Source organism: Cupressus sempervirens, chromosome 3 (genome assembly GCF_028749045.1).
Source record: "Cupressus sempervirens isolate cs-2001-9-10 chromosome 3, ASM2874904v1, whole genome shotgun sequence".
NCBI classification, from domain to species: Eukaryota; Viridiplantae; Streptophyta; class Pinopsida; order Cupressales; family Cupressaceae; genus Cupressus; species Cupressus sempervirens.
Genome location: NC_143120.1, coordinates 480,403,023 through 480,547,201, shown reverse-complemented (window position 1 = coordinate 480,547,201; position 144,179 = coordinate 480,403,023). Strand labels below are relative to the sequence as shown.

Genomic DNA, 144,179 nt, shown 5'->3' with positions numbered 1-144,179 from the left:
ATCAATGAACTAGAGGAGTACTTTGAGTATGAAGATATTGATGGTCCTGATAGGGTCAAGTTTGCAAAGGCGAAACTAAAGGGACATGCAAAGATCTGGTGGCAGGAGGTTTAGTTGGAGAAAAATAGAAAGGGAAAGGAAAAAATCACTAGATGGGATCGAATGATAGCTAAACTGGAGCAAAAATTCATTCTTGTGGATCATGAGCTTGATCTATTGAAGAAAATGCAAGGGTTGAAGCAAGCAAAAAAAAGTGTTCAAAAGTATATCGAAGAGTTCTACTGAGTTCTCATTAGAATAGGCCATGCAAAAGCTGATAAGGAGAAAGTTCCCTATTGTCTTAATGGGTTAAGGCCAAGCATTTAGGATGAGTTGAGTCTAGTTCGAATGAACACTATAGAGGAGGCATACAAGTTTTCCCTGAGAGTTGAGGAGAAATTGAGTAAGAAGTTTGAACACAAGAATAGTGGAAGAGGTCGTCGTGGAAGATCTAGTCAATGATCTTATCGTGCCTATACTGATGATCAAAAGAACAAAGATGAGACTAGAAGTAGCAGTCAAAACTAGAGGGAAAATAATTTCAATCATTTCCATGATCAGAACAATAGAGATAAGAGAGGAAGAGGTAGAGGACAAGGATCTGGAAGAGGAGGCTTCCATGGAAAATGTTTTTACTATGGAGAAGAAGGGCATAAAGTATTTGAATGTACCCAATGCTAGGCCAGTGTTGCACATGTTGATGAAGATGCCATATCCTTGCATTATGAATATGTTGAAAGAGGAGAATTCCTAGTTAATAGAAGAGTCTTGCTGAGTGGTGAGAATGAACCTGATCAAATGAGATTGTTTCGGACAAGGTGTAGATGTGAAGATAAGTGTTGTGATGTGATCATTGATGGTGGAAGTATTGGTAATCTAGTGTCAAAAATGATGGTCACCAAGATGAAGCTGAAGAGGTAGAAACACTCATGTCTATATCATATTGCTTGGGTCCAAGATGACCACAAGGTCATGGTTAATGAGAAGTACTCATTGAAGTTTAATATTGGAACCTACTAGTATGAGGTAATTTGTGATATTGTACTATTGTACCTATGGAACTATATCATATGTTGCTAGGTAGGCCATGGCAGTTTGACAAGCATGTTATACATGATGGGTGAGAAAATATCTACAAACTAGCCAAGGATGGAGTGAAACATAAGTTGAAGCCATTGAAGGAGAAAGAAGAAAAGGTATGTAGTGCTACTAGAATATGTTTTGTTGATGGCAAAGAGTTTCTCAAAGGTATGAAGCATGAGCATATGTGTTTTTTTATAATTCCAAAAGATAGTAAAGAAAAAGTAGAGGAGGTACTTGTAGAAGTTGTAGATATGTTGAGAGATTTTTTTGATATTGTATCAGATAATGAACATGATGGATTGGCCCCAATGAGGAAGATCAGTCACTAGATAGATTTCGTTTCAAGAGTCAATTTTTCAAACAAGGCAACACACAGAATGACACCAACAAAAAGTGAAGAGTTGAACAAGCAAGTTCATGAGTTGTTGCAGAAGGGGTTGATTTGAGAGAGTCTAAGTCCATGTGTTGTACTAAAAATATTAGCACCAAAGAAGAATGGAGAATGGAGGATGTGCATAGATTCTCATACTATCAACAAAATCACAATCAAGTATAGATTTTCATTGCCAAGGATGGATGATATTATGGACTGTTTGAGTGGAGCTAAGTATTTCACAAAGATAGATCTGAAGGGTGGATACCATCACATTAATATTAGAGAAGGTGATAAGTGAAAGACTACTTTCAAGAAAAAAGAGGGACTATACGAGTGGTTAGTCATGTCTTTTGGGCTAGAAAATGCACCAACCACTTTCATGAGGCTCATGAATGAGGTATTGAAGGAATTTTTGAGTAAGTTTGTCATTGTTTACCTAAATGATATACTGATCTTTAGTAAGACATTGGAGGAGCATTTGATTCATATTTGCGAGGTGTTTAATAAGTTGAGAGAAGAAAAGTTATTGATAAACTTGAAAAAGTACAATTTTGTAAAGGAGTTGGTGTACCTGGGATTTTTAGTTTCCACAAAAGGTTTAAAAATGGACCTAGTGAAAGTTAAGGCTATCCCTAAATGGCCTACTCCAAGGAGTGTGACAAAGGTAAGATCTTTTCATGGAATAGCTAGTTTTAACAAAAACTTTATAAGAGGTTTTAGCAGTATTTGTGGACCCTTGACTGAAATAATGAGAGGGGATGGGAAAGAATTTAAGTGGACTTTAGAAGCAAATAAGAGTTCTAATTTGTTGAAACAAAAAGTTACTGAGTAGCCTATTTTAGCACTTTCAAATTTTAACAAGGTGTTTCAAGTAGACTATGATGCTAGCGGTACTAAAATAGGAGTTGTTATGAGTCAAGAAGGTAGACCTATTGCTTATTTTAGTGAGAAATTGAATGATGTAAAATGAAAATATTTTGTTTATGATCAAAAAATTTATTCTATAGTTCAAGCATTGAAGAAGTAGAGACACTATCTTCTTCCTAAGGAGTTTGTTTTGTATACTGATCATCAAGATTTGAAATATTTGAATAGTCAAGGAAAATTGAACCAAAGGCATTTGAAGTGGATTGAGTTTTTTCAAAGTTATACATTTTTTTTGAAACATAGGAGTGGAAAGTCTAATAGAGTTGCAAATGCTCTTAGTAGAAGACAACTTTTGCTGACAAAAATGCAGATAGAGGTGGTTGGGTTCAACAAACTTAGTACTTTATATCCATATGATCTTGATTTTGGTGAAGTGCAGAAGGCTTTTATAGAACCTATTACACTTGACAAGACAAAGTGGTTGGATTTCATGATACAAGATAGTATGTTGTTCAAAGGAAGCCAGTTGCGCATTCTCAGAAGTTCAATGAGAGAAAATATCATCAAGAAGAAGCACAGTCGAGGATTGGGAAGACATTTTGGCAAAGATAAAACTATAGCTTTGGTTGCTGAGAATTATTACTGGCCATAGTTGTAGCAAGATGTGAAGAAGTTTGTACAAAGTTGCAGGGTATGTCAGATGGCGAAAAGAGTGAAGTAGAATACAAGGTTATATCAGCTATTACCTATACCAAAAAAGTTGTGGGAGGATGTCAGCATGAATTTTGTCCTTGGATTACCAAGGACATAGTGCAAACATAATTTTATTTTTGTGGTGGTTGACAAGTTTTCAAAGATTGTACATTTTATTCTTTGCAAGAAGACTAGTGATGTTGTTCATGTAGAATTATTTTTCAGAGAAGTGGCGAGACTATATGGTCTACGAAAGAGTATAGTTTTAGATTGAGATAGAAAATTTTTTGGGCATTTCTGGCATACATTGTGGAAGAAGTTGAAGATAGATTTGAAGTTTAGAGTTCATCACATCATCCACAGATGATGGACAAACAAAAGCAGTGAATCACAATTTGGGAAATTTGTTGAGACTCTTGGTTGGAGATAAACCAAAAGAATGGGATATGATTTTACCATAGGAAAAATTTACATATGATCATTTTGTCAATACTGGTAAATCACCATTCCAGATTGTATATGGGCGTAGTCCTAGAAATGCTTCTATATTGAGGCAGTTGAATAAAGGAGAGATAAGTAGTGTTGAAGCAAAAGATTTTGTTGAACATTTGAAGAAAATCCATAAGAGGTGAGGAAGCACATCATAAAGATGAATACATAGTATAAGGCTAAGGTAGATGTGAAAAGGAGGTATAAGGAATTTTAGATTAGAGATAAATTCGTGGTTTATTTGAAAAAAGAGTGGTTTCCAGTGGGTACATATAATAAGCTGAAGATCAAGTAGTTTGGACCATGCAAGATAATGAAAAGGTATGATTCTGGAAATGCTTATGAAGTGGAGTTGCCTACTGAATTGAATATTTCACCAGTATTTAATATTTCAGATTTGATAAAGTATTATGAAGGAGGTAATGGAGATGAAGTTGTAGAAGCGCAGTGGAGTATTCCAGCAGCTAGTTCGGCTACAAAGGAGATTGAGGAGATATTGGATAGCTGTATTGGGAAAAGTACAAGGAACAAAACTTATGAAGAATACCTAGTCAAATGGAAAGGGAGGCTAGTTGAGGATTCATCATGGCTAGCAAGGAAGGAAGTTAACTGTCTTAGTTTTCCTCTAAACACCTGAGATGGGATGGGGTCACTTCTGAAATTACCCTTGGTGTTTGATGCAGGAGCATCCTGGGTGTAAGAGCAATCTTGCATCACCCAAAAATATTTCATTTTCAATCTTTTCTATTTTAATAAGGACTAGTAGACAGGATGGATACTATTTATAAGAACTTGCTATTTTTAGTAATTTTTTCATACAAGCTTGTAATGTTCTTATTTTCTATAGAAATATTCATTTTAGAGTTGTAAGCATACCATAAAAATCTCATTGCTCAAGCATAAGTATCAAAGAAGTTCTTGCATATTTTTGGTAGAAAAAATTGAAAAAAAATCTTTAGGCTCACCATTGGAGGCCTTAGAATGCCCAGATGAGGTTCAAAAACTCGACAAAAGGGCACTAGCACATGTATGAGCCTGTAGATCACGACCTAGAATTTTTAAAAAGTGGTTATAATAGCCAATTGGAACAACAATTCGAGAGTTATGGCCTTCCAAATTTGGGCTACCCAAAATATCTAAAATAATTGTTAAAGATGTATTTGACCAACTCTATCTATATTATTAGGGTCTATCAGCACTAGGTATTAAGTTTTGATGTCTAGAACCTTTTCAAGCGGCATAAAATTGCCCATTTAAGAAAGGCCCAAACATTGTTTAGAACAATTTTGGGTGGTCGTTTGTAGCTTAGTCTTGCAAATTATTGTAATCAAAGCACCCATGTGGGTTAGTATATTATACTTATGAATTTTGTGATTCCGCATTTGCAGTGCAAATAAGAAGTCCATATTTTGTTCTAACATTTATTTTTGTTTCTTTGTTTATGTTATGAGTTTATGGTTTTAAGGGGAGCACCCTTCATCAGTTACTGCAGTAATGAAGATTTGTGAGTGTCATCCCCACCCCAATTTTACCTTCACCTTAGAGGGTTTCTAGGTTGCCAAATCTTTTGTATCATGTGTTTACATTTCATGGATGATATTGATAGTTAAATCTATTTATTTCTAGATTTGATTTTACAAGTTATGTTTTACATAAAATAGATATGAGAAGGTCAATATGGTGAATGCATTGAAGTTGTTTTGAAGGATGTAAGTTTTATAGATCCTAATTCACCCCTCCCCCCTCTCCCCCCTTAGTATCTTAGTTTCCAAATTAAACTTCCAAAAAATGTCATCTATGTTCCATACAAGATACATCAAGATATTCAAAATCATTTTCATAGTGAATGTGAAGATTACATCATTCAAAAATGTTTATTGTTTAAAGGTTGACAACTCTCTATTCCTAGAGATTCAATGAGAGAGAACCTAATTCAAGAGAATTATAATGGAAGCTTGAGTGGTCATTTTGGATTCAATAAGACACTAGACTAGTGCAAAGGTTTTACTCTTGGTCTAGGATGAATAAGGACATCAAAAGGTATGCAGAAACTTGTACAATTTTCCAAAGGGCTAAAGGAACTTCATCAAATGTGGGTCTCTATCAGCCCCTGCCCATTCCCAATAGGTCATGGGAGTGCATAAGCATGGATTTTATGGTAGGAGTCCCTGAGACGAAAAATGGATATGATAGCATCTATGGTTGTAGATAGGTTCAATAAAATGGATCATTTTATACCTTGTAAAGTTACACATGATGCATATCAAGTTTCTTTTTTTAGTGAAGTGACAAGGATTCATGGGTTTCCAACTTGTATTGTATCTAACAAGGACTCCAAGTTCATGGGTTACTTTTGGAAGACTTTGTGGAAGAGATTAGGTGAAAATATATCCTTTGGGTGAGCTTACCATCCCCAAACACATGGGTAGGAAAAGGTTGTTAATAGGATCTTGGGGATCCTCTTAAGGTGTCTCAACAAAGAATATGGCTAATCATGGGATCATATCATCCATCAGCATGAGTTTTCTTGCAATGACATAGTCAATAGAACTGCCAAGAAAAGTCCATTTGAGGTAGTATATGGTTTGCATTGAAGGGGAATATATTATCTCAAAGATATAGGAGATATTGACAAAAGGAGTGGATATGTAGAAGACTTTATAGAATCCATGAACGGGATTCATGAACAGGTCAAGAAATCATTGGTATAAAAAACCAATAAGGTCAACAAAAAGGTGGATGAAAAGAAAAAGGATCTTCAATACCAAGTATGAGATCTATTCATGGTAAATTTGAACAAAACTAGGTTACAGAAGGGGATACCTAACAAATTGTATATGAGAAATCTTGGGCCTTGCAAAATATTAGCCAAGTATGGGGAAAATGCATTTAAGATTGACTTGCCAATAGACTTAGCTCTTTCTCTACTATTTAATGTAGCAAACTTAGTGCATTATAAAGGTCCAATGCAAGATGAAAATAAAGAACTACATTTTGTTATAGAATTAGTAGGTAACTTGTCCTTATAAGCTCCTTCAAAGCCACAAGTGGAAAAGATCTTAAGATCAAGGGTAGCAAAGAATCCAAGACTTAGAATGTACATGGAGCATTTGGTCAAATGGAAGGGCATAACTAAATCAGAAGCCAAATGAGTACCTAAGAGAAACTCCTAAACACTGGGAATAGATTTGGAAATGATATCTCTAGAGGTGACTTAGCTTCCTTCTTCTTAGGGAAAATGGTGCAGGAGCACCTTAGGGTTAGTTATGAAACACTTACAAATTTTTTCTTATACATCCTCAGATAGGTCATGATGAAAATAAAGGCTAATTATGAAGCCTAATGTATGTTTGAGTTTGGTTTCGTGATTCAAGTTTGTTCTTGTGCCAAGTTTTGCAAGAAGTTGTTGGAATCATGAATGTTGATGATACTTCTATGGGGGAGTATTGTAGAAAAATGATTAGATCATTATCATGATGATATGTTACATTCATGATTGTGTTTTTCATTGATGTCAATATAGCAATTTTATGTGATATCTAATAGAAGAACAATAAAAAGATCAAGTTGGTACGAATAGATCATTGAGTACTTTCACTAAGAAAGGTTAAAAAGAGATATTGCTAAGTTTCTAGTATATGTAGCTAACCTCAAAAGCATAAGAGATTAAGTCTGGAAGAAGTTATGCAATTTTTGATGATAAATTTTCTGAGATAGAGTTTACAGAAGCATGTTCTGGTAAACTTTTTATATCTCTTAGCACAGTTTTTATTCTGAGAAGTGAGGTTAAAGACATGTAGAAGACATGCTCAAGATAACATGGCTAAGCTCACTCATCATGATAATACACATATGGAAAGTTATTTGAGTTACAAGGTGAAAGATTAATGTTATCACTAAGTGTAACGTGTTCTTAATGAGGTCCTATAATAATTAATTGAAGTGTAATAGCTGACTCAGGGAATTGTTTATGGATTCGATATAAAGGAAGAACGTTTTCCTTTGTTATGTATGGATGTATGAATGATTGCAAGAATCACGAAGAATGGAATGCAAAGATAAGAAAAGTAGAGAAAATTTGGAGAGAACTTTGTTGCCAAGGTTTTATTGTGAGATCTAAGGTTCGATATTTGGATCTGAGATTCATGACCTAGTCTACAAGGTCTAACAGTGATTGGTCTAGTTGACAAGACAGAGGAGAGAGGTTAAAGCATAATAAAAACAATTATTCTACAAGGATTAGTTGAGAGGTCAGTTGAATAGTGATTTCAGTGGTCTTGCCTCAGAAGCTATTTGGACAATGGGTCCTTATATCTTCTACAAATCCTAATAGGGTTGGCACAACTCCTAATAGGGTTGAAATCTCTTAATAGGGATTCAAAGTCTCCTAACAGGGACTCTTATGTTTTGAATATGTTTATAGACTCCTAACAGGTTCCATCCTCTAACAAGGAATATATATATCGGTATATCTTTTTAGGCATCATTCCCACTAGGGTTTTCCCTCTGATCAAGAGTTTCTCTAATTAACAAATCTATTGTAATTGTGTATGTGCATCTTGTTATGCTTATTGATTACTTTAATTGAATGGTTAAGATTAATTAGGGTTGATAATTTCTTTAATTGGATAATTGATTCACCACCCCCCCCCCCCCCTCCCCAAATTATCTTGGTGGACTATTACTTTTAACAATTGGTATCAGAGCATCAGGTCCTTAAAGATAAGGTTTAACAACTTTGGCAGATCCCTGGTGAACATGTTCAGAAAGATAGTCCAAAGTTTGATGGAACAAATTATGAAAGCTAGAAAGAAAAGATTAAGGCACATCTATTGTGTACGGTTCCAAGATATAGGATCTTGACAAAATTAGAAAAGACAATTATTGTTGAAACCGCAAATGTAAGAGTTGATGAAAAATTCAGGATAGTTAACTACAATTTTGATAATGAGAATGTTGTTGTTACTAAACCAAAGAATGATGAAGTATTCTTTGAGACTAACAATGATTTGCAGGATGAAGGAGAGCTAAGGTAGGAACAAAGTTTGGAACCTAAAATTGAGCTAAGAGTTGAGATAAAAACTCCTACTTTTGGTAAGAATACGACTAAAAATCATCATCCCGAGTAGATCATTGATAGCAGAGATAAAGGTGTAATGAAAAGAAGTAGAATCAATGAAAAATTATGTCTAATATCTCAAGTAGAACCAAAGAATGCAAATGAGGCATGTAAAGATGACTATTGGAAGCAAGCTATGAAAGAGGAATTGGATCAGATAGTGAAGAATGAGACATGGGAATTGGTGCCCAGAACAACAAACAAGAATGTGATAGGAATAAAATGGGTATTCAAAAACAAGGTGAAGCTATAAGGAGAAAAGAAAGATTGGTATGTAAAGATTACTCACAACAAAAAGGAATAGACTATGATGAAACATATCCTCTTGTAGGAAGAATAGAAGCAGTAAGGTTATTCTTAGCCTATGCAGTACATAAAAAATTCAAAGTGTATCAAATGAATGTCAAGTCAACATTTTTGAATGGAGAACTTGAAGAAGATGTATAAATAGAACAGCCTAAAGATTTTCCTTTAGCAGATGACAAGGACATCGTATGCAGATTGAAGAAAGCATTGTATGGCTTAAAACAAGCACCCAAAACTTGGTATGCAAAGTTGGACAAGCATTTGACAAAGCTTAGATTTAGCAAAGATATGGTAGACAGTAATCTATACTAGAAAGAGATAGATGATGAATTAATGATTTTGGTAATATTTGTTGATGATATCATATTTGGAGGAAATGATGATGAAAGTGACAAGTTTGCAGAAGAAATTAAAAAGGAATTTGAAATGAGTATGACATGAGAGATGAAATAGTTCTTAGGATTATCAATTGTGTAGGATAAAGAAGGAATCTTTATTTCTCAGACTAAGTATTGAAAGATCTATTGAAAAGTTTTGATTTAGAAATATGTAAACCAGTTGGAACACCTATGGTAACTAGATACAAGTTATCTATAAAGGATGAGACACCTTCTATTGAGAAGAAGAAGTACAGATTTATGACTAGAGGATTGCAATATTTGACTCACACAAGGCTAGATATAGCAAATGCAGTTGGAATTGTTGAAATATTTCAAGTTGATCCCAAAGAAGCACATTAGAATATTTAGATATCTAAAGGGAACACCAGAGTTTGGATTGTGGTATGATATATCTAATGATTTCACTTTATATGCTTATACTAATGTTGATTAGGTAGGTAGTATGGATGATAGAAAAAGAACCAATGGTGGAGCCTTCTTTCTTGGAGGAAGATTGGTCTTTTGGTTAAGCAAGAAGTAGGGTTGTACCTCACAAAGTATAGTAGAGGTAGAATATATTGTAGTAGCAAACAATTGTAATCAAGTTGTTTGGATGAAGCAAATGCTAAAGGATATAAAGATAGAATTAAGTGAACCTATTGTCGTACATTGTGATAACACAAGCACAGTGAATATGTCAAAGAATCTAGTTTGCATTCTAAGACCAAGCATATTTTTATCAAGTATCATGTTGAAAAAGAAAGTTACAAAAAAGGAAATCAAATTGGAGTATGTAAGCAGCAAAAAGAATATTGCAAATATTTTCACCAAGCCTCTTCCTAAAGAGACTTTTTAGTATTTGTGACGTATGCTAGGGGTTATGCCCCTACCTACATCAGAGTAGAAGATGCAAGAGTGCATTAGTCCAGTGTTACAAAACACTATTGTTTGTCTAGACTAAATGTTGATGCTTCCTATATGGGGGAGTATTTGTGATGGACAGAGTCATCTAGGACTCTTGATAGATGTTTTGAACAGTGTCTTTGGACACTTGAGAAAATCAAAGATAGTTGTTGTAGAGATAGATGGTTGCTAAAACCTTTGACATTGATGTCAATGGGGGAGAGATTATAGTATAAAAAATAGTTTGATATAAAGTATATTGAAGGGACTGATATAGAGTACATTGAAGTATAGCAATGAGGGAGAATAATTGATGAAGAGGATTTGAAAAGAAAGGATAGCAATCTTTTAATATTGGTATTCTTGGAACTAAATGTTTTTCATCATCAATGGGGGAGAATAATTGATGAAGAGGATTTGAAAAGAAAGGATAGCAATCTTTTAATGTTGGTATTCTTGGAACTAGATGTTTTTCATCTATGTTGTTGTCAATGCCAAAGGGGGATATTGTTGTAAGCATGAATTCTAATGATACTTCTATGGGGGAGTATTGTAGAAACATGATTAGATCATTATCATGATGATATGTTACATCCATGACTGTGTTTTTCATTGATGTCAACATAGCAATTTTTTGTGGTATCTGACAGAAGAATAGTGAAAAGATCAAGTTGGTACAAATAGATCATTGAGTACTTTCACTAAGCAAGGTTAAAGAGAGATACTACTAACTATTTAGTATATGTAGCTAACCTTGGAAGCATAAGAAATTAATTTTGGAAGAAGTTATGCAAGTTTTGGTGATGATTGTTCTTAGATAGAGTTTACAAAAGCATGTTTTGGTAAACTTGTTATATCTCTTAACAGAGTTGTTATTCTGAGAAGCAAGGTTAATGTTAGCATTAACCTCAAAAAGAAATAACAATTACATTTAAATATAATCAATATCATAAAAGAATAGATCGCACATAAGAGAACACAAGACACCAAGATTTAATGTGGTTCATCCAATCCCCGGGCTAAGTCCAACAACAACAACTCTAATATTATTATTATCCAGTAATTACAATATGCAACCCCTTACAACTCAGTACCACCACAAGAAGCTACAATATCACAGTTACATTATGAAATTCCTAACTCTAACCCTTTTTATACAAAAAAAATTTGCATACAAAATTAGGGCTAGAATAAGTCGTCCAATAAGAAAAATAGCAACCAATGCCCTAGGACAGTACAGGGGCACTACCCCCAAACCCCTGTGGAAATAATATGGGGAGAAAATTGCACCGAATAAACCTTCGAATCTAATTAGGCTCCACATCACAAAAATCTCCCACTTGGAGACTAATCAAGCTCCACAATAATAACCTTCCACTTAGAGATTGATAATAACCTTCCACATGTAGCTCTCACTGCAATATCAAACCACCCTAGAATCTATTGTTCTTTTATTCTGTTCAGTCCAAAACATGAACCAAATCTGAAGAGAAGTTTAGCTTCTTCATTTTTACTGCCTTGATAAACATATCTACTAAATTATCATCTATATGAATCTTCTCTAGCTTTAATTGTCCATCATCCAAAACTAATTGAATGAAATGGTACTGCAACTATATATGTTTTTTCTTTGAATGTAGAGCTGAATTCTTTGCAAGATAAATGGCACTCTAGCTATATGTGAGAAAATAATTATCTCTCTGTGGATGTCCCAACTCTTCCATGAAGAACTAAAGTCATATCATCTTCTTGGTTGCCTCTGTAGTAGCACCACACTCTGTCTCTATAGCGGATAAAGCATTAACCTTTTATAACCTAGAAACCTAGCTCATTGATACTCCACCAATAATAAATATATAACATGTAGTACTCTATCCAGTATCAATATCCCCTACCAAATTTCAGTCAACATATCCCTATAAATTAGTAGTAGAACCCCCAAAATATAAACACTTACTAGATGTTCCTCTCAAATATCTGAGAATCCATTTAACTACATTCCAATGCTCAATTCTTAGATGACTCATTTTTCATACTAACAACTCTCACTGCATGAACAATATCTAGCCTAGTACATACCATAGCATACATCAAGCTTCCTACAATTGAAGCATAAGGTACCATAGACATCTTATCCTCCTCTTCTTGTCTCTTGGGATACATCTCCCTAGTTCACTCCAAATAACCAAGTAAAAGTGTGCTGGCAACTTTAGCATTCTACATAGAATAATGTTGCAACACCTTCACAATATAATCAACCTGAGATAATGTCAATTTTCTATTCTTCCTATCTATGCAAATCTTCAGACCAAGGATTTGTTTTTCTACCCTCAAATACTTCATAGAAAAAGAATGTGCTAAATGTTCCTTTAACCCTTTAATGTGATCCATGTTAGACCTAGCTACAAGCATATCATCAATATATAAACATAAAATAATGTAGTTGTCATCATCCAATCTCTTAAAGTCCTTTTACCTGCAAGTAACTTGCATAAATCGCATGTCTTATTTTTCAAAAAAGAGTCTATTTCTTCTTTCATTGAAGACTCTTACTGAATCTTTGTATCCACCTATATAGCTTCATCATAACATTCAGATTCACCAACATTAGTAAGTAAAATAGAACACAAGGAAGGAGAAAATCTTTCTAGAGGTCTACTTAGCCTCGTTGACCATCTAACATTCACTGGGGTGCATGGTATTTGTTATTGTAGTTGTTGTAGATCATGAGTAATTGTTAGAACATCATCTTTTGGAGTATCATCCAATATTGTTACAACAAATCTTTGAAAAATACTGATTCATTGAATATGACATCCATGTTTCTCACAATTTTATGATTTTTAAAATTCCAAAGTCTAAAAACCAAATTCATCAATGTCATATCCAAAAAATACACATTTCTTTGACTTAGCTTCTAGTTTAGTTCTATTTTTAGAATCTATATGAGCAAATGCTTCACAACTGAAGGTTTTGAGAAAAGAATAGCTCACCTTCTTACCAGTTCATGCTTTCTCTAGAATACCATAGCTGAAAGGAGTAGAGGGACCTCTATTAATCAGATATACAATAGTATTGATAGCCTCTTCCCACATGTTTAAGGGAAACCTTGCATGCAACCTCACATTTCTTTCACACTCCATTATAATCTTGTTCGTGCATTTAAAGACTCCATTTTCCTAGAGTCTTTGGAACAATTTTATTTCTATGAATACAATTAGCAAAGAAATAATCTTAAAATTTATGACTACAACACTCACCATCATTATCGGATCTAAAATATTTTAATATCTTTCTAGTCTCATTTTCAACTAAGCATTTTCATTTTTTAAAAGTTTGAAATACATCATATTTTTGTCTAAGGAAATAAACTCATATTTTTCTAGTTGCATCATCAATAAATGCAACATAATAATGAGAGCCACCAAGGGAAGATACCTGAGCTGGTCCCCATACATCTGTATGCACAAGCTCTAATCTCTCACTTTTCTTTTCCTTCCCAATCTTCACAAAACTCACTCTCTTTTGTTTTCTATACACACAACTTTCACAAAAATCTATATTAACACATTTTAAACCTGGTAAAACTTACTTTGAATGAAGTACTTCATACCTTTCTCACTTATGTGCCCAATTCTGTTGTGCCATAGTGTTGTATCTGAATCTATAGCAACTATTTGTTCTCCTTGCTCAACTATAGCAATTGTTCTTGAATATTCATCTTTCTCTAAAACAATCAAAATAGAAGGAACTATATGACTTGTACAAAGATATAAGGTGCCTACTTTCATTCATTTTTCTACTACAAGGGAACCTTTTGAAATCTTTCAATTTTTATCATTAAAAGTAACTACACAACCCTTATCAACAAGTTTCTTTGCTAAAATTAAATTCCTACTCAGCCTTGGAACATGTCTTACCTCATGTAATAGCCAATGATTCTCATTCTACAACTTAATCTTAACATTTCCCTTTCCAACAATCTGACCAGGTTTATTATCCCCAAAATAAACAAGCTCAAAATTCCAAATAACCTCTATTAGGTATAGCATGAAATGAACCACCAAAATCTAAAACCCATGAATCATCAATACTTTCTAAAAAAATAACCAAAGGATCCTCTTTGAATTTTTTACTTACCACATTTTCCTCCTTGTTCCCTTCTAGTTTATCTCCTTCATTGTTCTTTTGAGTCAAGCAATCTTTCTTTTTATAACCTGGTTTACCATTGTACCAGCAATCTCTTAGTCCTCTGGATTAAGACTATTAGTTTGTGGTGACTGATCAAGAAAGTACTCTACATACTTCATAAATTCGTTGGAGATTGGGGCATCACCCTGAAAAAAAATTGTGGGCCCTATTTTATCAAGATTTTAGGTTGATGTGTAATTATTAATTATAAACCTAAAGCGGTAAAAATACTTGTACAAAAGAGCTTAGGGTTCAGAATTGTTTTATAGTAGTGATGCAAAAATTGGTTCTTGCGGCGGTATTGAGCTGTAAGGGATTAGGGATTGTAATCAACGTGTAATCACTAAATCATAATAATATCGGACTTTCTATTTGGTGGACATAGCCCAGAGTTTGGGTGAAACACGTTAAATCTTGGTATCTTGTATTCTTTTCTGTGTGATCTATTATTTTCTAATAGTGATTATATTTTAATGTAATTGTTATTTCTATCTGTAGTTTATTCCTAACAATTGGTATCAGATTCAAGTTTTTCTTTAGTTATCCTCTGCAAGAAAGTCACATGGTTGTGTGGGAGCGATGGCAAATGAGGGTAAGCTGAGGGTTGACAGGTTTAATGGATAGAACTTCCAGTTATGGAAGATTATCTTTATCAGAAGAATTTATGAAAGTCATTTACAAAAGCTAAGACAACAGAAGAGTTGATGCAAACCCTACTGAAACTATATGAAAATACCTCTGCTTCAAACAAGGTATTTCTCATGAAGCATTTATTTAATACGAAAATGGCAGAAGGTGGATCTACTGCGGATCATTTAAATGATTTTAATATTTTTACTAGTCAATTATTTTCTATGGGAATTAATTTTGATAAAGAATTTGGGCTCTCTTGATTTTGTGTTCTTTGCCTAAAAGTAGGAATGGCTTGGTAATGGCTGTGAGTAATTCTGTTCCTGGATCTAGTACTCTAAAATATGATGATGTAATTAGCATTGTTTTGAGTGAGAAAACTTGTAGGAAAACTTCAGGTGGATCTACATTATGAAGTGCTTTAAATGCACAAAGTAGGGGCAGAATGACTAAGAGAGGAAGTAATTCTGAAAATTGTAGCAAATCAAGAGAAAAGTCAAAGGGGAGGAGGTCTCAATCAAGAGGACCAAATGATTGCTGGTGTTGTGGGAAACTAGGTCATAAAAAGAAAGATTGTTGGAATCGAAACAAAAATGAAGGAGATAAACTAGATGAAGACAAAGAAGCAAATGTGGTAAGTAACAAATTTGAAGAGGATGCTTTGCTTCTATCTTTAGAAAGTGTTGATTATTCATGGGTTTTAGATTATGGTGCTTTATTTCATGCTACACCTCATACAGGTTATTTCATTGATTATGTCCAAGGGGATTTTGGACTTATTTATTTGGGGGACAATGAACCCTATCAAATTGTTGGAAAAGAAAAAGTTAAGATTAAGTTGCAGAATGGGAATCATTGGCTACTACATGAGCTAAGACATGTTCCAAGGCTGAGTAAGAATTTTATTTCAGCAGGACAACTCAATGATGAGGGTTGTGTAGTCACTTTTAATGATAAAAATTGAAAAGTTTCAAAAGGTTCCCTTGTAGTAGCAAAAGGTGTGAAAGTAGGCACCTTATATCTTTGTACAGGTCATATTGTTCCTTCTACTTTAATTTTTTTAAAGAAAAATGAATGTTCAAAAACAATTTTTGTAGTTGAGCAAGGAAAATAAATAGCTGATGTAGATTATGATACAACGTTGTGGCACAATAGACTTGGCCACATGAGTGAGAAAGCTATGAAAGTACTTCATTCAAAGAAACTTTTACCAAGTCTAAAATGTGTTAATATGAATTTTTGTAAAAGTTGTGTGTATGGAAAACAAAATAGAGTGAATTTTCTAAAGACTGGGAAGGAAAATAAAAAGGAGAAATTAGAGCTTGTGTATACAAATGTATGGGGACCAATTTAGGTATCTTCCCTTGGTGGCTCTCATTATTATGTTAAATTCATTGATGATGCAACTAGAAAAGTATGGGTTTATTTTCTTAGATAGAAATCTGATGTATTTCAAACTTTTAAGAAATGGAAATGCTTGGTTGAAAATGAGATTGGTAAAAAATTAAAATTTCTCACATCTGATAATGGTGGTGAGTATTTCAGTCATGAATTTGAAGATTATTGCTCCACTGATGGTATTTTTAGATAAAAAACTATTCCAAGGACTACAGAGGAAAATAGAGTGGTTGAACGCATGAACATGACTATAATGGAGCATGCAAGGAGATTGAGGTTACATGTTGGGTTGCCCTTACACATGTGGGCGGAAGCTATCAATACTATTGTATATATAATTAATAGAGGTCCCTCTACTCCTTTGGGTTGTGGTATTCCAAAGGAAGCATGGATTGGTAAGAAGGTGAGTTATTCTTTTCTCAAAACCTTCGGTTATGAAGTTTTTGCTCACATACATTCTAAAAATAGAACCAAGTTGGAAGCTAAGTCAAAGAAATGTGTGTTTTTTGGATATGGCATTAATGAATTTGGTTATGGGCTTTGAGATTTTGAAAATCATAAAATTGTAAGAAGCAAGGATGTCATATTCAATGAGAAAGTGTTGTACAAAGATCTATTGTTGCAACATGAGAAGAAAGAAGATGATTATGTAGTACTGGATGATACTCTAAAAGATGATGTTTTAGCCATTCCTCATGATGTGCAACAACTACAACAAAAAATACCACACACATTAGTGAATGTTATATAGTCAACAAGACAAATTAGACCTCCACAAAGATTTTCTCCCTCTTTGTATTCTATTTTACTTACTGATGTTGGTGAACCTGAATGTTATGATGAAGCTGTGCAGGTGGATACTAAGATTCAGTGGGAGTCTGCAATGAAAGAAGAAATGGACTCTTTGCTGAAAAATAAGACTTGTGATTTATGAAAATTTCCTGCAGGTAAAAGAGCTTTACAAAATAAGTGGGTTTATAGGTTAAAAGAAGAGGATGGAGGTAAGAAAAAAGTTAAAGTCATGTTAGTTGTAAAAGGGTTTGCATAGAAAAAGAGAATCAATTTTGATGAGATATTTTTTCTTGTTGTTAAGATGACTTATATTTATACTATTTTAAGTATTGTGGCTATTGAAGATTTTCATTTGGAGCAACTTGATGTTAAAACAACCTTCCTTCATGGTGATTTGGATGAAGAGATATATATGGCTTAGCCACAGGGATTTGTGGTCAAGGGTAAGGAGAACTTAGTGTGCAAATTGAAGAAAAGTTTATATGGCTTGAAACAAGCACCTCGGCAATGGTATCTGAAATTTGATAGTTTTGTGCATGATCATGGTCATAGTAGGTGTCATTCAGATCATTGTGTCTACTTTAAGAGGTTGGATGATGATAACTACATTATTTTATGTTTATATGTTGATGATATGCTTGTAGTTGGGTCTAACATGGATCATATTAAGGGGCTGAAATATCAGTTAGCACATGCATTTGCTATGAAGGATTTGGGGGCAGCAAAACAAATCCTTGGTATGAAGATTTGCAAAAATAGGAAGAACAAAAAATTGACACTATCTAAAGCTAATTATGTTGAGAAGGTGTTGCAATGTTTCTCTATGGAGAATGCTAAAGTTGTCAGCACACCTTTACCTAGTCATTTGAAGTTGACTAAGGAGATGTGTCTGAAGACACAAGAAGAGGAGGATAAGATGTCCAAGGTACCTTATGCTTCAATTGTAGGAAGCTTGATGTATGGTATGGTATGTACAAGGCCAGATATTGCACAAGCAGTGGGAGTTGTTAGCAGGTATATGAGTCATCCAAGAATTGAGCATTGGATATTTGAGAGGAACATTCAATAAGTGTTTACACTTTGGGGCTCTACTACTAATTTATAGGGCTATGTTGACTCAGATTTGGCTGGGGATATTCATACTAGATGGAGTACTACAGGTTATGTCTTTACTATTGGTGGGGCAGCCCTAAGTTGGGTTTCTAGGTTACAAAAGGTTAATGTGTTATCCAATATAGAGGCAGAGTATGTTGCTACTACAGAGGTAGCCAAGGAGATGATATGGCTTCAGTTCTTTTTGGAAGAATTCGGACACCCTTAGAGGGATAATTATTTGTTTACAGATAGTCAGAGTGTCATTCATCTTGCCAAGAATTTAGCTCTACATTCAAAGACCAAACACATACAGTTGTAGTACCATTTCATTTGGTCAATTTTGGAGGATGGATAGTTAAAGCTGGACAAGATACATATAGATGACAATCCAGTAGATATGTTTACAAAGGTAGTAACAAGGGAGAAGTTGAACTCCTCTTTAGCTTTGATTGGTCAACTAGACTAAACATGTATAAAAGAATAGCAAAGTCTAAGGTGGTTTGATCCAATGGGAGCATCATGGAGTAGTGGCATAGCTACAGGATCAGTCTCCAAGTGGGAGGTTTTTTTTTAGTGTCAAGCTTGATTAGTCCCCAAGTGGGAGATTGTTAGTTTGTGGTGACAGATTAGGAAAGTACTTTACATTATAAATTCTTTGGGGCTCAAGGCATCACTCTGAAAAAAAAAAAATGGACCCTATTTTATCAGAATTTTGGTTCGAAATGTAATTATTAATTATAACCCTAAATCGGTAAAAATACTTGTATAAAAGAGCTTAGAGTTAGGGATTGTTTTATAGTAGTGATGCAAAAATTAGTTTTTTCAGCATTATTGAGTTGTAAGTGATTATGGATTGTAATCAGGTTGTAATCACTAGATCATAATAATATCATACTTCTTATTTGGTGGACGTAGCCTAGGATTTGGGTGAACCACATTAAATGCTAATTTTTTGTGTTCTTTTTTGTGTGATCTATTATTTTTGGATATTGGTTATATTTGCATGTAATTGTTATTTATGTCCATGGTTTATTCCTAATAGAGACCTCTTCCCCTTTGACTTTCCTCTTGATTTCCCATGATTTTAGAAATTATTTCCTCTCTCAGTTGTTCTGCCTCTACTTTGTGCATTCAAAGTACTTCCTGTAGACACCTAAATTTGATTACACTGCTTTGGTAATCTAATCTAGCCATCTCTAAAGGAATCATTAATTAAATTCTTATTTAATTAATCCTTTGCCATCCCTAGTTGATTAATTTAATTAATCATCTATAGTCCTAATTGATAAATCAAATAATCTATTATTTATCAATTAAATCCTTTTCTCCTATCTAATTCCAAAAATCCTCATTTATTAAATAAATCTATTTGATAAATGAAATTCTTAAATTCAAAAACCCCTAACCTATCTCTAATCCTCCATTTAGCCTAATCCACCCCATCCACCCATACTAACCAAGCTTAGCCACTAACTCACCCACCCTCATTAATGCCATCCACTTGCACATCTCTAACATACCTAATCTAATCCTAAACCCAAGCCTAATCCACCCCCTAATGTTGTCACATTTCTTAAACAAGTTTAAGACTTTCCTAATCCAAACCAAAGTCTCCCCTCAAAAAACCCAACCACTAAGTCATGAGTGCTCTTACAAAACATAAAAGACTCTTACAAGCCCACTCATGACTCTTACACCCATCTTCCACACTCTTCCCTCTTCCACACTCATTCCTCTTACATCCCTCTTACATACTCAACCCCACTCATCATGCCTTTAACCAACCATTTACCCTACCCTCTCACACTCATCCTCCTTGTGACAAGTGTCACCTTCCCATTGGTGCTAAACAAGCACAATCCATGTGCTCCCCTTTGAGTGCATCTTAGCCCTCCTTAAGCCTTCATCCATCCTTGCATCTAAGCCCTCCATCCCTCTACCCCTTAGCCTATAAATTGAATCCCATCCCAAGCCATTTCATCAACAATCTTTGAACCAAAGCCATCAATCTTACCCTTATAATGCCAAATTGAGAGCTCACAAAGCTACCAATTTGCCATTACTCATCCCCATTGAAGCAGCTTTTGAGCATCTTGAGCATACATCCACAGCAAAAGGACACATCTACAGAATCCAGAAAGCATGGAGTGTTTTCTCTTGTGAGGTTTGCACTTCTTGTTTGCTTTCTTTGTCTAAGCATATATGTGAATTTAGTTTTTGGTTTGTGAATGTTTACTTTATTTGTTAATGTTCTTTGCATACTAAATCTTGTTCTACATTTTGGCACGTCCGATGGGACCCCACTATGGGTCATTTAATCATCTATTTTTAACTATATGTCATTTTTTCTAACCATCTAATGTTTGTTGTTGTTTGAGTGTGTTGTGAGGGTGTTTTGCTTGTTTTTGTAGGTTAAAGAACGCACTTAGGAAGAAGAAATACCATCTAAAAAAAAAAATTGCGTTTTTCAACTTTTTTGGCGCAGTTTTGGCGTCTGCAACCTGTTCTGTCTGCGAAAATCCGCGTCTGCGAAAATTGACGTCTGCGCAAATCGACGTCTGCGAAAATCCGCGTCTGCGAAAATTGACATCTGTAAAAATCCGCGTCTGCAAAAATCGTCCTCTGCGAAAATTTGCATCTGCACAAATTGGCGTCTCTCCTTGTCACCTATGTTCTGTGTCGAAAATCTATTTTGTCGTCTTCGAATACTAGCGTCTCTATATTTCAACGTCTCCGCTTGATAGACTGTCGTATCTGCCTGCTTTCTGCTAACTAACTAACTAACTAAGTCTCATTTTTGAAGATTTTGGCTAACTAACTAAATTACTTTTTTTTGTCTCATTGTAGGTTGGAGCACATATGGAACCACTAACCATGTTTCTTGCAGGTTTCCATGTTGCTAAAAAATAAACTTGAATGCTTAACCATTTGTCTTTGAATGCATGTTGCTAAAAAATGAACTTGAATGGTTAAACACATTTTCCATTGAATGAATGTTGCTCAAAACACACTCTTGAATGCCATGGATTAAAATCAACTTTCCTTGGAATGCATGCTTAAAACAACAAATCCAATCTTGAATGCCAAGGATCAATTAACCATTGTAATATCAAACACTTCATTTGAAGCTTCTAAAATTGAACAAAACAAATCTCTTTTCCACATGCAATCTAGGTAAAGTTTGATTTTTGGACATTTAAGAAACTTTGTTAAGTTAAAATACAAATTTACAAAAATCAATTTGAGTAGTTCCTTGGACTCACCTCTTTTCTAATCACCCATCAAATATTAACCATTGGTTGCAATCTCAGCACCATTTATGGGGATGGTTCTACTTGAAAAAGGTGTTAAATGTTCCACAATCTAACTCACTCACTTGGTCTTTGAACATTTGCTTTAACTTTATCAAAATTCTTAAATGGCCAAAACTCTAGATTAAATCGATCACACTTCAATTTTGGGCACTAAAATTGAACAACAACTGACATGGAGAGCCTTCGGTCGCGCGCTTGAAATCGAATCTCACACACTTTTGTTTTGGGCTTAAAACAAACTCACAATCAATCTTGAATGCCTTAAAGAAAATTAATCGATACTTGACGTGGAGGGCCTCCGGGCGCGCGAGTTTGCTTTTGTTGACCCTAACTCTTCTTATTGTTTGCATTTTTCGATCGATTTACTTTTGTTGGCGCTTCAAGTTGGAATTGAACATTGTCTCTTAAACATGAGTGCTTGCAAAGTCTAGATTAGCACACATAAGAGTCAGTTGGTAAAAGAACAAGCGTGTTTTTTAGCCCAAGGTCATCCAAGTCTTCTCTCCCCTTGTCGTCTTTCGAGGCCATCTTGGGTGCATAAGATTAGGATCCAAAACCTTGTTTTTTTTAGGAGGCCTGCTTGGAGATTTCATCACCCCTTGCACGACCTCAACTCCAGCGTTCCAGCGGAGTATAAGAATCGGGAGGTGAATCGAAAGACACCTCTCTTGGGATCAAGATTTTGTCATTCGGGCTAAGCCTCAAGGAACTTTATACCCTTGAGAAGTGAAAGAGGAGAAGTGGGTTACCGCTCCTCTCGGCTGTGTGACATCCTTTTGGTCTCATCTACGGATTTGGGCCTCACGTACCTTGCGTATATCGAGGACTCCCTAGCTAAACCAATTGTCTGCCTTGCAGAAAACCATCTAGGATGTTAATGTGTTTGGAGTGACTGATCGAAACATTTGTAGAACATACACACTCCTTGGCGCAAGTATCACATTCTGAGAACCACAAACTTCTATCTGGGTGTTCCTATCTATTGCTTGTTTTTATTTTACTTGTTGAATGAATGTTTGCCAAACTTGGTCAATCCTAGCTTAGGGCACACTTAGCGTAGTCACTGCCTATTTTGGAAGTTGAACAAGTTGAAGCAAAACAACTGAGATTTTTCCCAAAGCCAAGCAAATTCAGAAATTTATGTCGGAACAACCCAAACCCAAACAGAAGTTTCACAAGGTCAAACTCAAGCCATCTCTAGCATACCAAGAACTTTCAGCCAAGAGAAAAGAAATAACACCAAGCCCACGAATTGCCAAACTCCACAAAGCAGAGGACAAAGCTACCGATGAAGCACTTCAAGAGGCCTGGTTAGAGCGCACCATCAAATTTAGCCAACTTCCAGGAGTTAATCCTGCTTATGCCTTACCAACTAGGCATGATTTCTATGATTAGACACCCTTGTTTCTCCACATCTTCTTGGATAAGCTTCACTTTAGAGTCATCTTTGTAGAAAAGCCAGCCATCTTAGGTTATCCCCTTAAGCATTATTAGCTCATCCATCTCATTTAGAATCATACCATCTAGCCAGTAATCGAAAATCTGCACATCTAAGCTTTCAAAATTGTTGTCACCTTGCTAAAAGTTTGCCATTCCTAAAATCTTCCAAATCCACCAATCTCACCAAGGTTATCCCTTTGACAGAGCTTTGTCTAGGGTAATCTAGCTTTGTCACTTGTTATCCCTCATCACCTTGAGCTAAAGGTTGGGATTCGCAAGTGGTCAATCTCATGTTCTTCCTAAAGGATCATCAGTCTATCCTTAAGTTGACACAATCACCACCAAGCTTGCACATAGGAAAGCAGAGCTTTTGTGCTTTGACAACATATCTTTGAAGTTAGAATCCCCAACCCAATCCTCCTTAGGTTTTGTCATATAGCTTTGCCTCAACCTAGGAAATCATTTGCATAGAAAAGCCTTCCCCCTTTTGCATCCATCAGCATTATTGCATCTCATCCCTAGGAGCATTTTTCATGCCACCCGTCACTCGCTTAGCCAAGAAGAAAGAAACAATGGAGCCCTATCATTTGGATCGAACAACCTCACCCCCCTTGAGCACTCAGCCATCCTTCAGCCCAGAGCAAGCTATGCCATCACCTACTAACATTGAAGCTTTCATGAACCAACTAGGAAATGCAGTGTTGGTAAACGCCATTATAGACAAAAACAAAGAGACAATCATGGCTAATTTTCGAAGGGACAATGTAGGAACCTTTGACTTTGGAAGACCCCCTCCATTATCAAATCCATCTCACCCGCTATTTGGGCAGCTGCCACCACCCATAGGCTCTTATGATCCAAATTATCCTCAATATATTCCAAAAGAAGAGCCTTCAGCCAATCCATATGACCCAACAGACCCAAACATACCATCATCCACCCAAGTTCAAATCTCCATGCCACAAGCCAACCCAGCCACCACCACTCCATCCTTGGTTCATACCTCTCCGCTCCAAACCCCCTTTACTCAAAATACCTCACCGTTCACCCCCTTCACTATTATTGCTGCTCCCCAACCCAGCCTTCCAAATCCACCCATCTCCCAAATCAGTGCTAGCATCTTTGGCCAACCTCGGCAATATACAATAGGGATGCCACCCATGTGGCCAAGTAATCAAAATTTCATCGCCCCCAGCTTTTTCACCACAACCCAAATTACAATCCCATCATTTCCATTAAGTCTTGGGAGCTCAATACCACCAGCCACAAATCCACAAGCTACTACCTTCACTCCACAAAGCTATCAAAACCCACAAGCTACTACCAATCTTCTACCAAGCTCCCAAGTGACCCCAGCTCCCACCACCACTCTACCAAGCTTCCAAATCTAGCCACAAAGCTATCAAACCCCATCAGTTCCATTCCCAAGCTTTCAATTTCCACCACCAACTAATCCATTACCTCCAATTACCAACTACTTTTCAATGCCACTTCTAGGAGGTAATCCACCACCCCAGCCAACCACCAATTATTTGCAGATACCATCCCAAATGGGGGCACAACCCACATATATTGGTCAAACCCCACAAGCCCTCCAATCCTTTCCCCAAGCCTCACAACCATCTTATACCTTACCTCCACAAAGCAATCCATTTATCCCACAGCCAGCTTATGTTCCTCAATCCCAACCTCAAATCCCATATCAACAGCAAGCCTCCCAGCACATGCAGCAATATGCGCCACCTCCCCCTCAACAACCTGTCATCCACCATGCAGCTTCCCAAACAATGTACAATCCCTATCAGCAAATCCCTCACAGCCATCCATATTCAGTGGCCCCATCCAACACATACCTACCTCAAGGCACTCCTACATTGGGGGCACCCCAACCATCACCTATCAATTCAGAGTGGGAGCAAATGAAGACAGCTCTGAAAGCCATCCAAGAAGGGAATGATCCAAAGACATTCAAGTTTGAGAATGTGTGTCCTTACCCATTTGACAGAGCCATTACCACGACACCATTTCCCAAACACTTTGAGGTACCTAAATTTGACAAATTCAGAGGAAAAGGAGACCCTGTCACACATATCAAAGAATTTTACATGCATTGCCAGGACGTGCCATACAATGATGTCTTCCTCTTGCGCCTTTTTCCCAAAAGCTTGGCTGGACCAGCTCTTGAATGGTTTTATAGAATCCCCTATGGCACAATTAAAAACTTTGCTGAATTATCTGAGGCATTTGTAGCCCAATATGCCCATCTTGTTGAAACAGAGCTATCAATAGTTGATCTTGTCCACACCAAGCAAAAAGGTGGAGAAAGCCTTGCCGAATACCTGCAAAGATGGCAAACCCTTACCACCCGCATATCCTGCATCTTGCCAGAACGCCATGTGGTGAAAATGTTTATTGATAATGCACATCCCAGCTTGGCTCACCACATGGCCATGAACTGTTTGCAGACCTATAAGGATATCAAAGAGAAAGGAATGATCCTTGAGCAAGGACTCATCAAAGATGGTGTGGTAAATATTTACAAAGAGGCCAACCAAAATCAATCACATTCCAATGACAAGTCTAGGTATTGGAATAAAAACAAGCATGTTGCAACAGATGGGGTTACTAACACCAGACATGTGAATAACATTGGTCCTTCTCAAAACCAGTCTAACCCACCATATCAAACAAACAACCAACAAGCTATCAATTACCAACAACGAAATAACCAAAGCTATCAAAACCACAATACAAGACCCAACTTTCAAGGGTCTAACAATCAAGCTAATGCCATCAATGTAGCTGTAGGGCAAAAGCCCAGATTCCAACCTGCACCTAGAAACTATACACCCCTTGGTGAGCCATTGGATGTTATTTTTGAGAAATTGGCTAAGGAAAACCTCATCAAATTTCCTCCTACCCAGCAAATTGATCCAAGCCAATCCAAAGCTGCATGGTACAAGGACAATGAGTATTGCAAGTTCCATAGGGTAAACGGTCACACCACCCTCAGATGCATGAAACTGAAAGACTATGTGCAAGACCTCATTGATCAGAAGGAAATCACTATTGGTGCCCAAACCTCTCCCAATGCAAGCTTACAGATTTATCAAAATGCTTTTCCTCCACACAACAACCAAAATCCTGGAAAAGCACCTATCCAAAACAACACCAACAACCACCAGCCAAACCAACAGCATGGGAAGAACAATGACCACACTTCATCCTATATAGACTATGGTAGCCTTATAGGTTGTATATCTGAGAAAGAGCCTTTTGTCAATGTTATCAATATCCGAGGACCAGACAATGAGTGTGCGGTCACCACTCGAAGAGCGCAATTTAACATCGCAGGCCCACCAGTTTCATCAACACCATCAGCTCCATCAAAAAGCTGGTACAATATCTTGGAACACCTTGGGAACATGCCAGCCCAAATATCCATTTTAGACCTTCTCCGCACTAGTCCTGTGTACAAAGACATCCTTGACAGTGCTCTCATAGAATCCCGTGTCCCTTCTGATATCAATGCTACTGATTTTCGTAATCTTGTTGGACACCTTTCATCCTCATGTGCCATGTCTTTCAAACCCACCGACATACCCATGGTTGAGCCAGATCACACCCTTCCGCTTCGCATAGCCATCATGGTATCCAATTTTGCCGTGAAAAGAGTAATGATAGATAATGGATCAGCCTTGAACATTTGCACCCTAAAATTTATAAAACAAGCTGGGTATACTGAGGTAGATATGATCAGTGAGGTTATCACCATCAAAGCTTATGACAACTTGGAAAGGACCACAGAAGGGACTATTTTTCTACCAATCAAGGTTGGGTCGGTCATCCAAGAGACAGTTTGCCATGTTTTTGATCTAAACCTACCATTTAACATCCTCCTTGGTCGCCCATGGATTCATGCTATGAAGGCCGTTCCATCCACCTACCATCAGTGCATCAAATTTCTGCATCAGGGCACTGAGGTAACCATCCACGCCGATCCAGAACCCTTTGCTTACTGCAATGCGGTTGAAGCTTCATATACAAACCATTGCCCTGGAATAAACATTGGCACAGCCATCGCTAGCTCATCCCACACTTGTAATGATGCAAAAACCATCCTCGCCTCCACCCTATCTACTGTAAAGATCAACAACAAAGGTTGTGGAGAATATAGTCTATCAGATGCATTTGCTATCAGAGCAATCCCACTTGATCCACATACCCATGGACGGCCAACATATCACAAAGCTAAGGAGATTCCACCTCCTCGATACAAACAGTTTGGCCCAACCACCTTTGTGTCCTCAAAAACCCCTCTTCATGAGGAGCTCACTCCAGATATCAACAATTGGTTACATAAGGATGCACCTCCAAGAAATCAAGCACGCCTTGATCACTTCAGCCAAAAGTATCCCCAACAACATAAGCTCATCACTGAAAAATGGAACTATCAAGGAGGTGGACTAGGACCAAAAGAAAGGGGCATGCGATGTCCCATCGAAGCACATAATTGGGAAACGAAGTCAGGTCTTGGCTTTGGCATACCCACAACTGGCGGCACCAACGAGAACAGTCACACTTTTTCGAACATTCACCGCGACCTTGTCGAAATCGAAGACATTCTCGAGGAAGTTGAAAAGAGAGCCTACGATGATATCCCAGACCAAATCTTCCTAGGAGACTCTATTCTCCGAGAACTATCCATCCATCTCATTGACATACCACTCGCTCATCCACAACTCATAGATTGGGACCAACCAAGTGTCATACATATTGATGAGTTCGCATCAGAAGAAGCGCTTCTAAGATTCATGGGAGCCGAAACTCCTCATAAGAAGACAAAGCCAGATTCTGCCTACATCTACAAGCTAGATCCCAAGGGGTATTTTGGAGAAAATTCCCAACCTAGTTTCGATACACCCAAAAATGGAACTAAGGTAAATCTGGGACTAGCTAAGGCAGCAAAGAGAACCCCTCAGCAAGAAAATCCAGAGCCACAAGTAGAACATGAGGATTTAGTATTGCCTCCTCAAGATAATCGACCAGAGGTGTCTTCTATTCTAATAGAGGATACTAGAGAAGTCAACATTGGTTCTTCAGAGATCCCTAGAATTGTTCACATTGTTGCATCCCTATCACAAGACCAAGCTGACCTCCTCTTTGAGGTTTTACGAGAGAACATTGGTCGATTTGCATGGTCATATCAGGACATGCCAAGACTTGATCCAAAGCTTGTAGTTCATCATCTTGCAGTCGATCCAAAGATCAAGCCCGTCAAACAAAAGCTTAGAAAAATGCACCCCAAGGTGGCATTACTAGTCAAAGCTGAACTAGAAAGAATGTTAGCTGCTAAGGTTATCCGACCTATCAACTACTCAGAATGGATCTCCAACATGGTCCCTATCACTAAGCCTTCCGGTGACATCAGAATTTGCACTGATTTTAGAGATCTTAACAAAGCTTTTCCAAAGGATGATTTTCCCTTGCCCAACATAGATATGATTGTAGATCTTACAACTGGACATGAAATTTTGTCCCTTATGGATGAATTTTCCGATTATAATCAGATCAAGATTGCAGAAGAGGACCAGCATAAGACGGCATTCACTACCCCTTGGGGAACCTTTTGCTACACCATGATTCCTTTTGGCCTAAATAATGCTGGGGCTACCTATCAAAGAGCTATGACAGCCATTTTCCATGATCTTATCCATAGCATTTTGGAAGATTATGTGGACGATATCCTAGTCAAATCTCACACCTTCATGGATCATCTTGCTAACATAGAAAAAGTCTTTGATAGGTTGGCCCAATATCATCTCATGCTAAATCCCAAGAAGTGTGTCTTTGGGGTCACATCTGGAAAGCTTCTAGGCTTCATAGTTTCTAAACGGGGTATAGAGATCGACCCCAAAAAGGTCAAGGCTATCTTAAACATGCCTCCTCCCCAGACACTGCGACAGCTTCGCTCTCTTCAAGGAAAACTTCAATCTGTCCGGCGCTTCATCTCCCAACTTGCAGATAAGTGTACACCGTTTTCACACTTGCTAAAGAAGAATTAGAACTTCAAGTGGGATCTTTTATGTCAGCGTAGCTTCGATCAGCTCAAGCAGTATCTCACCAATCCCCCTATCTTGGTTCCACCAGTTCCTAGTCGTCCCTTGATCTTGTATATATCAGCAACACCTACTGCCCTAGGGGCACTTCTAGCACAACATGATGATTATAGCAGAGAGAGAGCCATCTACTATATCAGTAGAACCCTAGTTGGTTATGAACTCAATTACACTCCTATGGAAAAAGCTTTTTTGGCAGTTGTTTTCTCAACTCAAAAGCTTCGCCACTACATGCTAAGTCATACCATCCAACTAGTCTCCAAGATTGACCCTCTCAAGTATATGCTCTCCAGAACAGCACTTACAGGCCGTTTGGCCAATTTCGTTATGCTACTAAGTGAATTTGACATCTAGTATGTGGATAGAAAGGCAATCAAAGGGCAAGCTATAGCAGATCACCTAGCTGATGCACCTCTAGTAGATGCATATCCTTTGCTCACAGAATTTCCAGATGAGCATATCTACCTAATTGAAGAACAGCCCCCATGGAAGCTTTATTTTGATGGCTCATACACCTCTCATGGATCAGGGGCAGGAATATTATTAGTTACACCTCAAGGAGATTACATTCCAAAAGCCTTCAAGCTACAATTCCCTAGCACCAACAATATAGCAGAATATGAAGCTCTTGTAGCAGGATTAAAGATAGCTGCAGAATGGAATATCACTGAGTTACAAGTCTTTGGTGATTCCCAACTCATCATCAAACAAGTCTTAAATGAATATCAAACCAAAGATGAAAAGCTATTACCCTACAAAGAGCTAGTTGATCAGCTGACCCAGCATTTTACAAAGCTTCAGTTTACACAAGTGCCTCGAATGCAAAACAAGGCAGCAGATGCCATGGCCACTATCGGCTCGCTCTTGGAAATTCCCCAAGAAGCTACGCAGTATGAATTTTTAGTTGAGCAGCTCCTCACACCCGCTTATGCGAATGAGGATTCAAACCATGTTTGTATCTTGGTTGGTCCCCAATCCCCTTGGTACCATGAAATTCATGCTTACCTTAACGATGGTATCATATCCCCTCACCTCACACGCACCCAATGCCAGAACCTTATTCAAAAATCATCCCGCTATGTTATCATAGCCAATACCCTATATCATTGGGGTTATCATGATACCCTCTCTCGATGTTTAGATGAAAATGAGGCCGCGATGGCATTAAAAGAAGTACATTCCGAACTTTGCGGTGCCCACACGAGTGGTATTGTCCTAGCACGACAAATCCTTAGAGCAGGCTACTATTGGCCTACCATATAAGAAGACTCTTGTGACTTTGTCAGAAAGTGTCTCCCATGTCAGCAGCATGCAAATCTTGTGCACGCTCCAGCACAGGATCTACAGCCTGTTGCACCACCTTGGCCTTTTGCTTGTTGGGGCCTTGATCTAGTTGGAACTATCACACCTCTCTCATCTGATGGACATAAATGGATAATAACAACTACAGACTATTTCACTAAGTGGGTGGAAGCAGTCCCCCTAGTCTCAGCTACAGGAGTTCAAGTCTCCAAGTTCATCTTGTACCACATTGTTTGCCGCTTCGACATCCCATCCACCATCTTCACTGACCACGGAGGTAACTTTGAAAATCTCAACATGGAAGAATTATGCACTTCCCTCCGCATCCATCACCGCTTTTCTAGCCCATATTTCCCACAAGGTAACGGCCAGGCAGAGGAAACTAATAAAACCCTCCTCAAAATCCTAAAGAAAGTTGTCAATGATTCTGGTCGTGATTGGCACCTTCAAATAAATCCGGCTCTATGGGCCTATCGAACTTCCTTCCGTACATCCACAGGCACAACTCCATACTCCCTAGTCTATGGTGCCGAAGTGGTATTACCTATAGAAGTTGAACTTCCCTCACTACGCATATCTTTGCGAGGGCAAATCTCAGATGAAGAATACAGAGTAGCTCGACTCACCCAGCTAGATCTCTTAGACGAGAAGAGACAACAAGCCTATGACCATCTCACAGTCTATCAAACTCGTCTCAAAAGGAATTTCAACAAGAAGGTGCTCCCACGACACTTCCAGCCAAGTGACATGGTCCTCAAAGAAAATATGAAAGTCCAAGCAGATCGAGAAAAGAAAGGTAAGTTTGAACCTACATGGCTTGGTCCCTATGTGATTACTGCCTCCTTTGGCTCCGGAGCCTATCAATTATCTACACCAGAAGGAGAACTCTTGAATGATCCCACTAACATCATTCATCTCAAGAAGTTCTATGCTTGAAGATCCTTGGTATACCCAACTTTTGAAAAAAATACAAAAAAAAAAAATATAAAGAGAAATAAGTGTCCAATGGTGAAAACTTGGCAATTCAAGCACCTTGGATAGGTACCTTGGTGAAAACCTAGTAATTCAAGTGCCTTGTGTGCTAAAGACTAATCCATTATCTATCACTATCCTATCCCTCATCCATCCACCCACCATCCCATGAAACACCTGCTTGTTCCCTTGGTGTTCCAATCAAATATCCAAAATCTGATGGAGCTTGTCAATACCTCCTGTACAGCTTGTAAATCTTGTACCAAAGCTTGTATTATACCTTGTAAATCTTGTACCATACCTTGTATATATTTGAATCTTGTCCAAAGCTTGTACCATATTCTAGCTTGTAAATAATCTTGTATCCTAGCCTGTATCCTATCACATGCACACACAGAATCCCATTTTCCTTAAGCTTTTCACAAACCATCTACCTATCCACCTATCAACTATTATAGACATCCCATCCTTCAGAAACATTTCCATCTCACAAAAAAAAAAAAAAACATGAACAAACTTGTACATTTGTAACATATCTTAGTCTGTTAGCTTGTACATCCTCTTTAGCTTAGTATCATTGTATCTATCCGTCTTTCGTATTAGTTCATCCTTGGTCAACATCTTGCACACATCGCACACCTTGGTTAGATATTCCAATGCATCCTTTAGCTAGATCTCTTGTCACCAAAGTATTATCCTTCTTAGTTCAGCTTGCCAGATGCATCACTCATCCAGATCCATTAGCTTAGGTGCTCTCTGATAGATCCTTGCAGGATATAGCTTTCCTCATGTCTGATCTTGGTCCGTTAGTACCTCGTCCTACCCATCTCGTTGGCAAACAATTCTCTTTTGGATTTTCGCTTTCTTTTGATTTGGGATCTTCCCTTTTGGGTCTTGAAATATCTTTTCCAAGCAATCTCCTTGTTCCCTCCTCAAGGTTGCCACGATCTTCCATATCATGGTATGTTGCGAATGGGGCAATTAGAGTGTAAGGTCTTGATCAAGTCTTTTGCTTGTTTTTTTTTTCTGCTTGTGGGTTACCTAGTGTCGTTTCCACGCTGCTTCCTCTGGGATTCATGTGTGATACTGGGGCAATCCTTGCGTGTTTGTTTCGAGTCAGTTCGTCAGTCCTCTGGACGGTTGGTAAAAAGGCCTTGATGTTCTTGGTAACCCTGGCAATTAACCAACAGTCCTATAGCAAATCTAGTACTCAACTACATGGTGGTACTTCTCTTTGAAGTATCCCCCCACTCAAAAAGCTTCAATGGATTCCCTTCATCTCCATTATCCCCCATCCATATCCTACATCTGTCGCTCCTACCCCAGCCTATGCACCAGTATCTCTTTAAATCACTCCTCACGCTTAGCTTTAGGGATCCACAATCCTAGTCTTAGGGATCCACCAATCAAATCAATCCACCAAGCCTCATCTTTCGAGATCCACAATCCTAGTCCTAGGGATCTCTGAAACCCATCTTCCGCCAGTCTGACTCTTTGAAATCCTGTTGCATCAGCTTTATCATTCTATCATCCATCTCCCTACCATGGATTCCTTTTATAGCGCTCCGCTCCTCCATCCCCCCTCCCCCCAATCTTGGAAAGTCTTAAGCTTGCTTTACTATTGTGCCTCTGATTTCCCTTTATCATTCTCCCATAGTGAGAGTTTGAGCTAATTCAACCCCTTCTCTTCGCCAACCTGCGTCTCAGCTCATCTCAATTTCTTGTACTTTTCAAGAAGTCGTCGAGCCTCATTTCTCTCCCCGCCGCCTTCTTGAGGGGGCATCATCTAAGTCTAGTCTCTCCTCTTCTTATCCGAGACTGGGGCAACCTTGTTGCTAAAACATCTTCCTCGTGTCGTCTTCATTCAAACTTTTTTGAAATAGTGTTGTCTCAACACTATGTCAAAGAGGGGCAAAATGTAGACACCTAAATTTGATTACACTTCTTTGGTAATCTAATCTAGCCATCTCTAAACGCATCATTAATTAAATTCTTATTTAATTAATCCTTTGCCATCCCTAGTTGATTAATTTAATTAATCATCTATAGTCCTAATTGATAAATCAAATAATCTATTATTTATCAATTAAATCCTTTTTTCCTATCTAATTCCAAAAATCCCCATTTATTAAATAAATCTATTTGATAAATGAAATCCTCAAATTCAAAAACCCCTAACCTATCTCTAATACTCCATTTAGCCTAATCCACCCCATCCACCCATACTAACCAAGCTTAGCCACTAACTCACCCACCCTCATTAATTCCATCCACTTGCACATCTCTAACATCCCTAATCTAATCCTAAACCCAAGCCTAATCCACCCCCTAATGTTGTCACATTCCTTAAACAAGTTTAAGACTTTCCTAATCCAAACCAAAGTCTCTCATCAAAAAACCCAACCACTAAGTCATGAGTGCTCTTACAAAACATAAAAGACTCTTACAAGCCCACTCATGACTCTTACACCCATCTTCCACACTCTTCCCTCTTCCACACTCATTCCTCTTACATCCCTCTTACATACTCAACCCCACTCATCATGCCTTTAACCAACCCTTTACCCTACCCTCTCACACTCATCCTCCTTGTGACAAGTGTCACCTTCCCATTGGTGCTAAACAAGCACAATCCATGTGCTCCCCTTTGAGTGCATCTTAGCCCTCCTTAAGCCTTCATCCATCCTTGCATCTAAGCCCTCCATCCCTCTACCCCTTAGCCTATAAATTGAATCCCATCCCAAGCCATTTCATCAACAATCTTTGAGCTAAAGTTACCATGCTATTTTGAGAACCAAAGCCATCAATCTTACCCTTATAATGCCAAATTGAGAGCTCACAAAGCTACCAATTTTCCATTACCCATCCCCATTGAAGCAGCTTTTGAGCATCTTGAGCATACATTCATAGCAAAAGGACACATCTACAGAATCCAGAAAGCATGGAGTGTTTTCTCTTGTGAGGTTTGCACTTCTTGTTTGCTTTCTTTGTCTAAGCATATATGTGAATTTAGTTTTTGGTTTGTGAATGTTTACTTTATTTGTTAATGTTCTTTGCATACTAAATCTTGTTCTACACTTCCTAATGTAGATCCACTTGAGGTTTTCTCACTCAAAATAACACCAATCACATCATCAAATTTTAGGGTATTAGATCTAGAAACAAAATTACCCATAGCCATTACCAAGCCATTCCAATTTTTAGGCAAAGCACAAAATTAAAGGAGCCCAAATTTCTTCATCAAAAATACCTTGTTTGAAGTGAAGGGCTTTTCATACAATTTCGCTAGGTTTTACATCAACTCTTCCATCATCTTTTTTTTTGTAATGTTAAATGTCACTGATGGTGCCAAGCATAATTGAATCCTTCTAAGTAGCTTTCTATCTCAAATCTCCTAGTCCTTATCTGTCATAGTTCCTTGTTTCTTTGTTTTTCCTTCCAATGGCTTCCATAAATCCTTTGGATAAAGATAGTTCTCCATTTTCATCTTCCGTAACTGAAAATTCTACCCATTAAAATTCTTCACCTTTACCTTACCCTCATCTGCCATTACTTCCACTCAATCGTGAGACCTTCTTGTAGAGGATCGCTAAAAAAAATGCTATAATTGTCTAGCTCGGATACCACTTGTTAGGATTAACCTAAAATAAAAATAACAGTTACATGCAAATATAACAATATCAAAAAAAAATAGATTGCACATAAGAGAACACAAGACACCAATATTTAACGTAGTTCACCCAACCCCTAGGCTAAGTCCACCAACAACAATTCTAATAGTATTATTATCCAGTGATTACAATCCGCAATCCCTTACAGCTCAATATCATTGCAAGAAAATACAATATCACCATTACATTATGAAATCCCTAACCCTAAGCCTTTTTCTTCAATTTTTTTCGCTTACAAAATTAGGGCTAGAATAAGTCATCCAATAAGACAAATAGTAGCGAATGCCCCAAGACACCGCAAGGGCACTGCCCTTTAACCCCATCTTAGGGGCACTACCCCTAAACCCTCATAGAAATAATATGGGTAGAAAATCATGCCAAATAAACCTCTGAGCCTGATTAGGCTCCACATTAAAACAAATAAAGGCATGTAGAAGACATGTTAGAGATCATGTGGCTAAGCTCTCTCATCATGATAGTACACATATGAAAAGTTATTCATGTTACAAGGAAACAAATTAATGTTATCACTAAGTGTAACGTGTTCTTAATGAGGTCCTATAATAATTAATTGAGAAGGTGTAATAGCCAACTCAAAGAATTTTTTTATGGATTCAATATAAAGGAAGGACATTTTCCTTTTTTATGTAAGGATATATGAATGATTGCAAGAAGAACAAAGAGCAAAATGTAAAGATAAGAAGAGCATATCAAAGTTGGAGAGAACTTCGTTGCTAAGGTTTTATCGTGAGATCTAAGGTTTGATATTTGGATCTAAGGTTCATGACCTAGTCTACAAGGTCTGATGGTGATTGATCTGGTTGACAAGACAAAGAAAAGAGGTTAAAGCATAGTACAAACAATTATTCTGTAAGGAATAGTTGAGAGATGAGTTGAATAATGAGTTCAGAGGTCTTGTCCCAAAATTTATTTGTACAGTGGGTCCTTCTATCTTTTACACCTCCTAACAGGGTTGGAATCTCGTAATAGAGATTCAAAGTCTCCCAATAGGGGCTCTTCTGTACTGAATGTGTTATATATATATATATATATATATATATCTTTGTGGGCAGCATTCCCACCAAGGTGTTCCCTCTATTCAAGGGTTTCCCTAGTTAACAAATTTGGTGTAATTTTGTATATGCATCTTTTTATGGTTGTTATTTACTTTGATTGAATGGTTAAGATTAATTAAGGTTGATAATTATTTTAATTGGATGATTCACACCCTCCCCCCCTCCTCTCAGTTATCTTGGTGGACTATTGTTTCTAACAGAAGTTTCTCAATTTGCGTAAAAAGTTACCAATTATGCCAAATTGAGCTAACAGTGAAAAAAATGTAAGTGCTAGGAGAGCATGTTTAGGGGTCAAATAGTTTTAAAACACCTTTCTATACCTTTTTGGTTCCAAGGAAGCATGAGATTATTGAAGTTGTTCATAGTTGCAAAAAAATTCCTCTTAGGGTTCACTTTGATACCCTAACCTTTAGAGGGCCTCTATCCTATCCTCCAACTTCTCGGTACCTATTTACAACAAGGATTTTTGCTTCTTCATTCACCAAATGCCTCTACAAACTAACTTGCCAACTTCATTATTGATCCATCTTGTTCATTTCCACAACTACATGGAGTGAGAGGTTCATACATATGATGTTAGTTTTCATCAAGGCTTCTGGACCTAAAGGATTTTGTGGGTCTCGGGTCCACAAGTCATCGGTAAACCTGAAATAACTTTTGTGCCTATAATCAAGGATTTCAAATTAGGAATGACCACATCGCCTAGGGTCTATTCAAAGACTTAGAAAAACTTGTTTTAGAACTTTCTTCTCTTACATCTAGCAACATCACTCATCCCTCCTCTTTTTTTAACTCTTAGTTTGAACTAGCTAACACATTCAAACCCCAAAAAATCTCTTGAAAACACTATGATTGCCTAACCAAGTGATTGTGACTTGCCTAGGGCATCACATTAAAAATGATTATCCAACTCTCTAGGGCTCCAAAATATATATACATAATGTACAGAAGCTCCACTTCTATTCCCATTAAGTTCATGATGAATCCATAGAAGGAACTCATGGAGGAGCCATATTTGCAAAAACTATCAAGACTAGAAAAACACAGTCTGATTAGAAAGATTTTCAAAAGCTAATCAAATGAACTTCTAAAAACTAGTAAATTGAATCAAAAATTATTATACAAGCATGAAATTCAATAATCCAATGCAAAAATTCAACCTTCAATCCATTATTATGATCATTCAAACCAAAAACATAAGAATTATGGAAACCTATAATAGAATTTGTGGCTTTCAATAGCAAAAATTCCTTCTTACAATATCCAACTTTTGCAATATCATTTGGAGGTGCTTAAATAACTTTTTCATATGGGCCCTAACTATTTCTCAAACCAATGTGTAATTAGGATAACAAAATGTAAAAGTTGTCATAATGTTGTCATGACAATATTGCAAAATGAAATGTTGTCATGAGCAACATTTTGCATTTCTAAGCATCTTTGCATTTTAAAACTTGGAACATGCTACACACCCATAACTTGGTTCCTTAATGATGTCTAATCATGTTTGAACCTTCAAACCACCATTTTCAATGCAAGTTCATATTTTTGTCCTCCTAGGCCTAGTTGACAACATTGCAACATTTTTGACAACTTCGTAATCTAGTTAATCTCTCTAACCGTTCGCCATTGGATCAAATTGTCTACTTCATTAGTAGCTTCGGGTGGTCAAGTAAACCATAGTCCCAATCTTTTCTTTTCCCATTGATTTCTTGAACATTCTCAGGGACACTGAACAAAATTGACCCTGAGAGTCACTAAATGCCAGAGGGCAGCAATCTTTGATAGGGCATATCTCAAATCTCGTGCAAGGTATAGATGCAATGTCACATGATATAGAATCATGTTATCGACACCAAAAATAATCTCTCTTTTTGAAGATTTGATTCCATTTTGATTTTGTGGCCCCATTTTAGGTGATGTTGAAACTTGTAGTGCTAGCTAGTACAAAGCTGCCAACTAGTTAATCTCTCTAGTCGTTCATCATGGGATTAAACTGTCTACTCTAATAGCTCCAAATAGTTGGGTAAACCCTAGTCCCAATCTCGTCTCATCTTGTTGATCACTCGAATGCCTGTGGACACATTGAACGAAATTGACCCTAGGAGTCACTAAATGCCATAGGATAGCAATCTTTAATGGGGCATATCTCAAAGCTCTTACGAGGTATGGATACAATGTCGAGTGCTACAGGATCATGTTTTCGACACCTAAAATAACATCTCTTTTTGAAGATTTGAGTTTTTTTTTATTTTTCAGTCCCATCTTGGGTGATGTTGAAACTTGTAGTGTTGGCTAGTACAATGTCACCAACAAATGAATCTCTCTAACCATTCATTGTGAGATCAAACTGTCTACTCTATTAGCTCTAAGTGGTCGAGAAAACCCTAGTCCCAAGCTTGTCCTATCTTGTTGACCGCTCAAATGTTCTCAGGTACACTGAAAAAAATTGACCCTAAGAGTCACTAAATGATAAAGGGAAGTGATCTTCAATGGGGCATACCTCAGAGCTCGTGTAAGGTATGGATGCAATGTAGGGTGCTACAGGATCGTATTTTCAACACCTAAAATAACCTCTCTTTTTGGAAATTAGATTCCATTTTCCTTTTATGGCCCCATCTTGAGTGATGATGAAACTTGTAGTCTTGGCTAGTGCAAAGTTGCTTTTGAATTTTAAAGTCTCACCTAGGCGAGTTGGTTAGTATCTTGGCTAGGTGTAGACTTATATCAATCAATTGAATCTTGTAGGAGAAGAATGAATGACTTTGGTGAGCCAAGAATGATGTTTTAATTCCAAAACCTAGGTGTGGTAAGAGTTTGAGGATCATTTAAATCCATTTCATTAGTTTTGGAAGTCTTGAACAAGTGATAGTTTGAAAGAGCCTAGAAACCCTCGATTTTGGGTTAGGGCATATGCATGAAAAAATGAGACCATAAATCTTTTTATGTTCCCAAAATAGTATCTCGAATGAGTATTTGTTTGAAAATTCCTTTGGAAGATTTGTGAAATGGGTCTCAAAAACAAGAATCAAAGACCTAATTGAGGCCTAAATTGCTACTAGGCCTAATTGAAGAAACTAAGAGATATATATAGAAAAATAGGCTAGAGATGAACTATTTGAACCATGTCCAATTAACCAAGTGGAATTTCATGACCTCCACACTCCTATAAGACACCCTACAAGGAATGTAGGTTAGATTGAATGAATGGCATTGAAGAGTCTATTAGTGAATGTGAATGTGGTGTGAACTTGGTAGAGAATCCTAGGAGAGTAGACTACAAAGTTGATTTTGCTAACATTTGGGAAATGATTGGACTCACGGTGCCATCAAGACCTAGTTGAAGACCTAAGACTACCTGCGCAAGGTTAGTACTTGGGGTGCTTCTATTAGATGGAGAACATTATTTGCAAAAACTTTCTTTACCTTTCCAAACTAGAAACATCCAAGGTATCAAGCTTGCTTCCTCGCTCTCTCCCAAAGTTTTATAGCAGTTACTTTTTCTATTTTGTTTTTTTATCAATGGTTGAAGATCGAGAGAGAAAATTAACTTTGAGAAATTAAAATAATTTTCTTTAGCACTAATTAAAATTGTAGGTAAGAATCACTAAGATCCTTGTTCATCAAGTTGTTGATCTTCCTGACACTTACCTGGAATTTCACCTCACTATTAAGGAAGATACCTATGTCTCTTAGATTTCTATTCTCAAATGATTCCATACAAAATTGGGAAGATGGAAAGGTAAAATGCTCAATAATTCTAAAAATATATAGATTTTGTCAGCCTTGTTGCAGGGCATCCCTATCTATTATTTGTCACTTTAAAATTTCAAAGGGAATGATAAATAAATTGTAGAAAATCCAACATACTTCCTCTAGACTAGGACAGAAGAGAAGAAAATGCTAAAACTAGTTATTTGGGATGTTTTCTACAAACCAAAAGCTTTATGGGGTCTGAAAGTGTGGAAGCTAATAGGTCTAAATTAAGCTCTATTGACAAAATTGGAAGGCTCCTAGTAGTGGGTGATTTTGACTGGTGCAAATTTATGTGAGATAAATATCTTAATAATTCTCATTTTTCTAAACACTTAAGCTCCTAGGATGAATATTTGGAATAACTGAAGTGCCCTAAGAGATGGCTTATTATAGAAAATTGGCAATAAATGCAATGTGTATCTCTACAAGGATTTCTAGATAGGAGACAACATCTAGCCCTAGGCCCCTTCTATTATATCATGAGGCATTTGAAGATCGATTTTGACCAATATATTGTTGACTATATCTTACCACAAAGTAGATGGAAACTCATAAAGGAAGGCCTTGTGGATGTCCTAGATCTAATTTCATGGATAAAGGAGTTACACAAATTACTAGTTGCAATCTACATCCTAATATTCCCTAGAGTGGAAAATCTCATTTTGGCATAGGTTTTATTTGGTGTGTTCATTGTTAAGTGTACATACACATGATCAAAACCAAACACGTGATGGACATGGTTTGATGAAAAAAGTATAGAATTTACAGCTTCTACCAAAGATCATGGGTGGATGAAAATACATGGTAAGATCTTCACTCGAGATAACCTGCTGAAATTTGGTTTTGAATTAGTCAACTAATATGTTCTATGTAAACAAGAGGAAAGAATTATTATACAATATCCCTTTACCTTCACAATGTGGTATAGTCATTGGTAGATTCAACATTACTTGGAATTCCATGGAGGAGATCCAACAATTTATTCATAATTGGGATTTTTCATCAAAGCACTACCTAATTTGACTACTTTGGAATTTAATTCCTCCACATTGTTGAAGCCTATAGAAATAATGGAACAACCATATATTTCAGGATAATTAGAATACTCATAATGTTGTGTCGAAAGTCTTGGATAAGATCCTATTGGAGAATATATTGGTTATTAAGGGGTAAACCTTGTCATATCCTCTCATTGTTGAGGTTTGTCACTTGGTTGAAATCTGGAGACTCCCAAATTCTTTCTACAAGCTTGCTAATTCTAAATTGGTGGTCGAGAATAACACAATCAAGACTACCGCCTATGACCCTTGTATGAAGCTAATTTTTAATAGGGTAGCTAGATCAAGTATGGCAACTAGAGGAGGCTTAATTAGAGATTATATGGTTATGATCAGCCACTAGCAACCAAGCAAAAACTATGGCCCTATTATTGGGAATCAAATTTCCTCTTTCCATTGGCACTAAATGATTGGTAATTGATAGAGGCTCTAGCTTAATTATTGAAGCTACCAAGGGCAATATGGAGGTAGGATGGAAGGTGGAATGCATCCATTAGGACATTAGGTATATGCTAAGAGGTTTAAAAGACTTCAATATTCATCATGTTTTTAGAGAGGGGAATGTGGCAGTTGGATCTCTTGCTAGCCTTGGATTACAGATGTAAAGGGTTCAATGTTAGAGACATGAATTTCCCTTCTTGAGACTGTGAAATACAAAATTACAATATACCTAGTAGACCTTAGAAAAAAATTTGTTCAAAAGGTAGTGATTTAATGCATTTTTTGCCATCTCAGAGAAAGGAAGTCAAGATACCCACGAAGTAGCAAAATATCAAGACTTCAGAGAAGACAAAATGCATGGCTCACAATGTTGCAATAACTTCGCTATTTCAGAAGGTAATTAGTCGAAACCTTGCGAGATAGAGATTTATCGCTATTTTGCTAATGAATAAAAACTGCAGTTCAATAATCACAATTTTGGAGGACCATTTGGAGATGCCTTGCAAGATTCTGAAAATTCACAATTTCAAGATATTTTTGAATGTAATATGTGAAAAAGGAAAAAATCACTTTTTGCAATTTTAAAGGTTAAACCATTAATTTGATCACTTAAAGTACAAAATAAAGTACCCATTCAGCTTGAAAAATTATGAGGTGGATGTGTGTATGAAAAGTAATAGGTCATAAATGAAGAAGCTCATAAATTAAAGTCTTGGCGAAAATGATTTTTTTTATTGAGCATATGAACAGAGCTAAATAAGAAGTTGGTGGAAAAAGTTTGAAAGTGTTCTCAGTGAAGTACCAAAAAAGAAATAAGTTCAAATCTTTTCTTATCTTAGTCTAAATTTGTAGAGAAAAATGCAAGTAAAAAAAGACACTAGTGTTAAAGAGTTTAAGGAAGAACACTAAGCAGTTAATACATAAATAAAAAAAGACACTAGTGTTAAAGAGTTTAAGGAAGAACACTAAGCAGTTAATACATAAAATATTGTTGGAAATATTTCTTGGTTCTTCTTTTCTTTTCTTTTTTAAAAGAGGGGTAAACGCTTTGACCTGGAGCTATGAACCAGTGAGGCCAGAAACAGGGGACCTCATCCCCATTAGATTTGAACCTCGATGGAAAGGATAACAACTCAACAACTTAACCATCGCAACATGCCACTATTGGCATTTTCCTGGTTCTTCTATTGGCATTGAGTCAAGTTTGTTATTAGTGACAACACTTATTCATATTTTGTATGGTTACTGAGCTCTTTGATCAGTCTCCAATTTTTTCCATGCAATTCAATGGTTACCAAGTGAATTCAGGCAGTGTGAAGTCCAACAGTTAAGACCGAGCAGTTCAGTAATTACAAAGCTTTTTAGTGTCTACCGAGTCATTAGTTCTTGTGAAGAAAAATTAGTGTTAACTGAGTGATGAGATGTTTAGTTTTTACCAAGTGCAGGCATGGTAAACGTGGAATTCAGTTTCTGCCGAGTGACATTGTATCTACTGAGTCACCAGTGTATACCGAGTTCGAAACTACATTGAAGTGACCAGTATGGACTGAGCCTCTACTTCTACTAAGTGCATGACGATGTCGAGTAATGACAATAGATGTCGTGTATCAAAAATTCACCAAGTTAGTTTTCAAAACTTGAGTTTCTACATTTGGGTTGACTTTGTAATATTGGTGTTAACTTGTGTACTGGCCGACCTTGCAATTATGTGAATTGGGTTGGTAAATATGTAATGTATTGTATCATACCCAAGTGTAATAGTTTGATGTAAGAGAATGTGAATGAAATGAAAAGCATGTGGATGTGAATCAACAGTAGAGAAAAGTGTATTGCAAGGCCATATCAGGAGTAGCAGAGTTACATCTATCACATAAAGGTGATCAATATTTCAAATATCTCAATCAAAAATTTAGTTGTAAGTAAGAGATCTACTATTTCATCCTAACAAGTGAATCGGCTTCAAATCCTTTAACATGGTAGACTTAACAGTCTTTTCTTTAAATCTCTTTACCGAGTGCATACTTCATTGTATGTTTGTAAAAACTCTAACAAGGAAAATCATTAGAAGTGATCATTGCAAGCCTTAACAGGCCAACTTTATACTACAATGTTGAAGTTTTGTGGGTATCATCCTCACCCCAGTTTTACTTTCTATTTAGAAGGTTTCTAGGTCATCAAATATTGTGTTCAAAGTGTTATATGCTTTCAGTGTCTCATGCATGCAGTTGATTAGATCTATTAATGATAATTGGATTATGCTATTAAGTTCTGAATTTTCACCCCTCCCCTCTCAGTAACCTAGCTAGTCCTGAATATTTCCAACAAATGGTATTAGATCTTTGTGCTTCTCCAGATAAAGTTTGAAAACTTGAGCAAAGATCAAGGACAATGGAGATATTCAGACTTGACAAAGCTATTGACAATGAAAAGCTAGATCTGGAGATGGCCATAGCTCAACTCAAGGAAGCAAAGGAGCATCTTTCCCAATCCCTAAAAAGAAGAAAGGAACTTTCAAATCAGATGAATGACCACTAGTATGTTGAAGAGAAGATTGAATATTTTCTCCCCTAAAATGAAGCAAATGATGCAATCAAAGAACTCCTATAAAAGAATGGCTCACTGCAAGAAGAGGTAAGAAAATTGAAAAGAGAACAAGAAATTCAATTAACAAGATTGTGTGAAATCTCATAACAGAGAAATAAGGCAAAAGAAGACTTGGAGGTAAGGAACAATGAAATTCAAAATCAATCCCTTCAACAAGAAAATCTTATCAATCAGCTCTCCAATGCAAAAGAAGAAATCATGAGTTTGAGATCTGAAAATGAAAGGTTAAGGAATGACTTAAACACTAAAAAGCAAATCAATGAAAGGATGAAAGTTGATCTAAATTCTGATAAGAAACTCAATGAAAGAATAATGAAATCCCAATCAAACATGGATCAATTGAATCAGCAAAATGAACAGAATATGTATAGGCAAAAGGGTAAGGTAGGACTTGGATACAAAGAAGAAGGTGAATACTCCAAACAAAGTGCTCAAAGGAATCAAAGACCTACTTGCAATTACTGTGGTAAGATAGGTCATACATCAAATAAATGTTGGAGTAATGGAAAGGAAAAATTCAATGAAAAATGTTACAATTGCGGTCAGTAAGGTCATAAAGCTAATGAATGCAAGGAGAAACCAAAGTTTGAAGGCAAGTGTCTCAAATGCAAGAAATAATGTCACAAGGCATCTGAATATAGATCTAAACCATTCAATCCAACTAAACAATTTGTAAAGGCAATATTTGGTTGGGACTACAACACTTGATGTATATGTCATTACTATGGAGAATATGGACACATTGGCATAAATTGTGTTAGACATCACATGAGAAGAAAGGACACCACCATAATATGTTACACATGTACTAAACTTGGTCATATAGCTAAGAATTGCATGAATACAGGTAGAGTTGAAGATGAAAAGAAATAAAAAGCTAATAGCATATGGAAGCAGATGAGACAGAAGTGGATTCCAAAATCTATTGAGCAAGCTAGTTCAAGCGATGATAGTCATGTCACTCAAGAAGTGGGTGACTCCACCATTTCCAATTAAGTTCCTAAGGAAGAACTAGAACTGTGTTTCCAAGGTCACATCTTAAATAGTTCCAATTAAAAAGAAGGAAAGATTCATATTGGTATTCAAGATACAAAAGAATCATCAGTAAGATTAGAACCAGTTATCACCGAATTAACTTCTCTACCGAGCAAGATTAGGGTCATAGACTGTATCGAGCAAAGTCAAGAGTAACATGGTTATGTTTGGTTGTCGAGTTACAAGCTTTTACCGAGCAATCCTTGCAAATAGTGGATAACAGGCTGTCACACACTATGCCATTATGGCTCTCATCGTACTAAGCATTAATGGAAGTTTTTATGAAAAGGCAGGAAATCGACTTCATTTTCACCGTAAATTCAGTATATTGAGAACGGAGCGATTTGTAGAGCATCCCCACGATCTTGAGCAGAATTTGCAAAAAAAGCTTTTCAAAGAATTTTCTTAGCTTACCGAGTTATCATGGCATCCAACAACAATAGCAAGGAAAAGAAAGGATCTAAAATGTTGGTGCAACATGTTGAATGGAAAGGTCCTAACTTCAAACTAGTGCTAGTGATCGCAGAAACCCTCGACCTGAATGGAGCTCAGTTGTAAATACCACCTAAGGTACTTCTCATAAATAACATTCGAACTCATTTTAAATGTGCAATTCAGGAGATAGGAACCCTTGAAATGGATAATGCCCTAAGTGAAATCTATGTGGATGGAATTCTTAAACTTGAGCATAAACACTTGGAAGAAAAAGGTTTAACTCATATTCCCCACCTGCCTCAAAACTTTCAAATCAAATGGATTAGATATATCTTGAGTTGAGTTCATAATGGTCAATTGTGGTTAGAGAAACTAGTTTTAATTACAAAAAAAATGATTCATCACATTACTGGTCTCCCTATGCTTACTGTTGAGTGTTCATTTTGCACGAGGTCAATGGCAAGAATCCATTGTGTAATTCCTCTCTTGAAAAGAAAATCTTTTTAAGGATCCACTCCAAGGTTCAGTATTTGTCTTGCAATGTACCAAAATCCACTCAATAGAAGATAAATGTGACTATTCACAAAGAGGCCTTTGCTAGTTCAAAAAACTATTTTATCTCACAATCAAAGTAAATTTGTTCACTGTTTCAAAATATCACACCAAAAGAACAATATTTTTGTATTTTCTATTTTTTAATGAATCCAGCTCTAACAATGTAGCTACCATGAGGTCCTATTCTAACAGTGGTTAGTAAAGAAAATAAAGAAACTGAAAGCAAATAACATGAAATCATATTTGAAATTGAAATTCCTAAATGGACATAAGCTACACAACACAACATGCTACAAGTTAAACCTTTGAAGAAATCGGTAGGAAACCAATGAAAATAGGAGCAGTGCTTCCTAGAATCCATTGATGCAATCATTGGTGAGAATCTTTAACAAATCGAATGATATTTCATTCTTCATCAAATCATAAGGCCATGAAAAGTGCACTCATGAGAGACAAAAAGCTATGTAAACACAATCAGATGATCTCTTCTCAAGCTCGTTACATCAATAGAATTTGTATATCTGTAGCAAACACCAAAACTAAAAGATCGCACAACCAGGAACAACACAATAAACCTTTGGCTCAATCACAATCTCATGAATAAAATTCACAAAAATATGACATATTCAGGAAAGAATTACTACACTCCAAATGTGAGCACCAAAAGCATAATTTTATTGTATAATAATGGCGGCCTTTGTTACATCTTACAATGGGGTATTTATAAGAAATTGTCTCCTCAATTTGTGTTGAGAGTGAGAGATATCTTTCATGCAATAAAATGTTTTTAACAATAAAAATAAACTAAACATATACACACTAACAATCTAACTGGTGCTTAGATGGATTCCATCCATATTTTATTCATTAATTGGATGCATGAGCCCTTTACATGTCAAAAACAAAGAAAGCATGAGAAACAAAGTAGGAGGAAGCCATTAGTCCAAGTGGGAGTGCATGGAGACACCAAAATAGAAGTTGGCCCTTCACTAGGCGTGTGTCGGCATTAATTTGCCATCAAAATGCATTCCTGATGCATGGAAAGTGTTATTTTTAGAACTGGCAGTTAACTATCGGCACACCTCTGAATTGCGGACCTACAGACCTATGGAGCTACAGAGCTACAAACCTCGGCTAGGTCAAAATCTCAAAATTTTACTAATGTCAAAATTGAAATTCTAGCATTTGGGTTTTGTTCATCTTCATCCTAAAGCTATGTTTGGATGTTTGCCCTTAAATTTCTCTTTCATCTCAGTAATCTTAGCTGCATCTAGAAGATCCAAAGCCTCATACTTGTCCTTGACCTTCTGTCTGTAGTTATCCACCTCAATTCGAGTCTCTACAAAATCTCTGAGTTTGGTGTTCAACTTTAACAGTGCTTCCTCTATCTTGAAGGCTTGTTTGATGTCTTCATCACTAGATGCTTCCTCTAAAGTCTTCTTGAAATTATCCACTACTACCTCAACTGGCAATAGCTTCTCTCATTCTTCATCTTCAAAGATGTCCAAGCATGCATCACTGTACAACTTTTCTGCTTCCAAAATTCGCTCTTAGGCTTGGTCCTTGAGCCTATGTATCTCATCATGCAATGTTTCCATCACTTTATTCCCATCTGCTATTTTCTCTATCCAATCATCTATCATGTCAAGCTCTTCTCTGGTATATACATCAATCAGACTATGGTACCTTTGCCCTTTTATAGCTTGTAGAGTTTGCAAATCTTTGCTCCATGCCCACAATCTTATCTGAGTTCTCTTGCTTAGCATGCAACAACTTCAAACTTCCTGTGATTATAGTGATACCTTTATCCTCAAGGTTGTCCCACCAATCCTGACAAGCTTTCAAAAATGGATTGATCTATACACCTTCCCCTTCTGTAAGAATGGTATTTAGAGTCTCCTCGAGGCGTTCAGGATCAAGAGGACCAACAACTTTGGCTAGACATCCCTTTAGGATCTCAACTTGCCTCCGAAGTGTTCTAATTTCAATCTCATCATGTTCCATGTGCCTGAGAACATCTTTGACTCCCATAGTCATCATCTGTCGGGATGTATCCCGTGTAGCCTTTCCCAACATAATATATTTCACTTCATAGTCCTCGAGACTAACAATTTCTGCATCTGTACTTTCAGGAGGGTGAGCCACTTGTGCAAATAAGTCCTAGTTCTGTATGGAAGTGACGAATGCAAATGGCGTTGCATCATGTAATGGAGACTCAGGCTTGTTCAGGATTTTTGTAATATCACAAATGTCATCCTCTAAAGCACGGAACTGATGCTTGGCACTTCTCATTATTTCTTTCTAAAACCATCTTGGGATATGTCTCTCTACAACCTTGGCTCTAGATGATGAAGGGATGTGTTCAACTACCTCCTTCCCTTTATCGTTCTTGCTCGAAGTCTCCTACTATGAGGACTCTTCTTCTATAGTCTCAGTCTCTATAGGTCCTATAGTTTGATCCTCAACTTCCTAAGAAGGTTTTTGTACACATTCTACTATCTGTGCCTCTTTTGATGGTTCATCAGTAACTCTTGGTTCTAGTTGCTCTTGTAATGATGGTTCTTTTTTAACATGTTCCTCTTCTGAACTTGGAGGTGGAGGAGTTACTAAACCCTTATCTACCATTGTGACCTGTGGGGGAGATGGAGGAGTGAAATCAAGACCCTGTGTCTCTAATGGCATCTACATCCAGTCTTGTTGTTGGAGTTCACCTGTAGGGGTGTCTCTGATCTTATCCCCAACTAACTTTATACCCACAGGCATGAAATCAAAATCTAGGATGGAAAGAATATCTTCACCTTGCTCCCTTTGCTCATTCACCCATCGCTGCACTTCGTCTTCCGAAGAAGAGAGTTCTACAGGTTCTGCTTGGGTGGTAGTGGGGTACTCATGGCACTCTTCCTTCTCTCCAATTCTTTGGCTTTTACCAACTGAGTTCTCCTTTGTAAGGGTACTTGTTCTTCCTCCTCATCTAATTTTGTTTCTTCCTCCAAAATGGTTTCGGGAACTGATGGATTAGGCACTAATCTCTTACTAACTCTTTGCTTCTTGTTCATCCTAACCTTGATCCTCTTTTGTCTCTTCGGAGCTGTAGTAGAAGAAAATTCTTCTTGCACAAAAGGAATAGTGGTCTTTGGAATTTCTCCCTCTTCTGTTTGGCTCAACAAAGCAAGAGGCAACTGAAGTTCAACCTAGATTTGGGTAGCTCCATCATCCTGGGGCTCTTGTGGACTTGGCTCCCATTGCTAGGAAGAGACTTGTTCTACAACATGCTCTATCTGAATCCTTTCATCAGGGATGAAGTGTCGAGATAAGGTCATGACCAATTCAGTTGATTGTACCAACACAGGATGTGACGCTGCATTCACTAATCTAGGTCGGATCAATGCGGACACCAAGGCTAACCTTTGTGTCAAATTGTTGCAAACTCTCAATAATTCTCCCAAGTCTGTGTATGAGGTGAGTATCTTTGATCTCAGCATACTCATCATGTAATCTTGACTTTGGGGGTATGCCTTGGAACTTGAAAACAACCAGTTTCGCTGGTGCTCCAAATGTGGATGCCATCTGATCTCGTTACGGTTACCTATGCATTACGAGAAAAGAAAACATATCAATCCTTAGATAGCGAAAAATGACGTAAGTAAAAATAAATGTCCCCCTTGGAGACTTATTTATATTTTTTTTTGAGAAAAAAAAAATATTTTTTTTCAAATTTTTGAAACCCTTTCAAAAAAAAAAAAATTTAAACAATTTAAAAAACAACAACATACGCGCCGAGGTGCGTGCGTGGTAAATTAAACCTGCACGTGCCCGATGCCGTCGCAGCGCGAGAGGCGATCGACGTTGTTGCAGTGCAAGCAGTGGTCAGCAATGTTGCAACACGAGCCATGCACTTGCACGCATGACGACTGGCATCGCTGCAACATGTGGCATGAGCGACACCTAGTGCTAAGGCGTGGGCCAAAGCGCGTGCGCGCGCAGCTCTAGCACAGAGCGGGAGCATAAAAAGAAGGGGTGGGAGTTTACCTCTCCCTCCTCAAGCGCTTGGAGAAGAAAATGAGGAAGGAGGAGGGGAGGGAGGGTTTTATAACCCTCCTCCCCTCATGCATGTCGCACCTTGATGCACGTGCACAGGTCAAGGGAGGTTGAGGTTTTATTTTTTTGTGAAACTTGTGTCTCAACATTTTCCATTTTTCAAATTTTTTTACATTTTTTACTTTTCTATTTTTTTGTGATTTTCTCATTTTTTGATTTTTTTTTTTTTGACGCAAACTTAAAACAAATTTTCTTCTTTCGGCTTTCAAATTGTGAGTCCGCGAGTCAAAAAAAGTAAGGGGTCCCCGTTCCTGGTGAGGAATGGGGCGTGTATTGTGAATACCACAACACTTACCAAAGCTAAAGTCACTAAAACCCTAGGTCAGGATGAGTTACAAAAGAAAACCCTAGTCCAGTGGGATGATAATGGAATGAAAATTAGCAGTGTATCCGATACAAAACTTAAATTTGGCATCCATGTGATAGCACATAAGATTTACAAGTCAAGTCAGACTCAATAGTGTGTCATGTGAAGCAATTGACTTAGCTTATAAGGTTGTTAAGAAGAATTTGTCATATGACCTAGTAGATTTGTTGTTGAAGCAGCTGAACAAAAATATGGAAAGCATTAGAACCTCAAAGAATAACCCATGCAAATTTGGTTCATTGTTGACATGTTTTTTTTCTATGTTCAAAAGTTTTTCCCCTCTAAAGGCACAGTTGTATGGAGAAAAGAAACACCAGTCTTATATTAGATCAATGAGTTTATAGCTGAAATGGGTGAAAATTTTGACAGTATCATGGATAATTATGTTGAAACATTCAAAGAAAAGATGAATAATAGGTTCAGGATACCAAAGAAGTTGGTTGAAGATTATAAGCATGATGTTTGTTTTATGGTTGATAGTGACAAAGTATACATTCAGGCAGTAAGGCCCAAAATTGTGTGGGTAAAACCTCTTCCATATGAGGTTAACATTGATGAGGCAAAGGAAATTATTGAAGCCTTAGTAAATGAGCATGTAGATCCAAAGGCACCTCTCTTTGGAACGTATGATGAAGCTAAAGCTAGAATTGAACTTGAGATCAACCTTCCACAAGCGATGAACAAAGGAAAGAGGAGGATATCAAATTTGAAAAAAACAAGCACCCCTCTTATGATTACCAAGGGAAAAGGAGAAGATGTGGAGGAATCTGAAAATGAAGAGGAATTCGAAAGGAAGAAGAGCCTGCAAGGAAGAAAGGCAAGGTGATTATCACCAAGCCACCCAAGCCTTCCATTGCAATATTCACAAGAAGATCCAAGAAGGAAGCAGGAAAAGGTGGTAGTGAAGTTGTGTTTAGTAAGCCTCCTCTCACCTTCCAGGAAAGAGTGAAACAAATGGAAGGTGCTGGTATAACCAATTTCAAAGCATTAAAGTATGAGACCAGGTCAGAGGTTGAGAAGAAGTAGATTGAGGAGTTGGTACTAACCAAGATGGGAAAATGGAAGTATCAGATAGCACCTCTGATTTCTAATGATCTTTTAGAAAGATTGAAGCCAAGATGGGACTCAGCCATGCAGACAGCAAAAGACATATATGAAAAAACTTTGAGATAGTTGTTACTGAGCATTACCAATGCTGAGGTAAAAGAAGTTATGAAGAAAAATGAAGACAAGATGACTATTAGATTTCATACTTGTTTAATTTTGGTAAAAGACAGAGCATGTAGTCAAGGATGCGACAGCTACGTAGAAGAATATTCATCATCTACGTAAACCATGTGAAAATCCTGTTGAAATCAAAGATGATGATGATGACAGTGACAAGGATGAAGAAAATGAAGAAGACAATACTCCTTTTGTCACTATTGATGTTGAAGAATATCAAGAGTTAGTGAAGGATGATGAAGAAGAAAAAGAGGAAGAAGCTGAAGAGGAAGCCAGGCAAGAAGAAGAAGAGAGTGACCCAATCAAGATAGTTGTGGCTGTCATAGCCTCCCTTCCTCACTCTCCAGCAAAAACTACAACATTATCAAGTGTGGAGACAACTTCAACAGCTTTGATTGTGACAACCATTGATACATCAAATGTCCAATCACTCCCTACTACCTCTCAGCTCAACACATCACATATAGAAGTGTCTACCACTTTCACCGAGCTGCAAAATCCTTCAGTTATCGAGCTAGCTTCAGCAATGGATACAGAGTGTCCCACAATTTTCTATTCTTTAGCAGTAAGTACAGTTTTGGATTTTTCAATTTTGGCTACTTCAATTGTACATGCTTCAATAAGTGCTTCAATTGTAAATACTTCTATCAGTATTTCACTTGTGAATACCTCAATTTTGGGAAATTTGGCGAATACATCAGTTTTGGATTTTGTAAGTATTCCAGCAGTAGGAATTGTACAAGTTTTCACTGCTAGCCCCACTATTTCCAGTATTGTTTCTATTCCAAAATCTAAAGTGTTAATTTCAGAAGTTGAACCAAAGACTCAACCAAGACTTTTAATTAGTAGAAAGGAAATAGAGGAAGATATAGATCTGGATGAGGATATTGAAATTCCCAATTTGGATTTTGACAATGTCACTGTAGATCAAATGAGATTAGTCAGTCAGCTCCTCCAAAAGAAAGCCAAGCAGAAGCAATTAAGAGAAGAAAGAGACAGGGAATATAGGATTATTGAGGACGCAAAGAATATTTTGACTGAAGTTATAGGTGTTGAAGTTGATTCTTCTCAACACATTTTGTTGCAATTAGAAGAAGCAGTCAGCAAATTCAATGAAGATTCCAGTGGCCAAGATAAGCTGATGGAGAAAGCAAAAAAGAAGTTTGATAACAAAGTTCTTGAGCACATTGCTCAACAAATAGCTATCCAGCATATAGAGCTTTCTTCAATTTTAACAAATCTTGAAACCTCTTACACAAATGTGACATCTCTTTTTGCAAATTTGTGTGATGTTACCGAGCATACTAAGGAAATTAAGAGAAAATTGAATAAGATTGATGAAGATATGATGGCTAGTGCAAAGAAGTTGCAACTTGACCCCAGTTCAAGCTCTAAACACCATATGAAGATCAGATTCTCATCAAATATGCAGGTAGAATTATTGAGAGAGGAAGCAAGGATCCGGTCTATACTCATAGACATTCAAAACATGATCCTTCCCATCATGGATACAATGTAGAAGCACATTGCTTATTCCAAAACATTGATCCATGACAATAATTTTTCAATTGCAGATCATATGATTGAGCTCTCTGCAGAAGTACAAGTTGCTCTTCAAATCTGCAAAATTTTGCAAGAAAACTGGGACAAGACCTTAACTCTTATTCTTAAGGTACATTCTGAATTTCTCTCACATTTTGGTGTCTCTATATAAGTAGATTGTGTATAAATATTTGGCATTATTGTCAAAAAGGGGTAGAGAGACATGTATGTATTTAAGGAGGAGAGATATTTATATATATCAAAAAAAAGATTTCGTACCAAAAGATACACTCAGTATGACACAATATGTATATTGTATGGGGGAGATATATGCAAAAAAAATGTATATATAATAGAGTTTACAAAGAAAAATTTTGAAAAATCTCAAAAACTCAGCATGCCATATCAAGTCAATATCACACTATGTTGTATATAAGTTTTGGCTGATAAGTGTTTTTGTCACTAATGTCAAAAGGGGAGATTGTTGGCATTAAGTTTGTTATTAGTGACAACACTTATTCAGATTTTGTATAGTTACCGAGCTTTTTGATCAGTCTCCAGTGTTTGCCATGTAATTTAGTGGTTACCAAGTGAATTCAGGCAGTGTGAAGTCCAGCAGTTCAGACCAAGCAGTTCAGTTCTTACCGAGGAAATCAGTCGTTACCAAGCTTCGTAGTGTCTACCGAGTCATCAGTTCTTGTGAAGCGAAGTTAGTGTTAACCGAGTAATGAGATGTTTAGTGTTTACCGAGTCACCAATGTATACCGAGTTTGAAACTACATTGAAGTGATCAATATGGACTGAGCCTCTACTTCTACTGAGTGCATGACGATGCCGAGTAATGATAGTGGATGTTGTGTATCAGAAATTCACCAAGTCAATTTTCAGAACTCGAGTTTCTACATTTGGGCCGACTCTGTAATATTGGTGTTAACTTGTGTACTGGCCGACCTTGCAATTATGTGAATTGGGTTGGTAAATATGTAATGTATTGTATCATACCCAAGTGTAATAGTTTGATGTAAGAGAATGTGAATGAAATGAAAAGCATGTGGATGTGAATCAACAGCAGAGCAAAGTGTATTGCAAGGCCATATCAGGAGTAGCAGAGTTGCATCTATCACATAAAGGTGATCAATATTTCAAAGATCTCAATCAGAAATTCAGTTGTAAGTAAGAGATCTACTATTTCATCCTAACAGGTGAATCAGCTTCAAATCCTTTAACAGGGTAGACTTAACAGTCTTTTCTTTAAATCTCTTTACCGAGTGCATACTTCATTGTATGTTTGTAAAAACTCTAACAAGGTGGACCTAGCAGTCCTAATTGCTCCTAACAAGGCAGATCATCAGAAGTGATCATTGCAAGCCTTAACAGGCCAACTTTATACTACAATGTTGAAGTTTTGTGGGTATCATCCCTACCCCAGTTTTACTTTCTATTTGGAAGGTTTCTAGGTCACCAAATATTGTGTTCAAAGTGTTATATGCTTTCAATTTCTCATGCATGCAGTTGATTAGATCTATTAATGATAATTGCATTATGCTATTAAGTTTGAATTTGTTAAAAGTTTTAAGCTTACTGATTCACCCCTCCCCTCTTAGTAACCTAGCTAGTCCTGAATATTTCCAACATCTTCTTCTTCTCGTGGTCAAATAACATTATAGAGACGATAATCTTCCATTGCATTATAGATCTTTGTTTTGGTATATTTATGCAAACAAGGATAGAAAGGAACCTAGAAATAGCCCATGGAGGCTAGACCTATGTAAAATTGTAGTCCCTAATATGTTTATAGACACAGAGCTCATAGACATTGTAGCCAATCATCATGATCCTACTACCAGAACTATGAGAAAGATGGGTGGTATGTTTTTACTAGTTTTCACAAAATCATGTATTGAAGAATGTTTTGGATTCAAGCCCTGACGAAAATTGATAGGTAGCATTTTAAGAATGAATATCAAAAAACGATGAAATTTGGCAAGTACAGAGAAATTGCACTTTTCATGTATAGAGGCCATAATAAAAAATTGATGTATGTTGATCATATGGATCCTCATTATGTTGACTCTTTTATGGATTTCTTCAAGTATACTTTTTATGCTTGGTTGCAACTATTTGGAGAAGATAAAAAACAAAAAATCACATTAGATTACATGAAGATTAAAACCCCTCACACTTATCTAGAATTTGACTTTGCTAGCGAAATTGAGAAAACCCTTCACAATCAATTGGTCAGATGAAAGACTTCAAAGTCTTTTACGAATTACTCTTTGCTTTGTTACTTAATTCTCTATTAGAATGCCAATCAATTCAGTAGTTGTATGAAGTTGGCTACAATTGATGAGGAAGGTAATAAGCAAACTATCTAACTATGGTGTCCACTCTAGGATACACATGCAAAGGATGGTGATTTCATAGTGTTCAGAGATGTATTTGTACAGTGGATAATAAGGATGCTTGGAGGTACTATCACAAGGCTACCACAGCAAATCAAGGACATGTCGATACCCAAAGAACATTTAACTAATAAAGGTTATAACTTTAACATGGGTGATTGGATTTTCAAATCAAAGTACACATTAATAAGACTGTATGGGTGTAGGCAACTGCCTCATAGAGTTCCTCCATTTGTCCCTGAGAGATTAGGTTTCTTAGAATTCATATGGAAATTGTTGTGGGTTGAGAAAAAATTGCTCAACCAAGAAGGAAAGGCAATTCCTCATTTCATAAAATTTGATGGTTACTTAGTTGGGTACAATATGATCTAGGAAGTTCGAGATTACATCATGAATAGGTATTGGTTTGTAAGTGACAAAAGCAAAGATTATGATATTGAAGGACACATCAGGGCCATAAAAGCCATATATGTTCATCAGTTAAACGTGGAAGATGATATTTTTAGAAACTATGATGATCTGCAAGAAGAATACCCAAAGTTAAAGAAGTGGAATGTCTTGACATAAATAGAAGGTCAAAGATTAAGTAAGGGTTCGCCTCAATTTCATCTCGAGGAAGACATGGACACAATTAGGATTGATAAATTTATCAAAGACTTGATAAATTGCATCAGGAATATGTTGAGCAGGAGTAAGTTAAAAAGGTTGAACCACCTCTTCTACCTCCCCAAGCCAAAAAGAGAAAGTTAGCATAACAAGATCAAGTCATAGCCTTTCTACCCCTATACCTCAAACAAGAAGGGATCAGTACTCCTTTGGTGTCATGCGAAGATTCAAATAATGAAGAGTTAGCAGATATTGTAAGTATTCTGAAAAGCTTGAAGGAAGATAAAAGTATTAAACCATTAAAGCCACCTCCAAATTTTTCTAAGGAGAAACATGGCTATTATGCTCAAACAATGGATGTTCATGACCCAATCGATATAGAGGATAAGAGGGACCCTATGTCTCTTAGATTTATTGAACAAGAAAACTTTGCACAAACTCTGGAATTTAAGGATTTTTGGATAAGGTACAAGATGAGGGATTTTCAAGAAAGAAAGATCAAAAGACTTGAAGGTGTGGATGAATCCCAACATGCTACGATTGTTCAGAAAATGATGGATGAATTACATTTAGATGACATTTCATGCACTAAAGGGAAATGGTTGAAAAAGGTGACATATTTATTATGTCAGGCTTGACATTGAAATAATTTTTTTTATTAGATCAAGTTAGAAAGCAAGAAGATTCAACCTTTGTGTCAGAATTTGAATCACATGACAAAGTTGAAGGGACTAGATATGATCCAAAACTAGTGACTCTTGCTACTTGGGTTACATTTAAAGGAAATAAACCTAGAATGATTGATATATCCAGAGGAGAGGAAGGATTGGCTCTGGTACGAACTGTGGATAATATAGAGCCTTTGTTTGTTGCAACGCAGTTAACACATGACTCTATGTTCGATCAAGCTCAAAATAGATCAGACATATGCAAGAAATGATCAAGGAATTGTAGTAAAGGGAGATTGAAACGAATTCAATAATAAATAAAATGCATGTGAAAACAAGGAGGTTGGAGAGAGAAGTGAATGAATTCAAATCTACTAAAAGTACGAATGCCATTATAGTTCACAAGGCTCCAACTCTAGTCATTGAAGAAGACTGGGTTAAAGAAGTGATTCAAAAAGTTGATCATAAAGATTGTGTTTTCAAAACCTTGGAGGAAATTCTTGTTTATAGAATGAATCTTGTTTTGGCTAAATGTGATGAGGTATTTGAAGGGTACAATAACATTTGTAATATGTTGAATTTCTTTGCAAAGGGAAGGAATATACTCTTAGAAATAGAAAGCAAATGGTGTCTTCCTAGGTTTGAGTTGAATAAACTCTTTGAGGATACTAAAAGAGATCTAGATGCTCTTATGCAGATAAAAGCCAATATTGATTTCATTGATGTTGTAACGAAGAATTTGAGTTACATGAATCAAGAGCAACAAAAGTTGAAAGAGAAATTAAAAGTAGTTAGCTCTACTAATCATTCATGCATCCCTAGCATTAAAGATGGAGATGACAAAATCAAACAATTGGAAGGTTGGAGACAAGAATTTGCAATATTGTCACAAATAATGATAACCAAGTTCAAAGGACTCTTTTCACAAGTTATTGAATAAATTGATTGCAATAGAAACTAAGTTCACAAAACAAAACTCATAGCAAATGTTAAGATTGCCCAAGGGAAAAGGTGGCTAGATTTGCAAGCTTTTACTCCAAAAGATCCAAATTTGTATGGCCTACACATGCTCAAATTGCCAAGTGGATCAATATCTACATGAAAGTTCCTAAAGATGTACTAGAGGATGTAGTGGTCGTTGGGGGTGAAGAAATTGAAGAAATTTGAAATGATTTTTATGTTTTAAGTTAATTATTTTGTTATACATTTGGTTAATAGTTAGTTATGATTATAATGAGGTCTGAAGCTATGTTGCACCTTTTCATTTTCATGAGAAAAGGTACCAAGACCTCTATTTAAGAATCAAAAGTTTTAAGACATGATATATGACAAGATATGTTTTTCAATAAAATATAGTATGTTGATTTATAGCAAATACATTATGAAGTAATCATTATTTTTATGCAATTACTTGCTTGGATATGCAACTAAACTACTCTGTTGTATTTCCTTATAAATGAAGTTAATACAATGACGCTTTCTTTACATCTATTTTGGCATATGGTTTTATAATTGCTCGTGTTCTTTATCATCCCTTTCAATCTATGTTATTATTCTAATGGATTAGAGTAATGCATGATCTTGATTATCAAATATTCTCATATTGCGCTATGGTATATATCTAATTGGTCTCCTTTAGATGGGGTTAAATTCATGTATACTAGGGATTGCATTTATATATTCTTCGTCTAGTATTTGAAGGGGTGCACACTGTCTCTAAAGGTTTGATGATAAGATTATGCAAGGGTTGACTCTATTCTGCCGAATTGGAAAGGACTGAACTTTGCATACTTGATGCAAGAGCATCTTGCATGGGAAAATTAATGAAAAAAAAAAAAATTTGAAAAAAAAAAATTTCTGGAGGAGAGAGAAAGTGACGAAAATTAGAGGAGAAATAATAAAAAAATAAAAAAGGGGAAAAGGGAGAAAAGAAAGGAAAAGGTGATTTCTATTTTTGAGGTGCATAGGTGGCATAATAGAAAAAATTAAAAAAAATAAATGGTTGTCATTCCATTTATCGAGGTGTGTGGGTAGAATACTAGAAAGTTATGAATATTGTAGAAAGTTGTGGATATTGTAGAAGGTTATGGAAGTTGTAGAAGGTTGTGGAGGAATTCTAGAAGGTTGTGGATAAGTCATGCATGGGGTGGTAAGTGCCTATTTAAGCAAGGCATATGAGCATTTCTAATCAAGCTCAAGGAGAAGCTTGAGGAGTGGAAGCTCAAGGAGAAGCTTGAGAAGCGGAAGCTTTGGAAGGAAAAGCTTGAATGTGTGAAAGTTGGAAGGTGAGAAATTTGGAAGGTGTGAAAGAGAAGGAGAAAGTGAAGAGTGAGTTTTCCTGAGTCTGTAGACAGAGCGCCGAATGTGAGGCAGTTTACAGCAAGATTGTGATGGACTTGTGAGAGTGTAGACAGAGCGTTGAATGTGAGGCAGTTTATACTTGGATCTTGGAATAAGTTTGTGAAGAGAGCTAGTGGTTGTGGTTTAGAAACAAGGAGGTTGCTTGGTGGCTTGCGAGCACAAGTTGAGATCTTGGAGGTTTCTACCAGAGCGTGGATCTGGACTAGCTTGGATTTGGATTGGATCTTGAGAGATCTTGCAGAAAGGTTATTGTAATTGCTAAGGATTTTCAAGTTTAATAAAATTTCTTGGGAAGCATTTTATCTCTCTTTGTCTTCATATTGTTGCATTCTTGGTTATGAGTTGGTAGGGTGGTGAGGCCCTTCGTCAGCGTACCTACATCAGTGGTATCAGAGCGTACCTTCGTCAATACTTCTTATAAGTTGATAAATATACAATTGAAGATCGGTGAAGTTCTATCCACAAGAATTGCATAAGTTTATTTTCTATATTTTTTGCGCATGCAAAGCATTCACACATTTGATTTCTCCTTGAGAATTCACTTGACTAAAGAGTATCAGTCATAAAGTTTGCATTAACAATCCTTAAATCATCCCAAGAAATTGAAATAAAGGCACACATGCCTAGGTCCACAGAGCGTGATGTGTGGAGATTGAATTATTAAGTTTCAGTCTCTGAAGTTAGCCAAGATTGTGTTGAGATTCCCAGCATCGAGCAGGCAAGGCTCGTAGGAATTCAACCAACAATGTTGAGAACAAACAAGACCAACACAAGTTGATTCATGATGGCATATGATAGTTGAATTTGTTGGATTTTGTTATGGCTTCTATGGACAACAAGGAAGTTGGAATCAAATCAATTGTTTAGTTGCTCTAAGTGGACCCACCCTTTGATTAAGACACATTACATGGCAACACTACATCTTATACTTAAAAATGAGTATTGGTGAAATGCACTAATTTTAAAATGTTATGAAGGGGCAATCCTACTTAAGTTGAGATTATTATTGCATCTTAATTACTAGGGTCGATACCATTATTTTTTATCACATTCTAAATGTAATCCTAAAAATTGGAGGAATGATCTCCTACATGAATCTAAATGTTACATTGTACTTGCCTTGGGAACGAACATGCATTGTAATTATTGTACCCCTATAAGACATTTATGGGGTCTATTTTCCCCGTTAGTTTTTTGGGTCTCTGGGTCTGCAATTTTCCCATAATTGTAGCTCTTGTGTGCATTGCAACCTTCAAGTTGGAAGAAGATAATGTGGGTGTGAAAAAAGTCAATGTTGAACGGAACAAGATTGAGGATGACAATAAAAAACAATCTAAAGTTACGGCTTGTTATCTCAAAGGGTGGAATTGTGCATTTTATGGAAGCCATGATTGGTTTTAATGAAGCTTGTCACTCCAATTCATTTACGAGTGGTATGAATGGAAGGTCACCATGTGTGACATCACTTTCAAAGTGAATCAAGAGGTGATAGCTCAAGCCATGGCTGTTTCTACTAAGGGCCGCAAACGGAAGAAAGTCAACGTGGATTCTAATAAAGCCATTCTCAATTGTTTTTTACCATAGAGGCAAAGATTTAGTCAAGCTTTGTAGAATCTTCGACAAGTATGATTTGCCCAAACCTTGGGACAAGGTGTGCAATATGGTAATGAGTTATTTGATGTTGGAAGGGTGCTTTGGTGTTTACTACTTTTACTTCCTCGATCCTTTTCAACACCATCACTTAATTTCTATCCCTTCCTACTTACTCCATTCCCTAGAATTTATTATGCACAATGCTAGGAATTGTAGTAAACAAGTAAAAAGAATTACTATTTCACATTGAGGTCTGATTTTATGGTAATATCATTTCCATATGGCTTTATGTCCTCCAAGAGCAATCACTATGCAAGGGGCCCCTTTTTCTCCTTGTCCCCCTAACCATTTGGTTGTGTTTATAAGAAAAATGGTGTAAAAGACCCAAAACCCCTCACTATTCTCCCCAACAATCCCTTGTTTCTAGTTCCCCAACAGAAACCAATCAAAAGGTTAAAAAGGACCCTTCTTGCCCACCCACAACCATAATAGGTAAACAATCACAAATCCAACAAATGAACTTTGATGTTGAAGTGGAAGAAACACCCCCATAGATCCACTAGAATTGTTGCCAAACCCCATCAAAAGGAGAAGGTTGTGAGAGAGAGGACTGTGGAGGAAGATAATTCTTCTAATGTTGATCACAAGGAGAATGTTGGACCCAAAAAGTATAAAATCCATAAAACTAGCATCTCCATCTACGTATTTGAGAGCATTAAAACCAAATCTTTCGACCATACTATCAAACCAAAGATTGAAAGCAAAAATGTATCACCCATAGTGGCCACCACCTCTCTCCACACTGCTTTGAACATAGGTAATCGTGTAACAATTGATGTTAAGACTATGGATGAAGGGGGTTGGGGTTCATGTGTTACCAAATAGGAGGTAATTTAAGAAGGATCTAGAAATCCTGGATGAAAATTTATCAACCCTCACCCATTTTCCTTCGAAGGTGATGCATTCCTCTTCTACCACGTTGTGCTTCGTACAGTAGAAGTCAGTGTGACAAGTCTAGGGAATGACACTTCTAGCAAATCTAGGGAATGACACTTCTAGTAATTAACTAGCCCAACTACCTGCTAATCCTCCCATTACCCGACCCTATTGTGGCAAAGGGTGATTAGTTTACTTAGACTGTAGGTGTGGGATGGAACTTCCTACTCATAGGGAATCAATCCTGGAATTTTAGGGAACTCTTCAGGGTCCTCACATATGACTGCAACTGGATGATGTTTTCAAAGCCCAAGGAGAAGGAAAATGATTACTTTTTTTGGCTTCCAGTAATGATTAGTTTCTTTGGTTTTTTTTGGCAAGCATTGTTCCCTAATTGTCTCGTTCAACCCAGTGTGGCTCTTGAAACTTCAAGCTCATATATGGTTAATAATTTTATGGTGTTCTAAATCTTTTTATGATAAATATGGTTAATTTTAGGATAAATATCATGGCTTTGGGGAATACTTTGTGTTGGTATTTGTTGTGAAGATTCTTTGGGCTAATAGCCAATTCTTGATGTAAATTTTTAATATTTTGTAGATGGTTCTCGTCTTTTGCAACAATGTGATGTGTTGACAATGTCGATTAACAGCTTAATCCACCTATAGGAGTCATAATTAAGCGTCAGCTCCCTAGTTTTTTTTGGCTGCTTTAACATCAAAAACTTCCAAAGACATATATACCACAAAAGTTGGAACTGACAAAGTTACAATGTTATTTTGATTTGCAAAGAACGAATGATAAGGAAGAACCCACACAACCACCTACGTATACAAAAGAGTGATGTGCTTTACTACCAACAAGATGTCTCTAGATTACAAAGAGTCAAATGCAGAAAGTTCAAAGTGTTGTTCCAAAGAAATACCTCTACAAATACAAAGGCCAAACATCCCTACAAGAACCCAATCAATATTTCCAACCATAAATTATTTATAAACATAAATTTCTGATTTTACGTCCCACATTTACTACTTTTGTATGTCATTACAGTTATTATCTTCTATTCCGGCAATGAATTGTGATCTTTTTAGGAATTGGAATTGAATGAGCAAAAGGCAAAAGATAGAGGTGTAGACATACAGATGACCATGTTGATCACATATTTATCCATTTGACATATTTCACAATGTTACTACCAATATAATCAATATACTAAGTCAGAGTTTACCTTAACCAAATCCCTCCATAGTATTCAGATTATTGATGAAGGAGCACAACTCAACCTAGTTTTAACGATGACCTACTTGAACACCAGAAGTCAAACAGCTATCTTCTGTTCAGTGAGCCCAAATGGCATCTTCCATTAACATTTGAGGTTCTCCTTACTGCTGCTCAAACAAAGCATGGACAGCTATCTTGCTTAAGCACCAGCCCCTAAGATTTGCGTATTGTGAACAAGTAATTTGAACCGAGATTATTATAAAATAAGTTAATATGTAAAGACGCTGTTCATTTTAGTTCTCCACTTAAGATAATTGGTCATTTATACTACTTAAATCTATCACTCTTCTGGAAACCAAAGGGGCAATCATAATGCTTGAATGATGTAGCTAATACTGTCATATTTGAAAGACAATACTAACAAGGCCTACTTAAAGCTTTAGTGAATTTGACTGAAATCATGCCCAAGTAGTCTTAATAACTTGACAGTATTTCAGCTAAACATCTACCTCTACCCTATGATTGACCAAAGGCCTTAGAGAACCAGGCATAGATGCAAAAGTACACTCACATTATTTGGACAAGTTTCTGAAATCTTAAAAAGAAAATGTCTTAAATATGTAAAGCTTATATATTCAGTTATTAATTTTGTTTGAGTATCGTGCACATTCAATTTTACATGAATTCTAAGTCGGTGAAGATTGAAATAAAGCTTTGAGGACCACGCCTTGTTTGAATGTACATAGCACAGTCAAGCTTGTCGATATGTATGAGTGGAGGCCATTAGTTTTGTTTGGGTGTCATGCACATTCAAAGGCAGCATTTATTCCAAGGTCAATGAAGTTTGGAATAAGACTTTGAGAACCCAATTTCTAGGTCCATACATTGATAAGACACGTTTTAATGTACCTAGCCCAACTAACCTTTGTTTATTTGAATGAGTTTAGGTAAAGACAAAAAGGGACCTCCTACTAAGCATGTCTTTCAAGAGCTCTTACAGAAGACAAGTATAATACAGTTAAACTAAGTCTGTGAGCACCAATTTGCTTCCATGTCATAATTCACCAAGCAGAAAATGTCAGCGTGTTTCTAACTAAAAGAAGTCATGAGTAGCCTCTTGTGTAGCCCAGATGAGGAGCTTTAAGGGGTTTGGAGATCATCAACATTGGTATAATAATCTACACAAGGTCACAAAATATTAAATTGCGGCTGTCTCAGTTCTTTCATATCCATGAGTATCCTACAGTAAGGGAATCTTCTAGAAAGTAGACAAATCGTTCATAGATCTATTCAATATTTTCAATATCACTCTCATAAATGAGATAAACTATGTCAGACACAATCGAGGAAAGGATGCAATTTAAGTGTTCTACAAATTCAACATGAACAACACAAGATGGACTACAACACTTATTTAGAATATACAATAGAAAATGCTCGACCATCAGGAAAAAACCAATGAAAAAGATGAGTGGACTAGAGTGTGACATGGCATTTGATGCAAGGGGAGGTGCCACAGTGAAAAGGAAGATGGTCACCCCTCAGTTTAATCAGTCACCCCTCAGTTTAATCAGAAACAAATTGGAAGAGAGATCTCTTCGAATCAAGTGAATATAACCCAAGTCAGGTCTTTCATAAATACCAAAGAGGCTCCTCATCTAAACACAAACCAAAAGCATATCTTTCCTAGGAACCGACAGATCTTTCTATGATTTGTGGCTTAGCATAAATGTCTAAGCCCAAAAACTTTTAAGGGGTCTGTAGCATATAACCCGGAACTCTTGTAGCAGAAAATGTAACTTATAACAACATTACATCAAAAATGAAAAAAGTTCATTTAAAGTCGGTAAATGACATTTCGTCTGAATTTCTCTCAACGGTACCTTAAAAAGAGACCAACCGCTCATACCTGTGTCCACATTTCCCCTAAATAATATTTAAGCATAGTATATCAGCAGCTAGCCATACACTTATACAATTACCCTATGATTCAAAACTGGCATCACCCTATGCCTTGTCCAGTAGAGACTGGATTGAATAGAAACAGAATGCTTAAACCTTAACTTTCAAAGAGAGGATAAAACGGAATAGCCATTGCCCCGATTTATGGTTTATGGTATTGCTCGGGAGGTTGAGAAAGAAAGAACAACTAAAATATAAACCATTAATACAAGATAACTGAAAATAATTGGTTGAAAGTTATTGCCATAAATGATAATAACATAACACAACTAGGATAGTTTCCCTTATTGTTCAAGTAACAAGCACTGAATCATGTTGTGCACTGTATAATCAAATAATAAATACAAGAATGGTAGCAAGACCAATTGGCCAAACAATTAAATGTCGCTAGGAATGACCAAGACCTTAAATTGCAGTCTTCAATAATCAATGCCAATCATAATGCTTTGTATTTTGCAACTGCATATCATACCAACAAATAAAAGATGTTAAATCTTTCCAGGCAATAAGAAAGAGTCAAGGAACCAAGAGATATTTTCTACAAAATCAAGCATCCATCCTTCACACCATGCATTGAGTAAAAACAGGAAAGATAATAAAAAGATAATATGATCCAAAATCAGAGGCCCACAGATCTGCATCCACACCTTTATGTTTAAAACTGACCTGCTTAAACAGTGGAGCACTGTTTAATCAGAGCTAACAAGTTCTTGCTTCGCTGACCGCCGTTTGTTTCGTTGCTGAGTTCTTGCTTTGCTAGCAGCAGAATTTGGTGACATATATAGCCTCTGCAGTCACCAAAAGCAAATCAGTTTGTGACCTAACATTTATTAAAAATCAGAAGTCAAAACTAAGTAAAGAGCAGCTCAAAAAATTGGGAAAAATAGAAATCAAGATAATTAAAGAGGATTATCACCTCCTGAGAGAAGTAAGAACTAGCATTCTCTCAACTAAAAATAACTAACTCGATTAATTTTCTTACAACAATCAAAAAGTTATATTAAAAAACAATCCCAATAGGTCACATTTTTCCCACTACAAATGAACAGCATTCTGTATTACAACGGATCTCCAGAATAAAGAACAGATCTTTGGAGATCTAAAAACTTGTTCATTACAAAAATGCACACACCATTTTCTTGTGCTTTTCATTCATGTTCATTTGCTTTTGCATCTGGACTTGGACCAAACATTTACATATTCTATTATATTGAAGAAAATAACTCTGCCAGGACAATAATAAACCTCCATGCAATAAAATACTACTAAAAGTAAATAAAACATGTTATCCATACCAATCTCCTTAATTATCCAGTCCAAGAGACTAACCTATACACCAACAGAAACTATGGTTTCCATAACCTCTTACAGTAGTTACAACTTACAACAATCGAACCGGTCATCTCATGACAACAAAATCATGTCTTGAAAAAGATGTTTCATTTTTTCAAAATCAATCATTATGGTCAAAAATATTTCCTATAATGCTGACAGGAATAATCACAAGGACATTACATGATCGCGATTCACAATACTAGTAACAATGCTACTGAACACTGTACAACAAAAGAATGACAGAAATCAGAACAACAATGAAATGCTACTGATCAGTGCTCAGAAGAAAATTACTAATCACAAAGGGATAGTTATGTCAAAAGACGATAAGGACAACAACCATCTCAACTGATGTGACATTATTAACAGTTCACATACAACAATGAAAACTCCCAAACAATGACCTCAATAATACAAATACATTTACAAATTATGTAACAACAATATATATTGACAAGTAGAAATAAAAACAAGTCAACAATAGTACTAACTACTAACATCTGTAGTGAAATTATAATGACAAATTGAAGGATAGCATAATCATTTGAAGATTTTGTCTACTATGAAGACAGCATTATCATTTTAAGTTTTTTTGTAGTAACTATGTTCACATATTATTATTAATGACAACAATGTTTGTTGTTATCAGAGGCAACAGTCATAATCAATCATCACAATGACAGTCATGTTCCCTATTAACAAGGTTTTTCAACCTGATTATCCCAAGTCTTTGCAATTTAGTAACTACGTCATTTTTGTCATGTTACTAGGTATGGGGGTCAGGCTGGGTGTGGGTGGGGGTTCAGCCCATATCCTTTGTCCTGTCTGGATACAGCCCTGGTTTTGCACCGGGTTCCGCAGAACTCCAACAGCACTGGCCAGGTCTGTGTTTGAAATCATCTGTGTCTGTCCCTCCAAACTCAAGCAGCGTCTGTTCAGTATCGTCCTTACTCCTCTCATCAATTTTCATCCTTTGTTGCATTAATTTAATAGAACAGAGAACATTCTGCCTATAATCATTATGAATATTTATATTTAATATTGATGCATCAACCCACACTAATGCTAAATTATGTCAAATATTGAATACAAATTTCATAATGTTATATATATTTATTATTTATATAATATATAAACATATACATTCTCATATATTTATAATTAATATAATATATAAATATATGCATTCTCATACCCACACCCATACCCAAAGGTATAAAATTTTGTCCCACTCTGCCCAAGCCCATAAAAGCCCATAACCTGTACCCAAATCAGCAACTCGGCATTTCTGAAATAGTGACAGTAATAATGCTATTGTCCCTTGGCAACAGACAAAACTACCATTCAATAACGGCAGCTGCTAGTCTTGACAGGTACTTGCACCATTCAATGTGTATAGCCCATTTATAGAGGTTCCAGAAAAGAATAATTAGAAGAGAAAAACAAACTCATCTAACCATCAATATATCACAACATATCACCAATAATATCACAATATCCGTGAAAATTTTGGTCAAAGTCAAGATCAACAATAATTTAAAAACTAGCAATATGTTCAGATAATCATCGAGCCCATCTGAGCAGAGATATATCAAGCTTTATCAAGCTATATTACAATATTTGAAAGACATCTGCTTCAATGACTTGAACTGTTTCTCTGATGGGTTTGTGCAGTTTATATTCCTGATCTGAAATCCAAGTAATCTCCTGTTTCTAGGTATAGTTTCAATTTTGGTTTCTAGAGTTTATTCAAGCGCGCCTGAGATATGATGAACACATGCCATTCGGAAGGAAAACCCTCCAGCAGAGTACACTCTCATGTAAATGAAATCATTTGCTATAAAAGAATGTGTTGGACTTGACCAATGCTAGTTAAATATGATTTACTGTTATAAAATTTGTTTCAGATTTTCCTGCAATATCATTTGAAAAGATGATTTTGACGAATACCTTCTTGTCTGTGGTTGGGGAATCCTCTACCCTGTGATTTCTAAGATACATACAATTCTGATTTTTTATGTCACTTAATTATGGTAGAACTTGAGGATTTGATTTTTAAAAATTTAATATTGTAATGACAATTCACAATTTATCTGTGGATTAATATGTGATCCACTTCAACTCTTAATGAGGTACATAAACTGCTTCTATTCCATTCATCGCTTTGTAATCGCTCGGCATTACACTTTTTTTCTTGAAGGATCCCCAATTCAGTAAAATAAATGCATTTCTCACCTTCTCTTTGGCTGACAGTGCTTGTTGCTTTTCTTGATTAGGAGTAAAACTGAAGACTTCATGGAGAAGGGTATTCACCTGTAAAAATATCACCTTACAAAACTCAAAAAAGGAACATTACTGCCACAAACTCACTAGAATCCATTCTCTATCTATATAAAATGATACAGATGCTGAAATAAGCTCCTAATGACAAATAAAGTTACCTGCATGTGTTTCTGAAAACCACCTCCAAGAAACTGTCTAAAAAAATTTGTCTGTTCAATAAAAATTAGAAGTCATCAAATGGTAAATATATAAATACGAATGTCAGCAGAGCCGGATCACCAAACTTTCACAAAACCACTAGATTTATTTTCATCATATTACACTATTATAGTGCTTCTCTATGAAACTTATAGCAGTACTACCTGTATTATTTGAGTCCACGTTGATACATTTACAACACCACCATTTTGCAACTTTACCGTTGCCTCAGGTTTTGTGCCATCCTGCAAAATCCAATTTTTACATTTAGCACTACTCATATACAGAGTCTTGATTGGCCCAAAAACAACTCAAACCTCAATAGATGCTAAAAAGTCGCGAAAAGAACTCCGTTGGCTGTTGAGATCCTTTTTTGAAGACCCTTTGCCACTACCCTCTATAGAAAGTGCTTTCATCTGTTCGAGTATCTTCTTTTCCAATACATTATATTGATCTAAGCTACCGGGAACTAGATTATTGAAATCATCCTGACCCTCATCCTCAGAATTAACAGTCTCAAAAATAAGAGCTATTGCCTCGCCTGCAGCTATACGCACGGCTCTGTTATCATGTTCCAGAAATGTTGATAACATGGGAAGAAATCTGCAGCCAGTAATTATAACAACAGACTTTAAATTGTCTTCAAAGGTAATAAAAATAGATGGTTTAATGTACACTTAAATGGGGTTGTGTAATTGCAGATTTACTCACTTTTTACGGAACTGAGAATCAAGTTGATCGGTAGGGAGAGTTGTTAAAAGAAAGGCCCATGCTGAAAGAGCTGCTGCTTTCACTGCAGGCTGTGTTTTATTAGTCCCTGAGATCTGCAAACAAACCAACGACCTTCAAACCAAAACCTTGCCATTTCTATATTCAATAAAATCTCGCCAATTCATATTCGTCAGTTTAATAGATTCAATCCACTTACCTGTTGCCAAAGAAGATCCATTGACTTTTCTGTTTCTTCAAAATCAGTTCCACCAACAAAAGTGACAACAGCAAGCGATTGCAGGACCTATTAATGAATCAGTATATACAGATACAAACATGAGGCACATTTCAACAAGCACTCGTGATCCTCTATGATATAGCTACTACCCAAATGACATTCAGAAAACTATAGAACAGAATGACATGAAACATCAAAAAGAAGCAATGTTATACTATAAATTAAATACTTATGCAAATTCTGATTAATTTGGACTCACGGGTACTCTTACATAAAAATATTTGTTGGTTTCATAACTACTAAAATTTACACACAGAAAAGTTACAATGTTAAAAAGACTTCCTTTGAGAAGCTTGGATCATGAAGATGAATAATTTCAGCTTAAGTAATTTGTCGACAAAACTCCAATTTAACTGAAACATCCCAAAGAAGCAGTACTTAAGGAAACATAAGTGCACGTTTTCTTGCTCATAAACTTCTGACGGACATTTCTCAACTTCAGTAAATTTTCTCTCAAAGTTTAACTGAGCTGTAACTTCAATTTGCAAATACATAAAATCAATTTATGTGTATAATCAACACATTTTCATATCAAGTAAAAAGTTAATGTTATTCTCCACAAGGAACCATTTAAAATCAACTGCATTGACTGGCAGTATCATAAGAAACTAAGGAGGTTAACAGTATATAGCTAAGGAATTGCCATAGCTTCCTTAAGGTAGCCATTTCCCAAATAAACTGAAATGTTGCCAAAATCTATCTGAAAACAAAAAATCCATGGGCTGAATGGCAATTTGTCAGAAATTTTGCATGCCAGATTATATATTAGAATCTGTAATCGAGATGAAATCTGATTTATTCCTAAAAATCAGCAGTGGAAACAGTCAGTCACATATCAAAACGATTCATATGCCGTATTGAATAAAAATGTTGCAAATATTTTGAATGGAATTTAGTAATTTACTGACCAAGGCAAGATAGGAGTTCTTATCAAACAAATTGACCAAACACAACAAAAAGTGTGCACTCTCTAGATATGCATAATATATATACAAGGTCACAATCTTTCTCCTCTCATGGAAATGCAGGGGTATACAATTGAGAGTACATTTTTATGCAGACATGCCATCCTTGTGAGCAAAAAAATGGAAAAAGTTGATAAATAGTAACAACCAGCACAAGGCTCTGTCATCTATTCAGTGTTGATTTATCGATTAAATTCGTCCACTTCATTCACCAGGAGCTTTCTCCCATTAGCATTGGTCAAACCCTCCATCTTCTCCTGTCTTGTCTTATTGGGGGAGTTATCTCCTGTTATTAATGTTCAAGCAGCTCGCCTTGTCAGACGAGTCCTCTCATGTTACTGTTCGTCAAGCCCTTCAAAATCTTTAAAAACAGGACTACTCCCTCATTTGGATTTATGTATGCCCATCAAGATAGCTTATTCAAGTGTATATTAAATATCTTAAAAAGAAAAATCAGAAATCAAAGTAAGTTTTAAAGCACTTTCTTACATGACATCCTCATAAGCAAAAAAATGGTGAATTAAAATAGTTGATAAATAGTAACAATCAGCACAGGGTCCTGCCCTCTATTCAGTGTTGATTTATCAATCAGGTTCCTCCTCTTCATTCACCAGGAGAGTTCTCTCATTAGTATTGGTCAAACCCTCCATCTTGTCCTGTCTTGTCTTATTGGGGGGATTATCTCCTGCTGGTAATGTTCAAGCCATTCACCTTGTCAGAAGCGTCCTCTCTTGTTACCGTTGGTCAAGCCATTCGCCTTGTCAGAAATGTCCACTCTTGTTACCATTGGTCAAGCCCTTCAACACCTCTCACATAGGACTCCTCTCCCATTTGAATTTATGTATGCCCATCAAGATAGGTTATTCAAGTGTATATTAAATTTCTTAAAAGGAAAAAATCAGAAATCTAAGCAAATTATAAAGCACTGTCTTGCTTGGCTGTGATACAGAATTATTATTATATTTAATTATGAAATACAGATGTTGGGCAATCAGTCATAGATCAGAACTGCAGATGAATATTATGAGGTTCGATGTTATTACTGCTCCTTCATACCCATGTGTATGTGATATTCACAAACAACAAGTAACCAAAAGTTCAGCACGTGAGATTTGCAAACCCAATAAGAAACTAGAAATTCAGTACATGAGATTCACAAACCAAGGCAATTTTCTGAAACTTCAGTTTTTTGCCTTCTGAACAGAGCTTGCATGCTTCTCAGAAGCAATTGTAGCTGCTCTCCAAAGAGGAAAACCCTCATTGTCTAGTTCGACTACAAAAGTTGAGCTTGAACACACTGAACAAGGTAACACTGAATTCAGTGTCCCATTTCTTCCAAGTTTTTTAATCGATGTGGCTTAACTATAGTAAGCAGCAATCACATTGCCCATATTTGAATTAGAAATTTCATCAAGGATTTGTCTTTGTTTTTTTGAGCATCTGGACCACACATAACACTGCACTGAACAATTGTAAAAGGAAAAAATATTCATAACAACTCATATTACTCTGATAAGGTACAAAACTTCCAATCACCCTCGGCACTTTCTTCTCTTAACATTGACTTTTTAAAATAGAATTCACAACCAAACTAATGGTCTTGATCCTTGCCATGTTTACTATATTGAAATATTCCAAGATGATAAGGACAAAAATGGTGGGTGGGTGTGTGCGTGTGTTATAGTTTATTAAAATATTTGAAAAACAACAAGACTTGCAAACTGTATGTCTTTTATATCAAAGTTAATTTAATTTCGAAGGTATCTGTGAAATAAAATTGATATTGAAAACAGAAATAAAAACGAAAGATAACTCTTACATATTCTTCAATCATCAATTGAGATAAAAATATCATATATATAAAAATATGATGATAGAAATAACCAGCCAGTAATACCAAAATGCGAGGCACAGATCTGCAAGTTTACTCATTATCAGCCTAATCTTCTATATCATCTCACATCAACTCCAATAACCTGGCATTATGAATTTGAGCTTGCTACAATAAGTAGCCAAACAATCTTGGTTGTGCATACTAATCTTCATATACGTATTGGATCCTCAAGTTCAGCTCCTTCAGGACCCAGAAATCCTTTGTAAGCACCCAAACAACAATGGCTAGAGCATTATATTACAGTTGGGCATAATTTCCTCTTCCAATTATTTTCATCAAACTTTAATTTATATAAGCTTTACAAATTAGCCACTAGTAGGCTAGGTATTCTAACTGTTGACTGCTGCTCTCCTTGAGATAGAGATTTTATTTTTTATAGCTTACTAGTGTTATCTTTGCACTATTTTCCAATATTAAAGAGATTAATAATAATAAATGTTCCCCAATGATGCATCCCCTTTATTTTTCAGTTGTTTCCCTATAAAGGGACAACCCAAGGAAGCAAACATAATATCCCCAACTCACATTCCATTTTTTTTCCCCAAAAGGAAGCCCTCTCTAAGGGGGAAACCTTGAGCACATCCCACCTGTATACAAACATAACATCCTCCAACTCACATTCCAATTTTTTCCCAAAAGGATGTCCTCTCTACAAGGGGAACCTTGGGTATCACCCCAAGAACATTCACATATCCCCCGCACAATCACTTATTGAAACAGTTTAGTTATTAAATGCCAACAAATAAAGTGCCTGCATTTCATGGTCGTTGTCTCTCCCAAAAATCTAGTCAAATGATGAATATCTAATTAAAACAAGTTATTATAAGTCTGTTGCCCACAATCTATTGAACATAATCAATGACAAAGTGAGAAGCATAAGGTGAGTTAGCATTCTTCTATTTAATATTTTGGCATATATGCAAAATAACTATGTGCAATGGTGAAGAATTAGCCAGACAAAATCAAGTGCTAATTGTTTTCATTGCTTATGAAATCTTCATAAAATTGGTTCCCACCATGGACATTAATACAAATGAGGTTCTAATTATTAAGTTAAGAACCTTCTCATACAGAGAAAAACAAGGCGGCTTCAAAAGTGGGAGAAATATCAATGATATACTAGATTCTGCCACTCTCATAAAATATAAATAAGAATAAACAGGTAAACATTCCTACATATACAGCCATCTGCAAAGGCCCATCCCCACATCTCTGCCATCCTAGAAATGCAAAGAACCATTAGAACAAATTAAGGTTAACATGTTGTTTATATATATGAAAATCAGCCATCAAGTTACAATGCCTCCATCAATGTTAGATTTGCATGACACTGAGACTTAAACCCTTTATAAGTTCCATCATTTTTGTACTATACAGATTTCATCTTCCAAATCCATTTGAAATATTTCAATAATATGGTCCATAATAAATTATATGCATGAATTTAAAGAATATTTTTAAAATAATGTATAGATTGATGTTCAATAAATTTGCAAGAATTATTGCTAAGTTTATATCCAAGTAGTGTTAAGTCCCTAGTTTTTAAAAGTCTTTGAGTTTGTCATGTAATTTCCAAGTCTGCATCTTTGAACTATGGTCATCACCTGATGGAATGATGATAACAATAAGTGCTATGAATGCCACAATTCACATCCTCCCAGAACTTATCTTTAACCACCAAACAATTCACCCTCTTGTCATCATTTCTCTTGGGACCCTTTCCATTCCAATCGACTCACTACTCATTAACCTAGGTTGCAAAAACCTTACTTCTCAAGCATCTCCTCCAATAAAGATGGAGTTGCTGTTAAATCCATGTGTTTAAGGAATTCTAGACTTGAAAAAAAGAATTGAACAACGCATATGAGTATTCTTTTGATATTTACACATCTCCAACATATATTGAACAATGAAAATGAATGGCAATTGGACATACATATTTAGGCATCTCTATAGCATTTGACATGTTAAACAACAAAAATGAGGAACAATGATTGGATATAAACATGTACACATATATCCAACATTTAACACCATATTTTTCACCACATATCTTGTTATATCCTTCAATACATTCTTCCATCAATGCAGATGACATCGTATGTTCAACAATGCAAATGAGTAGTGATTGGGCTATAACCAATACACATCTACAACATTTGGTGCCCCATGTTTCACCCAATACCCAATATCCTCAAAGCAATGTTCAACATGTGCACTGAAAGGGATCAAAGTATGTGCTTGAAAGTCTAACACCAACATCACTCATTTTCAACATCCATTGGCTGTGCTTTTGACTAACCCACACAAGATTTGTGAACTAACATCACTTGTTTCAACATACATTGGTTGGGTTTGTGACTAACGTACACCAACATTCGAGAGCTCCACCTTTAAAGAAAACTTGCGAATTTCAAATTGTAATTCTCATTCCTTTTGTTTTCCACAACAATTAGTGACTTTAAAGGAAATAAAATATTGTCACATTCGGGACAATTGTATTAATGAATGGAAAATGCTCAATATTTGTACACCCATCTAAAATTATTGGGTATTTCGTTCTAAATTGTCTCTCCTTCAACAAATTAATCTTTGAATGGCCTTTTCATAAATTAATATTCTATAACTGTTTCTTGTGGAGGCAAGTAAAAATGAACTCATCTACATTCCTACTTGAGGGCATCCTTATATGAAGAGGACCAAGAAAAATCAAAAGGGCACACCTAGAAAAGAGAAAATTATCAATAGCATCCTCAACTTCCTCATGTGCTTGCACATTAAATACTTTTTAAATTAGCCCTTGTAGCCTTTCTTTAAGTTTACGAAGACTATTTTCATATGTTATACACGGACGCATACTTCACTAAATAGGGGCAATGCCCACTTCAAAAAGATTTGAGGAAGTAGGAATGGGTCAAAAACATCCCACATAGTCCCCAAAATTCCATTGACTATACTTGCCAATATCCGAGTTAGTGTTAAGTCCCAAGTTTTTAAAAGCTTTGGATCAGTCAAGCAATTGTTAGGTCGAAGTATTTGGCCTATGATCATCACCTTCTTGAATGATGCCAACAATGCTAGTAAAAATTGTTGTAAGTGTCACATTTCACATCCTCCCAAAACCCATCTTTAATCACACTACATTCCTCACCTACTGCCACCATTTTTTCTTGGACCTTTTCCAATTCAATTGACTTGTTACTCATTATCATAGGTTGCAAGGCCTTAATTCTCAAGAATCCTATCCAATACGATGGAGTAGCTAGTATATCAATGTTCATAAGAAATTCCAAAGTTGAGAAAAAAAACTGAAACAATATAAATGAGATCAGGTTGCATGCGAAAATTTATACATCTCCAACAATTAACACCACTTGTTGAACAATGCAAATGAATAGTAATTGGACATAAGCATTTAGGCATCTCTATAGCATTTGCCATGTTGAACAATGAAAATGAGAAATAAAGATTGGATACACACAAGTATACATCTATCAAACATTTATCTTGTTAATATCCTTCAATACATTATTCAGCTAATGCAAATGACACCACATGTTCAACAATACAAATGAATAGCAATAGACTATAAACATTTACACATCTACAATTGACATTTTTTATGAGTGTTCTCTAACATTATTCCAAGGTTCCAATAGCAAACTTGCAAATTCAATGCAGAAATGAGCTTGTTTCGCTTGATGTATGTTGGTTATGCAAGGAGACATGCTTGTTCACATAGACTTGTCAATGTAACTTGCGGATGACATGTGAATATGAGTAAGGCAACTGCTTCTAACTATGAAATAAAGTGCAAATGGATTGAGTATTTAGGAATTTAGATTAGTTCTACTTATACAAGATTATGTTGATGTTGTGATAAGAACGAACCAATCCTCACTTTTCCTAGTCAACTATGCTTAGAAGAGTACAATCTTAAGAGGATGTAAGTATGATGTTGAAATTGCCAAATGATCAGAACATATGAGATACAAATCAATAAACATTAAGTAATTTGTAACATCCGGTTTTCCCGGGTCTAAATTAGCATCTAACATACTCAAAGAATACAGTTATTACTTTGTTTCATAAGAAGACAGTTATATCATTCATGTTCATGTGAATAAGATTTACAGTTAAAATCAGTTAGACAAAATTTCTTAACTAAAAACTTGAAATACCATCAAATGAAATTACTATAGAAATTGGAAACCACATGCCTCGGAAAACTGAGATCGAAATCAATCTAGGGATGCTTCTACAACCACTCTGGTTAGTCCACAAATACACTATAACGATTTCACAAAACGACTTCTATTCAATATTGATAAATTAAAATCAAATGACAATTATCATTAAATACCACTATATAAAATTAGGGCATCACTTACCACTGAAATCATTAGGGCATCGATTACCATTGGAATCTTTTAGGGCTTTTGATATCGTTGTATCACTTAGAGCTTCCGATACCACTAATTCAAATAGGGCTTCTGATACCATGGATTCAATTAGGGCTTCCAATGCCATGGATTCAATTAGGGTTTCTGATACCATGGATTCAATTAGGGCTTATGATACCACCGTATCATTTAGGGTTCTAGCTATCACTCAATCAATTAGGGCTTCAGATTCCTTTCCTTCAGATTACTTAACTGTGACAATAACTCAAGATTAGAAATATACTTATATTCGATATTCATATAAATGAAAAGCAATCCATGAATCTATCTTTTGTATCTAGGTGTAAAATAACGGTAACAATGAATTAACTCAATTTAATCTTACCTCCTCATAAATAAAAATGATAATGCCTATTTCCGATAAACAATTGACTGCATAGCTTATCTCTGTCTAACACACCACTGACATCTTGGGAGAGGTGAAACATTGTCAGGGGCTTAACCACCCAACCTCAGACCAAATCTTATCCCCTCACGATCTCTAACGAGAAAGGCCCTCCCTACCCAGAACAGACAGGGGTCATCTTGCCATCCACTGGGCATCCTGGTATTTAACTCACCATACGACTTGGCAGCAAGAGATCACAATAACAGGAATATGCATGAGCTATTAATTAATTCATATTAAAAATGATAAACGTTGTTATGTCATATCTGATACTGTTTCATATTATTACAGATTCCTCTCTTTCACCTCACCACCCTTTTTCTTGGCTACACAACCAGGTAAGTCCCAGGTGTTAGGAATTCTCATAACAACCGGTTCTATCAATTATACATGCATCCAGCATTTCACAATCTGTGATTACATAATTATGCTCTGTAAAGATTTCAAAATTGAATGTTTAATTAATTAATTTAATCATAACTGATTTCTCTTTCGCGTTCTTGCAAATTAACTCCACCTCTTCACCATTTCATGGCTTCTCTGTCGTCAATTCCTCGGTGTTAATACTATTCTAGATTTGTTCGGAAGATTATGATAGCATGTGCATTGATGTTGATTCACTTAAACAATCAGGTTTTTAAACACTACTATTTGAATTCATAAATGATGCATTCTCAAGGATACTCGAAGATTGATCTCTTATGCACATCAGGAAACTAACAACTAGTATATATATATATATAGATCTCAACTATTATGCCTAGCCAGCTAAGGACAGATATCCAATCTGAGAAGAAAAGAGTTGGAACATATTTGATTCATTCTTTGACCTATCATTATGTACTGACTGAAAATAGATATTAAACTCAGTGAAAAACAAATCAAGAATTACAATACTTTACCTAGTGTTGGAAATCGTCTAGACAATCCTACACAGCATGACATTAACAAAAACTGATGCCCTCATATGTAAAAGACATGGGACAATAAAATTAGCATCGTACTATCATGAACTATCATTAAGGTAAACATATAAAGCAGAGCACTAACTTTTGGTACAACAATGAGAAAAGAGAGTAAAGAAAGATTAAACAAGCATCAGATTGGACTTGGCAAGAATTATGTGAATTGTTTGTACAGACTCTCTACACCTCCTCACCATTTCAAGCTACCATGCCAGTGATTCCCAGGTGCTCACGAGTTTATATTCACCATATTGCTTAACACCTCTTCACCTACATTGGCATCATTGCTTGGTGAATTCCTTGGTGTTTGGATTTCATGATATTGCTTCAATCTCTGAGTGTACTAAATTCTAAGCTGAGATAAATGTTCATGCATGACTGATATACTATCTTGATTAAGTAATGTCAATGATATTGATGGCATAATTCATATCCGATAATCTATTCAACATTCCCTTGAATTCCGTCAGCAATAATTAAATAGCAATACATGGGAATTAATGTTCAAAGGCATACCCGACTAGTGCATCAACATGAAAGAATTACATACATGGGTTGACGGCTTCAAAGCTTGGTCTTTATATTCTACTTGAACCATGACAAACTTGGCACAAAGAAAGATTACAAGAAATAAAGAAACAAGACTCGGCAGAATCTTACGTGACTCCTTTGATTTGATCGGATTCTTTGTGCTGGAAGAAAAGGGCTCCGTCCTTGCTTGGTACCCCGCAAATATGAATGTGAAAGTGTTATGGAAATGGTTTTAGTCGGATTTAAAGTTCAATCTCTCCACCCTATGTAAATGCAGAGAACCCGATAGTTGAGATGAAGAAAGGTAAAAGAAGTTTTGCATGAATCTGATTGTATAACAGGATGATGCTTGACAGTATGGAAGGTATACTCAGAGTATCCCTCATCATGGGATTCGAGAGGCACGATATATTCAGTCCCGGCCAAGGCTCTTAAAAGTTGAAACCGAGACTTCTTGGCTTCCACATGTTATCAAAAAAAAACTACACGTTATCAAGTAGAAGAAAATTCAATGTATTATCAATATATTAAGATTTCAAGTAAAAGCAAAGTTGAAACCGAGACTTCTTGGCTTCCTCTCATTGATAATACATTGAATTTGCTTCTACTTGAAATCTTAATGTTATCTCGATAACCTAACCTTGATCTTGGACTTGAAAGCACCTTGCTTGATGAACTCTTTGAGGTTTCCATTTTGTCCTTGACATTGAAATTGTGCTCACATTTGAAATGCTAAGCTATTTGTCTTCTCCACATGAAGTTCAAACTTGAACCTTGTCCATCACGCTTGGCTTCCCATTTCACCTTACAAAACAATGTCATTTTGTCAATCATTTGAATTTTGTATTTTCAAATCAAGTCAAAAGGTATTAACATGTCTTTATGAGCATATCCTTGAATTCAACATAAAAGATTATACCTTTTGCTTTAAGACCTAATTACATCTAAATAAAATGAATACTCCAAATTTAAATAATTCAATCATTAACTCAATCTTCATTTGAGTTCTACTTTTGGAAGCACATCCATAGTCCTTCAACATCATCTACCCTTCAAATTGCAATGAAATTCTGATTTAGTAAGTGCAGATATGAAGGTGTTTCAAACTCCTAGTGTGCAACCTCCTTTCCACTACCAGATTTTAGAGTTTTATACACATTTACAATTTGCAACCTCCTTAGGCCTCATCCCTTTGACGATTATGAATTTGCATTATCGACTCTCTCCAATCTCAATGCTTGCCCAGGTTTATATTCTAATATCTTTCTCAAGTTGGCATGTTAATCGGCCTTTGAAGATTCAACCTCAGGGGAATAAAAATTTGCAAGTTTGGAGACCTCCAGATACAAGGTGGATCAAGGTGAATTTTAACGAGGCCTCAAAGGGCAACACAAGCCTATTTGGTGTTGGCTATGTGGCAAGAGATGAGAGGGACAATATTCAAATGATTGAACAAAACATCTTTCAAGGGTAACGAACAAAGGAGTGGAACGCTTGGCTGCAACAAATGTGATTTTAATGGCAAAGAAATTAGGAGTGCAGAAATTGCATCTGAAATGGGATTCAAAGATAATAATCAATGACATAACAAAAGAAATTGGATATATTGTATTTGAATAAGCACATTCAAAGGATTAAGAATTCATTAGAGACTTTTGAGGAGTTTAAATCCCTCATGTCTTGCGGAAAGCGAATGAGGCAGCTAACAAGCTATCTAACCTAGAAGTGGAACTTTCTAATCAAGATGGGCATGAACTCTTAGAAGACCACAGGATTGTCCATATAGAAGCATTGAATTGATGTTGATGGCTTAGCATAATATGTTTATATCCTTCACATAATAAAATCTAATGTTCCAAGTGATGATCTAAGGGTGCATTGTGGTAATGTGAAAATATTTACAATTTTTGTAATTATAATCAGTGCCTTTTATAATATATAATTGATTGTGATTGTCAATGTGGAGTGTTGGTACGGGAGTCGAGTATGGAGGTCCAATTTTCTCTGAACTTACGAAATCAATTGCCTATGTTTAAAGGGGAAACCATGGTGAAAAGGATGCATGGGATTTTATTTGAGATTTTGGGATGTATCTAGAAGATTTGGGGGATGAATATATGAAAAATGAGTTGAGACGAAGGACAAATTGAGAAATATCTTCACTTCTTTCTAGCTTGGGCACTCCAACTTGACAGTCACAAGGAAGTGGTAAAAGTAATGCCAATGCGGTCAAACCTCAATGGGCAAGAGGGCAATTTCAATTGTGGGGCATGCAGAGGTAGCGATTGGGCAGAGAACAGGGGAAGGGCCATGGCAGGATGTTGCAAGGGCTTCCAAAGAGTTTTAACTAATCATCATTCAGAGCTCATCAATATCGAAAGAGCATCAAATTGAAGCTATTAGGATGGATTGGGAACCAAATCAACTGTCTATGTTTAGAGGGGAAACCATAGTGAAAAGGATGCATGGGATTTTCAAATTTAAAGATGCTAGGCTTTGGGACGTATCTGGAAGATTTGGGGGATGAATATATGAAAAATGAGTTGAAATGAAGGACAGATTGAGAAATATCTTTTTTTTTGGCCTGGGCACTCCAGCTTGACAGTCGCAAGGAAATTGTAAAAGTAATGCCAGTGTGATCAAACCTCAATGGGCAAGAGGGCAATTTCAACTGTGGGGCATGCAAAGGTAGTGGTCGGGCAAAGAACAAGGGAAGGGCCATGGTGGGATGTTGCAAGGGCTTCCAGAGAGTTTTAACTATTCATCATTTGGATCTCGTCAATATCGAAAGAGCGTCAAATTGAAGTTGTAGGGATGGGTTGGGGGGAGTAGTTGTTGTATGTTCAAGAGGCAAGAGCAAAGATGTAGCTTAGTAAGAGGGAAAGCTAGAGAATAATGAAGTTGACCCCACAGAAATCCACTGATAAGCTACATCCACACGGGAGTGAAAGCGTTGTGAAGGAAATGAAGGAAAGGAAGAAGAGCAAGGTGGACGCCCGTGGAAAAATCTCCATTTCCAATGTCTCAAGGGACGAAATGTTGCAGAAGTGCCAACGAGTGAGTCTGTATTTTTTGGTATGAAACTATCATATATGACAAGCACTATTTTGGATGTAATGGCATAGTTTATCTTTTGTCTTATGTAATGGTAGGAAGTTTGCATGGGCGGGTATAGGTGTAACTACAAGAGTATTTTGAATTCAGAAATATGAATTGTTATGCCCAAGAGGCATTGCAATGGGGTGATACAGAAAGAATATAGTTGATGGGTAGCCATATTTTCATCACCCAACTTAGTTGGCACCAGATGTAAAAATTCTTTTTGAAATTAAAAATATTATATTACCAATCAAAAAAATTAAAATATATCTTTCTCAAATTTGATCTACTCTTGTAATTAGCTATGATCCGCCCTTGTTTATGTATAATTAGATTTTGAGTTGGGTGTTGAAACTCAAGAAAGATGTCTCTTTTTCTAGGTCAACCTACCCACATTTGAATGAATTGAAATAAAATTATACCCCTCCATTGTTATAATCAGGCCAACTTCTATAACATTTTTTATCAAATTCAAATTGTATTTGAATATTAGCAGAAATCATGTATTATTGGAATCAATACCATATCTTTCCACAATCGAATTTTTCCCTCATGTTGGGCATACCATGTCTTTCCGAGTCGAGAATCTCATACTAGTTGGGTGTAATGTAATGTCATGTTTTTCACAACATTGTTAGGTCGAAAATTGCCATATATTTGGATGCAATAAAATGTATCTTAGGGCACAAAACACCCATTGATTAGGCACATTCACATGTCTTGATCAAGTTTTACCCCTTGATTGGGCAATTAACATGTACTTTCAGCATGAACTCAGTTGTGCATTGAGTGCATCAAGTTCGAACTTGTTCTTGCAACTTGAAACTAGACTTGTTATTGAGCAACTTTAGCTTTTAGATTTGAAACTTTGACTTGGTTTGGTTCACATTTCTTGAAGGCTTATAGGAGTTGTCACTTTAGTTGGGTTCAATGTCTTGACCTAGTTAAATTTGTCAATCTTTTGGGCTTGACTTGAACATTCTGAAAATGGCTAAGAGAAGATCCAAATTTAGTTCACTCAAACTTCACAAACATAATGCTCCTCTATTGATCATCCAACTTTTTATCTTCCCTTTGGTGTTCACACAAACTTGATTGGAAATTTGGTGTCTTTGATGGTGATTCGATCAAGTTGGAGAATCTTTGCTTTTTGTTCTTTCGACTTGATTGTAACAACTTCTCTAAGTGAAGCTTCAACTCATGCTTCAAACTACTTACCTTCCTCATAAACTACCATGATCAACACTTGGATTTCCACAGGGTTATAAGACTCCTCACCACTTTGAAATATTGCCAATCAAACTTACAACCAACACCTACAAGGAGCAAAGTCAAAAGGACACGATCTCCATTCCCAATGGGGCAATGGTATGACAACCTCACAACACGTGCCACATGTTTCACCCAATATCTTGTCAATATCATTCAATGCAATATTCAACATATACGCTCAAAGGGGTCAAAGTATGTACTCTAACGTCTAACACCAAGATCACTCCTATTCAACATCCATTGGTTGTGTTTGTGACTAACCACGTAAGGTTTGTGAACCAACATCACTTGTTTTCAATATTTGTTGGTCTAGTTTGTGACTAGCCTACACCAGCATTTGAGAGCTTCACCTTTAAAAAATTCTTCCAAATTCAAACTAAAATTCTTATTCATTTTGCTTCCCACAAAAATTAGTGTCTTTTATGGAAATGAGATATTATCACACGTAGGACAATCATATTGATCAATTGTGCATGCTCAAAATTTGTTTGCTCATCTATAATAAGGGGAGTATTTTGTTTTAAATATTCTCTCCTATAACATATTAATATTTGAATTTCCTTTTCAAGAATTAATATTCTAAGATTGTGTTCTTGTGGAGTCGAGTACAATTCATCTCAAATCCATTCCTTCTTTGACGCACCCTCATATGATGGAGACCAAGAAAAATTAAAAAGGTGCAGCAAGAAAATTATCAATAGCATCATCAACTTCTTTATGTACTTGCATATAAAGAACTTTTAAATTAGCCATGTAGCCTTTACTTTTGTTTATGAATGTTATGTTCATATGTTACTCGAGGATGCATCTTTCGCTAAGTGGGTGTCATCCCCACTCAAGAAAATCTCAAGGAAGCAAGAACGGGTCAAAAACATCTTCCACCATCCCCAAAATTCCACAGATAACATGGATGTCTTGAGGACATCTAACAAATGCAGGAAATGCTTGGGGATGGCTACTCATCTCGAGACACAAAAAAAAGACACATGGGGATCCCAACTATCCCAAGGACAATTAATCATCCCTTACGCCCCTACAACAAAATGTTTGATTTTAAGAAAACGTAATAACAAACAAAAAAATATACTTTTGCTTGTGTCCTAACAAGCACCCATGCCCTACTCCAAAGCTTCATGACCTTCAATTTTGTCACAAACTAGACCAATGTTGGAAAAGGTTGTAAGGATTGGTTTTATGCAAAACAATTGCATTTGCAAGAAAAATTTGAAAGCCTTTCTAGATATCTTGCAATCATTGAATTCTATGAGACTCCATTTCTTTGAGACGTTTTATTTGAAAAACATTGAAAACTGGCCAAGTCCAACATTTTGTTTGTACCCTAACCATTGCAAGTCCATGAGATAACATTGTTAAGCAATACTAGGCTAAATAGTTTGCTGCCTAGTCTATGCTTTTACATTTTCCATGTCTACCAAGGCACTTGCAATTAAAATATCTTAAAATTAATAACAATATATTTTCAATGTAAATCCATTTGCATGGTGTAGGTCTACTAACATACGAGATAGTCATGATTCAGTATTAACAAGATAAAACTACCGAATCGATGATGCTCTTTGTTTAAAAAATAAGTAAACATCAAATGAGACGCACTTTGCAACAATGCTTATCACTAGCTGACCAACAATGCTTAGAATAGGCACAAGATTGATCCTTACTAGACAAATAATTGCCATTTGGTTGGTGGTAATCATTTGTAGGCTTCAAATAAATACTATAAGATACTAAAATTGTGTCAATTATGATGGAAATGATGATTTCCTTATCAATATTGTTAGAATTAAATTAATCAAGTTCGTTATTAGGTTCAGATTAAATAAAATAGTGTAGTTAGATGTTGGGAAGTTACTACTGTAGGTAGTTAGTAACAAGAAATTGAAGGCTATATAATGCCTCTTGATGCCAATATATCATCAAAATAACATTGAATAAAATCAGATAGAATACAAATCTGCTTGAATATATTATATATCTCTATTTCAATGTACAGTATGATTTAGAATTTCAGTTATATCTTCTTCATATGGTATCAGAGCAACTTCTTTTCCTGGGTGCCTGATTCTGAAATATACAATGGATAAATAATTTATCATGGCATTAAAAGTATCAAAATGGGGGAGGCACAGTCTGAAGCGTGCATTTAGTTATGATCCATGAATTTATAACCAGTGAGCAATTTGAAGAATCAATTTGCAGCCACACAGAAATCTGGAGGGTTGCCATTAAAATAAGGTGCACGTTGATGAATTTTATTTTTTAATGAAATTATTCACTACTTTAATGTTTATGGTACCATAGTTGATGGACAGTGGTGAATTTTTTAATATCCTATTTTAGAGGAACACACTTCAGGAGTTATGCTGAAAGGATTTACATATTCTTGCAAACTGGCAGCGATTAAAATAAACACCGGAGAAATTGCTATTTTCTATTTGCTATGATAGCTCGTCACCTATTCTATTGCTTGCAGAGTATTTAGAAAGTGTGGTGATAGTGTGTCATCTGTTCTATTGCTTTCACAGTATTTGACCAGTATTTGTGGAAAAAGAAAGAGGGTTGTTCTGAATTCATGAGTAATATATATAAAACTCCACCCTTCTATGTATGTTTGATTTGCGATGAGCATTTTAAACCATCTAACTCTGCCGGTGCCCAAGTAAAAGATAGTTAACAAAAATGTTTACTATTACTACAGAGGAATGGGTGACTAATTAATGAATCATCAATCGGTAGAAGGGTATGAATTGATAGTTAGATAAATAACTAGTTATGAAAGATATTTTTTGTTAAATATGTAGCCCACCCAGTCCGCAATTTGTGGAATAAAGATTTGGTGCTGGTGTATAAAGGAGAAGGGAGCATACAAAGTGATTTTGTTGCTGCATGGCAGAGGGGCTCAAGGAAACCAAGGTATATTGATGAATGAGGTACATTTACTCACTGGTTATTCTTATGAAATTTACAAGGATGTAGCATTGTCATTTGAGCTTTGCATACAGTTATATGATGTTGAAGTCTGTTTTGTCATCTTTGTGCATTTACCAAGCACCTCTTATGTTTTTGAGGTCATCTTTTCCATATGGTCAAGATCTTCAAGAAATTATATGAATCAACAGATAGATAGAGCATAAGAAGACATAACTAGAGGCTGGAGGAAATGGAGGCAGGAGAACTTTTATCATCTCGAGCTAGCTTCTCACTCAGAGATGATTATTGCATGGGAAGCAACTATCTGTGTCCCTATAAAGTCAGGCCTTCACAGATTCATCCCTGAAGAGAAGAGGGGACTTAAGATACTTGTGTCCCTAAAGAGAAGAGGGGGCTTGGCAGCATGATTGTCCTTCCAGGGGGGGTGGGGGGCATGATTTGAATAAGATTTGTCAAGTGCTTGAGGAGGCATATGTGGAGGAAAGACATCCATGTGCACACATATCGGTGTGGTGATTGTTTCCACAGCACTAGAGGAGGCATTAGACACACTCAAAGGTTATGTGAACTTTTTGGGGAAAGGCATCTCATGTGCAGCACTAGAGGAGGCATTAGACACACTCAGAGGAGATGTGGAATTTTGGAGGAAATGTGTCTCATTGTGCACGGGCGGTGGGAACACTCATACAGGCAGCATCAGGATTTGCGCTCAAGAGATCCACTGATGCGATCAGTTCGGTTTTTCTTGAGTGTGCGAGGAGGATTGTTGAAGGCACTTCATCAGAGCCTCCCAAGGGTTGGGTTAAAACCCTTGCAACTTCCACTCTTGTTCAGATAAATGTAACAAGGGGGGGGAATGTTGGAATATTAAATTAATCAAGTTATTAGGTTTAGATTAAATAAAATAGTGTAGTTTGATGTTGGGAAGTCATCCCATAGGTAGTTTGTAACAGGAAATTGAAGGCTATATAAGGCCTCTGGGATGCCAATGTATATCATCAAAATAACATTGAATAAAATCAGATAGAATACAAGTCAGCTTGAATATATTAAATATCTATTTCTATATTTCAATCTGCAATATGATTTAGAATTTCAGTTGTATCTTCTTCAAATACTATCCATGGTAGCATGGAAACCTGTCTCCCACCCATTGAGACACATCTTAAAGATGGAGATGCATCTCCAGTACTGAAGACATCTCTGGAAACACCCTGACACATAGGATTATTTTAGCTGCCGTCTCCCACCATCGCAGAAGCCTCCCAAAGAGAAATTGACATCTCTCACCAAGAAACCTAGGTCAAAACACGTCAAAAGACAAGAAAGGAAAGCAATAAATAAAATAGCCTATGGAACGTACTCACATTTTGGATGATACGAAAATCCATGAGAAGTTATAGTGATCAGATCTACTGATCATTTAGACATCTTGAGAAAGGACAAAAACAATTGAAGACTTATAGTATGTTAGTGCAAAGGTCTAAAGAAAATTTGCTTTTTTAGTTTACTATTTACTGCTCTATTATAATGATTTACTATTCTTGGTTTCAAAAGTTTTATATCATGAAATTATCTGGAAATTAATAAATTCTATTTTTTTAAATGGCATCTCCAAGTACCACCACCACCTATTTTTTGAAAATTTGCCCTACTGATACTGATATCAGTCTCCAGCATCTCCAAGTACCCATCTCCTGGTGACAATCATGTTATTATATGAATATTTGTAATTTACTATATTATTTGAATTTTCCCTATCGTAGTCCCATACCATCCCATAAAAAGTAGCCTGCCTCCTGTGACCCTCCCTGAAGCATATCCCTCACTCCTTTGTTATCCCCATCCCACAAAATTGGAGCACATAGCTGTTTTCTGTTTACACTAATTGGAGCACTAGTAGCCACAAAACTAGAATCCTTATATTGAGGTTACTACAAGTGTCTACATTTCATGTATACACCCTTAAGTTATTTCATTCCTCTTTTCAAGGTTAATTTTTTACAACCCGTCACACCTTGTCCAAGAACTGGTTGCACTATCACTTACAGATAGAGGCATTTGCAGTAAAGTAGAGAAGCCTTTGGGCCCAACCCCTTCCTTTTTGCTTTTGTTGTTCCTAGGTGTTTAAACTAGAGAATGCTTGAACACCTACAAGATACTTTAGAACTCTAGAGCATTCCAAGAGAGGTCAAGAATGCTACTATTTTGGGGATGGCTGCACATTCCCAGCTCTGTTTACATATGGCTCAAATCACCCTAACAAAAACCAAGCCATCTTTAAGAATGATTGAATGCCATAATAAAGTCACCATCACTATTTGGGGACACATAGAAGTTCCTAAAATATAATGAGGGATGCTATACCATAACATATCTGAAGTGATATTTAATAAACTGGGGTGAACTCGGGTGCCTAAGAATCTTAGAATGGGAATGAAAAATTGAAGTGTGCCACAACAACGCCAAGAGGATCCAATATCATCTTGAGAATAGCTTGGATTTCTTTCTTAGATTTCAGAGACAATAGTGGGGCATTTTATACCCAATTCACTTGGAAAGTTAAATGATGCACTAAACGGTTACACAAGTTCAGCCCATCCTTAATCATTTCCATAACAATGCCTTACCTTGACTTGCCAGGTGTTTGGCCACTCTAGATGTACCCAAAAAAGGCTTAACTATTTGGCAGTTCAGGCCTCCCTTATTATCTTTAGCCGTATGTTATACAGAAAACTGAATATAACTTTGAATGGTACATCAATTGACAAATATTCTATGCTACTAAATCTGAAATTTGTTTGCAAGTCTCAGAGGCCTTTCATGTGCCTTCTCTTTTTGTTGGACTCTATTAGGGATAGCATACAAAAACTATCCAAAATTCTGCACAAATTAATATAGTCTTTCACCAACTAATCTATAATTTGTTCACCCTAGAGTGAAAGTCCAATAACGGAATCTTGATTTTTGTGTAACCTTAGGATTCTAGACTATGGGAATATTGGGATTCACACTTTTGCACCCCAACACCAAGGAAAAGATAGAGAATCTTAACATTCACATTCAAGGTTTGCATCATTTCCCACATTTTTGCACTCTTCTATGCATAAGTAACAATTACAATCTGGTATTTTGTGATGTAAACTAAGGGAAACACAATGAGCAGCCAGAAAATATTGCAGGTTAGTTGTGCATGTCAAAAGTGCTCTCCGCATTAGAGTTCCAGACTTTCAAAATATTTCCAAAAAATAAACCAAAAATCTAGCTTGTGGCCGCAAACTAGAATTACATACCATTGAGTAATTTTCTGCATCTGATGCAATTTTACATGCACGAGAAAAATTCGGAATAGAATCTTCCATCACTTTATGGGCCATTTCACCAGCACCAATTGTTATTGCTAGCAAACCTGCAAGAATTTATAAAATTCTTCTGTCTCCTGAATTGAAAAATCTCGTTGAATAGCAATAGAGCTACTACGTAAGACATTTTCTAACAATAAGCTCAGAAATAATTTACCTGCAGCATGTGCAGCAAGAGCCACCTCAGAAGAAGACCCTTTTTTCATCGATTTCATAAACATATCAAGCAAAGTTTCATTCCTGCAAGAAAGCTGATGGTTTAGGCAAGTATCCAATTTACATAACAATTGTCCATAATTTTAAATGTGTAGTGTTTTTTAAGTCCATTGTAAATGCTTACAATGTTTTTGAAAATCACTTATTATTTGTAATGCTGTAGTACTGAAATTTTGAGTATTTGCTCAATTTAACATTTTTGGTCTATTTTGTCCAATTCTGATTGTTTCAGACCCTTGTATGTCATGGCAAATAATAATTTTGGCAATGTTCATAAATATATCAATGGGCATAAAACATAGAAGTAGGAAGATTAGCCAAATAAAGACAAACATAAAAATCAAACGTGCAATATTTGACAAAGATGATATTCTTACTTGCTTTCTGCAAATTCATACTGCAAATCATTCATGAAAGCACTGATAAAACCTTTCAGACCATTTTCTCTAGTTGATGCCCTGAAAAACACCAATAAATCTTGTCAACAAGTTAATTATTCATTTCAGGCATGAAAGCTCTAAATGCCTAATTAGCCACAGTAAAACTATTTAAGTTAAAATCTGCTTTTGCAATGAACATTCAGGAATATCAAGTGTTGGCTGGAAAATAGACTATATTATTTTCAATCCCCTCAATTCAAGACGAGCAACTTAAAACCTTGATTGAACCCCACCCATTACAAAGGATAAGTACTGAAAATGGAATATATATTTTCAATGTCATGGCATTTGACATTAATATTCAGTTTACATTTAGCAGATGTGCACCATCATTGTACTCAGACGCTCGTTCGACATCAAACCGTTCTGATGCTAATGTTGCATATCATTAGAAAGTGCTCAATCACCTATAAGCATAACTATTAATAAAAAAGATGCACTCTGTTGCAACACCAAAGTGAATGTGAAAGCCTAATGGGTCACAAAGCCAGCACTGTCATAAAAGGGTTGATACATCCCCTCGTAAAAATACAACAAAGGCGAGAATACAGGTTACCAGCAAACGAATTGAGCAAATACCTATTAAAATAGTTGTTATACAGTCTTCGTTAGATAGCTACAAAAAATTGCTTGGATGGCATTCGTTATTGGTTGGATAAGTCCAAGCAAATGGAAAGTGGCCAAAAAAATGGTATGCAAGTCACCTTGGTTTAGCTTACACACAGACAGATCAAAGAGTACGTGCAAGTTCTTACAATAATTAGAGATTGCTATTAGGAATGAGTCTCATCATTCTTCCTACATTAAATGATGGAACTTCTTTGCAAAGACTGAATTGAACAACCACTGTACCCAGTCACCAAAGAGTTTTTGCAGCCAAACCAGAAACATTGAGCATATATCCAACAAATAGCTAGAACAGTAAAGTCGAGATAAGTAATCAAAGCTTTCCTCCCTCCAAACAAGATGGCTCAAAAAGCTTGAACTCACATTGAAAATCATGAATGCTGAGTTAAGCCGGAATATCTCAGTAACATTCCACCAACAGCTTAAGACTTGTGTAAGGCACATATTTTACTTCAGCTTGGGATGCTTCCTATGAAAACTTCACTTACCTAAGTGAATCGAAATGGAAGAATGAGGTGCTCAACAACACTCGTACTATACCTACAAGTTGACAAATTTAATGTAGAATGCATTGGTTTTTAACATAAGGGTAACAGATAAGTTTTGCACATAAAAATATAGTTTTCTTGTTGGCAAGACATCTCTACACCTGGAAGAATAAGTGGAATCTCATAAGGTACCAAATAATCGAAAGACAATAGATTTCAAAAAGTGAACATATCAGAAATCAAACCGTATCCATTTTGAATGATAATGATAGATAACACACAAATTTTAGATGATCTATGCCAAAAATAAGAATTCCCATAGACATGAGAAGACCAATGGTCAGAGGTGCCATACTTTATTTTTCTGATGATAAAGGCCAGAGCAAGGACCAAGGATTGATTAACAGCTCCCATTAAGTCATCAGTATGAATATGTAATTTGAAGTAGCAAAGCACAATCAACAAACAAGAAACCTCCACAATGACTGCCAGAAAAGGCAGCCCAAAATTGATCCAAACATGTTTGGAAAAAATCACATAGCTCATGGCCAATCAACTGTCTTGGTGCAAGGCAGATAAATAGCCATTTCAGGTTACCAGCGTCCATCCACAGAGACTTTAGTCATGTTGAGGGCAACAATGAAATTCAAGAAAATAAGATAATTTTAAGGCCACCACTATTTTTCAACTTTACACATTGTAGAGATTTCTAATTTGTACTTTTTTGGCTTTTGGTCCTTGTTACTTCATCCAAGCCAGAGGTCACAAAGGCAAAGATAATGGTTCATACAATCCCAAGCTTTCAATTAGAAGGCTCGGAATGACTATCTACAAATAAGTCCAATATAAGTTGCACTGACAATGAAGTAGCTGCTTCTGTTAGCCACTATGTCATACACAGGATAGTTTTGCAATAAGCTATAAGAGGAGAAGTGAACTTATTGACTGTAGTGGGCTATATTCAAGCATCTATAATCAACCAAAATTGGGATACATAATCTATAGTGCCTTTTAGTCCTCATATCCTTGGTCCATGAAGCAGTTTGCTTTCAGAAAGGGTTCGAATCGTGGCAACATAGGATAGACTTTTGATCTATCCCATCTAAGACCAGCATTTTTAAGTTGGCATATAGGAAAGAAAAGCATATTTAAATAACATGAATGAACCCTTGATCTCTTTAGGCATTGTCAAGCCTTCATCCCAGTAGCTCAGATCAGGGTACAATTGTCCCCCTCCTTCCAGGGATACCAAAACAAGCTATAAGGATGGGCTGGGAACAATTCTAACACAGAGATTAAGGACCAGAAACAAAATCAAGGCTGTGAAAATCAATCACTAAGAGACTGAGTTACTAAAAAGAATTTGAAGGACCTAGAGTTAGAATGAAGGAATAAATATGATAATAAGGACCTGCATAAGTTGTTATAATGTTGACTGGGTTTTGTGAACAGAACAACTTGGGAACCAACCAAGGTTAAATTGATTAGTTCGTTTGAAGAGGAATGAATTCCTCTAAGTCTCATATGCCAGAGAGGGTGATTGTCATTAAAGCTAAGTTCCGTGCAAACATATTTCCTTACGAGAGAGCACTGATATTATAACAATAAAGATGGTGAACTTTAGAAATAAGTTTCAGTGGCCTGTATTTTGGAACAGCTAACAATTTACTCAAAATAATATAGAATGTTGCTAAGACATGATAAGTCAAATTACTTCACTCTTCATCTACCAATCAATTATATATAAAATGCAGATGTCAAATGAACTATCAATACACTGTTGTACTAAGGTATTGACATCAGATTCAAAAAAGAGGAAGTCAAAAAACAATCTTACAGTCTCTTATAACAATGAACAGCAAGATAACTAAAAGGCATCTTTTAAGGAAACAAAAAAAATTGAGACTAAGAGAACTTCTAAAAATGCAAAAACTGATCCAACAAAACTCCAGCTGTGACAACATTTCAAGCACTCCCTATAGGTGGGAAATTCACTACAATTAATATTCTCTTAAAGTAATCCCAGCATTCTTATAGCAGTAAGGCTCTGCCTAGCAGTTAAACACAATCACAATAACAAATTCAGCTAAAAGTTTGATACAGTTAATCATGGAATGGAAATTTATCTTCCTACAATACATTGCTTATTATTTTATCCCAAAAAAAGGAAGATGATCAGTGCTAACCTATTCAATTAATCAATCTAAAATCTCAAATTAGCTTAATATCTTGAACTCTCTTCTGAATAACTGTGAAGTTCTATTACTAGAACTGAAAACTTTCTGAACCTTCATAATGAAGAAAGAAAAAAGGAAGCACTACACAGAACCTTAACAAACTACTGCTCAAATGATATTAATAGCCTTTAAGAGCTCAAACAGAAGAAATGAATCATTAAGAACAATTAAAACAAGACCCAAAGTTGAAACTCCATCTATTGACAAAGTATTAGTACAAGAATTAATTGTAAACCTATTCTTCAGTAGCCATTCAAGTATACACTCGATGAAAAGGTCTATCTAAAAGATAGTTGCTAAGAAAAAAAAGCATTGCAACATTCCATTGGTTGAAATGGACTTTTGGTACACCATGACAAAACATTATCTATCTAAAACATACGTGTACATGTATATCCAAACATATGTGAGTTCATGTTTGTTATGTGTGCCTGCACATATGTATATGTGTATATACAAGAACAGACTTGAAGACAAACTTAAGCATAAACATATAGCGAGCAGGAATATTACCTCTTTACATACAGTGCATCTAAGTGATTATCTAGCACCAAATCTTCACTTCCGTCCACCTCAACTTCTTGCACTAATGTCAGATCAGACAACCCTCCAGTGGAGGTGCTGCTAAGAGTGTCGTCATCACTGTCAAAGAAATTTGTACTTCTACGCTGAATCCTACCTGTTTGGTTTAAAGCAATCTGTCAATTTTTATGACACAGAATCTTTACAACATTCTAATAATAATGTTTTATCAGGATTTTTCAGCGTACTTGTTGAGTCAAAATGCATTGGCCCTTATTTCAGGTTTTATCAAAATTCATAATTGATATTTCAAAAAATTTGAAGAACCTATTCATTAAAGAAATAAGAAAATATATTAGGTAAACCATATTAAATAGTCAAACTATTGACAACAAGTCCATTCAAGGCAACAAAAGAAAAGTATGTAGAAAAATCAAATTCAAGAAAGCCCAACAAAACCAGCAAACTATAGCAAATCAGGAAGCAAAATTTTGCCCAAGAATACTCAGTACTGGCAAGAACAAGAACAATTATCAGTTTACAAAAACATTTGATGGATATTGCGCAGTTAGAACACTCACCAAAGCCAAAAACTCGGCAAGGCCTGAAAAATAAATTCGGGGAAAACTTGACTAGTTTTTGGCAAAAACTCGGGACTTAAAAGATTGCTTAAATTTAATTAGACATCCAATGAGTCAATAAATGAGAGCACAAAAGAAACAGGCTTAGTCTAGAAACATTTAAAACACAAAGTGGGTACAAAATCACATTCTCATAAGGAATTTGATGGCTGGAAGCAAAATAGTAAATAATTTATGTAAAACTAAAAGTAAATTCATCCTTCCAATTACATCTCCTCTTCTCAGCTCTAGTAAAAGCTAAGGGAGAGGCAAAACTAGAGGGTCTAGTCCTACAAGTCTGCACTGGGCATGCCTGTCCCTCCTCAAACAGTATGTCTGACTCAGTCTGTGGCTTGTCCTCCATCCTGTATATAGCTCTGCCTCTAGCTTCTCCTGGCACTAGCAATGACTACTCATTGAACTCAATGTCATCTATTGTAAAACCAAATCAACCCCCTCCTCCATAACCTGCCTTTCCAAATCATTGATGTCAAGATCTTCATAAAATCTGCTTCAAATCAATAGAAATCAATTTGCAAGTGTTTCGAAGACTGTTTTCACCCTCAGCAAAATACAAGTGAAGAAATAAGAAATGAAATTAATTTGGGCTGTTTTTTGACTTGAACTGCTGCTATCAAACTACGATCGAGTTTTTAGCAAAAAAACTTGCCGAGTTTTTGGCAAAAACTCAGCACATACTCTACATTTTTTTGCCAAAAATTTGGCTTGTTTTTGGCACCAGTAAAAGTTGTTAAAACTTGCCAGGCCAAAAAACTCCACCAGTTTTTGCAACTTGGAGAGTACTCTGCCAATAGTACATCTATGGGATATTGTGCAAAAAAGGTATAGCATTGTCACTCTTAGCTTATACTTCATTGTAATAACCCTCCCTTAGGCAGTTCAGACTATAGAAGAGGTTGCAAATATTCCCGTAAATCAGCGGAGTGGTTAGAACTTAGGGGACCCAACTAAGGGTTGTGGAGCCTAGCAGGTAGCTTTATAAGTCGTTTTGGACAATAAGAGACTCCTATTTTTTAGGGATTGTCCAGGAGGTGACCAGGACACATCAAGAGACTCCAAGGATCATTCTAGAGGCTTTGGTTGCAGTTCCTATTTTTTAGGGAGTATCCCTATTTATTAGGAGGGGACTGTCAATTCACCTCCTATATTTAGACATCACTGGGTTAACACATGCATCATCAGTTAGTAACTTTGTAGTCTGGGATGGCCAGTTGATGGGGTTTGAATATAAAATAAAGTATTCAATTGACTTTAAAATTTAATACAATATAATAAAAGTGATTAATGATGTCACTTTATAATAAATTATAAAGTGGTAACATGACCCCATGTCCTAGGGCGATAGTGTTGTTTAAGAAAGGGACATTGAGGTGTATTGACACACAATAAAAAATAAAATTAATTGAATAAAGCGGAAACCCTAAAAGGGCCAATTAGTGGTTGAAGTCAATAAACTAACATCAGGCATCATTTCATTATTATGAGAACAATTTGAGAATTCCTTCACAGAGCAGCTCTTGTTAACTATTTTCTAAGCATGAAAACCCTTCGAAAACTGTGAATTGGACAAAAACCCAATTCACCATCGAGGGGAATCTGTACTAGGTTAATTAATGTAGTTGCAAATAAAATCAATTGGAGCCACTTTTGCAAGTTAGATGTTCTTCTAAAGTAAAAATTCTCCTCTATTTGAGGGTTGGACTCCTGGTATGCAAACTCTTATTCTTGGTGATTCAATACAATAATTGCCTTGCTGTCCTGAAAAAATCAGATCCTCAAAATTTATAACAGTCCAATTATAAATTTTTATTTTGGTTCAAAGCATTATTTGTTGCTTTGGTTTCATGGCAAAACTTTACACTATCAGTGGCATAGAAAACGCCACCCGAACACTTTTTTTTTTTTTTTTTAGACTGCAGGAATCGGTGCAACACGGCCCCCCTATAAACTGCAGTGCGCCTGGTAAACTTTTTAACGTGACCGGTAGCGCTGGCGCGACACGCCCACTGGTACCATGAGGACGGGGGAGACTAGAACCCGTGACCAACCCCCTGCAACAGGGAAGATTTAGCCAACCGAGCTAGGGCCCCCGCCCCACCACCCGAACACTTGCAAACAAGCACCAAAATCTTTAATCAGCAAACGTCAAAAATCAGAAAAAATGGATCAGATTTGGTTGGGCCTGGTAATGAAAAATTGACTGAATTCTCCACTGTTCAAAAAGCATACTCAGTTTAATTAATTTGAAACCTCGACAAGATACCACAACAATTTCATATAAATTTTCTAATCCCTAATGTTCTTATTCATTTAGAAAATTGGCCCTGCAAATGGAAGTGAAATACATCTGTTGCACACTGAAGTGTCAGGCTGGGGATAACAACTTGTCATAGCATCCTACAAAACCATTAACTTGTGACAATCAAAACCACTTCCATTTGCATTAACCATTCCTTCAAACTCCAAATAGTCACACCAATAACTTCTTGACCAGATATATTTTGATCCGAGTTTTGTGCAATATACAAAAATTAACTGATAATAGACATTAAAAAAAGATAGAAGTTCCATGTTTAAATACAATAAGACTTTGAGAGTTGCCCATGAGAAGATACAGAAGATTGTTTTATGAATTGCTTTGTGCTCAAACAAAAGTCATTGCAAATATAAATAAAAAAGTGTCTCGATTTCATAGAAGAGGATACTTTGTAAATTTTTATGTTGTCAACAAGAAAATCAACACAAATATGAATTCCCCTTTCAGCACACACAAAAGGTAGACCATCATTGTCAAAAAAGAAATCATTCCAAACAACAATTTCCATGTCCATCTTCTGTCAAGGCCAAAGTTGTACAAAATGGCAAATAGATGGCACCTATGAGACAAAAGCATCTCTATGGAGTCTTCATAGAATACACAGAGGTAGGTGGTATTGCCCTTTTATAGTAAAAGAATCAAATCTATAAAGTCCACTCTTGTTTATACATCAACAGTGGAATGTGTGTAAGCAGATTATCCTGTTATATTTGGAAATACTGTGCCTTCAAGTTATGATGATGTTAACCAGTTTATACATTTCCTTCCAAAGCTACTATAAATATCAGATCTGAATTACTAAACATTTATTAAGAAGTTCAATATGTTGCACGAACAGATCAATGGGTAAATTGATTACCACTATCACAATGGTGGCTTAACACTTCCTTCCATAGCTCACAAAAATGTCTCCCTTTGTGGCACAAAAATGTCTCCCTTTGTGGCACTATATGAATAATCGGACGTGTGAAGAATTTGGCCATGGTACAAAATCAAATGAAGCAGCAAGCAGATCAACATCATAGTGGAAGAAGCTTTGAAGTGGGGGATTGAGTGTTCTTGAGATTGTGATCTTATAAGTAATCATGATTAAAGCAACAATAACAGAATAATTAGTTCTCAACAAAATATTATGGTCCATACTAGATCATGTAGAAGATAGGTAGCGTTGCCTACATGTTTGAGTTATCGCCAACAACCAAGATACATCCCTACACAGACGATCTAAGTTACCAGGGTTCACCCCTGGACCAGCCCAAGTTTGAACTGATATGTGGTTCGAGTCCGGTTTGCTGGCTGATCTGGGCAGGGTTCAATTTTTCCCCTGCTGGTTTGAATTGCTTGGAACCCAGTTCGAACCCAAGTGGACTACTTTGAAAACCAGCAAACCAAGTTCGAAACACTTGAATTTTGAGCCCTGCAGACAGCAAAAAGTGGTTTTTGCAAAATTTAATAACTTTTTGGCATCCAAAACCCTAAAAGTTTGTTATGAAATACTTTTGGTGGCCTCTCATTGTCATTTTTTGTTTCCAAAAAGGTTGTTTTGTCTTAAGCAAGAGCAAATACTTGGTTAAGCAAGGTTTGGTTGTGCAAGGAGTTCGATGATTGATTTGTGTGTGTTCTTTAATTGTTTACCGCGTGTTGTCTTCATAGGTTGCTAGTTGTTCTGCATGAGAAAGAAATTGGAGCACCTACTCCTACATCCACTCGATGAAGTGCAATAGGTTGCAATCAAAAAGAGAAAAGAACCTGGTATTTGTGTATCACAACTTGCACCTTCTTTTGCACAAGAGTAAAGAATACAAAGAAGGGGAGACAAAGAAGTGGGATGTAGGTAAAGAGGTTACAGACTTGGATGCTTCCACTGCTCAACTTATATAGATGATTTTGAAGAATTTGATGCCAATACCATTGTTGCTGCTGCTGACCCCATTGGCCTTGGCTCTACTACAAAGTCAACTAATGCCAGAGAAGAAGAAGAAGAAAATGAAGAAGAACTTAGAATATTAATAGATTTTTATTCCATTAGTTGAACAATGACCGTGAAACGATGATACTTGAACTTGATGCTATGATTTATTTATAATGTTTTGAATCTTTGATGTTGAACTTGTTACTTGAGCTATATGATGGTATGATCACTATGATTACAAGTTTATGGTGTTTTTGTTGTTTAAATGTGTTTCTACTACTCTGCTACATTCTAATTTTAGCTCATACTTCATAAATATGTGTCTGTGTGTGTGTCTGTGTGTTATAACAAACCCAGACCCCTTTCCAAATTTTTGATAAACTTGCAATCCGGTTCTCAAACTTCAAACTTGGAACCAAACTCGAACCGGTAACTTAGCAGACAATATTACCAGAGCTTGAAGAAGAATGAAGAATCATATTAGGACCACAGTTCATTTTCCAAACACGTATAAAGCTAAGGACCAGAACACTCAATGAATATCTCATTCAATGGAGGAATCTAACTGTTGAAGATGCCACATGGGAAGATGAAGATTTTGTTTAGAATAATCTAAACTTGGTTAGCATTAAGAACAATGCTTCTTTGAAGACAGTGGCATGTTATGGCCTTAATCATAGAGTATATGTATGGTTATCACTTCTAAGTAGCCAACTTGTGGCTAAACTAACTGGATCATATTATCATTATTACATTGATATTTAGATAATTATGTTGACCTTAAATCTATAGAGTAAAACATAGATCGACTTGGGTAATATCCTAGGTAGAACGAAGGTATACATAGGCGATCATGAGTCTTATTTTATCATCATGTCTCTTCTCATTGGAGATATTTCAAGGTTGTCCCCCTCAAAGCAATTCATTACTTTCCACTATAACAAATCATTCTCAGCATACTTCACATTATCTTCCTCATTTGCACAAGTTATTTTATAACACTAAGTGGTGAAATTTAGTTGGAAATAGTATGAACTTGGTGTTGCGGAAAACATAGTGATAAATTGTGAAAAATGGCAAGCCCAAACCTACATCCGACACCATCCCCATGATGTCCCCAAACCTAGGCCCTTCATATCGTTTTCTTTGTTCCAAGATTTTGTGGAACATAGAAACAAACTAATAAATATTCTTGGTAACCATGCTCAAAATAAATAAAAAATGTTTAGTTGATATTGTAGAAATGGAAAATTGAAATTCCTAAAGAAAAGTTGCATTTATAGAAATTATAGCAAATCTTCATTTTTAGAAGGATATGATATCCACAAAACTTTAAAAAGGTAGCCAAATTGTCTAGTATTAGCAAGTAAAAGTTCCTGTACTCATGCCAACGATACAACAAAAAAATGAGAGCTAAGATCATATGCATTAAGCTGCAAATTTGATATGGTCATGATACCTATGTAATCCATCAAAGTTTTTATTGACCAGCAATATTTACACCTTATATCAATCTTTAGTACTACATAAGACTCTAATGTTGCATTAACAAAAGACCTACCCTTGGCCTTGCTCTGACTCTTAAGGTTTTCTATTGGACTACTAGCACAATGACAGCAAGGAATTACATTGAAATCTAGGAATTAAAAGAATCTATGATTAATCTACAATGAATCTTATACCATGCGCTGATCATTACACCTTCTTCAGCTGGTAATTAATATTCACTTGACAAACTTCTCTTTGCAGCTAAAACAGAATTATTGAAGCAATTATAACCAAATATAAAACTTTATCCTTCGATGGAATAAGACCTGGAAAAGAGAGGATTCTCAAAGTGGAAGAAACCCTTGAGACTTCTTGCGGGCTGGCTTGTCAAACAGCTTCCTCTATAGGGGCAAGCTCCTCAACCACCCTTGAATAGAACTTCATTTTATTACCACCAGCAGTTTCCAACTGCAGAAGGTAAAGTACAATTTTCTGGAATCATATCAGCAACTTGGACACAAACACTCTTCAAGACTTCTAAACATTTTCCCCACAGGACAACTATCATTTGACACTTTGAAGATTTTTATAACATCCTCTCAATGCTGGCCCCGTTAGCCAAATGTGTGTGAATTTACTAAGCACAACTGAGTTTACATCTCACACAGATCATATATGACACTTGTAGGTCCAGTTTACTATAACTGAAGGAATCCAAATGTTAACTAGAAAACTGATTATTATTAATAATTTAATCCATAACAAATAACTGATATATTCCTAATGGTGACTGCATGATTACATAACTGTTGAGTGAATGGCAAATCCCTAAAAATGAATGCTGGATCAAAAAGTATCAGCATTATTCCAATCGTGCCTTACGAAATGACAGGACTCTGAAGACAACCACAAAGGTGACTTTTTTACTTGACGCATCATGAGAAACAACATGTCTCTAGGCATTTCTGTATGAAATTATTGTGAAGACATCCTGCATATTAAGTTACATGAAATGGCCTTTGTCTTCAGTGACTTGCAATGACATTTTCAAAAACATATAGTTTCAATCTAATTTATCTCCTAAGCATCAAAATGAATTTCTAGAGCATTTGTTTCCACTACTATCATTTATATGAAAAATCCTATATATATCCAACTTCAACATATAATTGTTCTGCTTAATAGCTCCCTCGATAATAGATTGGAACCTCCTCATTTCAATAGGCTGCAATCAAGTCCTGTGACTAGCAGCTTGTTTCTATATACAATAAAGGTTTATATTTATAAGTGAGATCAAAAGAAGATAATAATAAAATTTATTAACCTTGACAATATTTAAATTTTAGGAAACAAAGATATTAATTATTGAGTAAACAAATGTATTAATAAAACATACTAAAGGATATTGATAAACATCTTTAATAATAAATCAAATAAATGTCATTAGCATAGTTCAAAATCTTGTTCTCTACCACTTATCAACGAGGCAGACAATAAAGTTCTCGGCAAATATCAGAGATAAATTAGCAACTACTCGGGACAATATCAAGAAATTTTAAAATGACGTAAATTTAATTAGAAATGCATTTTTTTGCAAAATTCAATATAAGGATATGCATCTAATGAGTCAGCAAATGAGTAAACAAACCAAACAAGCTGCTCTAGATATATATAAATGCATTGTGTAACAAAATTGCATCCATGTGTAGAATTTTGATGGCTAGCAGCCATATTCGGAGACTCTGAACTCTAAACCAAACTAGAAATAGAAAATTGTCTTCGTAAAAAGATGAGCAAATACAAATGTCAAGTAAAATATGAAACTAATCTATACCTTCCTCTTCCCCTTCCCACTTAAAAGAAAAAAATTTAGAGAACTTACTTGTAAATCCGGAATCTACTTCGAATCCACTTGTGATCTATCTACAAGGCTGCCAAAAACTATCTCTTTGCTGAAGAAACCCCTCTCCTCCCCTCCAAACACTCAAAATTGCAAAACAATCAATGAATGGGCAAGTTGTTGGGTGTCCCAGTTTTACTGGTGTCACCTAAGAGAAGTAGTTAAGTTATAGCAAGAAGTTCACGATTTATCGCAGAGAAGTGGCAAACTTATCAGCAAGAATTTGAGATCTTCTCGGCTTAAATTTCTTGCTACTCGTTTTGGAATAGTTCTCACGAGAAGTAGAGATATCTGTAAGTTTTCTGCAAATTCTAAAGATACAATACTGATGGAGAATTTATACCTTGCTGCAAATCAATCTACTACAATTCTGGACTGAATTTTATCGTTCTAGAAGTCGGCAATAAATTCTGAAAATTATATTTTATTTCCGTACTAAATCGCCAAAGAGCAGATTGCTAGAAGAGCAGACTTAAGATTGTATTGTGTGTTCTCTATCCACAATCTTGCACCTACTTATATATTAGCCAAGGGTCTTGTCTTTTCATAAGACACGACCCCTTCTAGGTCAGCCCTCCATGAAACAACTTACTCCTCTACAAATCGGCACCCTTGTCCATTAATTAATAGTTAATTATTAATCACCTACAATAGTCAAATACAAGGCATATAAATATGCCTAGCAAATTGCCGATCTATTCTAAGGAGATGTATTTATCACTAGGCCACAGATAAAAGAAATTACATGCATTTTAGATCTGTCTAATCTAAAAAATCAGAACATTAATATGATCAAGTTATCAAGACTTAACACTACCTTTTAACTTGATAATATAAATGAGAGAGACATATCTAGCAACATTATTAAGCATAGATTTGTACTTTGTACCTATATGATTCTTCCAAGCATGTAGCATCATGGTACACATGATACTTTGTCATATTACTAAACCTGTAATATGAATTATCACTACTACTTGTGATAACAATATTAACAATATTACATGTGATGCAACACACAGGATAAAATCCAGAAAATGATTAAATTCTTCCGTTACTCATAGGCATAGAAATGTCTATAACACAATATGATCTTTAATTCATCCAGATCTGCTAGTAGTTCCCTACTGTTTTAGAACATTATCTCAGAGATCGGCATCTCGTATAATGTCTATTTATTATCACAGAGTTCGTCACCTCTTTAGATAATAAACACAAATGGTGAAGCCCATAACAATGAATAGCCTAACAATAATAATTTAACACTATTATTTTATTTATAATCAAAGATACAAATGAATTATAATTCAACCATACCAAGTACTTTTTGAAGTGATCTATCTACACTCGAGAGAGAGGTTTAGTAAGAATATCTATTGTCTGATCTGCAATACAAATGTATTTTAACTTGACAGTGTTCATGTCACTATATCTCTTACATAATGGTAAGGAATTTCAATATGCTTGGATCTGTCATGAAAAACTGGATTCACAAAAAGCTTGATACAACTCTGATTATCACAATGAATGATAGTGGGATTCATGGGTTGACCAAATAACCCACAAGTAACTTTTTGAGCCAAACTGCTTCCCGAGAAACCATTGCAACTACAATGTATTCAACTTCTGTGGAACTTTGTGCTATTGATGCCTACTTTCTACATATCCATGATATCATCACTAAGCCTAAATTAAAACAGCATCCTAAAGTGATTTTCCTGTCAATAATGCTTCCAACCCAATCTGAGTCTGTGTACCCATGAAGGTCCAATTCAACTTTCTCATACCTGAGCCCAAGGTTAAGAGTGCCTTGTAAGTATCTCATGATGTGTTTGACTGCAACTAGGTGAATCTCCTTTGGCTCACACATAAACTAACTTAAGGCATTAACATCATAGCAAATATCAGGTCTTCTATTTACCAAGTACATAAGGGACCCAATCATCGGTCTATAAAGAGTAGAATCGATGGAAGGTGATTCTGTTGTTGCTTCCTTAAGTTTATGTAGATTAGTCTCCATTGAAGAAGACATAGGCCTGCAGTTCCACATTCCAAATCTCTTCAAGATGTCTAATGTACACTTTCCTTGATTAAGTAGGATGCTATCAAAATTCTGCCATACTTCCAATCCTAAGAAGTAATGAAGGAGCCCTAAATCTTTCATCTCAAATTCTCTGATTAGATCTTTTTTACATTGATCTATGAGATGTTCATTACCTGTTATTAGTAAATCATCAACATACAGTATCAAAATTATCATATCATCTTTATCCCTTTTATAACATAGATTTGGATCAGCTTCATTCTTGGAGAATCCTAAGCCAATGAGATACTTATCAATTCTTTCATTCCAAGCCCTTATAGCCTGTTTAAGCCCAAAGAGAACTTTCTGAAGCCTACAAACAAAAACTTTAGGGTTATGAGTTTCAAATCTTTTAGGTTGCTCCAAATATACCTCTTTTGTTATCTTTCCATTCAAAAATGTTGTTTTTACATCCATCTGATGTACTTTCCATCCCTTCGATGCTGCAATAGCTAGGATTGCTCTTACAGAGGTGTATCTAGCTACAGGAGCAAATGTTTCTTCATAATCAATACCCTCTTTCTGAGAGAATCCCCTAACTACAAATCTGGCTTTATATTTTTCAATGCTACTATTAGCAGCATGCTTGATTTCAAATATCTCAAAAAACGGATTTTCCTTCAGGTCGTGGGACAATTTCCCAAACATCATTCTTCATAATGGATTGGTATTCTTTCGTCATGGCACCCTTCCAAGCTGTATGTTTAATAGCATCTGAAAAACATGGGTTGGTTCTAATTTAGACAAATCACTCATGTTTGCTGCAAAACTAGAAAATCTTTTGGGTCTTTTGCTTTCTCTGAAGGTTCCAAATAATACAGCGAAGTTTTGTGCTTCCTCTACTATCTTAATAGCCTAAAGTGGTCTTTTCTTTGAATTTTGAGTTTCCTCAAGATTGAGATTTTGAAATTCCTCTTCAATTTCTTCAATGTTCTCCCTCTAAAACTAAGATTCAGTATTTTCTTCAAAACCAGTTAAGGGAGAGGGATCTCCAAAACTTAGGGCTCTTTTGAATGATAAATCTTCTTCAAATATTACACCCCTACTAAGTTCAATATTTTTTCTAACCAAGTATAAAAATTCTATATGCTTTAGATGTTTCACTATACCCAACAAAAATACCTTTCCTCCCAGAGGGTTCTAACTTAGTTCTCTTTTCTTTTGGAACATGTATATATACTGGGCACCCAAAAATCCTAAGATATATTAAGTCTGATTGTTTAATTTGCAGAGCCTAGGTTCGACTACCAAAGCTCTGATACCATGTAAAGTTTCTGCAAATTGTGTGATCAAACTTAGATAACACCTTCTATTGTACTTGTTGAAGATGATCTTCCTTAGTTCTGACTTGTATAAAGAGATGTCAATAATATATTTATTATTCTGAAGTGTTATACTTTTGCAAGAATTCGTATAGGGCAGACTTGCTTAAAGGAGCAAACTGTATGTTCTTTTTGTGTCCTTTAACTACAACCACACCCTATGAAATATAGTAACCACGGGGCATGTCCTTACAAAGGACATGTCCCTTCCAAAGTCGGCCTTAAATGCTCTCTCAAAATCAGCAACTTCCCAAGGAGAATTTTAGTTTAATACCTAGACTAAAAGAGATTAGTTAGTCATAAACCATGTTGTCCAAGAGAGACGCCGATACCTATCAAGTAGAGCAGACAATTATATAATGACTTAAGAAGGGGTCTTATGCAAGAACAGATCAATATGATCTGTAATCAGACCAGTATGATTTAAAGTTACAGAATTAACAGTTTTGAATATAGACAGCAATGCATGCAGCCTCTGCCCAAAGATAGGATCCTAAATTTTGGTCAAGTAGCATAGCTCTTGCAGCCTCAACAATTGTCCTATTATTTCTTTCTGCTACCCCATTTTGCTGAGGATTGTAAGGAACAGTACACTCCCTCTTAATCCTTACTTCTTTACAAAAATCCTTAAACAAATCTGAAGTATATTCCCCTCCATTATTAGTCCTAAGAGTTTTAATTTTGTGTCCTGAAAGATTTTCAGTTAAGGATTTGAATTCTTTAAATCTTTTAAGGATTTCTTCTAATTCTTTACATTTCAAGAAGTAAATCCATTTCTTCCTAGAGAAGGCATCCATAAAGAGTACATAGTAAAAAAATCCTCTGCGAGAAGGAACAAGCATAGGTCCACATAAATGTGAGTGGACTAATTCTAAAACATTGTTAGTTTTTCTAGTGCTATTTTGAAATGGACTTTTGGTATTCTTACCTAGTGCACATCCTTTGCATATGCTTGAACGATCTTTGTTCAACTTAGGTAAACCAGTAACCATCTTCTCCATAGTTGATAAGGCTTTGAAGTTTAGGTGCCCTAACCTTCTATGCCATACTTAGTTTATATCTGCAGCTTCATGAACTGAAGCTTAAATAAGTTCCGAACATAGTTCATATAGGTATCCCTTCCTTTGACCAATCAATTTTGATTTCTTAATAGAAGAGTTTTTAGGCTAGGTCATTACCTTTTCATCCATAAATGCTACCTTATATCCATCATCCTCAAGTGATGTGACAGAAATTAGGTTCCTCTTGATTCCGGATACATATAGTACTCTTTTGAGGTATAAGGAGATGCCTGATTTTAGTTTTAAGATGTAGCTTTCAACTCCTTTAACTGGATGTGCAGAACCGTCACCTATGGTAACTTCTTCATCAGTTTCCTCTGTCATTGAATCCAATACTTCTTTATACCCCATAACGTGTTTGGATGACCCACTATCAATTACCCAAGAGTTGAGTTTGCTATATACATCATTTAATAATGCTACATACAGTACATAATTTACAGGATCATAGTCATCTTTTGTCTTAGTTACTTCTGTGAAATTTACTTCTTGTTTCATATTCTCAGGGCAGTCTGACTTATAATGTCCAAGTTTCTAACATTTGAAGCATTTGACTTTAGATAAGTCCATCTTGAATTTGTTATTGCCTTGAGGGGCCTTCTTCGTCTTAAACTATTTCTTCTTTCCTTTGCAGGAATTTGTGTTGAGAACATGAAGTTCTTCATTTCCAGTTTTCGATTTCAATGCTTTCTTGAGTTGCCTAAATTCTTCTTGAAGGCAGTCTCCTTTAAGTCTGTTGAAGTCTGGGAGTTAGTCTCTAGCACTTACTCCTTGTGAGAATGTTTTCCATAAATCCGATAACCCATCTATAGCCATACGTGACAACTCTTTGTCTTCTATTATGGTCCCTATACTTGCAAGTTCATCTCTTAGACTAGCCATCCTAAGGAAGTATGAACTCATAGATTCTCCCTTTGTAATGAACCCAAATTGGGGGTCCATGGTTTATCTACGACTTCCCCCTTCATATAAATTCTTTTTCCATATTTTGCTCTGAATGGCTTTGATAATTTCTATCTCATGATTCTTCTCCATAGTTGATTCAATATATATATATATATATAATTTTATTAGAAGAGTCACGTCCTTTCATTATATTAATAATAATATAGTTATATTATATTAATTATATATTTTAAGCTTAGTTATAACAATTAATATAATAAGATATATTATATTAATAGTTATATTACATTTAATATATCAACTATATTTATATTGTATTAATATAGTAATACTATATTAATATATATCATAATGATAATATCATTGTTCTTGTATTAGATTTATATTTTCAGATTACCATTATAATACAATATAATATGATATTATTACATGATTATAATATAATATTATTTATAAAATATTATTATTTTAATATTAATATTAATATTTAATACTTATTAATTATTTAATTTATATGTTAAAGTGTGGACATTACAGTCCTCCCCTCTCGAATTTGCTTGCACTCAAGCAAAATCTTTTATACACAAACTTTGCCATAGATACAAAACATATTTGCTTACGAAAGGCCTAGAAGGTTTATAACACATACATCTTTAATGAATGAAAACACAAAGTAGACACGATGCAGACAGATGAAGACACGAAGCATACACAATGTAGACACATCATACATAACCTTGATTAGATCCTAAAATTAACAATGCGCAATGACTATACTTCTTCATTAGGCTTATGAACCCTGCATACAAAATAAGCATCAGTACATGCATATAAATATATATAAGCTTTAAAAGAAATTCGAATAATAATAAGTTAATACAAGCCAGTTCCATACTAAGCCCAAGAGCAGAACTTTGGCCCCCTTGGCCCCGATGGCAGGTGTTAGGCATCCAAACAAGGTGGTCTACTTAGTGGATTACTTGTTTGGCTAGAAAGGTTCTTGTGAAAAGGAGCCATTACTATCTTTCCCTTAACTAGCACTACAATAGGGTGTTCTCTCTTGATTATAGACTCCATAGGAAAGTGGTAGGGTTCCCCTTTCTTATTTACATAATCTTTTGGAAGGAATCTTTCTCTCTCCTTATTATGATCATCATAAGATGGTAGATTTACAGTGCAGAGGGCGCGTGAAACAAGCTCCAAGCGTATCCGACAAGTGCTCGAAATTACTCCGCCTCTCCCTCCACCAACTCCCTATCTTAGGATATCATAATGTGGATGAGAAGATGAGTATTAAATTTAATTTACTTAGTTCATTTAAAAGATTTCTTCTTATACAAACAAATTTCTCTCTCCTTGTTACGATCATCTTGATGGTAGAATGACGATGTGGAGGGCGCGTGAAACAAGCTCCAAGCGTATGCGACAAGTGCTCGAAATTACTCCACCTTTTCCCCCACCAACTCCCTATCTAAGATTACGTAATTTGGATGAGAGATAGACTCTCTATACTATAATTGAAATGTATTTTATGTTTTTCTTAAATCAATATATTTATTTTTCATTTTTTTCATTTTTCATATATATATTTTCAATTTATATTTCATTTTTCATATATTCTGATTTCATTTCTTTGTAACTAGAATCATTGATAGATTATTCAATATTCTTCACAATAACAAATGTGTCACTAATAATAAAGTTACTAATAATGATATTTCATATTAATAATTTTTCAAAATAACAATATAAAGAAAATATCTAACTTACCTCATACCTTGTGTGATAGGGTGATGATTTGGGAATGCATGACGGTCTTGCTCTCTCATTCCACATTAAGGTGTTTATCCCTTAATCATATACCATTTTACCACTATTGATATTAATATGATTTTGATTTCCTCACAAATGATCATATGTTGTTCACAAATAGGATCTTCCTTTTGCTCTCAAATTAAAATATGGTAGATGACTTATGAATGTGTTCAAAACTTCTTATATTCCTTCTCAGCTTCATAGAGGTTAGCTTCCTCACATTTTCCTTTATATTTTTTTGATGTAATTGTTGGTTAATAAATTTTGGTGTTATTGAATACATTACCTCCATAAGACTTTCATTCCTTTATTTGGTCCCATGTCATTCAGATTGTTATATCCAAGATGCTTTGATAGAATCAATCAAATATTTGAATATAAATAATTTTAATTTCCTATATGTTGTGTTAGTTGTTTTAACTCTTGGTATACCTCACATCATATCCAACTAAAGGGTTGGCTAGTTAATTTTCAATACGTTTCACACTATGTATGCCACATATTTGTTTTGAAAAATTTATTTGTTTTGTTCATCCATTAATGCCCTAGGCGATTATCTTGGGGCATTACACTCTACAGTCATAGAGTGGATGGAAATGTATTTTTAGCTTTAGAACAAAGGTCCTATTTGAGATTGAATTTTTCAGACTTGTGCTTTAGGACTTCTTTGCAAAGGTTTTTCTTTTTAAGGCAACTCAAACGACATTGAAACAATGGTAGAGTTGTCTGAACTTAATGGTTGTAATTTATGTTTAAATTTCAATATTTCTTACACTGAACTACGGGATCAAGGTCCTATTCATTATGTTTCCTCATTTCAAACGCATGGTGTGGGACTAAGGTGGCAAGACTTAATAAGATTACCAGATGTTATTTGATCCAACCATACAAAATGTCAAGATGCAAGCACAAATTAGAATATGTTTTAGCGCACACACTAAAGAAAGAGAGAAAATTTTAACGTCCATGGCACTCAACATAGCCTATGGGACAGCCTATTGCTCTCAGCAGATCAAGACACAACAAAATGTCGGTGGAATGATCTTGTCTATGGTCATTATGTCGTTGCTTCTATCACAAGCAAATGCTAGGCTTTGATTTATGCCATAGCTTATTACTGGGGTTTGATCAACAATTAGTTTGGATCACTTGGTAAGGATTACCTCTTCATTGAGGACTAGGATGATTGATTTGATTAAATTAATGTTGAGGTAGTGGTGATAGCTATGGTGAAGCCGGAAGCACAGCTAGGTCCCTTGGATGTCGTTGTGACTAACACACATAGATATCATAGGTGCATACACATCAAGGACCTATTTGAGATATGAGCACAAGGCCCACCCTAGGGTTACTAACACTGGATATTTGGATATATAAAAATGTTGTTTCCTTCAGCTGAATCCATTTTAAAATCATTTGCTAGCTGTACGCTGATACATATTATCAAACTTTAGATCCTGAAAAATATCTCTAGATTTTTTCAGTTTGCCAAAAATTAGCTTGCTAAGTTTATGCCAAGTCCTATTCTCTGTAATGTCCCGTACTTGTCCATTGTCTTCAACTCCAGTTTCAAGATCATTTGCAAAACATAGAAAGGAATATAATTTTCCAGCTTCAAAATGTCAAGCATAATCTATCGTCTTTTGATGTTCCATCTTTGGAAGTGGAAAATAAGTCTGGAATTTAATAAGTCCAGCTGGAGAAAAACTATGATCATCATCCAAACAAGACTATCATCATCCCATTCACTTGCCTAGTCTTCATAGCAATCTCTAATATCTTCAATCCGCTCCTTGACCACTTTCTCCACCTGATGCATGTCCATTTGAAGCTACAATCGTTTTCAGTATCTGCTATAGTTCACCGATCTGCTTAAACCTTCTTCCACACAGGATGGCAGGATCATTGCTCTGATACCATTTGTAATGAACCCAAATTGGGGGTCCATGGTTTATCTTCGACTTCCCTCTTCATATAAATTCTTTTTCCATATTTTTCTCCGGATGGCTTTGATAATATATATATATATATATAGTTTTATTAGAAGAGTCACGTCCTTTCATTATATTAATAATAATATAGTTATATTATATTAATTATATATTTTAAGCTTAGTTATAACAATTAATATAATAAGATATATTATATTAATAGTTATATTACATTTAATATATCAACTATATTTATATTGTATTGATATAGTAATACTATATTAATATATATCATAATGATAATATCATTGTTCTTGTATTAGATTTATATTTTCAGATTACCATTATAATACAATATAATATGATATTATTACATGATTATAATATAATATTATTTATAAAATATTATTATTTTAATATTAATATTAATATACAATACTTATTAATTATTTAATTTATATGTTAAAGTGGGGACATTACAGAGAATCACAGACGGAAGCAGATAAGTAATGGAAGGGAGCGGGCATACAAAGAAGGCCAACACATGAATCCTCCAACGTGAACATCTTCAAACCATATGAACACGATACTCCACGAAGGATGAATATTTGGTTGTCAACCCCAAATCTGTAAGCAGGATATAACAATGTTACAAAACAAAGGGACCTCGACAAACATTTCATTAGTTTAAAGATAGAGGCAATACAAGCATCGGGGTTATCAAAAACAACCAACACCAGCTAACATACAAGTAGTGAAGATAGATTATTCACACATTCAGGAGATATATGAAAGGTAGACATTCAGCCCAGATGTAACACATCGATTTCTGGAGATGCTACAAATGTAGACACTACAATGTAGCAGTCCAGACATCTTGAATAACAATAAGCGAAGAACTAACCAATGAACAACACATTTGAGATGATCTACAGTCAGTAATAATACTCCGGTTGATATAAATTAGAGTTGCAATTCCTAGTAGCTCCGTATCACAGTGAGCACGAGTGCAGACATAACATTTATGTATTGTGGGTACTACATGATCTCCTATCTCAAACTCTCCTTCGAGATTTTGACAATGAGTTGAGATGTTCCTGAAATTATACCGGAGCTGTTGGGTTATAACTTATAACCAACATTTCTTGCCATCAAAACAGAGGCCCCTTGCTGAGAAAAATTATAAGAAACATATAACAGAATATATACCAGATAACATTTCCTACACTAGGCATCAATTATTATTGTCCTTCTACCAATCTATATTTTGATCCCTCATTGGTCCGACAGCCTTATTGGGCAAATTCAATTATATACAATTAAATCTAACAATTAGGACAATATCATCATCATTGCATACTTACAAAGTATGATCAGATATTCAGAACAATAGTCATATCTTCATCATTTTAAGCAACAATGTGAATGCTAATAATATGTTTATATCACCATATCAGAGAAATATGGCAAAAACAATACAAAGAAAAGAAAAAGTTACAAAAAACGAATGACCTCCAAAAGGGGTACTATTTCCTTATTTTTATATAATTTAGTTGCCTTTTTAGTGCAAGGGTTCTAGTTGCATTGTTAACCTCATATGCATTTATTAATGCACTCATCAAATTAAATGTTCTCTGATGTTTCATTAGCATAGGTACTATTTCATTTTTAACTCCATCTAATATGATTTTCATGGCTTTCCTATTTCCTTTAATCCAGTTAGTTTTATGAGGATCAGCATCAGGTTGCTTGGATTCCTTATCAACAAACTGTATTACATCATTGTCTTCAAGAGTCATCATAATTCTGAATTTCCATGCAACGAAGTGTTCTTTTCCATCAAACTTGTCTTCGGGTCTGATTGCGTTGGCCATTGAAGGTAGAAGGATGTTGCTTAGATATTTTCAAATCTGATTGTCAATTTGCAGAGCCTAGGTTCAACAACTTGGCTTTGATACCATGTAAGTTTTCTGCAAATTCTGAAGATATAATACTGATGGAGAATTTATACCTTACTGCAAATCGATCTACTACAATTCTAGACTGAATGTTATTGTTCTAGATGTCTGCAATAAATTCTGGAAATTATATTTTATTTCTGTATTAAATTGCTAAGGAGCAGATTGCTAGAAGAGCAGACTTAAGATTGTATTGTGTGTTCTCTATCCACAATCTTGCTCCTACTTATATATCAACCAAGGGTCTTGTCTTTTCATAAGACACAACCCCATCTAGGTTGGCCCTCCATGAAACAACTTACTCTTCTACAAATCGGTGCCCTTGTCCATTAACTAATAGTTAATTATTGATTAAATACAATAGTTAAAATACAAGGCATATAAATATGCCTAGCAAATCGCCGATCTGTTCTAGGGAGATGTATTTATCACGAGGCCATATATAAAGGAAATTACGTGCATTTTAGATCTGTCTAATCTGAAAAATCAGAACATTAATATGATCAAGTTATCAGGATTTAACAATATCTGCCACTTCTCAGAGAGATTTAAATCTATGATCATTAGGTCAACTTTTCATATTTATTGTATTTACAAAGTTGAGAAAAGATTTTTATTGTTATTGAGCCATTGACACTTTTTGCTAACTACAATCTGTCCCTCATTCCTTCAGAACAAGTTTACCAATTGTCACATCATTAACTTCCATATATAAGTCCTTGAAACTTTTCTCATTTTTGTGCTCTAACAATGAGAATTCCATTCCAATTTTCTTAGATAAGCCTACTAAAACATGTCATTCTTATTTTACAAAAAAAGTTCTTAATTTTATTGAGAAAAAATTAATTTAATTGATAATTACTCATAAGCATTAGTTCTTAGAGGAATTGCGATGGTTGACATGCGTACAAACCCATGCAAGTGCAAAAATATCTACAGAAAGTAAAGTGAGCCTCTCAAGAACACTTCCCCTATCACTAATTATTCAAAAAAGATTTGACTTTGTTCCTCTCTCTATCTCTCAATTTCATTAACCTTCATTTTTGGTTTTCATTTAGACTGAATTTTTTGTACAGGCAAAGCTTTTACAACAAAATTGACAATTTTAAAATTTAAAAGAAAATCCTGAAAATGGCAACAATATAAGAGCATTTTTTCCTGACTCTTATTTTATATTGTTTGAGGCCCTATTTTAGTGATTGTCTATTATAATTTCAGTAAAATTTATGTATACATCACCCATTAACAGATTGTCTATAATAATTTCAGTAAAATTTATGTATACATCGCCCATTAACAGATTAACTTTAAGTAAGGTAAACAGAGATGAGATTTGATGGATGCCGCCAAAAGCAAGAAATTTGAAATTGTACTTTGATACAGCATTTTGATGTAATCTCAGTCTGAATGAGACAGGTTGTTTTACCAGCAGAAAAATGATCCTGTGTGTGCAGCTCATCAATTCATATATGTAGGGGAATTATTAATGACGCAGATCTCATATCTCTTACCATAGGGCTTCCCACAACAACACGGCTTGACAAGAGATAAGATGATGGAGATTGTCAAATTATAACAAAAGGCAATGATATACGACTCCCAGCTAGAAACCAAACGGCATTCTCAGTGGTGCACCCTGCATATCATTTCTCACAAATAGAAATTGCCATAAGAAGCAAACAGGCCTGCAGACAGTATTGCCAGTGCTGGAATTGATCAAGATACTATCTTAATAGCATTTAGCACAAGATTCAAGGAATGAGAGGAATTACAAAACCCTCATTGGAATTTTCATCACCTAATTCTGCAGTGACGGTAACGTACTGTAGGGATAAAATGGATATTAAAGATGCTGACTTGTAGATAGGATTGTTTGTTAAGATCAGAATTTAAACTTTTATCCTAGGTTGAGGTTCTGAAGGAACTGTTGGAATTCCGGGCAATGCATTGAGGAAGAAAGCAGTAAAGATGTAGTGCTTGGCTCAGGCGGACTTACAGTCATTCACAAGCTGCATTGAAGCTCTCAGGACACAGACTGATGAGATGCTGGTACATTTCAGAAACTTCCAAGTGAAGCCTGATAGCCGACAAGTTAAGCTGTCAAGCTCTTGGGCTTTGTTCATCCTGAGCAAAGCCTTGCTGTTAAATTGTTCTTTACAAAATTGACCTCGCCTAATGATAGAAAGGTGGGGAGGCCAAGAAGAAAAATGGAAGTTATGGATTCAAAGGTTGCCGGGATTTACAATGGGTAACTCAAGCCACAGGAAGAACTTGAAAAGAAATTCAACTTATAGGAAGTGACAAGGATAATAAAACACACATCCGAAGCACCAAGGAAGCAATTCAAGATGCAACAAAGGCAAAGACCGACAGTTCCACTACACCTGTTAAGACACATGGAAAATTTTTAATTTTAATATGCCTATTCTGGCAGCATGATTGTCAGAACAAACTAAAAACCAGCGGTGTTGGAGATTTAAGCAAGCCCTTGGATGCTTGATTTCATTAGGCACAATTGCTCTAAGTTTTCTTCCCAGCTGTGGATAAATTTGACTTGTTTAAGCTTATCCTTCTTTTTGTTTGCTAGTATGGATGTGTAAGAAACACAAAGGACTAAGGCTGTTATATTAAACAACAGTAAAACAGGTTTCCAAGTAAATTTAACGGGAAGAACATTCCTTTTTGGGGTCATCTAAGCCAGGTGTCGCCAAAAAATGACAATTTACCAATTATAAGAACAAAAAATAAAGGATCTGATGTAACAATAGCCGGCGACTCATACGGGCAGATGCAAAATACAAAGTCCTCATTAAGAAGAAATAACAAATATCACTCTTTAGCGGTACCTAAACCAAAGGATACCGCCAGAAGAAACACTTGAGAACAAATTATTCAACAAAAAACATAAACTTTGTCAAGAAATAATGAAATGATATTCATTTTTAGTTCGACCCAACCGAAAATTCCATGCCACCACAAAGAATTTAAGAAACATAAGCATCCACCGATAAGTTTACATCACGGGGTTGTTCAAAACAAATCCTCGGAAAAAACCTTTTGAAAAGGCAATCTTCTACAGAAAAATATAATCAAGAATTCTCCTACTTTTGTTAGGATAGCCTCCACGAGGAGAGCATATGTATGACATCAATTCTGAGAATATTTGCTTAGCTAACCTAGATATTTACATAGAAAAACAGAGCAGAAGATGGATTTCGCCAGCAGGATGCAATAATTAAATCTCAAAACAACAACAAAAACCAAATAAGTAATTATAAAGATCTAAAATTAAAAAATTAGAGAAAAGCGAACTAACTGACAGGAAATGAGAACTTACTTCGCCCCATATTGAATAATTAATAATCTGCAGAGCTCGCCTTATTGAACTACCGACCGGTTATTTACGACAAACCAAAAAACCGCTACAACTTCTATCTCTCTGCTGCAGACAACAACTGGTTGCAGAATTAACCGCTACAACAAACCGCCAATTGCCCGGATCGTCAAAATTCTGAGGAGTGTGATGGACATGAAGCGCTCTGAATTGTCTAGGGTTTACAGCCATGAACCTGAGATGTGTATATATTTGCAGAGATCTACACAAGAAAATATCTCATAGGAGAAACTCGAGAGAAATGAAACCCTAGGATAAAATAAACGTATTTATTCTGTTTTGTTCTTCCTTTGCTTCCTGCCGCTGTCCACATCAATACTTTTCGTCAATATATCTCTAGAGCTTTACTAATAATAATTACCTTCGTAATTAATTTGTTCCCTTTGACCGCCCAGAGATTTACTTTTTTTCATTGGCCACAATTTATGCGTTGTTGGAAAACGGAAAACCCACGGTTGCCAGCAAAGTACCGCATCCAAGTTTGAAGGAATATTTGGAATTTTTAAAAAGGATTGTTCTTATGTGCGGCGGAAACAGGGTATATTCTCGGAATCTTCTCGAGAAGTGCTGTGTTTGGGATTCAAACGTGTTAGATGGCAGGTATGCTTAGGTGTCGAAGATTAGTTGGGAAATGTACTTATGAAACATCTAGTACTTGGTTGAACTTGCCGGAATTTCAATATAAAATGGCTCTTTGTTAAAAACAAGAAATTTAAATTTGTAAACTATTTGGTTTCCACTCCATAAAGTGTGTTTTGAAAATATCTAGTATTGAGTGTGTTAACAAAATATCTAGTATTGAGTGTGTTTTAAAAGATTTATAAAATATCTAGAATTCTATTTTGTAAAAATTTACAAATTTGTTGTGTTTTGAAGATTGCATAAAGTGCATCAATAGATTTGAGTACGGATTATTTAGATTCATATAAGTTTTAAATGTTTATCTAAAAGTAATTTTTGGGTTGATATGGTTTGAAAAATGGTGAGAAAAAGAGCGAAAAATTATGTCGCTCTCTGGTAGACATTTTTGGTTGAGTAGTTACCCCTACATTCTTTTGGCTCCTTAGGGTGATTTGACTACTCCGCGAGTTCCCAGATTTATATATGGCATGGCTAGGGCTTTTATTCCTATCAAGAACTATTTTGTTGCTTTGGAGAGGGATTGCCCTACTTTAATGAAAGGTCTAGGGGTCGATGATAAGGTTATGGCCAAACACAAAGTATCCACTATTATGAATCATTGTCCTTCTCAGAGAAGAGGAACTAAGGATAATTTTAATGGCCCCCAAAATTATATGATAAGATCCCAGTATCAGCTTCCATGGGAACTCATGGGTAATCTTTGAATCAATCCCTCAATAAGGAGGATCAAAATAATAATATTCATACAAATGGGTCTCTCAACTCCCCTTCCAAAGAAAGGTCCACCCCCTCTAATAGTAAAGGATCCTCTCATGAAAGGTTAAGTAGGGAAGAGAATGAAGCCCTCTGCGAGAAATTGACAGAGGACCTCATCAAATCTTTTACTGAAGATGTGGTAAAGGGTGGCTTAGATCTTCAAAAGCAATTACTCATTGATCAATTGCTTGCCCTAGGAGGAGAAGGCTATACTATGGACGCTCTTCATGTAGAACTTCTAGAATTGGAGGAATTAGATAAAACTAGAGGCATTGAACAATCGTATGCCCCCTCCACCTCTCCTAACTTGGAAAGAATTTCAAAAAAAAGAGGGAGGAAATCCTTGAATGAATTGTGTTCTCAAGCGGCTAAAGTTGAAGGGCAGAAAAATCTAACTGATATTTTTGAAGCAGGGAAGGGGAAGTGCCTTCCCAAGGGGCCATGTTAGTCCTATCTCGGAATGTTAGGGGCCTCAATGCCCCTAACAAACAACACCTTCTAAAGTGTTGTCTTAAAAAATATAAAGTTGATATTGCTATTATATAAGAAACTAAAATGAGTACAAAGGAATTGACTAAATTAAAAAGAAATTGGGGTGCAGGTGTATTTAGGGGAACCCAGCTAAAGGTGCTTTAGGGGGTTTGGCCTTCATATGGAACCCCTGCAACATTGGCATCTCCCCTATCAATGCAGAGAAACACGGGATGTTGGCTCAAGTTAAGGATCTTAGTAAAAAATTGGTTTTTCACTTTTAAATGTTTATGGCCCCATCTCTACCTCTGATAAAAGAAAGGTATGGCAAGAGTTAAGCATTAATGTCCAGGCCCTCAATCAATTATGTATTGTAGGGGGAGATTTTATTGCAATAATCTCGCCTTCAGAAAAAAGAGGACTGTCAAAACTTCCTTGAACCTATATAGATTTTAATCAATGGATCAGCACCAACTCTGTGGTGGAAGTAACCTCGGTAGACAATTCCCTCACCTAGAATAACAAAAGATAAGGTTTTAGTAAAATAGCGAAAAGATTAAACATGTTCTTTTCTTGGGGTAACGTCCTAGATCAAATTTCCTATCTCAAATCTAAAACCTTACTTTTCTTAGTTTGATCATTTCCCAATTCTCCTCGACATGTTTATGGGAGAACCCCCAACTAGACCCTTTCAAATTTGAACAAGTGTGGTTTCTTGATCCCTCTCTTCTACCCCTACTGGACTATGGCAAAGGGAAGCAAAAGTATCAGGGTCCAAAATGTATAAAGTAGTTCAAAAATTAAAAATCATTAAGAACCAACTCATTCAATGGAATAAATACACATTCAGAGACATCTTTGATCAAAAAAGGGAAGTGGATGCAGAATTGGAATAGGTAAACTTGGAAGTCATGGTTGTAGGCATGGGGGAAGATCTTTATAATCATGAAAAAAACCTACAATTAAAATTGGAAGAAATTCTAGCCAAGGAAGAAGTTTACCAGAGGCAAAAGTCTAGAAAATCTTGGCTTAAAGGAGATAAGAACACACACAAAAATTCACAATAGCACAAAGTATCATAGGGCGCAAAGCCAGGTTACTAGGATCCTAACTGAAGATGGTTTTATCTTTGAAAATCCCTCAGAGTCGGCAAATGAGGCATCGTACTTCTTTAATTGTATTCTTAATGAAAAATCTTCAACTTTAAATCAACAAGAATTCCTCAAAACTATTCCTAATATTATCTCCCCATATCAAAATAAAGTAGTCTTGGAAAAATTTACTCAAGAAGAAGTAGAAGAGGTTCTAAATCAAATGAATTTGGATAAGTCCCCCAAGCCAAATGGCTTCCCAACTAGCTTTTTCCAAAAATGTTGGCATTTCTTAGGAGATGAAGTAACAAAGGCTCTAGAAGGAGTTTGTAATTTTGGAGGGCTCCTCAAGGAAGTCAATCACACTTTCTTGGCTGTAATCCCTAAATAAGAATATCTTGAGAGCTTTAAGGATTATAGGCCTATAGCTCTTTGTAATACATTGTATAAATTATTGACAAAAACCATAGCCAATAGGCTTCAAAATCTTTTACCATCTCTCATTAGTGAAGAATAAATAAGTTTTGTCCCTGGCAGATCAATTTTTGATGGGGTGGTGATAGCTCAAGAAATTATGGACTCTTTACAATTATCTTGAAAACCTGGAATGCTCAAAACTTGATATAAGTAAAGCCTATGACAAAGTAAAATGTTACTTCCTATGTAAGTGTCTCCAAGCATTCGAATTTGCTAAACCTTGGGTTAACTTAGTCTTTGAATGTATCTCTACTCCGAAATTCTCAGTTCTTGTGAATGGAGCCCCATAAGAATTTTTTTCTCCTTCACGAGGACTAAGGAAAGGGGACCCTTTATCTCCTTTCCCTTTTATCCTTATGTCAAAAGCCCCATCTAGAGAATTTCAAACTAGTTGCTCTAACAAACTGCTTAAAGGCATTCAACCTGTAAGGGAGGATGAACCAACTACTGATTAGCAATTTGTGGTCGACATAATGCTATATGGGGAGGTCAACATCTTAGAAGCTAGGAACATCAAAATTATTATTAACAATTATATGGAGGTATCATGTCAAGAGATTGACTTGGCCAAATCATAACTTTTCTTTTTCAACACTAGTCCTTCTTTAGAAGTAAGTATCAAGAAAGCCCTCAATATCAAAACAAGCACTTTTCCTTGTAGATACCTTGGTTTCTAATTAGAGATTGGGAGAAAACAATCAGCCAGATGGGATGGTATAATAGGTAAGGTCAAAACAAGAATTCAATCATGGAAAGGAAAATGGATGTCTCTAGTGAGGAGACTCACTCTGCTAAAATTAGCTCTAACCAGCATACATATATACCACATTTCAGTCTACAACTTGCCTGCTCAGAAAATAGATTCTTTAAATAAAAATTTTAGAGACTTCCTTTAGCAAGAATTAACAACAAGAAGAAAATTCCACTAATGGCTTGGGAGAAGGTTTGTAGGCCTAAAGTAAATGGAGGTTTTGGGATAAGAAACATTGAAGATCAGACCCTAGTCCTTGAGACAAAACTGGTATGGAGAATGTTTAGAAACCCTGACTTAAAATGGGCTAGAATTCTTTACAAAAATACCTTGATCCTAATGATCCCCTTAGTCTTCTCACAATTTGTCTCTGTTAAGAACAAGGTAATATGGAGGGTTATTCTTCAATGCTTAGGAACCCTGGATATCAATTGTCCTAATAGGTTCCATTCTAATGTGGACATCATTGCTATGTTCATAGTAATTGTCTGTCATTTCTATGTTGATAATGAGCTTATAGCTAGTCTCTATTGTGAATCATTTGATGATCATCTATTGGGAGATATTGACACTATCCTCATGAATATTAAAGGGGATCTTACTATTCCCATTGCAGCTAACTACAATTTGCTTTATATCAAGGGGAACATGTCCCCACCTATTCGATTATTTTCACTAAAGATCTGGTAGGCTTCTGGGAAGACAAGGAGGTCTATCTGAGAAACATTAGGTTTCTCCTTTACTTTTTCACTCTCTTGGACCCTATCAATTTGGACTACTCTGAAGAGGAATTGATTCTACATGAGAGGGCCCTGAGAGCAACCATTGAATTCCTCTATGAGGCCTTCAAGGAATGATAGTCTCTTAGGTTTATTTTTGACAAATTCCATGCATGAAATGGTTTGGCATAACTAAGACTAATGCTTGGCTTATTTTGCTAAAGTACTTCTGTATTTTGTTAAAAATGACTTTATAATATGCTAATAGTCTAGATAGTTGTTTAAATTTTGAATGTTACGAGCACTTTTATAAAGTTTACCTTTGTAAATGAATATATATATTTCAATAGAAATGATATTCATTGGTTTTAAACTTTTATGCCTTAAAGTTATTGATTCTTGTTCAGTGGAGAGGAACTTTTAATAATTTACAAGTATAGTTAAAGGCTCTATTAAAAATGACACAACCAAAGTGATTGTCATGTCTTAGTAAGATTTACTCTTCATAAATATTGGTTCCATTTTTATGTTTCTCAAATATTGGCTTGGTTGATTCCACGGTCTTTAGGGCCTTCAAAACCTAGTAAATTAATATTGTGGAACTAGGGATACCTATTTTTATTTACTTTCATAAGGTTATAATAAGAAAATTTGTCTCTTATTTTTCCCTAGTAAAATTCTAGCTAGATTGGGGATGTCGAAGATTAAAGGTTTCATCATGTTCTGTAGCTTATTCTTTTAGTTCTCCTTTAAATTATTGGTCTTGATTCATGTTTCATAAGGGTTTTTTTGCTTATTTTTTACATTATGAAGCAATAATGATATAATATCTTTAATGATTTCCTAACCAAGTTTGGATTGAGATACCTTTGAAAGGCTCTTGTTTTATTAAGCCCCTATTAAGGTGTTTATGGATACAGCTTGTTCGAGCATGGAACTTCCATGATTGCTTCCTAAGCAATTGATTAATATGGTTTGGGCTATTTTGAGCTAACCCCATTTTTTTTGGAAGCAATTTATGTTTGTTTGTTTGTTCAACACTTTGGCCTAATTTTTATCTTCCCCTAGTAAAATTTTGGCTAGATTGGGAATGTCGAAGATTAAAGGTTTCATCATGTTCTGTAGCTTATTCTTTCAGTTCTCCTTTAAATTATTGTTCTTGATTCATGTTTCATAAGGGTTTTTTGGTTATTTTTTACATTATGAAGCAATAATGATATAATATCTTTATTGATTTCCTAACCAAGCTTGGATTGAGATACCTTTGAAATGCTCTTGTTTCACTAAGCCCCTATTAGATTGTTAATGGATACAGCTTGTCCGGGCATGGAACTTCCATGATTACTTCCTAAGAAATTAATTACTATGGTCTGGGCTATTTTTAGCTAACCCCATTTTTTTTGAAGCAATTTATGTTTGTTTGTTTGTTGAACACTTTGGCCTAGTTTTTGCTCCTTTTAGTGTTGGTCTTCATATCCTTTCACTTCCCATGAGTGCTCCTCCTACTTCCATCCCTTCTTCATTACCTTCATATAATATGCTTCCTTCTAATTATTTGAACCCTTTACCTATTCCTTCTAATCCTCTTCCAATGGCTTTACATGTTCCTTCTACTTATTATAACTTTCCTAATAATCTAGCATGCATATGCCAACATCCCATATTTTGATCCTATTGTTAGTATCTTGGTTCAAAACATCACTACGTTGCAACAAAAAGTGGCTCAATTCACTTGATCCATTCCTGCATGTGACATTGCCAATCCCCTTTCCTTAGATATCCTTCATGTTGGTTTACCACAACATGTTGAGGTACCTTGTCTTGATACTTATAATGGTAACAAAGATCCCATAATTCATGTTAAACTTTCTAGACTATATGTAGTGGTTATTCTCATGACTATAGGCTTATGGCTAAGTTGTTTCTACGTACCTTTAAGGATAGAGCCTTGAAAAAGTATTGCTCTCTACCTCCATATTCTATTGATTCCTTTCAAACTCTTGCCAATGCTTTCATTCAAATAAATCATAATAATACTGACCACATATTTCTTTAATTGATTTAGTGCATTTTAAGCACAATCTTAAAGAGAAAGTTACTAATTTTATTGGTAGGTTTAAATGCTTTTTTGCTCATATTTCTTATCCTATGCGTAATCGTTGTATTCAATGTATCTTTATTTATAATTTGCAAAACTATATTAGAGATAAGATTCTTCTTACTGATTATACCTCCTTTTCACATATATGTGCAATGCTTCACAATTACCAATTACAAGTGAGTAAACTCGAGAGCTCTACTTTGATGGTTCCTATTCATAGTTACAAGAGTGACATCGTCATTCATTCAAACAAGTTCTCTAAACCTAACAATTTTATCAAAATCAAGTCAACCAATATAGTTATTTATCAAGTAGTTATTGCATATAAAGGTATGACTACCTTTTCCTTTGTATACATCTTGATTGTAATTAAACTCAGTTATTTGAGCCTTTTTCTAAAGTCATAACTAAATTGATTCATGTTGGAATTCTTAAACTTCCTTATATTTGTTCTATTGATAATACTAAACCAATGCCTAAGTCTTTTGATTCAAATACTTTTTGTCAATACCACCATTGACTTGGACATGATACTCAGAGGTGTTGTGCTTTGAAGAACATTATTTAGGACCTCATTGAATCTAATTTTATATCTATGGATGTTCAAGTTAATAACATGAATAAATTTGTTGCACTGCCTAATCAGAATTCACAAATTTACACTAATCCTTTACCTTCACACTCAATGAATGTTATTAATTAGCCTTCTTCTAACCACTTGTTATTTGTGATGATAAGATGGAAGAATTAAATCATGTGGTCAATCATGTTGAGTTAGAACCTAAACCTCATATTCCTTCTCCATCAAAACCTAAACGAACACCTCTTATTAGCTTTAGTCAATTTGATATGTTTAAGGCATCTAATGGTCCTCTTTATATTACTATTAGAGTTTCTCATATTCCTTCTCATGATACTTTGATTGATCCTTCTTCTATTGTCAATGTTATCACTGAAAAACACTTTTTTAATAAAGTGTTACATAGATATACCTATGATACAACTCCTATATGGACCCAAACTTGTAATAATTTTCTTTATTGTCCTCAAGGTTCTATTACATTACCAATTACTCTTTCAGAGAAGGTTCTTGTTGACACAAAAGTTTGCAGCTTGCTTGAGGTATGACCCTCAAGCTGCCTTGTGTAACATGGAAACAACCTCCAAGTGTGGGACTTGCGCTCTAAGGTTGAATCTCTGGAGAAGGTCGACTTCCTCACTATTAGGGTCCACCTAAACTATAGCTTGAGAGGAAAAGGGAGAAGGAAATCAAAAATTAAATGCATAAAGGGAAAGGGGGTGATGCACTAAGATAGAAAATGGTTACAACTCTACCCACAACTGCACAAAACATCAATAAAACACTCAAATACACAAATCTTGACTCTAATCTACCATCAAAGAAATCACATGCAGGTTTGGAATTGATTAAATGTTGAAAGGAAGGATATTTCATAGTGCAACAATCATCAATAGATTAAACACAACATATAACCGTAAGAAGTAGGAAAGAAAGATTCAAAATGAGGTAGTAAACATGCACAAATAGTAAATGGAAAGAAGAGGTAAGAGGTAAAGTTATTTCATTAATGGAAGGCAAAAGTTGTCGTGGCATAATGGGTGTATGCACGGAGTTGTGGTGCCAAAAAGATGACAAGGTTTTTTTCTTTTATAATTTTCAATAGCGCGCACGCGCTACGCGCTATAGTGTGTACGCGCTATAGTGCGCACACGCTATTTTGATATGAAAAAAGTTAAATGATGGGCCGTAAACCCGCGGCCCATCATTTTCATTTTGCTTTTTGGCTCTCCAACAGCATGTACGCGGGTTTGATAGCAAAAATTCACCACCATTTGCCAAAATGCCTCCTCACCGACGAAATCCAAGACAACGAGCAGACTGATGATGACGAGGTAAGTGATATAAACTTAAGTTTGCATTGTTTAATATGTTTTCCGTATTGTTTTATTGGTTTTTGATATTCTTTTGTAGGTTTTTTACAAATTTCATTTAGATTTGTTTATTTAGTTGGATTTCAATTGATTTTTTATAAGGAAATGTCCATAATCAACCGAAAAATCCACAAAATCCTCAAGAACCTCAAAATCAAAACCCTCCTCAAGAAGAACAACAAATTCCACAACCCAAACCAATTGCAACACCTCCACCAGGCACGCAAGAAAATATAAGAAATGAAATACAGAGAGGCAAAACTGAATTAGAAAGACTCATTGCTCGGTTGAAAGAATCCGGACAAACCAATCCAATGAGGGCTCAATTGGCATCATCCCTCAAATCCATTAACACTCAGATAGCCTCAGTTAGTGGTCAGTTAGATATTTGGCGGGCTAAGAGGGATGAACAAAAAAGATTTTATGCAAATAAATTGTCATATGAAGATGTTAAAAAATATATATATCAAAAGGTAGTATATGTGCATTATTTACAAAACTCGGTGAGCCAAATACTGTTAGAGAGGGTACTAAATGGTTCCCCATCCATTGGTGTATACACGATGCTATTACAAATAATTTTTGGGATAGATGGTGGATGGTTTTTGATGCCCCTACTTGCAACAATCACGAGGTCCCCATGTATTTTTTGAAGAAATTATATTGTGAGTTTGTCCTTGGGGAGATCCCCAATTATTTTGATATGTTAGACTCCCAGGGTAGAGGTGGGGGGTCATCATTTGAGAGGCCAAGAGCACGTCGTGACCCTAATGTAGTTAGGGCACCTGTGGTCCATCCACAACACAAGCATGTGATTATTCCTTTAGTTGTGAAGGAACATGTAGAGGCCAGCACTCTAGGGACCATTAATGCTTTGACGCAGACCCTCATCCATTCCACGAGCCCATTAGTTGAGGGGGAGCCTTCTATGAGTCGTGGTCACATGTGCACTTCATGCGGATCCCTATGCACATTTGGCACTCATGCCGGAGATGTTGCGGATGATGGGCTTGTCACCGATGAGTTCCTGAACGAGACATTTGGCATTGACACACAGGTAAATTACTAATTTGATCACATTTCATATGTATAGTGAATGATTAATTAATTAGCATTTATTGACATTGTTCAAAATTTAGGGTCAAAGTGTTGCTGGGCCTAGCAACGATCCTCCAGGCCCATTTTTTGTCCCTTCGACGAGTCCTGAGGTATGTATCAATTTAATCATTTTAATTAATACATATATTTATTACGTAATCATATTAAGGATTGACAAAAAAAATTATGCATGTGCATTAGTTCTCCACAAGACCCTCAACCTTTACCACAGACACAGAGCAGAGACATCATACGAGCTTCACATAGGTACAGTTGTTTCATGTTAATTTAATTCATTTGATTATATTTATTCCATGTTTCATGTTAGATATAACGTGTATTGTATGACATGCAGTTCATGATGTCGAACACACCTCCTCATCTGCAACAGTCTGTTGATAGTGGAGTGGCTGCAGCTGTAGCTAGCTCACAACCACTTGCGGAGGTATGAAAGAATTTTCTTCATTTTAGTTGTTGTTTATAATAGTTAATCTCAAAATTTCTAATGTTATTTATAAGTGATTATATTTATTGAATTGTTGTAGGGTCTTGTCACGCCTGATCGTCCACGAGCATTTGAGGTGGACTTACAGAGTGACTATTTGTTGACGGTAAGAAAATAATTGATTTTGTGTGTACATATATTTGATTTCAATGTATAATAAATATTGATTCATATCTACTTTCTTTGTATCAGTTGGACCTGGAGAAGAGCCTCAACAAGAGATCAAGTGAGCGTGTCAGGAGGGCCCCGTCATCTCCACTGTCTCCCTCCACACGACGGTAGAGGATGTCGAGAGACTTGTTTCCTTCCCCTCGTGGGAAGGAAAAGATGTAGTTGAGATATTTGATACACACACACACACACACACACACACACACACACACACACACACACACACACACACACACATATATATATATATATAGAGAGAGAGAGACTTGTTTCCTTCCCCATGTATATATATAGGCATCAGAGAGACATATTTGACATACATTTGATGTACATATGACATTCTATATTTGATGTATGACATTTATTTGATGTATGACATTATTGGTTAATATATGATATGTTTGTTCGTATACGACATTATTGGTTATCATAATATATTATGTGTTTGTTAATGTATATTACATTATTGGTTATCATTTTATATTATATGTTTGTTCATGTATGACGTTAAATTAGATATGTTCATGTATGACATTAAATTAGATATGTGCATGTATGAAATTAAATTCAATTGCTAGAGAGTTGCCATTATGTCTACGAACTAGTAGATGTTATTTTTTGCTTTATTAGTATTTCTCAAAAACTACAAAGAAGTTGTTTCTGGTGAATAGTTGTAAACAATTGTGATCATCGACTTCATGTACTCATGGCTTTGGCTGCGAACACTTGTAACTTTGGCTATAAGCATCCATGGCTTTGGTTATGTGCACTAGTGGCTTTGGCTATGAGCATTTATGGCTTTGGTTGTAGGCACAATATAGCCTTGGCTATAGGTTGTCTTTCTTGCTGCATGTCAAAGTTACCTTCAAGACTATCATTAGTCTAAGATCATTACAATTAAAATACTATGACATAATACCTTGGAAATAATAGTCTTTAACCCATTACTTTATTTGTTAAAACATCATGTAGTACCTACTATAGTGCTTCTACTCAAATATGTTTTCAAAAATACTTAGTATGGCAAAGAAATGTCTATGGAAAGCTTGTCAAATAGGATATTGAAGAACTAAATGTGGACAGTCATTAGTACCCATCAATAAGAACACGGACATCTTTCTCAAGCAAGCCATATGACATTAGCTTAATTTATAAATTTCCTTTGCAAATAACTAGAAGATGCTATGAATCTTAATACAGAGTTAATCACGAACTCATTATTCCATCCAAGAAGCATATATCACCCTAAGCCAATTAACCGACAGGATAAAAATTAATTCAATTTCAACAAAATTTTGAGTATAACAAGCATCTTAGGGATTCTTACAAGAATTAACACGATGTTCACAAGAGCATTACAAGTTCTCGTAATGCTATTTCACATATTGTAATCATATTCAATTTTGAATGTCCATTTGTGTTACAAGCATAAAATTTCTTTAAGGTCTTTTAATTCTAGACATGAATTTTATTCTGAAGCTTTTCTATGACAACCCACTCAATGCATATATTGTTGTTCCACATTATGCTAATTTGACTTTCATTGGTTGATTTGGGTCTAGACATGACGTTATTCACTACCTTTTTTATATATTATTTTTTTGTAGTGAGGTTCTAGCCTGAATGAATGTATTAATCATCGAAGTTGTGAACCTTGGTCAAGATCCTTACAAATATATTTTCAAATTGGACCTCAAATAGTTTTGTTAGTCACCCCCTGTACACAGCTACTAAAATTGTAGTTAATTACAAAATTAATACTAAATTAACACAAGTTTAATTGAGAAGTATTATGTACCTCAATAGGCTAGATTATTATTGACCGGGAAGCTTTATCTTAGAGCAGTTGGTTTCCTAAATCTTTAGCGCAATGACACTCTTATGGAATGTGGAATTAGGTATGCTAGCTAAGGAACGTTCTTTAAAAGGCAGAGGAAACTCAAGACTCACATGTTTCCAATCAATATAAATGTTTAAATCGCTTCTCTAATTTTTTCTATTTATGATCTTCTTAAAACTTAACTTTCTAAATGCATTGATGGGGAAATAAAGATCTTCTAGGAACTAAAGGCTAATCATGTTTAATACTTACAATTCTTTGTTTTTATCTAATAATTTAAAAAAGATTGTACAAGTGTTTTCAAAGAGCAACACTTGTCACTAACATCATAAGAAGGAATATCCAAGGAGAATTACCATTGATCCCCCACCACCAAATTCAAGAGAAAAAAAAAATCCACTACTAAAGAGATAGTAACAACGATCATCCCTAGTCTCTCCCTTATCACAAAATGATTACCATCAAAATTTGCATTTCCAATTGTGTCATGTGCGTTGAAACGATAGTAACATTTTCACTCTCTTACCTAATGTCTCCCATTTTTGAAACTCCTGGGGAAGGGCAAGGCCATCTTCTCAGTACTTCAAAATACAACGAGTTCCATTTTTTCCCATATTGATAATCGTTGACTTAAAGTATAGTCAAAGTATTGACGGCCCATAGGAACTCAACCTTTGAACATCCCATCTCTAAATGACCTCATAAAGAAAGTTCAATAAATCCGCATGAAATAGTGAAACAAAAGTTACATACTTGTGAAGATGATCAGACTGTAGGTGATCAATATGTCTCAAATCTATATTCAGTTCTTTTACTATGCATATAAATGGTTTGTTATATAAAAGACTTATATCCACCAGATAAATAATCATTTTCTTACTATGTTATCCTTATCCTTGGCTGATCTCTGGTCTCTGCAACACGGTCCTATAGGAACTAGAATCTCATCCATATCTCGCACGAGCTCCGAGATATGCCCCGTCAAAGATTGCAACCCTGTGGGATTTAGTGACCCTTAGGGACATTCCGGTTCAGCGTGCCTGAGAATGTTCGAGCACTGAAGGGGACAAGACGAGGTTGGGGATAGGGTTTACCCGGCCACCTGGAGCTAATGGAGTAGACAGTTTGATTCCACGACGAAAGATGAGAGAGATTTGGCAGTTGGCAACTTTGTACTAGCCAACACTGCAAGTTTCAACATCACCCGAGATGGCATTGTAGAATGAAAACGGAATGCGATCTCCAAAAAGTGAGAGATGTTATTGTAGGTCTTTGCAACACAGTCCTGTAGGAACTAGAACCTCATCCATATCTTGCATGAGCTCCGAGATATGCTCCGCCAAAGATATTTGAATTCACAGTGTTTAATGAGAATATAGTTGAGGCTTGCTTTACTTTTCTATGTTAAGTTTGGATTTCAATTTTGGTTTCCCTACTTATCTATGTGAAAGTTCCACTTTCATAAGTAACATGGATGCAATAATACTAAATTAAGTATAGGTCCATGGTTCTAGAAGCTTCACATAGCTTCTCTTCAACTATGGATCTTGTAAGCATTGTACCATGACTATTAGTGTTGTGAGAATATACAAAGCATATATATTGTTTGACCAAATGTCTTCAATGAACATGAACTATATGGAAGAAGAGAAGACATGTTGCAAAGTCTTTGAAAATTTTCTTCAAGAAATGTAAGGAGCCATGGGTGATTCATCCAAATTATTTGGTAAAATAAGAGGAGGAATGAATCAACCTTGATGATAAAGGTAAATGCTGAATAATATTTATTTAATCACATTGTTTGAAAAAACTTTAATGACCTTTAAATACAATTGAAAGAAATGGAATTGATCTCCCTTACTCATGTAGATGAATAAAATTGGAATTTAAAAAAGAGAGGGACATCCACCATAAAACCATGCAATCATGCACTTCTTGATGGGAGTATCATAAGTTCATTGTTAGATGGATATGCCAAATGTGGAAGAATTAAAAGGAAAATATGTTGATTGATTGAATACAAGCATCAAACCAATGTGATAACAAAAAATCAAAGTTGATTCCATAAGGTCTAACAATATCATATAATTCATTTATCAATAATTTGAAATATCATAAGCATATGTCTAATAATGTCATACATGAAATATATGTAAAAAATGACATACATAGAAAAAATTATACAAAACATATGCCCAATAATACCATATAGGTGTAAAATGTACATCATTAGATATATACTCTTTCCAACTAGGGGAACAAAATAAATTCCTAATTGTCTTTAATTGCCAACAAGTGGGAGATGACCAGTGTATATAACGAGGTCTTCCTAACATGCTCACTAGTCCATTAGTCTAGAATCTTCTGTAACTCGACATGTTACAATCAAAATTATATATGAATAAATAACTATTTTATATAAAAAAATAAAATATATTTACACATAAAACTTAATATTTTCTTATAGCTAGCTGATAATTCCTCTGTATATACACCTCAGGGATACACTGATGGTCAGGAATAATAAGACCCTACAAAAACTATCAAAGTTACCACTCGATTGTGCCTATGAATTTTATATTGAATTTTAGTACTAATGAAATTTTAATGTAAACTCTTTCATACCTTAGTCATTGGCTTAGAACTAGTGAGTGCAATAAGGACTTGTTGATCAATACAATGATGAAGATGTAAAGGTATCTCTGATGTCAATAGCTGAAAATGATAATACATGAGACTCAAATGCAGTTATGAAGAATACACATTTTCTTTTGTCTCCATATCAAATAAAATATTTTGGTACCTCTGTGAATGTAGTATGACATCCTTCATTTTATAGTGTTGATCCCAAAGCTACAACACTTATTATTTATTACACATGTATGTAAATCTGTTAAGCATCAAATTCAACACCTTTGTCTGCAAAATAATGTACTATATGTTAGAGTAATAAATTCATTTCCTTAGTAATTAAATTATATTGATATAATTACTAAGTTACTTATTATATTGATATAGTTTACTTATAATTCCTTTCGATTTACAACTAATTGAAATGATTTCCCCAATTTTCCATCTAGTGACTAGAAAATTGGATTTGTTGTCTCTTTCTCTTAAAGAACCGGATCTACTAGTTCCTTTGGTCTAGGAGCCTTCCATTGAGATTGGGGTTTTGAAAGGTTCAAGGGTTGAGGAACTTTTTATAGAATATCTTGAAGAAGGAGAGGTCATGTATAATGTTTTTGAGGAAGGCTAGAGTTCCATCCAGATGGTGTTGCAAAATGGCCAAGCGGAGGAGGAGGTAGAAGAATAAATAGAATAAATGCATGAGAAGGAGGGTCATGGGGGCAATGGATTCAAACCCACAGCCAAGCTTTTATACCATTATACAAATTACAAATTATAAGACTATGCCTTTCATGATAGTCGCATTTTCATATTGGCAAATGAAGAATGACTTTTGGAACAAACATAATAAATACTTCCAAATAAAAATGAAGCCAATGTATTGTATTATAAGCTCGAATGGTAAAGACCAAGCCCAAACATTTATTAAGGTGTAGCATTTATAATTGTTAGGTTCATGTGAAGAAGTCATCGTTCATATTCTTATTGTTGTGTAATTTGATGATAAGAAGAATACAATGATATAGAGGTTGATAGTGACTTAAAACTTTACAAAATGCAATCAATGAGAATTTTACATTGAGGGGGGAGTAATAATCAATGTTTCATTCTCATTGTTTGACAAACTCTTATATAAAGAGGGAGTAGACAGATGATATGGTTTAGTCTTCTTCTGAGAATCTTAGTCATATTGGTTCAGAAGGATTCATGATACAACTACTATACTTAGCGTGACCAATTGATGCTAAAAACCTTAGTATTGATGCTACAAACCTTAGTATTGACATAATTTAACCTCTGCAATTCCAGGCATAAGATGATTATCATACAATGGTACTTGAACAAAGAACACTAATAAATATTGAGGATGTGAATTGATAATACCATTTTGCAGATGATTTTGGCATCTCACCCTTTATCACTTGTGCGTCAACTTTATTAGCCCTCTTCTTTGGTGACCTACAAATGAAGAATTAGCACAATAACAAATCTAAGATAAGATTTTAAAAAAGGGTCCTCTTAAAGAATCTAATATAAATTCAAATAATGTATCTATATTCTAAACAAATCAAAACTAAATCTCATCACTTACACATCATAACAATACGGTCCACCTTAGTCATGTGATAGTCTTGGGGAAGAGGTTGTAACATTGTATTTGGATCCAATTGATCACTTTTTCTCTCTCTCCCAATTCAATCTAATGAGCCAACTGGATATTCTCGACATTTTAATGTCTCAAGTATTGCCTCATGGTCTGACTCGTGAACTTTCCAAATAATGAAGAATCTTCCTCTCTGTTTGCCAATCCTCGAATAACCACGAGTTAGGATTCTTCATAGGATATCGTCTAAGCCATGTGCCTGTTACAACCACCGCACCGACATGGTACTCTAAACCTTCACCATCTATAACCGAGTGATCTAATTTTTGTTTGGCTTCAACACAACGACACAAATAATAATTTGTCCCTTCTTCATTGTCTTTAGGTGCAATAACATCAAAAACATGGCCTGCAGTGACAAATGTACAAAATGCGGTCATTAATTTAGAAAATACTTGGGTAAAAGTTATAAAGTTACATATTGAAATTACAAAGATATATAAATATAAATATATATATATATATATATATATATATATATATATATATATATATATTACCAGGTTGTACTAAATCTGACAAGCGGTCAAAGTCAATAGATGAATCCATCTCTACCATTTCCAGTGCTTGTGGGGGACAATAGGTGTCAATTGGGTCCAAAACCCGTATATCCCATTTGTCCACCCATTCAGTTGACTCACAGTCATCCCAATTTTCCTCTGCACATGATGGATAATAGCATGCCATTTTTTGTGTGTGGATACTCCATGAACCTGCATCAGAGCTTCTAAAAGAGTGTAACTCACTAGATCTTGTTAGTGTGCAACAATCTTGATATGGTGCAATGTTAGTATTATCTATCAACCAAAAAAATCTACGAACTGTAGACTCACCTTCCTTACCTGGACCCATTGTAGCGTTACACCATTGGACGATGGATTTTGCATCTATCAATATTGCTCCATCTTTGTACTTTAGTTCTTCATGAGCCAAGGCTCTTTTAATGCATGCGCCTGCACCATTTTGCTCTCCCTTACCATGACCAGCCTCTGTGAAATTCCACATATATTGAATTCTACACAACCTGTGCATCCTGCTCAACCAATAGAACATACGTGCATTCTTGAATTGAGATGCACAATTTTCTGACCAAATAATGTGTTGACGATATGATATGCCCCTGTTAGCCAAATCTCCATAAAATAGTTGAAAACAACCATGTACAAACTCCGTAGAATGTGATCGATCATCGCTGATGTAAAAATGGTACTCCCTCAAAATCTTCCTGTCATCCTCTGTACTTGTAGGTGAATGCATGAATGTTATGTGAACAAATATAGAAACCTGTTGAGATGTATAATACTTTGCTTGCACCTCATTTTGTGGTTTTAGTGTGTAGTTCTCTACAAAATCTACAATCGAAACAATGGTATCCAATGGAAACGTATCCTTGCACAACTTGAATTGCAAATCCAACCATTGAGCTCTATGGGTATGCCTTGCATACTAGTACATAATCTTTTCACAAAAAATCTTCATGAACTCATACACTGGAATCTTTTCAATAATTAGATCACATCTTTTACCATGTTTCCCATCTTTTAGAGCATATGTCACTGTCTCAAATTTTCCGTAATCTACTATTTCATTTCCAATTGCATGTGTACTATCCATATGTTGACAAGTTGATAAAAGTTGCAAAGAACCACAAAATAAGCACGTACCATCCAAGCATGATGTCTTGTAAAATTGTTGGTCGTCCCCTATTTCACATAAAATGTTGGATATGAATTCCCTTGAAGATCTTGGTGGCTCTTTTATGTCACAATCTTGCAAAACAAACTGAGAATGCAAAACTACGCATATGTGCCTAAAAACATCAAAATGGTTAGAAAATTCAATACGTATCCTACAACAACAAGTTGTGCATGTGTGATTTATTTTCACATAAAAAGGTTTACCCATCTCAAAAAATCTTTGACTTATTCGAATTTGAGGATACATACCAATAAATTTTGCAAAAAATTGTGTCTGAGTTGAGTCCAAAAAATGTTTCACATGTGGTTCGCGATTTCGGCTACCAATCCTCCTTCTTACAACATCTCTTTGATTAGGAGAAACAAGTGTGTTATTTTTCCAAAAATCTTCGATCAATGATTTCAAGGCTTCACTAATTTCTTTATCTTTTTGTGGTAGTCTACTGTTAAATGTCCATAACTCATTTTTTGTTGGATCTTCTAATCTCTCACGCCTTAGCATGGCTCTCCTTAAGGTACCTCTACCAATTTTTAATGTTTTTCTTGTCTTTCTCATGAGTCGAGCTTTCTTCATTTGGCTACTTACTATTGTCAATGTGAGTACTCGTATTGTGATATTACTATCTTTGGTGCGTGATTTAGAACCCACTTTTTCATAAGCACTCATTAGATTCTTTACAATATTTCTTTCATTTGAATCATCCATCATTCTTAGCCCAAGAATCTTCATGATAGGCTTAAATTTCAAATTCCTCATCATTTCAACAAATAATTGGCATTGACTTGTAATATTTAATTCTTCAAAAAATAATCTCCACATATGATTAACTTTTCTTTGACAAGTACGCTTGCTAATCTTGTCAGGCATTGATTTCAAAATGTTAGTATCAATATCAATCAAATATTTTGGTTTTCTAAAATGAATTCTAGAAGGTGTTCTAATCTCTTCAATTCTCTCAACATTTTGAACATCAATATAAGGTTGAGTGTATTGCGTACCTTGAACTGAAGATGATGTGCCTTGGCAATAAGATGTAAAAGATGGAATATCACCTACTCGATGTGTTGATGTTGTGCTTTCAACATGACATGATGGAGTGTGTATATCGTCAGATCTATAAATCAGTGTCTCTTCAACATGAGAGGATGATATGACTTCAATATTGGAAGATGGTGTAGTGGATGATATGACTCCAACATTCGAAGATGGTGTAGTGGACGATATGATTCCAACATTGGAGGATGGTGTAGCTTCACAATTCAATTGTCTTCTTGAGCGTAACAATCTAATTCATTCTCTTTGTCTTTCTAATTCTTCCTCCTTGTTTCTTTGTACTGGTGGTTCTTGATCCTCTTCGAAAGTTAATTCTTCATCATTGCTTTGCAATTTTCTTTGTTCACGTAGTAATTTCATTTTATCTCTTTTAATTGTCAAATCTCTCTCCCTATCTGCATTTGTTTAAATCTTTGGTTTCTTCCTTGGCATGATGATGATTTCTACATGTCAAATTATTCAAACATCCAAATTACTTAAAATGTGTAAATTACAAATTATTCAATTACATATAAAAATTATAATTATTTGAATGAATACACAATATATATCAAACGACTTGTCAAATTTCTAACCATTTCGAAATAACATTTCATTCAAATATACAATTTTTAATGAATTCACTATATATTACATAACATATCAAATTATAATCAAATTTGTATCTATATATCGACAAACAATATTTAAAATGGATTGCAGTAACCTTTTCTATTAAAAGAATATTCAAGAATTCTTCAAATCATGTATCCAATGATTGAATTTGGTGTTTGCTAGCTTCCAAAAGTGTTGAAATAGTGTTTGCTAGATGTTGAAACCCATGTTTTTTGTCGGAATAACAGAGAGCATAACAGACCAAAAGTTAAAAATGGATGAAATGGGCCCCAAGGTTGGTTTTTGACCATTTTTTGGTGATTTGAGATAGTGCGTATGCACTATAGCACGTACGCACTACAAAGCACGTACGCACTACAAAGCGCGTACGCACTGTAGTGCGTACGCACTATCTCAAAACACATCACTCCCCATCCTCCCTACTCTCTCTCCCATCCCCTCCCTCTCTCTCTTCCTACTCTCTCCCATCCTTTACTCTCTCTCACCCTCCCTCTCCCACCACCTACTCTCTCTACCTCTCTCACCCCCTCTCCTCTCCTATCCCCGACTCTTTAGATCTCTCACACACACTCTTATCCCCCCTATCTCTCTCCCTCTCCCTCTCCTACCACCTAATTTCTCTCCCCCATTCCCTACTCTCTCTCTTCTCTCCCATCCCCTACTTTGTCTCTCTTACACACGTTCCCTTTCCCCCTCTCTCTCCCTCTCTTGCCGCCTACTTTCTCTCCCCCATCGTCGTACTCTCTCTACCACCCCCTACTCTCTCTCACCCTCACACTACTACTAGCTACTATCTCTCTCTTTCAAGTTCTCTCTCTCCCTCTCTACTCTCTCTCCCCCATCTTGTACAAGCTCTCTCTGCCTCTCCCACTCTCTCTCCCATCGCCTACTTTCTCTCCCCCATCCCCTGCTCTCTCTCTCTCTCTCGTCTCCCATCCCCTACTCTCTCACACTCTCACACTCTCCCCCATCCCCTACTCTCTCTCTTCTCTCCCATCCCCTACTCTCTCACACTCTCACTCTCTCCCATCCCCTACTCTATCTCTCTTACACATATACCCCCATCCCCCCCTCTCTTTTTCCCTCTCCCATCGCTTACTTTCTCTCCCCCATCGTCGTACTCTCTCTCTCTGCCACCCCCTACTCTCACACTCTCACACTCTGTCCCATCCCCTGCTCTGTCTCTCTTACACACACACACTCCCATCCCCCCTCTCTCTTTTCCTCTCCCATCGCCTACTTTCTCTCCCCCATCATCGTACTCTCTCTCTGCCACCCCCTACTTTCACACTTTCACACTCTCTCCCATCCCCTACTCTCTCACTTTCATAGATACACACACTCTTATCCCCCCACTCTTCTTCTTCTCTCCCATCCCCTACTCTCTACATCTGTCACACACCCTCCCATCCCCCCTATTTCTCTCCCTCTCCCTCTCCCTCTCCCACTGCCTACTTTCTCTCCCCCATCGTCGTACTCTCTCTACCACCCCCTACTCTCTCTCACACTCACACTACTACTACCTACTATCTCTCTCTCAAGTTCTCTCTCTCCCTCTCTACTCTCTCCCTCTCTCCCATCTTGTACAAGCTCTCTCTGCCTCTCCCACTCTCTCTCCCACTGCCTACTTTCTCTCCCCCATCCCTTGCTCTCTCTCTTGTCTCCCATCCCCTACTCTCTCACACTCACACTCTGCCCCATCCCCTACTCTCTCTCTTCTCTCCCATCCCCTACTCTCTCACACTCTCACTCTCTCCCATCCCCTACTCTATCTCTCTTACACATACACCCCCATCCCCCCTCTCTCTTTCCCTCTCCCACCGCCTACTTTCTCTCCCCCATCATCGTACTCTCTCTCTCTCATCCACCCCCTACTCTCACACTCTCACACTCTCTCCCATCCCCTGCTCTATCTCTCTTACACACACACACTCCCATCCCCCCTCTCTCTTTTCCTCTCCCATCGCCTACTTTCTCTCCCCCATCATCGTACTCTCTCTCTGCCACCCCCTACTTTCACACTTTCACACTCTCTCCCATCCCCTACTCTTTCACTTTCATAGATACACACACTCTTATCCCCCCACTCTTCTTCTTCTCTCCCATCCCCTAATCTCTACATCTGTCACACACACTCCCATCCCCCCTATTTCTCTCCCTCTCCCTCTCCCTCTCCCACTCCCTCTCCTACTGCCTACTATCTATCTCTCTCAAGTTCTCTTTCTGCCTCTCTACTCTCTCTCTCTCTCTCTCTCTCTCCCTCTCCCATCCCTTACTCTCACTCTCTCTCCCATCCCCTACTACTTTCTCTCAAACTCTCACACTCTCTCCCATCCTTTACTCTATCTCTCTTATAAATAAATACACATTCCCATTCCCCCCTCTCTCTCTCTCTCGCAGTCCTTGTCCCACTACCTACTCTCTCCCATCCCCTACTCTATCTCTCTTAAATGCTTCCATTCCACCTCTCTCTCCCTCCCACTCCCTCTCCCACCACCTACTATCTCTCTCTCTCTCTCTCTCTCTCTCTCTCTCTCTCTCTCCCTCTCTCTCCCATCCCTCTACCATTGCCTACTCTCTCTATCTCTCTCTCCCCTCTCTCATTCTTGAATCTCTCTCTTTGACACACACACACCCATCCCCCCTCTCTCCTCTTCCATCCCCTACTTTTTCTCTCACTTGCTCTCCCTCTACCACTCCCTCTCCCACTACCTACTCTCTCTCTCACTCTCACTCTTACTCTCTCCCTCTCCACTCTCTCTCTGTGCTACCCTCTAGTGTCTCTTAAATTTTCACACTCTCCTCTCTCTCTCTCTCTCTCTTACACACATTTCTATTCCCCCCTGTCTCCCCCTCTCCCATCGCCTACTCTCTCTTCCATCCCCTACTCTCTCTTGAGCTACATTGTCTTCCCCCTCTCCCATTCCATACTCTCTCTCTCTTTCACACACATGCACTCCCATCCTCCTCTCTCTCAAGTTCTTCATCTCCCACTCTGTCTCCCATCACCTACTCTCTCTCTCCTCCATCCCCTACTCTTAATCTCTCTCTCCCAACCTGTACTCTCTCTCACACTTACTCTCTCTCCCATCCCCTACTTTAAATCTCTTTCCCCCATCCCGCACTCTCTCTTTTCCACCCGTACTCTCTCTCACACTTCCTCTCTTTGCCACCCCTACTCTCTTTCTCTCATCCTATACTCTCTTTGCCACCCCTACTCTTTCTCACTTTCTCTCTCCCATCATGTACTCTCTCCCCTCTCCTATCCCCTACTTGTAACGCCCCGCCAAGGGATCCAAAAGAATTAACCTAAAGTTTCACTAAATTTGCTAAACATTTTTTTTTTAAAAGTAAGAATGTATAATGTAACGCCCCACCAAGGGATCCAAAAGAATTAACCTAAAGTTTCACTAAGTTTGCTAAACATTTTTTTTTTTAAAAGTAAGAATGTATAACATACACCTCAAACATATAGTAGCGGAAGCACTTATACGTAATCAACAACAAACATACATCACAAGTTACATTCCTTAAGGATCCCAAGACGTTGAGTTACATTTAAATTTAATTAATTCTAAGACTAACAACTACCACATACATATGAAAGAATAATCAGAAAGTCCAATGTTCATAATATACATTTGCTCTGAATGCCTCTTGGCAAATTAATTCGGAATGCTCAATCATCCACTATACATGTCACAGGGTATGAAAGGCTTAAAAGAATATACATATGTAAAGATAAAGATACATCATCCTCAAATCCATGATACAAAGTACAGTAAAATAAATGGAACTAATAACATACTTGATACATCCATACATCCATAATGATAAAACATCTATCATAAAATCTAACCATCCATCATAATAATCCAAGAACATAGTGAAGGTAAATGCCAACCAAGAAAGCTCCAGCCACGATGACCACGGACGGATCTCAATGGTAAGAGTAAAAAGCACTACCACCCGACCGCGTGGAACCTAAATGGTCCACTCCCACCGCGCTGAGGAGATAGTCTCAAGTCCCAAACAAGGTATCAAAACACAAAACACAAGTACTCTCTAAGTCTGGGAAATCCTAAAAGTATACTAACTCAAAGGTTCCAACATAGATAGACATCTAGACCCAGAGGCACCACAAAGACACGTAGGAAACTTGCTATGCAAGCGAGAAAGTGTCATCACAAAAGTCACGTAGAAGTTACCCGAGCAATCCCTTAGGAATCCCGGGTCCCTAGTGATTCCTGCGGCCACTAGTATCCTCTCGTACTGACGAGGCATACTGCAGAATGCAAGGTCGTAACCAAGCGTTCTCTCTACCCCATCCTAGCCTGTACTAGCACTCAAGGCATGGGAGAGAACATACAATTATCTTATTAGGTTCATTTAAGTCAGTATTTAGGTGAGATGTTTTCACTTGTTAAAACAACTTACAATGGGTTACTCCAGGCAGCCTCTTCGGGCCTCGATCCCCATTGCAAGCCACTTCCCGACACTACACATAGATAACCTACCCTAGGCTCATGAAATCACAAATCAAAGAATCATAATAAAATCACCTCAGTCCTATACAAGCAACTGAAAAAACATCATAAAAGATAAGCCACAAAAATTACATCAGTTCTTCATGAGCAACAGGTAAGCATCAAATAATAATCATATGATCACAACAGTTCTCTATCAGCAACTGAAGGCATCAATGATAAATCACAAAATCCAATGGTTCTCCAATGAGCAACTAGAAAGTATCCCAATAATAAATCACAATACTGATCAAAGACTCCAAAATGGTCAAGTCAACACATGACATCATCAAGAACATAACAAACACTTCAGTCCTCTCAAGCGACCGAAAAGCAATCCAAGTATAACTAATCGAGACTCAAAAATGGTTATCAAATATAACTGATCGAGACTCAAAAATGGTTAAGTCAGGTATCTTATATACATACACTTCAACTTCATACCAGGAAACTGGAAAGCAACAACAAACAGTAAATACATCCATCATAGAGCATACTATCACCTTACCTTGGTTGGTTTGAAAAGATCGAGAACAAATCATCATAACCTCACATTCACAAACCCGGGCCTCTGGTAACAACCTAAACTGGTCAATACTAGAACAACCCCAAAACACAGAGAGCACATAGAAAACATCAAAGTCTCATAGATTGGATTTGAAAGTATATTATTGAGTTAAGGTAAGGTTTATGTTCCAGTTTAACGTCTATTTCAAGTAACTAAGTTTTCACAACTACCCCTTACGATTAACCCATTTCTATAATAACTTCCATTTAAATCAACAATCCAAATCTACAATTAAATCAAATAATATTCATTATTAATTAACTTTAAATAAACTAATTTTAATTAAATTAATCAATAATTACTATTCTGATTACTTATTTTAATCCATTCACTAATTGTTAATTTATTAATATTTAACCAAAATTATTAATAAATTAATATTACAAAAAAACTATGTTAGATACATTAATATTTAATTATTAAATATTAATATAGATTAAAATATTATTAATTAATATATATATATATATAAATATTTATTAATTAAAATTTTAAATAATAATAAATAAATTTATAAATAATAAATAAATTATGAAAAAAATGAAATTAAAACATAACATATTATATTCATACGTTTTAAGCCCATCGGCTTTAAGACCGCCTGCGGCGGCAGGTACCCTGTACCTGTCGTCGCAGTACCTGCGACGCAGGTACTGTCGGCTCTACCGACAGTGGGGGTGGGTACGGGGTAATTCCCTCCCCCCCACTATAATTTTTTATTTTTATTTTTTTAAATACAATTTATTTATAATAAATTTTTATTAATAAACCAATTAATTTAAAGATATATATAAATTTATAAATATATTAAAATAATTTCTTAAATATATATATTTTTCTTTTCAATTAAGAACTTTTAAATACGTTTCCTCCAAGTATTATATATACTATTTTTAAAAAGGATCTTTGTTTAATACATAAACAATCTAATCACTAAACATGTATAATTAAACATTTTTTTTTTTTTTTTTTAAATTCTAATTTTATTTTATTTTATAAACTTTTATAAATATAACCCGAATTTCCAATCAAGATTTTCTTTTCTTTTCTTTCAAAAGCTCTCCCTAGTTTAAATTGTAAAATTCTATCATCTAGAACGAGGGTTTCAAATTGATTTATTCTTCCAATTCTGTTATATAGATGAAATACAATATAGTATCATAAGGTTCATAACAAGAGAGCGAAAGGATCAAACAGTGAAATCCAGACAATTCGGATTTAAAATCCGCAAGCACGAAGAAGACAGGATTATCAAATTGCATAATTCAACCTGTGATCAAACACAAGACCCTACCTCAACCTGATGCTATTATGCAATCTCCAAAAACTGTAAGAGAATTCGCTCCTCTTCAATAACCTTCTTCTGAAAATCTTCTTTTGAATTCACCTTCTGAAATTTGCTTCCAAAAGTGTCTCCCAAAATTTCTGTCTCCCCCAAATTCCTTGTCCAAATTCGTGTCCCCCAAAAATGAACCCCAAAGTTGTGATAAGGAGTTTTCTCCTCAAATCGGGGCACTAATTGTGCATTCACCCGAGATGACTCTTTGCTCAACTGAGTTAACTCAAAATTATCTTTTATTAATCTTTGCCTTATCTTTTTAATGCATATTAAATGAATCATTAAATAACTTTATTTAATTTTTCCACTTGACTTCTATTTTTAATCTTTATTACTTTTAATCCCATGCGCACTTTATGAAATTAAAATAACATTATAATTTCCTCTTATTTTATCTTTTTAATTAATTTCTTTATTTTCAACA

At 35.8% G+C, this 144,179-nt stretch overlaps 1 protein-coding gene across 2 annotated transcripts; it reads right to left on the bottom strand.

The window, feature by feature from the left end:
• Positions 1 to 65,336: 65,336 nt before the first annotated feature.
• Positions 65,337 to 117,333, bottom strand: SAT32 (interferon-related developmental regulator family protein / IFRD protein family). Of its 2 annotated transcripts, none has more exons than XM_089820425.1 (13): positions 117,034 to 117,333; positions 94,354 to 94,519; positions 90,426 to 90,506; positions 89,990 to 90,072; positions 89,764 to 89,879; positions 69,864 to 69,950; positions 69,647 to 69,759; positions 69,253 to 69,538; positions 69,100 to 69,180; positions 68,896 to 68,946; positions 68,690 to 68,767; positions 65,767 to 65,907; positions 65,337 to 65,578 (listed from the first exon to the last, which is right to left on the bottom strand). In XM_089820425.1, exons 1-12 carry the CDS (start codon positions 117,041 to 117,043, stop codon positions 65,809 to 65,811), a joined length of 1,251 nt encoding a protein of 416 aa, XP_089676551.1. In that variant the 5' UTR covers positions 117,044 to 117,333; the 3' UTR covers positions 65,337 to 65,578; positions 65,767 to 65,808. The 2 variants fall into 2 exon arrangements, with proteins under 2 accessions (XP_089676551.1, XP_089676552.1); XM_089820426.1 differs by having other exon boundaries at positions 65,786 to 65,907.
• Between the last annotated feature and the right edge of the window lie 26,846 nt (positions 117,334 to 144,179).

Bases quoted from the DNA above. Each gene is read 5' to 3' on its own strand.
- SAT32 (XM_089820425.1), bottom strand. The intron at 69,539-69,646 runs GTGAGTAAATCT...TACTGGCTGCAG, and splicing joins GATTCTCAGTTCCGTAAAAA to ATTTCTTCCCATGTTATCAA. The intron at 69,181-69,252 runs GTTTGAGTTGTT...TGGATTTTGCAG, and splicing joins ACTTTTTAGCATCTATTGAG to GATGGCACAAAACCTGAGGC.